Source organism: Macrosteles quadrilineatus, unplaced genomic scaffold (genome assembly GCF_028750875.1).
Source record: "Macrosteles quadrilineatus isolate MER2022 unplaced genomic scaffold, UCM_ALF_1.0 Scaffold_6__1_contigs__length_79288215, whole genome shotgun sequence".
Classification (NCBI taxonomy): Eukaryota; Metazoa; Arthropoda; class Insecta; order Hemiptera; family Cicadellidae; genus Macrosteles; species Macrosteles quadrilineatus.
The window spans coordinates 33,537,125-33,681,303 of NW_026542599.1; the positions used below are offsets into that span (position 1 = coordinate 33,537,125).

Sequence of the window (144,179 nt, forward strand, 5' to 3'; positions counted from 1 at the left end):
TGCACTAAACATACAACAAAAGTGTAAAAGTATGAAAGATAGCATGTAAACTTATCTTTCAAACAAAAAAAAGTTCATTCCGATCCGATACATGGTATGTAAAATATAGTTATTTTTAATATAGCCCTTTCCGCCATTTTGATGACGTCATAACCGGAAACTGCAGTGGGTGCAGAAGTGACACCCGAGTTGAAAACACTTATTTAGACACATACATCAAGATTGAATGGTAAAACTGTCTATATAAGACCTGTGCACTGCCCTAGATGCCGGACTAATAGGCGTTTTTGCGCCAAAATAGGTGTTTTTATGAGATTTATCTAGTTTCCTGACGTAATATTTTGATTAAAACATATCGAATTTGGTATTTTTGTAAAGCTTTTTAAATGTTCTACAACTTTTTCCATTAGTGATTTTTGATATACTGCATCAATAAAACGTTACAAACAAAAATAACACAAAAATATTAAAAAAATACAGGTTTTTGCAAAATTACGAAAAATTTACTAAATATACAACAAATGTGTAAATGTAAAACAGACAGCATTTAAACTTATCTTTCAAATAAAAAAAGTTCATTCCGATCCGACAAATAGTTTGCGAAATATACGCTTTTTAAAAATCCATGGCCGCCATTTTGATTACGTCATAGCCGGAAAACGTGGGGGGTAGTAGGTAAACACCCAGGTTTTTTAAACTCCCTAGACATCAAACTAAAACGTTATGCAAGAATATTGAGTATACGCAAGTTTGCACACTAAAGTATAGCTAGCTGCTGGACTATACGTAAACCCAAATATTCGTGTTTTATTCAACCTGAAAGATTTTAAATTAAGTTAAGTTTCTGGTCCTTAGATTGTTGCTCTGTATATTCCAGGCTGAGATACGTTAACCAAGGCCAACGTGATTATATATCACTCTTATGTGACGATTTATTTAAAACTATTTAGTCTTAAAGGATAACGCATGTACATAGCCTATTAAATGACATTACTCTCGACTCGAATGTTAAGCATGTGTTTAGTCTATTCTAGGGGAGCTGAGTTTGTAAGGTAGAAAGATTCAATTAGCTCTTTCCCCAGAGCTTCAGAGTCAGTGTTCAAACCACGTTCCAACTACAGACTCTAGCTGCCCAATCTCGCTGTGCTAATTTATATCTCTTCTGCAAGACTCTACTATGTTATTAGTGTTTTAGATTAAGTATTATCATAGATAAAACATACTCCCTTGGTAGATTTCTTGTCCTTATGGATCGGCTGAAGCCAATTTTATTGTCAGTTTCGTCCGGTGCACTGTAGATGTCGCGTTTTGTTTACAATTTGTTTATATTATTTTAGGGTTAGTTTCTCATTATTTGTGTCTCACTGTTTGGTTATATAGCTAGTGGAGGAGTTATTGCTTACGATTAGATAGTTTTATTTGGTTAAACGAGGTTTTAAATTATTACTAAAATAACAAGAAACAAATTGTAAACAAAACACGACATACAGTAGATAGAAATCCGGACAGAACTAACAATAAAATTGGCTTCAGCTGTTCCATAAGGTTGGGAAATCTTCTAAGGGACTTATGTTTTATCTATGGTATTTATCTATGGACTATGTTTTATCTATGGTATTATCATAGATAAAACATACTCCCTTGGTAGATTTCTTGTCCTTATGGATCGGCTGAAGCCAATTTTATTGTCAGTTTCGTCCGGTGCACTGTAGATGTCGCGTTTTGTTTACAATTTGTTTATATTATTTTAGGGTTAGTTTCTCATTATTTGTGTCTCACTGTTTGGTTATATAGCTAGTGGAGGAGTTATTGCTTACGATTAGATAGTTTTATTTGGTTAAACGAGGTTTTAAATTATTACTAAAATAACAAGAAACAAATTGTAAACAAAACACGACATACAGTAGATAGAAATCCGGACAGAACTAACAATAAAATTGGCTTCAGCTGTTCCATAAGGTTGGGAAATCTTCTAAGGGACTTATGTTTTATCTATGGTATTTATCTATGGACTATGTTTTATCTATGGTATTATCATAGATAAAACATACTCCCTTGGTAGATTTCTCGTCCTTATGGATCAGCTGAAGACAATTTTATTGTTAGTTCCGTCCGGTGTACTGTAGGGGCCATGTTTTGTTTACAATTTGTTTCTTATTATTGGAGTAATTTAAACCTCATCTAGCCCAATAATACGATCTAATCATAACATTAACTAGTCCACTAGTCATATAACCAAACATTAAAGAACAAATCTTGAATTAAACTCTAGAATAATAGAAACTAAATTCCGTCTACACTAGTGATCAGTGTCGCCAACATGAACTAGATACATAAAACAAGGTTAAAAATTTACAATGGAGAAGTCTCCTCGTGTTGGTTTCGACAGAACCGGCATCAATGGCATTTACAATTATACGTACCCAATGATTTTATATTTTCATCGTCTGAAAATATCACACTAACATATAAAGTATATTAGAGATAGCTCTTCATCTCTTAAAGCTGAACATAAGGGTTAATTTCTCATTACAAACTTAATAAGTCCAGGGGTAAAGAGCGTTTTGTAAGTTTGTAAGGTTATAGAACAGTTCAAACCGTAGGTTAATGTTGACATAGGAAACTCATACTCTCTTATTTAGATTTATTAGGTAGAATACACGTTTTTTTATATCAAATATATGGAAAGTCCAATTTGGTGTCAACTATTTATTTCTTGTAATGTCAATAACTTTTAAACTATCTTAACTAAATAATATGATCCATTTATTAATCGTTGTTCCTATGATGTTATAAAAGCTGTTGAATAAAACGATAAAACTCAGACTTAAACATTCGATTGATAGTGAAAACAGCTTTGCTCATCATTGCGCCAATACCTAACCAGAAACGAAACAATCGTCATAACTGATCAATGGTCGAAAAACGGGCATTTACACCTCACACGGCCTAAACAAATATTAAGTTACATAGTTAGATTGACGAGTTACGAACAATTAAGTATTTTTCCCTTTTAGTATTTCTAAAACCTTTTTGCCAACGTACTTAATAAAAAGTAAGTAAACAAAACTGTGTCCACACCTTTCTTACATGAAATATCACGTTTAGCATACAAAGCTTTGGTGCGTGCCTTTCTCTAGTTCAACATGTCATAAAATCTTAGAGCTTGCATCATTTCAACCTTCCTCCTCTTAGAGCAAAACATAGAACTGTTGATATATGAGGTAAATAAGCGTATTGTAGTATTCCATTTAAAGAAATTTCATCTGTCTGAAGGAAAAAACACCCTTATAGATTTTACATTTTAAGTTTAAATTTCTTGAACTACATGTTTTTAAACGAAAAAATACACTTTGTGGTATATGAATGTAGGATAAATGTAGATGGGGAGGGTTATCTGAATCGTAGTTAATAAAATCGTAATTTTCTTCTAGGATCATTTATTGAACAGCTGTAAAGTCAGGTTCGGACGATAAAAAATACTTACCTCTCTCAGCAAACCATAAACTATCTGAATCTCTGGTAACTACTGAATTCAGCAAATAGAGAATACCACCGCGAACAAGTAATACTATCCTACACAACAATGACTTGCATACACAGATGGGAATTGTTTTGCGCCTTCAAAAGCTGGAATCGCTTATAACACAGTGATGCACAGCGGGTAGCCAGTGTATAGTTTCAGGCGCTACGTAATTCCCGCGCATCGCCTCGGTCGCTTCCTTCGTCTTCATTATCCCTGTTTATCATGGTATCCTGTGATGGGGCGGCCGTCACGTGAAAACCACACGCGACGCACGCTTCTTTGCCGCTCACGCTATTATCCTCACAAACATTTCGGATAAATCTACCTGAGGCGCAATGTTGTGATACTAAAGGGGCTGAATTGACTTACGGGTACCTTTGTAAATCTTAGGTAAATCGTAAATGAAAAATGTATATGTGGTTGGTGATTGAATTTTTTTCAGTTCTCAGTTAGTGCGTAGCTAAATACATACAGGCCTACGCAATAGGTTGCAAATAGTAATATAAAGTCTTTTGGTTTTTAGTGAAAATTTAATGCGGAAGTTTTGGTTAATTACGGTATTGTACTGTATACATATGAACATTGAAATTCATTCAAATATAACGATAAAGTCACTACTGACTAACTGGATTTTTACCCAAGTGCAATTAAATGTCCTAGACTCAACCACTACACAAACAAAACTTAATAAAATCGAAATAATCTTTGGTTCATTATTCCACTGGATGTAATAAGGCTAGGGAGAGTTTACTGGCAGACTATTGGTATTCTCGACCAGGGATACATTAAAGAATCACCCGACAGTGTGATGCATCTGAAAGTAAAGCTTTCTTCAATTCGCTGGTACGGGATAAGTGAAGCCAGGAGTTACATTTTTTTAATTATATTTTGCAGTCACATAATTTACCGCAATAAACGAAAGAAATAACTTTTTTTCAGCGCCGTTGGCATTATTTTTAAGAAAACTATTTAAACCTAAATTCTCTACTCCAGTGCTGTTTGAACCATTCGCTCAATCACGAGTGACTTCTAAGTGTCAATTCAATTCCACCAGAATAAAACCAGAGATCACTATTTAAAAGTTGCATTGTTTTTTTGTTTGGTAGCACAAAGAACTAATAACATTTATTATATGAACTAGCTGGCCCGACAGACGTCGTCCTGTCCTAATGTGGCTTTATGTCAAAAGCTCGTTCATTTTCAAGATGAGCTCGTTCGCATGACTCAATCACGTCCTAGTTGAAGTTCGTTCGCTACGCTCACTCACCTTTAGGTTGGAGCTCGTTAGCTGCGCTCACTTGCCTACAGCTTAGCTCGTTCACTACGCTAACTCGTCTCCAGGTTGAAGTTCGTTCGCTACGCTCACTCACCTTTTGGTTGCAAATTAGCGGTTGTCATAAATAAAAAAAATAATAGTGCTGCACCCTGTTGGTAGACATATTAACTTTTTTAATACTATTGAACATCACAGAATCAAATTGATTAGTTGAACCAGCTGTTAAGATTCTTTAATTACACTTAAATATGAGAACTCATAAGGTTAACATGGGAAACTCGAGAGCCACTGGGGCGGAGCCCTTTTGACTGATCTGCACCAAACTTCACGCAAACCATCCTTGAATAATGCTTAATAATGCCTGAAAGTTTCATTACAATCTATCGAGCGGTTTCGGAGTCCATAAAGGACAAACAAACAAACAAACAAACAAACAAACATACATACATACATACAAACAAACATACATTGGATTATATATATATAGATAAGAAAGTCTAGAGGATTTATTAAATTGAGGTTACGTTTTTTAATTGTACTGTATGCTTTTAAGTCGTATCTCTCCCGCTTTATGAAAGTACATTAATTACAATACTACTTAAGAAAATCGTTAAATTAAACAAATGTTATTACAGTATCCATAAGAATCTGGAGTATCTTCATTATGTATTGCAAATGTGTATGGTCTACTTTATCAAGAATATTTCAAATATCAAAGTAACAAAGTCTAAGGAACGTCTCACGGCTGCAAGTCGGCTGAAGGCAATGAATCAATACTGACCGGACAATCTTATCCTGTCTGACCCTGGTTTTGCTTTTCACCCTTTTCAAACTTTATCGTCCTTCTCTTTTTACATCACCGTTCTTTATTTATCAAACATATCTCTCTATCCTGTGCATTTATAAGTCACCGAGTATCATTTAATGCACAAACATTTCTTGCCATAAAATAATATCACATTGCAGGTAATATGATACATCTTTGAGTGAATTGAATATGGGTTGGTGAAAGAGGTTTTAGTTTATTGAAATGGCAATAATAAAGAATTACTGGGGCCCACTTCAAATTTATCAGAAAGCTACTCACTTTTCAGTATCGAATAGGTGACCACTGGATAGCACCTATAGCACTCAGATACCCGTACACAAAGGTATCCAAATTTCAATAGTCCAGATGGGGTGTAAATTAACTAGCTGTTACCCACGGGCTTCATCCGTTTAACTTCATGCGTGTGAATAAAACTATTGATTTGTTAAGCTAAACTGAAATAAACAAAACAGAATACAGTGATAAAAACAAATAATCACACCTGATTTTAATAAGGTACGGTAATAAATTGAAAGAATAACATACAAATAAGTACAGCTGAGGTATTTTTAACATTAGGTATGTGGAAAGTTCCATTTAGAAAGGAATTACGACCTTAAAGGGTATTTTATGAAATAATAGTTTTGCGCAAGGTTTCTCGTCATGGTTTATGGAGGTGTGACTTAAAAGTTCATGGGTACTTTAGGAATTATATATGGATTAAAATTAGTGGAACTACAACTTTGATATCAGTGAATATCATCAAATATTTTGAATTTTGACTCTTATATCATTTAATTTACTGAGACTCCAATGTTTCATTAGTTTAAACTATTTTTAGGTTTGCGATGGCCTCTAATACAATACCGCTGTGAGGTGTTTGGCAACGTCGCACCCGCATGACATGGTACAGGAATATCAAACCTGTAAAAATAAACAGTGCCGTCCATTATAAATTAGTGCAATTCAGTGAGCCGGGTCTGCGACGTTGCCACATCTCACCTTGTATTAGACTATGATTTTACTCATTGAAATCTATTATTGCGATCGCACGATTAATCTGTCAAAACGTCAGACGTTGTGACGTAATTCTCGTCAGACGTAACAACAATGGCGGCTGGTCACGTGACGAGGCTACAGATAAGACGGAGGATCAGCAGAGTAGAGAGAGATAGAGTGATAGAGCTGCAGGCCTTTGACAAAAATGTACTTCCTAATGCGTTTTCACCCTCTTGCCCTGGCGTGAATAACAAACCATTTCCTATAAGTTCGTTTTTTTGTCTTGTCTAAAATTTGCCAATAGACTATTCTCAAACTGGTAATTTCGTAATCTAAAAATCTACTACAGTTCTAAGGAGACTAATACATTTCTTCTACTGATGGATGTAACCCAAAACGTTGCCTAGGTCGTATTGTGCGAGAATCGATCCTCTGTGAAACCTGTGAATTGACAAAGAGAATTAAAGAGAAGATGGGTGGGTATTACTGTCGGGTTCTGTTCTTACAACTAGTTTAAGCTGTACATCATCACTCGGTAAATAACTACGCACACTGTTTAACACGACAGCAAGAAATTAATTAAATCAACAATTTTGTTATTTTTTGCCTCTGTATATTATTGATTATTTCATGTCTTTTAAAACCTATTGTAAAAATAGTCAAAATACATAACAACAAATCATACATACATAGGAACATAATTTATTCATGGTACAAATTTTGTCAATTCATTCATAATATTAACTGGTACATTTTAAAGCTGATGATGGATGATATTGGGTTAGCTTATCATAACAATATAGATAGATGCTGGTTTATATTGACTCTGGTTTTATCTCTTGCAGCAGTTTTTTGTTGGAGGGTCTCAAAAAGTCATTGTGTGGTCCAAGCTGACCCATACTGTACACCTGTAAAATCTACTTTTAAATCGTAATTGGAAAATGTATAGCGATTTCCTCGGACGCAGTTGAGGTTTAGTGACAGTAATTTTTTTTACTGTAGTTGAAGATTTTACAGATTTTATATACGTGTTTAATAACAAATTTCTACCTATATAGTTGGTTGAGTTAGAATGTCATTTAGTATAAATAATTATTTAACTTCACACTTTAAAAACGAATTAAAAATTCATACAATCTTTCCCACATATGTTTATTTGACAGTGTACAGCGAAAGTTAAATGGTATGCGGTGCGAAGCCCCTTCAATATTCTACTGCAATATGAGCACAGCGTTCACTTTGCCTACTTGTGACTGTAGGCGCTACCAGTATTCTTGTTTCGTAGGAAATTCGTACACACTGTTAAACATTGTTTTGTAAAATCGATCGCTCTACACGTCCCTGACAATAAGATGTCTTCGTCAAATCTGACATAATTTACCTCATTATTTATTTGTTATTATATTGGCTGTACAGTATTGAAAAATTAAAATAAGGTAGGCTGTTTTGGAATTTATATTTATTTTATATATATATATAATATAATATATATATATATTATTATATATTATAAATTTATTATTATTATTATATATTATTAGGAATTTATATAAAAATTCGACATACGATTTGAAACTAGTACCATAAAGTACGTAGATTTTTTAGTATTCATTGTACGGATTAAAAAATGTGTTTGATATTATTGTTTGAAGGCCACGAGTACATTTAAGTCGAGATAAAACATATAACAATTATATTCAATGTAATATAACAGTTATTGTTTGAGCTTTGGTCAGTTATCGCATATATCACCAAGTTAGGTTGTGAAGAAAACTGTTTCCGTAGCAATCACTATTCATTGTGATGATAAAAAACAACAAATACTACTCCATTTATGTTAGGTTGAAGTCTTTAACCCCCTTTGTATGTAGATTTTTATTAATTCAATTTAAAATTCGAGACTATTAAATTTTACATTTTAAAAACGTAAAACATCATTCTTAATACATAATGGTACAACACAAAATACATTCTGCGCTACAAAAAAAAAAAAAAAAAAAAAATGCGGTTCCAAAAATATCAATTCATACAAATGTTCACATTCACACAACATCCAGTCGCGTCAAATATAACTCTGTTATTCAGTGAGCTATTGTCGATTTGACACCACATCGGGGCTACATTATGAGGCAGGCCCGTAGTGTTACCATGTAGCTATGTTGTAGCCACGGCAACGGCACGCCGCTCCACAGAGAACTGACGCTGAATACGTAAATCTGACAAACCGACAATCGATATCCTACTGTCACTTCCGGTAGTTACCTTTCCGATCCGACTATTTCCTGTGTCGGATGCTACATTTGTCGGGGATAAAGACATAAATGGGCCAAAGCGTTATTAATTGGAATTTTCAACTTATGGTCTTTAGTTTCATAACTACTCATAGTCATGAGTATCCTGTAAAAAGTTGAAGTGAAACACTTTTTCATATATACAAATTACACATTATATATGCTATGATTGTTTGTTATCTAATTTAGTTAAAAAGAGAAAGATTTGTTCGTTAAGAACAGAAAACAATTTTAATGGTTCGAACATCAAATAATCAGCTATTTACCAATTAAATTGTTAATGAGTGGTGATAATTAGTGTTTGGTACATTGAGTTGTTGCTTCACTGTCAGTGGCAATGAGAGGTTATAAACGAAATCATAACCTCTCTTAGAAGCAATGAGTAGTGATTGTTAGTAATAAAAAAACTGTTAGGCATTCGCCAAGACTAATACCTTCAATTTCTTCTCGTGTCGTTAACACTATCTTTACGTGATCGTAGCGTAAACTACTATAACTCTCTATCCCCTTGTTTTTGTTCAACTTTTCCATTTCATGATAAGGCTGCAATATACTAATCCGTTATAGGTCCTAAGTTGAATAAAGTTGCATCATTTTAGTAACGGTCTGTAGCACCGTATTAATGGCAAAAATTACCATACTTCTGTCTTAGAGTAACAAGTTCAAATCCCTCTGAACAGCGATGGCAACGTTTAATGTGGTAATTCAGTAACCTGACGAGTAAAAAGCCACCGTAAGCTTAGGGACCCTTAATTATAGTGTTTTTATATTAAATTTTTACGCTTTGAAAGTGCTTAAAGGTCAGGACAATTGCCTTTATTTCGTCTCTAACCTCCCTTTGTGAAAATTCGCAAGTTTATTTTGATTGTAAGACCAGATTGAAAACCTATTATTTTTTGCAAATTTCTAAAAAAAATCAAAGGACTGAAATCAATATTCGTAGCTAAAAATATGACACGCATAAAGCAAAACGCATGTGCATGACTATCACGCACGTCGTAGCAAAGCGCGTTAAAATACTTTTCATGATGTTACAAACACACAATATTTTACGTTTAATCGGAAATCAAGCAGTGTAAACCTTGAACCGTGTGAGCGATCATCGCTATTGTCACATTCGGAGTCTGTTAGAATCGATTGGGGGGGGGGGGGTTAGGGGGGTTTGGAACCCTTTATAAAGCCACTAACCCCGACCTCTTATCGGTTAACGCGTCGCTGATCACTGCAACGTATTTTTACTTTTCGGATCCACAAAAATTCTCTTATCTCGTTCTTTTATTTATTGCGAAAAGTTAAATAAAGCCCAAGAGATTAGGTGAAACATAGGTAAAAAAGCTGTTAGAGTATTTGTTTCATAGTCCATTTAACTGCACGGATTGTAACATATGATAATAACGTATGTGAATTTTTGCCCCCTGATTTGTGTGTTTACCTAGGTTTCAAAAACTGTAAAATATAGTATATACCTTTATGCCTCATTATTATCTACCTTTTTATCTTGTGGTTCATTTCTAGTACTTAACATATGTGTTTCTGTTTCAGGTAGGCCTACAGTTATTTTAATCGTACTCGAGCATAACTAGGTAAAACAACTATTATTACTTATATTTTTATACTGTACATTCAATTGTGTATTGATCAATTGATCATTGTCGATCCATTTTGCCCGTCAAACCAATATTCTTTCATTAATGACATGGAAGTTTATTGTTCTTGACTATTAAGCAAAGTCTAAATTGACTTAAAAGACTTATAACAAAGCAATGACCAAATTATAGGAAGGTTCTGTGATCTAATAAGTTCGTACAAAACTTTGTTAATAAGAGCTCAAAATACGTGTATATAATTACCAAAGTCTCCAGTGCTACATGAAACTAGGGTATGCATGCCAAAGAGAGCCAACACTCCTGGGACTATTAAACATGTTTAACGAAGAATTATTATTTAGGTAGGCCTACTAAATGTTAGTAATGTATTTATGTTTAAAAACAATTCCCTATCCCCCCAATGTTGAGGCTAAGTATTTACAAGTAATATAACTAACTAGTGCACTTGTTGCTCGAATTCAAGCAATTGCAAATTATTACAGGCGTTATTTCAAAACTAATAACAGTCACAATTTCCGATTAGGTACTTAAAAGAGTCAACTCACAAAGATAATGTAATCAATCACTCCACTCCAGTTATCGAAACTGGAAACGAACTCACTCGAAAACGAACGCTCTTGTGTGTATCAATGGTTTACTGTGAACAGCTGTAATTGATAAAAATTATTCGTCTGTTTAAGTAAACAAAATCTTTTCTTCATAAGAAATACATTGGGATTTTGATGGCCAGTGGGGCAAAGCCCAATGACTTTTATTACAGGAATTGGTGAAAGTGGGCGTATACACAAAAAATACTGAATTTTGACACATCGTTTGTAAAAATCCGTCCATTATTAACGGAGGAGTAGTGTTTCATAGAAATCGCCTTCACGTATTATATATAAGGATCGGTTATAAACATTAAATTGTATATAATATATGTATATTTTCAACAAAAAATCATGATTCACTACTTGTCTGAAGAAAAAAATAGGTGGTAAAACAGTGAAATGTTACTGAAACTGTTCAAAAGATTACTCCTTAGAAAACGAATACTGAAAGATAAAATTAGTCAAATCCCTAGAGACCCAAGTCAAGCAAGACTTGGCTGTCTCGGCACGTGCAGCCTGCGTGGCAGATTGGGCTGATTGTGTAAACAGAATACATCTCGACCTGGACAAAGTGTAAAATTAGAAACTCTTAAAACTCATCTTAAAGTTTCTAACGTTACAAATTCCTATGGTGACGATAAGACTTTTTTATGTTTGCTAGTTTAAATATACCTTACCCTTTTCCAAGTTATTCTTACTTTTTTACAGTAAAAAATTCAGCCTTCAACTGTCTATTCTAAAAATAATATACTCCCTTTTTTATCCAGACGAGGTGATTGCAAAGTTACCTACCTTTGTAAAAGATAACACCATACAACTCATCCAAACCATTTACTGTTCGACTACGATTTTAGAAAATCTAACATTTCTGTAACCTTGGTTATGTTTGGTTTTATGTTGCCCTATCGATTATTTTCCACTAAAGATGAACAAATAGGTGAAACAATTGATATGAAAAGATTCAAAATGTTTCAAGTAAGAATGAAACTCTTTAGGCCCTCCTGAAGACGGGGTAAACTTTAAGATCCTGAAACGTCACATTATTTTGTGTAACTAATCAATTATAAAAAATATCTACAATAATCTTTTAAAAACTCAAATTGAACTCTCACAGTATTGAAATCGGTCCTCATGTAGTTTACTTAGCTTCTGTGTCAACATATGTGAAAGTTCACAAGCAGTAAATGTCTTTAGAAGGTTTGTCAAAAGATTGACAAGTTCGTCGCAGACATGACACGCCACGTGTTTCTACCTTGCTCTTTACTCCCCCCCCTCTACCCCTCTACCCCCCCACTCTACCACTCATTGCATGTCTCATTGTGGATTTGCGTGATTAGCAAAGTGGCAATAATTGCACACCTTATAATGCATGAGTGCTGTCTTGTATTATTAAAGGGTACGTTTGTTTCAATTTATCTGTGGAACAGCTCGACGATTCATCCATCCATGGGTAGTCGTGTACTAAAAAGATTATTGTTGCTACATGTATTTATTTTATATTTATATCTTCTTAGGAGATGCAAGACTAGCTTGGCCATTCTGCTTTGGATACACGAGTTCAAATCATGTCAATCACTAATTAATGTCTCCCTAAAACAAATATTTTATGGCACATAAATGGACCTAATAGCACCCATGTCGACCTATGTGTTGGTCCGATGGTTCGAAACCCATATTATACCCATACTATGGTGAGTCGGTGGCTCAGTTGGTAGCGTCACAGACTTCGGGCCCGTGGCAGCAGTGTCGTGGGTTCGGATCCTGGTCACTGCCACGAACTTTTATCAGTACAGTTCACCTTTGTACTGTACCGGCTCAACCCTTGCTTTGCTGGATACGTCCCACGCACAGATCTGTAGTCTATGTGGACGGGAAAATGCAAGGTTAAAAGAGGCCGCCAACCTCTATAAAAGAAAAAAAATATTAAGTTGTAGAGCTTATCCTTAAAGATAAAACACAGGTTTTTTTTGGCAAGAAGAGATTTATATTTATTGGAAATTTTTCAACCCTAAAAGTTTTACTAAGGTTTAAGGATTTGTGTAAAGCCTAGGTTTACAAACTGTATATATTGTCCGTCCTTTAGCACAAATCGCCAACCAATAAAAATGGAAAAAATAAATGATAATTTTTATTTTTACATAATATTCACTTAGAAACAAATTTGTTCTTCCCTATAATTTAGAGTTCTCAAAATATCTGGAACTATTGTTTTGCTTGTATAAAGGTAGTGAGAAATGAACAGCAATTTAGAATCTGTGACATTTCTTTATGTTATTTTGTGTTCAATACATATCAGGATAAAAGTAGGACGTACAAACTTTAATGTACATACTTTTTTGTGGTCAAAATCTATCAATTTCAAACTTGAAAACAACAAGGTGTTTTCAATTAATTTATTTTCCATTAATTCACTAACATTACTTTTTTATTGCAATTCCGTTTCTTCACTAGCAGAATGTTTTCATAATCAGCAATTTTGGTTGGTCAGGTTAGCTCAGAATAGTTTATTTTGACGTAATTGAGGCTAACTGTAAAAATATCGGTTATAGGTAATTTTTAAACTCAAATGTTAGCAGACATATGCGTTTAAATTACATTAAATAACATTTAAATTATTCTTACTATTTATCCTTTCAATTGCATTACTCTAGGATTTTTCAAAAGGTTTTTCAGAGTTTTAAGAGTCGCTGGCTATAAAATAGTACAATATTCAACGCTAACGCGTTACAACCAGGTGAGCTACAGACATGAACATGAGCACTGGATTGGACTGTGTTTGCGTTTCGTTTATTCCATTCTCTGCTGCAATTGAAATGTAGATAACTGTGAGCTTTATTGTTTGAAACATTGTCCGAACCGTGGAAATTGCTTCAGTGAACAATACCCAGTTAGCATGCCAATGTCTGTGTTTTCTCATTTTGTAACTTAAAATGCAAAACAACAAATTGGCTTTGGTAGTTGCGAAATAGATGGCATTCAGTTTTTAAAATATCTGCTGTTGACGTATTCACCACCTTACTAATATTTTACATGCGTACTTCCAGGACGTGGACGAAAGTACACTCCACAGATTTACTAAAAGAAATAATGCAATGCATGCAACTATTTATTGTGATAAATAATAAAAGTCCAGTGCGTTGATAAATCTATAATCATTTGCAAACCCTGGTCACATTTAATGGTCATCTGTAGTTACTGTACATGATTTTTCTGTGAATGGGAATCTAAAAGAACAGCCACCTAAACCCCCTGATATACTCAAACCCAAAACATACATAACAAATAAATATACTTTACAATTAAAAGTTTTTCAAAATCACTGCCAAATGAATAATGAGTGTACATAAAAGAATTTTAGTAATCTTTTAAGAATCCCTATCGCCCTCTTTCAAAAGTTCCAAACACTCTTTAGGTATCGATTCTGTGCTAACAGCTATTTGTTCTGAAATACCCCCCAGAGATTAATGGGATATATCAATTGACTTTGTTTAATTAAAAAAATTATTGGTTTCATATCACAAAATAAACATAAAACAAAACAATTGTCCTACTAATTTCACATCTGTATTTGAGATTTGAAATATCATAGAGCTAATACCAAACAAGTCCATCGGTGAGTGAGCTGGTCTGGTGGTAGAGCACGGAACTTCAATCCCTGATATCCCGGGTTCAAATCCCACCAAATAAACAATGGATTTTATCTGTGATAATGCCGCAAACCCTAGGTCTAGTATGAAGTAATTTGAAAACTAATCCTGGGCTCGTAGCGTCATAGAACAAAAAAACCACGCCAGTTCATACAACGCAAGTGTTGGCTTTTGTGTATCAGTTGTAATATACAACCCCTATCCTGTGTTTAGCATACAAAGCTGTGGTGCGTGTCCTGCGGAGGTTTGACTGGTTGACAACACGATAACTTGGTCTTGCTTGACATGTCAAACAGTCAAAACTTTCGTCCTTTCTATTCCTTGTAAATAGCGTCACATCCGTACACATACTATATTTTAGGAGTGAATTCAAAAACTGACTAAGAGTTGTTTCAATTATTTATCTGCAGATCAAACTACGCTTGCCCAAAGAGTTGAGCTTTTAGAAACATAATACCAAAAGTATTTTTAAAGTTTAGCAGGGGAACGGTCCAAACACTCGTCTTAACAATAACTAACGTCAACCATTTTAATGTATAATATCATTAATTAAAGGTCTAATCACTAATGGGGTATAAATTGGTCCCGCTCAGGATCGAACCAGAAAACTTCAGGTTTGAAGGCTAGCCTAACTACTCAGCCAAATAGATATAAGGACTCTTCACTTCTAATAACCGCTTCTTCAAAAGGGATTTCTTTATAATCGCATTTCATCTCATATTATATAGACTATTTTTAGATTGAAAAAGTCCAGTAAAAAGATACAGCTTCATATGAAAACTTGGCACTGTTACTCACATTTTGATCCTAGCCAGCGACCTAGAAACCCAAGTTTGGCAATCAATACAGCTAGCCTGGACAATCGTTCTTCCTTATTCCTTTGTGTCTTCTCATCGTCTTTTAATTCACAATTTAAAGAAGGAATGCAGTTTTTTAAGCACTATAATACTTTTACACGAATAATGAAATTTCTGGAGCTATCTTTGTAAGCAAAAGATATTTTCGACGTAACTATGCAGTATAAATTTTCATATCAACAAGCGAAATAATTTTTTTATATATTTATATAACACACACAATATGATTGAGAGAGTGGTGAATTTCCCTCCAAATTGCACTCTCCCGCCATTTATACCGCGTGTTCATGACACTTATGACTTTATTGTCCACTCTTTGTTGTGCTGATGTTAAAGCACAGCTGTCGGTCAACTTGACAGATTCAACAAGAACATTTTATCGTCAAAAAATTTACAATAAACTAAAAAAAAAAACAGTACTTTCACCACATTGTTGGAGAAAGTAAATAGGTTCACGAAAATGTTAATGGTCTATATTAAATCTTGGAAAAGTAAAATGTTATAAAAACTTCCTGACATGACTCAAAATGTCATAACTATTTCCGTGATTTTCAAAGTTTTCATTCTTACTTTGAAATTGGATAGAATATTTGGAATCATCTGACAACCGGATTAACTATACGTGCTGATCTACCTGTTTTGGTCTAAACTTTGGTGTACATTACACCCCATGGCACAACTAGTGGTAGGTAATAGGGCGGTTATACAGGCACCCTTAGGGTGCAATACCCTTCCATAATAGCCCCTTAGGGACTAGTTACAGGTACGTATTAATTGTCCTGCCCTTTAGGATTTCATGGTAAACCACACTCACTGAATTGTGCGTTAGATTGAACTAAACTGACAATTTAACCAATTATATTGTCTGATAGAATCTTGGAAAAATACCAACGATTGTTAGATAAAAAATACAGTATTCGTAATCAATTTTTTTATGCTTCGTGGATTAGTTAAGGATAGTTTGACGTATTTTCTATCCGATATGTGTAGAGTTGCTTTTGATGTTAAGTGTTTATTTATCTTTATCACACTAACTTGTTAAATACTTGATCCAAAATTAAGCGGTGCATTTATTATAGATACATGTTTTGTTCTCAGATGTAGCAAAACCAAATAAGTGCAAAAAGTACACAAAATGTTTTCATTGTAGATATTATTACATTTAAACAGTTTATTTTTTGTGAACTTTTGGAAACAATATGATTTGGACAGATCCTTTTTGAAAATTATCATCCATGAAACATTTAGAGGTTCATTGACTATAATGATAAATCATCTATATGGCAAACATCAAAATTAATCAGTCTTAAAGCTGTTATAATTCTTCAATATTTTAAGTGTTTTTTTTTTTGTGTCATTGGCAACCTTATTTTTTAAGGCAGACGTGTTTATTTTTATGAATAAATTTATTTCTCTATTCAGATTTTACACAATAAATTTTATTTGTAAGGGATGATAATTTATCAAAACACACACAACGGAACATTCAAATTGCTGTAATTGCAAATACAAGTTGAAAACACGTCTTAATAAGAAGTTTTAATAACAAACATCCGAAGTTTCCTACTTGGCTATCTCTGTCTTAAAAGTGGGAACTTCTTTGTGTATTGTGTTGCGTCGTTGTGAATTACAATTGTATGAGACAATCATTAAAATTGAAACGACCCTTTTGGAGAAGATTTTTTAATTGGACCACATTTTAGCGAATTTCCCTATAGGGAAGTAGCTATTACCGTAGGTCTCATGGTAAGACCTAAGCCCGGGACCGATTTACTTTTTTCATTTTGATGTCCCCAGAGGCCAAAAACACCATTCGTTCAAATTTTTATATATCTATATATATATATATATATATATATATTTATATATATATATATGTGTGTGTGTGTGTGTCCATCCGCACGATAACTTGAGTAATTTTTGTCCGATTTTGATGAAATTTGGTTTGAAGGTGTAAGGCGGGATAAACTTGAATGAGTTCGCGAACCAGCATGATCGGACTATGGGAACGGGGGTTTATGGGGGGTTTTATGGGGTAAAAATAGGTTTTTCCCTTTTTTGACCCTAAAAACACAAAATTTCACAATTTCTTTTTAAACCATTTTGTAGAGCTTAAAAAAACAAATAATTTAGTATATTGAAGCGTTATTATGCGCCAAATTGTTACGGAGAAAATTCAAAAAAATTGTAATTTTAAAATTCTCATGTTATTCTTATGGAGAATAAGTCAACTGTTGTAGTTTGCTTGTTTATGAACATATTTTGATCAAATTTGAAAAATACATTAATTTCTTTCTAAACCACAGTACCTTTTAACATTTTACATAAAAAAATCATTTTACCCTCCCTGTTGCAGCAAACCTAAGTACTCATTAAACTACAGTAATTCTGTTTAAACAGGGAATAGGCTAAATGTGATATTTTTAAGGAGACATTTTAGTTTAAATCCAATCAGGCAAATGGAAATTCGCTAAGTCTGCAGGTTTGCTGCGGCGGGGGTATTCTATTTATAATTTGATAAGTTATAAATCAATTTAGGAAACATTTGTCTACATTCCACTTTTAAAACTTGTTAGGATAATCCATATTCTTATAACTATATCAATAAAAAAAATTAAATGAAATATTTCAATATACTATACCGTTGTACTGAATTTAGACATTCAATTAAAACACCTATCATATCAAAAAATATCTCATTGATTGTGTTGCTATCCTAGAAGTCTGCGTCTTAGACTTTATTACAAGAGTGACGGGTTCGAGTCCGGTTGTCTCCTAAAACATTTGATAAGCTTAGACCACTTTCTACCACGGATATTTTTATTTTATCCCTTTAAAAATCAGCTTAGACTAAAAAGTTATAGCATCGCATTTGCAATTGTATGGACTCGTCTTAGTTTCACTGTTTGGAGCCTTTTAATTATTAAAAGCTTCTCATTTAGCTGACACTTTCAAAGCAATTAAGGAAATTAACTTTCTTGAAACTGTTTATTCATGAAGTTTTTATAAAGTTCGGTGATTTCACAGCACATTATTCATTCATCTGAAATGTAGTGAAAGTAAATTTTTCGTTACTATTATCACTGTAGAACTAATGAAACTAATGTTTAAATGAGTTTATGTTACTTCCATAATAGTAAAAATATTGGACTAGTGTATTACGGTTTAACACAAAATGTTAATCTGAGTATTCTTTCATTCAAGGTAACACAATGTCATCAGACTTTAACCCCAAAAGGTTCACACTCAATCTTAAAATCATCCAGTAAGTTTTTTGTTACCAAGCATTGATGTGTTGTTTTGATATCTGTATTTTATTTTTGAGCCTTTTATTATTCTTTACGTAAATGAGCATTGCTTTACATGTAAGTGTATATCGTAGGCAGTTGTCTATAATTCTTTGACATTTAAGAATAACAACATGTTTCAGTATTTCACTTGATATGGCAGACACAGCCCTTCACTCTTGTTTCAGTGCGTGAGAGACTCGTGTAACTTGCCGCCAAAACCCACTCGTGTTCCCGCCACATTTACTGCTCTTTCGCGTCGTCTGCTAGAGTGTTCTCTCAGTGCTTCTTGTTGAAATCCATTCAAAGCGTCCACCATTTTGTATCACGGCTTTCTCCTTAAACGTTTCGTCTTACATAAGTCAAATTGTTTTTTAACAAAGAAATTAAGTTTTAAAGTAATACTATAGCTGGTTAGTTAAATATGATTTAAGGACAATTTAATAAATCGAAATCACAACCATGGAAAATGCCAAATAAACCATTCAAAGTGACAACTATTTTGCAATTTATTTTTAAAGATGTCAATCCGAGATGAGAATCATAAGTCATGTGGAATAAGAATATTTAACTAAGCATAAGTAATTAATTTTACCGCAAAATGACATGACAGATTCTTGGCATACCTCGGTTTGTAGTAAACATATAGAAAGCTTTGAGATGTTTTATAAATAACGGTAAACTGGTTTAACAAGCAAGTGACTTGAATTCAAATTGTAGCCACCTAGGTATTATATATGGTTCAGGTATTAAAAGCTACATTTCTTAGTGTAAATTTGGCTATTTTTTCTTAAAATATATTTTGATTATTTAATCAATTCGGGTTATTCAATTCCCAACACAGGATCATTCATCTGATGACTTATTATCGATGTAGATTGCATATAAATGAAATAGCATGTATTAACTATTACCTTATGGTATTGTCTCTAGTTAAATCTAATTTGCTAATTCTTTAATATAGTATTGATAATAAATAGAAGTACTTCTCGTAGTGTAAAATTAAACAGACTCAGCATCACAGAATGGTTGTAAATGACTGTAGCAGAACAATAGATCTTCACTTGGTGTAAAGACATTTCATCTATATGCAAATCAAGTCATGAGATCTGTATAAGGCCACTCGGAGCTCGAGATTCCACAGGCCTCATCACAATATATTGTCTTGTTTAATTTAACTTTCTAATGAAAATACAGGTTGGTGTGCATTAATTTTGTTTTAATATTATTTGGATCTTAATAAAAACTGGTAAAATCTTAAAACAATTGTAATAAATTGAAATTATCGGGAAAAAGGAAGCTTTTCAACTTAAAAAGAAATTTTTCGAGTAAAAAATTGATCACCTCCTAGTGAGGGGAGTGTTTTAAACAAGGAAAAATCCAATTGGATTCACTATTCTATTTTTCTCAGTATGGAAAACTAAAATAAATAATGTGAACTTCAATAGTAGCTTACTCTTCTAAAGCCTCATAAAACAATGTTCTGTTTGAGTTTAAAATACTGGAAATAGTTTACAATACCTGCATATAGTAATACTTGGTTGTGGAAGTGGCAACTAGTTTCGGGTTTTAATAGAACCTTGTATCAGGCCTACAAGGTATGTCATCACTTCATCACTTCATCACTTCATCACTCATCACTTCAATCACTTCATTTGGTCGTCAAAGGAAATTAATAAATAAAACACACTCGAGACACAGAAACATAATACGTACATACTTTTACAAAAAACACAATACAAACGAAAGGGCTTTATTGAACTCTGTATTGAACCTGGCAACTTGTAGGCCTGAAGAAGAAAAATAGTTGCCACTACAGCACCTAAGAATATATGCAGGTATTGTAAACCATTTCACATATAATACAGAAATCAGGAGGCTAAACAACTCTTTTAAAATACTGGCTTTAAGATGAATCATCATCACTGTTGTTACATAGAGGGAGTTTACTTCAGCATCTAAAGTCAATGGCACCAAAAACCAACGTTCACTGTTCGGTGATTGATATTTGCGCACTGGCTGAAGAGGACTAAGTCCTAAAACAGCATCAGTCCAGTGGGGTTTCAGATCACTGGACTGGAACATCATGACGAACGAATGAACGATGTGCGTATAAAGGAATGGACTATTGCATAAACTCCAATTTATGTGGCGACAACATAAAATGTATAACTACGTAAGTTCCAGTAATAACAACAAACCTAGGTAGGCCTACTCGTTAAACCTGATGTCATATAAATAGTTTTAAGTGAAAATCAAATCAGGCAAATGGAAATTCGCTTAGTCTTCAGGTTTAATGTGGCAGGAGTATTATTTGTAAATAACACTGTGTAAGCTACATACTGTGTAACTCTTTATTTACACAATACAAATTGTAAGTCACCCCGATTGTTGCAAGGGACTTTGTCGGGTTTCCCTTGTCCTTCAGCCTTCATTTCCGCCATTAAACCTGAGTCGAATCTGCTTAGTTTTATTGCCTCTTCCCTAGCTTGTATTTGTAGGTATTAACTGATCCGTGGGTTGTTGCTTGGTTGATTAAGAGGGAGAACTAAGACGAGGCAGTTATCTGCAGGCCCATATTTGATGAAGGTGATTCACGTTAAGTATGGCGTTATCTCGTTAAAGTGTTTCTCTTGATTAGATGTTAATGTAAAGGATATATCTTATTCCAGGGTGGCCAATTGAATATAATTATGGTGTGAATTTAGATCCACTTCCTTTAGCTTGTGGATCAGCCAAGAGGGTCGCCAAGTTGACCAGTGAACGAGGGGAGTCAATTAATAATGACTCAGCAAATTATAGATCAGCAATTTATTACTTTTTAAAAATCAAATAAACCTTTGCACATATACTAGAAATACCCATTATTAGTAGTACCCAATAATATATAGACTGGTACATTACTCTATACAGCAGGGGTTGGCTGGGCCATGTTTAGCTTAGATTTAGCTAGGTACAATTCGACTCCCGTCTGCAAAACCATTCACAAGCTTAAATTAAAATAAATTAATATTACAATACTCCTGTGGGAAGAATTATGAAAGAGATAAAACATTGATTTGGATTTCTTATGAAGTGTTCAATACAAAAATCAATCATTGAGTTCAGTTACTATAAATTGAAATTAAAAAAAGTATTTGTCCAGAACCTAATATTAAAATTATATAATTCTCATCTTTAAAATTACAGAGCTTTCAAATCACTTCTGAAGTTTTACTATTTAAGTTACAAGAAATTGCAAATTCCAACAGGCTAACTGACCACACGTGGCGAACGAAATTTTACAGTAAATAAAGACTTGTACACATTGGTTAATTATGTTTTTCAACTAAATTGTAGCACCTGAAAAGCATTTTAAACATGAATATAAAAATCCTTAAACTAAATAAATGTAACACTTACATTATCACAGGAGCCATCCAAACTTGTCGCCAGCACCCCCACTAGTACAATGATATGATTTTAAAACCCAACGGACAGATAAGCACTGCCGACCTCGGCCACCGCAGGTGGCGCTAAGGGCGGGAAATTCAAATTTAAATAAAATAGGCTTTAAAATTTCACAACACACTATGTACTGGCATAAAATTTTCCCCTGCTTTTTAAAATTTTACAAGCCTATAAAAAAATTAACTCACTTAGCTCTTCTAAACATTACAAATTTTCATCTAATAAAACCAAACATAATTTATACATTTTCTCATTCAAAGAAATCAAATTTTTCCGACGCAGGAGCGTCCGTTTGAATTACAACTACTTGGCGGGCAACAATCGCAATGGTTCTAGATTTCTTCGTTGCCATCCGCCAGGGTACAGAGCGCTGCAATCGCTCGGTCTAACATATGACAGGTTACAACAATAATCAAGATAAGACAACTTAACTTTCACTCTGAAAAATACGGCAAACTGATCGTAAAATAAAGTCAGACATTTTCATTTAGAACCTCTCAGAGCAAAGTATTACATTCCTTAACCTAAATACATGCTGTTAGTACCCAAAACTTACTTTAAACTAACTTTATATGACCTAGTAATCCTGAACCACGAAATTGTATAAAAACCTACGTCAAACAAAACTTAACATTAAACTCTCATTTTCCTGTATATTCCCAAAAGTGCGCTTAAGGCGAAACCAAAATGGAGCATAATAATAATGTTTGTGTACATAAAGTGGCAAAAATAACAAGTGTCTAAGTTCAATGTGAAGTACCCTGTGTGTCCCGGGCCACGTAAGTACCAAGTGTGATGTGTGAAACCAAAATAAAAACAGATAATGAGTGTGAACATTCGTACCACAGACGCGCTAACCTTTTGCTAATCCCATACATTCAAACTTTCATCCCTAGCATTCACTGATTCATCCATCCTCGATCATTAACGAGAGTTTAATTTATTCGATTTATCATAAAATAAGTCAACTTGACTCTAAAACCTTTCTTTACCTATTTATTTATTTTAGGTCATATTCAGTTGTGTCTGCCGTATTAAAAAATCCTTAACTGAAACATGATTTGTCCCTAATTCTTATTCTGGACAGTAAAAATAAATAAACTCACAAAATATAGAATTGCAATTCATTAGACAGGTTTATGATTCCAAACAAACAAGATACGGACAGTAGTATGAATCCTTTCTCGTTATCAGTGCCCTAATCATCCTACCAAACAATCACGGTCAACTAGTTATCAGCTGTTTCGTTTATCCTCAAACGAACCTTATGTAAAACCTTATGCACAAATTCAAAATTGTAAATGAAATGTTCAGTCTGATTTAAAACTATTTACTAACATTACAGATCTTTACCCTAAAATGCGTTAAATAAAAACATTTTATTTTTGAGAGGAATAAGGAATAGGTAACGGAAAAGAAGGAATCGTATTCTTCAATCTATTCTTCATTCCGTCTTCGTTTATCTTCATTTCCAGTCTTCATTGTAGTTCATCAACAATATAGGTACTTTTATGTTATAATCCATGTAATAACGAAATATTTCGTAACTGCCTTAGATCTTGCTATTTAATAAATGTCACCTTTGCTAATCATTCTCAATAATTGAATAACCTACTTGCCTTCTCAGCATTAAAATAAATGTGTACTCCTTTGTTTACTATTTACACGCTCAGCCGTGCAATGTATCCAGTCCCATTTGTGATCTAACGACTGTTATACTAATTGCAGTTTATACTGAAATAACTTTAGTTTGCGGTGCCCTTTTTTATAAATATTCATATAAATAGGCGTTGCTATTATCACCAATTCTTGTTATCTACTTTATCACCTTATCTTTGTTCACCAACGTAAATAAACATTCTGAACCTTATTTTAGCACATAATTTTATGCTCATTAATCCTTCTGCTCCTCCGAACTGCTTATCTTCATATAATCTCCTTCATTATTCCTTAATTACACATTTATATGCGAATTGGTTATTCACTTCAATGTATCCATAGTGGTTATATTTTGCTAATACAAATAATATGTACACTGTTCTTCATGATCTCAGTTTCTTAGCCTAAACATTTCCTAATCTACTATTTACAATTTATAAATGTTTATTTACAATAGGTTTCGACTAAACTTCGTGTCCGACAGTATTTGGAGGCACATACTTTGTACCTTATCACACATACAGTTTGAGTTCAGATATGTGAACTTTCCTCACGTCTAGGACGTTATCGCATCGTTGAATTATGGTTGTATTGGGGCTTACAAACCAGACAATGCGCCAGGGACCATCATATCTTGGGGCTAGTTTCTTACTGAATTTGTTTATCTTTTTACTTAAGTAGTGCGTTTTCCAAAATACTATAGAATTCACTTTGAATAGATGTCGGATGCGTTTCTCCGAATATTTCTCACGTTTGTTGCTACGTGCGATGCTAGACTTAACATTTCGTAAGGCCTGAGTTAAATTTTTGACTTTATCATTACGACTTAAGCTCTCACTCAATAGATCATCCAGGTTCCATATGTTTGAGAGGGCGTTACGGGGCTCGTGGAAAAACATGAGCGAAAATGGACTGAAACCAGTGGACGAATTTTTCGCTGTATTTAAAGTCATCTGTATGAACTGCAATTCAGCGTCCCAGTTAGATTGCTCATTGGCATAATAACACTTAAGCAATGTGCCTAGATCTCTTAACTGTCGTTCCACACGATTAGCTGAGGGTCTGTACAGGGCAATCAGGTGATGTGTTACATAATTTTTGAACAGGTAGGCTTTAAACTGTTGCGAAGTGAAGTAAGTGGCATTATCAGATACTAAAGTGCGTGGTACTGAAAATAATCCAAAAATTTGATCCAACTTAGCTATTATAGCTTTGCTATTCACTTCCTTCAAAGCGAATGTCCAGGAGAATCGAGTGAATGCATCTAACACAACAAATATATATTTATTTCCTCGAGTCGTGCGTGGAAGTGGGCCTAAAATGTCACAAAATAATGTTTCAAAAGCAGATGTGACTGGTCTCGATACTAACTTTCCTTCATATTTTCTTTGGGCAGGTTTAGACATCATACATATGCGACATTCTTTAATTTTACCCCTAATAATACGCTCCATGTCTGGCCGATAAAAATACTGTTCGATTTTTGCCACCGTCCGTGCGATTCCAAGGTGTCCTCCATTTAATCCATCATGAAAGAATGTATATGCAACGTTTATTAACCTCTCGGGTAAATAAATCTTGTTTCCTCCCTTAGATCCTTTATACATCAATAGTTCGTTCTTCATAACGTAGTTTAATTGATTGGTACCGTCGTTTATACTCTTCATGATCCTCTTGCATTCCTTATCTTGACGTTGATGGTATTTCAGGTCCTTCATAGCCATAGGTATCTCGCTGATAAAGTTCACTCCTCCATGGTGTTGTACAGGGTGTTCTCTGAGCTCGTTAATTAACATATTCAGCTGTTCTACCGGGTTAGGCGCGCTTTCACTGCCATAAGTAACTGTGTTATTTCCAGATACGTTGATTGTGTTACTCTCCGAAGTTTCCTCTGGTAGCTCGTAGAGTCTTGATAGGGCGTCCGCTATAACATTCTCTGTCCCAGGTTTATGAACTACGTTGAATGGAAGTGCTAGTAGTCGTTCTACCCATCTGGAAAGGCGTCCTAATTTGTTCTTAGTGTTTAACACGTAACTTAACGCCTGGTTGTCCGTCACTAAGGTGAAGGGTTGAGGTGATAAGTAGGCGTTCCATTTCTCCATAGCCAATACCGCTGTATACGCTTCCTTCTCGTAGATGGAATAACGCAGTTCGTTCTCGGTGAACGATTTACTATAAAAAGCAATCGGCATCAGATCACCAGACTCATTATACTGTAGGAGAGCCGCTCCGGCACCTGTGGCGCTCGCGTCCGTATGTACTACGAACGGTTTGTTAAAGTCAGCCATAGTTAATATTGGGGGATTTGCTATTTTCTCTTTAAGAGTCTCATAGGCACCTTGACATTCTGCTGTCCATAAGAATTTTGTATTCTTTCGTTTGAGCGCATGGAGAGGTCGACTAATATCGGCATAATTCTCAATATATTTCCGCCAATAACCACACATGCCCGTGAATTGTCTCACTTGCTTTACTGTGCGAGGGACCGGGAAATTCTTGATTGCCACAGTGCGCTCTGGATCTATAGTTATAGAATTATGGCTAATTAAATGGCCCAAAAAACTGATCTCAGTGCAAAAGAATCTGGCTTTGTCCGGGTTAACTGTCAACTTGTTCGCCGCTAAAATACTAGCGACTTCGTGTAGATGTCTTAGATGCTCTTCTTTAGTTTTACTAAAAATTAGAAGGTCGTCACAATATATCAATAGGTGCTTATATTTCAGGTGATAAAATATCTTATCCATGTAGTTACTCAATATGGAACTTCCGACCTTTAGACCAAAACATACTCTGCGAAAACGGAACTTTCCCACCGCACATACAAATGAGGTTAAATCCCTACTCTCCTCATTTAATGGGCACTGCAAAAAAGCCTTATTAAGGTCGAATATGGAAAAATAATTCGCCCCTTGCAGATGCTGATACATGTTTTCAATATCACCCAGTGGATAAGAAATATTCTTTATACGCTGGTTAACTTGAGCGTAATTTACAACGAGACGGTCACGCTTGGTTAAAAATGCAGGACTTTGATAAGGAGACGTGCTATGTTCAATAATTCCTTGTTTTAACCATTCATCAATGATTACCTTCATTTTAGCTATGGCCGGAGGACTTAAGTTATAGGGCCGTATAGAAACTGGAGTGGGGTCAGTGACCTCTAGCTTTATCTCAAGGTCGAGCGCTTCGCCGATTTGATCTGTGAATACCGATGGATATTCGGCAATAAACTTTTCGGTTTCGTCTTGCATTTCTATGCATCCTATTCTTATCGCATTTAATCCTAGATCGATCTGGTCGTCCACATTTAATTCAATTAAATATCCTGGTTCAAATTTGAAATGACAGGTGTTACTCTGGAAATCAATACAAAGCCCCTTGTGCTGTAGGAAAGGCATTCCTAAAATTATTTTGTATCGATTTGACTCAATGACTAAAAATTTCTCCCACCATGTAAATTTTCCAATTTTAATCCTTAAGTTGCATGCATTTATTACATTTATAGGAGTTTCATTTGCCGCCATTAAATGACTAGGTATGCTTTGTTTACATTTAATTGCATGTTTACTCTTCAATAATTGCTCGAATAATTCTAAACTTAAAATGTTGTAGGAAGCACCACTATCAATTAATGCTGGAATAGTTATATTCTCATTGATAATCACATTTAAGCACGGCAAATTTGATACCGTTCGGCCCTTTGTCGGCATACAATTCTTCCTATTTAAACTATTCCATTGTTTTGTTATTTTCCGGAACTCCTTCTTAAAACCCTTACTATGTGTAGTAAACTCATTATTGCGATTAACTGGGCAATAAGTTTGTTGGTTGTTTGTATTGGCGGGAACATTTACCTTAAAGTGGTGCTGTGACTTAATGGCAAATTTTCCCGCGTCTACTAGTTTTTTGAACCACGATAGCAATGCCGGGCTAAATGGCCTGGTCTGTTACAAATAAAACATCTCTTTACATCGCTTGGTTGGCGACTGTGGAAGTTTGAGTGATGGTACACATTTTGCTCATTTACGTGATTTGCAGGCAATCCAACAGGCTGCGAAACAGGCATGGCCGCGGTTAATACCGGTCTCATAGGGACTACGTTGGCGCACGCTTTGTTTCTCAAATAATCATTATAGACCAAATTGTTCATTTGCACCACAATAAGTTTCAATTCATTCATTGTTTCGGGGAATTTATATACAGCTATCTTGTTGCGGGTGTCCGGGTTCAATCCATTTCTAATAGAGTCAAGCAATTGTTTCTCCGTTAGGTTGGCCATGAATACTTGGTTATTTAATTTAATTTCCTCACAGTACAGTGATAAACTCTCATCGTAGCGTTGGGGACGATGAATGTACTCGTATTTAAGTTGCTCTCCCAAAGCTGCTGGAATAAATGAATTTAATATTTCTCTGCGTGTTTGTATGATACTTTTCCCGCCGTTTTGGCATTCTATTATTGTTCCAATGAGCGGAGAAATAGCGTACCTGCTAATTATTCTAAATATCTGATCTTCGGGTAGGCGCGATTCCTGTTGTAAAATTACTGTCTGTCTCAGAAAGTTTAGTAACGGGGTTATCTCCATACCAGTACAATTCTCTGGAAATTTTGACAAAATTTTTTCCAATGGGTTTGCTAGTTTCTGGAACAAGTCGACCGGTGGCAGCGGTGCAGGAGCGGGACGAACAGGGTCCGCGGGGTGCGGGGGCGTACAGTGACCTTGAGGTGGGACGTGTGCCGTGTCGTGGTTCCCTAATCTCAGCTGATTACTAGGTGAAGAGGTGATAAGCTGCCCGGTTGATACGCCGTTTATTTCCTCATCGGCTGACTCACTCTCGATTAACGATTTATTTAATTCTTCTTGAAAACGTTGGTATTCGTCCGGAGCGATTTTATTCTCGATTTCTGACAGTTTATTACTAAGACTAACCATGGTTTTGTCTAACTCTTCAACGGTTTTGCGGTCGGTTTCTAACAGTATACTTCGTTTTAGCATGTTTGCTCTTAGCTCTAAATGCGCTAGCTTTGCATTTATCTTAGCTAAATTCAGCGCCGTAGGCTCTTCAGACTGTCGATCGATTAGCACTTGCAATACGCTTGACGCAATTTGGCAATATTTAATCTCCGCCAAAACAGTCAATTTATTTTCAATGTTTGAAAAATTAGGTGCCTGCCCAATGATTTTACGCAAGGATTTTCTGAGTTCATCTACACTTAATTTATTTAAAACCTCATGTTGACAGTCTAGCTCTCTGCACATTATTTCATAAATCAACTCGCCCTTTTGAAGATAATTGACATTGTAGTTCGCCATCTTGATAATAGGATAAGTGCTGATAAAGGTGAGGAAAGGAAGGATTTAGTGAACCCTACCTATTAGTTTCAAAATTCGGATCAACACATTAGAATTCTTTAAGCTAATTTAAACCTTTTTGTTTAGCACCTAGCTGTTCGATTTCACCGTTGTTTACTTGAACTATTTAAATTCAGCCTATTTAATAAACCGGTTTAAGATCGTAATGATAAAATACCCTCAAAATCTTATTACAATATACTTATACCAACATGTCCTTTATCATCCCTTTATGAGTATTGTAATTACAGTTCTTAACTTAATAATCACACAACACCACGCTGGATTTTCATAGTTCATAAAAGTTCAAATGAAATTCTCGGAGTAGCCTAAGTGACCTCGTTCAATGTCTTGGTTATCTTAAAGCTCAGGAAGTGTAGCAGAGTGGCGCAAATTAATTATATTCCAGGGTGGCCAATTGAATATAATTATGGTGTGAATTTAGATCCACTTCCTTTAGCTTGTGGATCAGCCAAGAGGGTCGCCAAGTTGACCAGTGAACGAGGGGAGTCAATTAATAATGACTCAGCAAATTATAGATCAGCAATTTATTACTTTTTAAAAATCAAATAAACCTTTGCACATATACTAGAAATACCCATTATTAGTAGTACCCAATAATATATAGACTGGTACATTACTCTATACAGCAGGGGTTGGCTGGGCCATGTTTAGCTTAGATTTAGCTAGGTACAATTCGACTCCCGTCTGCAAAACCATTCACAAGCTTAAATTAAAATAAATTAATATTACAATACTCCTGTGGGAAGAATTATGAAAGAGATAAAACATTGATTTGGATTTCTTATGAAGTGTTCAATACAAAAATCAATCATTGAGTTCAGTTACTATAAATTGAAATTAAAAAAAGTATTTGTCCAGAACCTAATATTAAAATTATATAATTCTCATCTTTAAAATTACAGAGCTTTCAAATCACTTCTGAAGTTTTACTATTTAAGTTACAAGAAATTGCAAATTCCAACAGGCTAACTGACCACACGTGGCGAACGAAATTTTACAGTAAATAAAGACTTGTACACATTGGTTAATTATGTTTTTCAACTAAATTGTAGCACCTGAAAAGCATTTTAAACATGAATATAAAAATCCTTAAACTAAATAAATGTAACACTTACATTATCACAGGAGCCATCCAAACTTGTCGCCAGCACCCCCACTAGTACAATGATATGATTTTAAAACCCAACGGACAGATAAGCACTGCCGACCTCGGCCACCGCAGGTGGCGCTAAGGGCGGGAAATTCAAATTTAAATAAAATAGGCTTTAAAATTTCACAACACACTATGTACTGGCATAATCTATACTAAGTTTTGACATGTAAAATTTGAAAAAGGCTCTGAACTTATTTTGTTAGGAATTGCTAGCTTCTTTAAAATGGCGTTATTTTCCTTAGATATAATATATGAAACTGTGCAAGATAATATAAAATGTTATGGATGAAAATTAAAATTCATCCATACAATATTTTATCTAGTAGTTTAGTAGTTGATACTCGAATATCTGTGCCCTGTTTGTGGATTCCCCCCTGTTTATGATTCAGATGATATTTTTGGTAAACCCAACGTTAAAATGCAATACCATTAACTATTGGTTGGTCAAAGGTAATAGTTAGGAACCCGAAATAATACGCATCGTGTATTGAGAAATAATAAGTATACGTATATCGTACTAAAATAGCTAACTTTACATAGCTTTCCGAATAACAAGGAATTCAAAATATTCCAAACATCCAGTTGAAAGAAAATGGGGATTTTTAATTACCATGAAATTAATGATACAAGCAACAAAGTTAATCGTCATAAATGTCCCGACGTCAAAACTGCTGAGAATATAAAATAATTCTGTGACGATTATCGTTATTAATTAGGCTCTCCTTTTGTTAGGTCAATTTTAGTTTAGGTATAAAACGTGATCGACTTATTAGGTACATGCTATATTTTAGTACTCGAATGTCTTATGAGGTTCCGGATGTTAATTTTATTTACGAATTTCCAATCATTGTTACAATAATATAATTGGCAATTAATTTGAATTGATCTTCCGAAAACCCATTCACCCTAGGTCCACTAAAATATTTCCACCATAAATTAGCTACAAACAGATAGCTACAAACAGCCCCGGTAATCTCCTATAACATTCTAGCAATATAATATAAAATGGCGACCAAACGAAGATAGGTATTTTAAACCAAGTATGAATGGAAATGAGTGTAGGATGAGTGATGCGCTCTTGTAGTCTTGTTAGTGACTAAGGCCGACAAGTCCCTTAGACAGGACGGATAATTAATACCATTGACTATTAATAGTGAAAGTCAGCCACTACAGCCGATGGAAACTAAGGGACCTACAGTTCATAGTGAAATCTGAACCACAAATTGTCTTGTAATTTATACTAATTTGTCTAATTTTTCAGGACAGTACTGCAAATAGTCGTAGTAAATACTAGTGCGGACGTTAATCCACAACAGGGAGTATCGCATCCAGAGCGCATGCCTATAAATATCCACAACTTGTGACCTCCAATCAGGTGGATTACAGGACGATGGCACTGTCCCAGTCGTAAAAAGTTTCCCATTTTCATCTACAACCCTAGACAAAAGACAACGTTGATCTACAGTCTAAAGTCTACAATCTACGAGTCAATATGTTTCATGTCTATAGTGATTGGTTCGGTTCGCAGTCATTAACACTAACTACCATCATTTGTTCCCTGGTCATTATAGGTACTCGGTAGTTCTAAACAGTCATTTATCTTGCATTGAGTCCACGATGCGTCGGTAGATCGGTGTATCGGCGTTCGAGTTGAAATACACTCTTAATTGTTATGTGGTTGAAGAACAATTTTCGCTTCGGGTTGGTCATAGATTCGTTTATTAAGGAACGATTTACGGGTTGAACATCGTTAACTATTTGAACCTAACCTAACATTTAAAGTTTCAATGACATTTATGTTGCAAAAACAAAGTTGTTGTTTTTTTATTAGTGGTAACATATTTAAATCAACTGTTATTACGTACATTTGTATCTAATTCAAATAGTATTTTTCACTATAAAACCATTACCGTGATGTAGACATTTATTTTTCACATACAGTACATATTATGATCTATTTTACTTTGTTGCTTTGGGTAAAAGAATGAAGATTTGTATGTTGATGTAATTAAATTAACACATTTCTAAATAAGTAGTACACGATGAGTGGTGAATTGTTTCAAATCCAAAACTTATTCATCGCACATTTCACTTGTATATAATCACTAGCTGGCCCGACAGACGTCGTCCTGTCCTAATGTAGTTTTATGTCAAATGCTCGATCATTTTCAAGATGAGCTCGTTCGTATGGCTCAATCACATCCTGGTTGAAGTTCGTTCACTACGCTCACTCACCTTTAGGTTGGAGCTCGTTCGCTGCGCTCACTTGCCTTCAGGTTAGCTCGTTCGTTACGCTAACTCACCTCCAGGTTAAAGTTCGTTCGCTACGCTCACTCCCCTTTTGGTTGCAAATTAGCTGTTGTCATAAATGTAAAAGAAAAAATAGTGCTGCACCCTGTTGGTAAAGCTATTAACTTTTTAATGCTATTGAACATCACAGAATCAAATTGTTTAGTTGAACCAGCTGTTAAGATTCTTTAATTTCATTTAAATATGAGTACTCATAAGGTTAACATGGGAAACTCCAGAGCCACTGGGGCGGAGCCCTTTTGACGGATCTGCACCAAACTTCACACAAACCACTCTTGAATAATGCTTAATAATACCTGAAAGTTTCATTACAATATGTCGAGCGGTTTCGGAGTCCATAAAGGACAAACAAACAAACAAACAAACAAACAAACATACAAACAAACATACATTGGATTATATATATATATATATAGATAGACAAAAAGAATTTACCATGGTTACCATAGGTTTTGGCGCACCCGCTGGGAGCGCCATGTACTTACGGCTACGGTCTATATTTAATTCATTTTGTCTAAGATATAATATACGAATACAGCTGAGAGTAAAGCCTAGCGGCTTGGTTAGCAAAACCAAATTGTGACACTTTAATCATAGCCCAAGAGAAAGAATTCCTCAACATTCAGCAGAGGAACGCTTCCACGCTCCCACATGTGTCAGATGTGTTCAAGATACGATTGTGAAGCACAAAGATACTTTCCACCGACTATCTTGACTCAAGTCAGTGAGTGTGAAGTATTAAGTGTATAACACGCAGAAGTAGCGACATGCCAGAATAGTACTTTATAACTTTTGTACAGTGGTTATAGCACGAAAGTGTCGAGGAGGGCGGAGTTCAATCGTACCAATCGTCGATGGATTTTAGCTATGTTATATTGCTATATCTCGGGGTTTTGGACGCGGGTGCTAGGTCCACAAAAAACAAAGATTGGTGGACCTTAAGGGATTATCACTATCAGATGAGGAATACATAGTGAATTTAACCTAAATACGAATTGAATTTGAGTGGGTGTTGAGTCAGATGCCTTAGGTAGCTTACTAGGCGTATTAGTCAGTGACGTTTCAGCAGTATGTTTTTATTCAAGACTAGCTGTACCCGCGGGCTTTGCCCCGTTTAACTTCATATGTGAGCTCGTTCGCATGGCTCAATCACGTTTTGGTTGAAGTTCGTTCGCTACGCTCACTCACCTTTACGGTTGGAGCTCGTTCGCTGCGCTCACTTGCCTTCAGGTTAGCTCGTTCGCTACGCTAACTCGCCTCCGGGTTGAAGTTCGTTCGCTGCGCTCACTCACCTTTTGGTTGCAAATTAGCTGTTGTCATAAATTTAAAAAAATAATAGTGCTGCACTCTGTTGGTAATCCTAGTAACTTTAATGCTATTGAACATCACAGAACAGAACCAACTTGTTTAATTGAAACAGCTGTTATGATACATTAATTCCATTTAAATATGTGTACTCATTAGGTTAACATGGGAAACTCCAGAGCCACTGGGGCGGAACCCGAGAGTCCGATCAGAATAAAAACCACTCAGTTTTCCTATTTAATGCCTAACGAATCAGTGTACCAAATTTCAGCCTCCTAGGTAAGTGGGAAGTGGGAGAATTAGTGATGAGTGAGTCAGTCAGTCAGTGAGGGCTTTGCCTTTTATATATATAGATTATTTATTTTAATTTTGGTCTTAAGTACAGAAAAATAGCGTTTCAAAAACTAAACCAATTTCAGTTGGTGATTCACTAAAATGTTAAACACCAACTCACAAATCAGTAATTGACATTATTTGCGAGGTATGCTAAATTAATTTGGTTAGCTGGGATTGTGAAGGTGACAAAACTATCATTACAATACACACGTAAATACGAAGTGCATCTTCACAGCAAGGGTGATACAAAGATATTGTGGACTGTAGGCTACACACTGTACAGTTCCACCCAACTTTATCACTCTTCTCCACTCCGAAATCATTCCCGTGATTAAACCCAAGGATGTATCACCTTTTACGACCGTGGTTTTATTGTCTTCTCAGACCCTTTATTTGAGCAGTATTAACAGTTAAGTCCGAATTTAACGACATTTAGCCCGGTTACATTGAAGGGACGGTTTAGAGTAATTTTCTACAAGCTACATGTTCCTTGATCTTGATCTTAACTGACAACGGTTGATTTTATACGTCTTACAAGCCGCTTTTACGTCGTAAACGGACAAAATGGGTGATTTTATGCATCCAACACCGTTGTCTACAGTACAGTGGTTCCTTAGTCCCAAACTAACAGTCGAACTACTTTGAACAAATTAAAACCTATTTCTTTCTTTTCTTGGTTTGGAAACTGGTAACTTCAAAAGATAACATTTTTTTGTATAATCATACTTTCCAAGACAATATAATAATCGATTGTTTCAAACGCTAAAATTAAACTGTCATAACCTAACCTAACCAACCAAACTTGCTGATGATATAAAAATATATTAGATAAAGATCGAATGAATGTTAACTAATAATAAAAAAATAGTTCCGTTCTTACAATAAAATTATAAATGCCTCAAATTCTAATTACTAAAGATGCACAGAGAAGAAGTAATCACATTCTAAGCAAAATCTTTGACAAAAAGTTGTGGGCTTTATGGACATCAGTGAAGTACTCTATCCACTAGTGTACGCCACGAACACAGATGGCTGCAGTAAGAGAAGAGAGTGACGTCACGCCCCCCACTTCCTTCGCCAAAAGGGGTTCTAATCGGTTTTTGACCAGGACCCCGAAACGCTAGTGTATTTACATTGAATAAATGCAGCTAACAACACATGTTGATTTGAAATCCACTGCTGGTCCATTAGGCTTTACCTACGTAAGTGTATACCATGGGCTAATTGCGTGTAAAGGTATCAAGGCTACTTCAAATACTCCAATGAAGTTAGCAAACACTTATTGCCACGCTATACTTCGCGTAATGTAGCTCATTGAAGGTTTGCTACTAGGATGTTGCTTGAAGGGGTTGTTTACGTTCAATGAGCTAGCGTGTACGACGCGAAGTACAGTATGCCAGTTAATTTACCAGGGATTGTAGAAGCATCGTACAGAATCGCCATATAGCAACAGTTGTACGAGTCTGCGGAAACTACAAGATCCCAGACTATAACTTTACGATCTTCTCCAACATATAAACCCAATCAAAGCAGTTGTAAACAGCAAGCCATAAACCGAGACTGGCAGCTCAGGTAAATCACGGCTTGCTATAGGTTGACTGGTTGGAGTTGTTGCTACCAATTCAGACTACATCTACTAAACTTCCCAATGCTATAAGCTTAGCTGAGTCTAGTAGTGCTCGTCTAGTAATCAAAATGTTGCCGGTTTGATCATAAAAAAATCATTAGCTTTTTGATTATTCGAAACTAGACCCAGCTGTCCTTGATCATTGGGTTTTAAAAATGGAAAAAGAGGACTGATCTTGTTCAACAAAAAGGTTACTAAAAGAATATCACTTTATTCTATTCTCATCCTTCTCTTTTCCTGTCAAAATGTGCATTGTTGAGGTCTTGTTGTAGTTTATTGCCAATGACAGTTATAATCATAACATATTCGAGTTTTAGGACCTTTTCCGTTGATTCACTACCACTAGTTTTTAGAGCAGTAGATTATTAGCAATATAAGTGGTAGATGAGTGGTGAATGAAACTTTAGTTGGGTTAAGTTATGTTAGGTTAGGTTCAGTAGTATAGAGTTTGAAGAACATAATCTAACCACATTCCACTAGTGGTAGTGAATTTACGAAAAAGGTCCGAGTTTTCAAATATTTGCGTGGGACATAAGTTTTTTTTTACGTAGGAGGGATATTCAACACTAATACAATTCTTTCAGCTTCAGTTTGATACAGTTTAAATTAAGAAAACATTTTACTACTGACACAAATAATATCGTTCCCCATTGTTGGTACTTACTTAACCTGGTTGGTACTTACTCGTATTATACCGACCACACCTAAATTGGCCAAATAAAACCTTTAGGTTAGGTTAGGTCACGATGGGTTGGGTTAGGTTAGGTTAGGTTAAGAAGATTTTGTTATTTAATATAATTAAAATCGTATTTGGAAGTCGATTTATCGGTGTAGTCGGTATAAAGTACGTAAGTATCCCATTTGTATACGATTAACCGTCCACCTACACTATTTAATGTCTCTTTCTAGTCCTTTGCCTACAAACGATTGTTTCTTTATGTACACAGACTAGAGTATTTGCACGTCCCCCATCCATCGTCAGGAGCCAAACCGGATTCAGCAGTAAACTTTACGAAGCTGTTAATTTGGAGAATCCTCTTCTTTATCGCACTCGACCACCTGGCGCGGCGTGTTCGGCGTTCGATACGAATAATAAAAACAATAATCGTAAACGCGTCGTTCCGAGCGACGTCTCAAATAAAACTCCTCCATAAAATGTAGCAGGCGCGAACGTACACTGTACAGGTCTTGAAACTTGTAAACTGGGTTGACATGAGGGATGAGGTTTATGATGTAAGAAATTTGTGTTATTTAAACACAACGGTGTAAATTATGTAGGTTAAACCAGATATAGTTTCCGCTAAAGATCAACCACGAATCTATGCTCTTACCTCTGGGTGTTGTGATTGGTTAGAGTTTCTGATTTTTATGCTGAGTGACAAGTTCAGGTGTCTGGGACGTCCACAAGCATGCGTGGTCTGGACTGGAGTGGTAAAGTAATTAAATATCTTTGGTGATGAATGTCCAAAAAACAATCCTAAATAGGGAACATTGTACATTCATAAACATAAAGTTGCAAGGGATTGTGGGATAAAATAACTGTTTCGTCAACACTTACTCATACTCTATTCAATTTAATGTTTATATCATAGCTATACCTGGGTTAGACCATCTACATAAATATTATTTAAGTATTTATTCCAAATATTGTTTGGCAATCCTATTTTATCAATTGCATGATTGTTCTACGTAATATCACTGCACCCCGGTGGTTCCGAATCTACGTCGTAGCCATCACTATTCCATGTAAGCTTTTACTAAAAAATGAACCGGCAATGAAATATTTAAACCATTAAAGCTATGACCGGCTTCAATGTAAATGACTTAGTCAAATTCAAATTCTGAGCTCAGTCTTATGAACAAGGTTCCCGTAATTTCAAATTGAATTAATTAATGTTTGTTTGCGAACCCGACTATTATTGTACAATAAATAAATAATACAATGTCAATAATAGTATGCTACGCGCTGAGATTTGCTCATTCAATTACAGTAAATTACCTTTCAACAGAAAATTGTTTACATTCATTGATTTTGGATATTTAAAGTGGATTCTCATACTATGGTAATCAGCATCCAAATTCAACTGTGCAACCATCCAAAAGTTGGTCCATCTTTCAGCAGGCAATCGTCTCCGACGTGTGACTACCGCTATCGAGCGATAAACATCCGAATTTATCGATCGTGATCGTCACATTCCTCTAGAAGACACGGGCATCGTGACGTCACGCCGGGCTACTTTGGCGTCGATAATGTGTCAGATTTATGTACCTGATGGACCAACTGGGAAGTCGATACTGGACTATCAAAGAGGGGTCAAAGAGGTGTCGGTATGTGGACACATTGTGCTCAGTTATGTACCAAATGAATGGTACGCGCTTGGTGTCGCAGTTTGAGTGTAGAGGGATTGAAATTGCTTACTCCAATAACAATTTGCAAGTGAAAACTTTGTGATTTTACTGTTAGATGTTGTACTTCTTCAACTGTAGATCCACCATTAAGGTCCACCATGGATATAGGAACTTTATTCGAGGACTTTGTTACTTTATCATTACGAATTCAGATGGGGAGCAATAGGGCTTATTTGAATATGTTTAAAAAGGATTATTATTAATAACATTGACAATAGACAGAATAGACTTCCCATGTATTGTAAAGATTTGAAGCCAAGAAACGTGGTGAAATCTGTTGAGATGGTCACCAACTAATGACAATATTCTGTGTCAAGTGATAAATAAATCAGCTGTTTGCTATGATACTGCGTTGATTTGAATTATATTCAACCTAATACAATAGTTCTATAGATTAAGAATGTTTAATCTATGCTAGTTTAATGGTGAAATGGTGCTGAACATCATCTATTTACTTGGCTTCAAATTTGTACATTACATGGGAAGTCTATTCTGTAAAGTCAAATACTTTGTGTAGCTTTTTCACTGACTAAGGCCAACCGTTTCTTTAGCTAAGACAATTTATTACGTATTTAAACCATCAAAAGCTACAACTTACTACTCCAGGATTACTTGTATCAGGATTGAACTAACGATGCGTTGTGTATATCATTGGATTGAACTGGCGACCTTTTTTTGATACCTTTTACCTTCGAGGCGAGCACTATAACATAGACCTTTCTCCACTTATAGTCAGACTATAAAAGCTTAGTGCTTTAACATTATTGTAACAAGTACGCATACATTAGGGATAACCGTCAATCAGAAAGTGAAATATATTTCAACCACTCTATAATTAAACATCAACTCCAGACCTTGACGACTGTTGATTATAATTACTGTTATCAAGACTTTCACTTTGTTGCGTAACTATAAAAATGGTTATTAAAATGTCGTGTTGTGATTTATAAGAATAATCTCATTTACTCGGTCATTTTGAGCAACGTTTTTTCCCTTTTATAGATTTTTAGGTAGCTTTTAGACGCAGTAGAGTAGTTATTTTAAGCGTTGTACTCAAGTTATATGAAATATGTTTGATTATTGTGATAATTGTACTGCAACTAATCAGTCTTACAGCACCAACGTTCTATTTACTGTCCCATCAAAGCCCGTACGGCCCATCCCCGCCAGATATATGGCCAGTTAAGGGTGTATACAGTTTCAATCAGAATTATGGACCCTATAACGTGTTAATGTCCTCCGCCATCCGTAGTCCAGTTTCTTCTTAAGTGTCGCATATTGTATACTTGCTTACGCTTAGTTTGTGAAAGAGGTTCTTTTTAATTGGCAAAAACATACAATAAACTTATTGAATATTTGATTGAGAACATGAACTAGAGCAAAGTCTAAGTGTTAAAAAGCTTACTGTAGCATCATATTTGTAGATTTAGGTTTAGCCTGCGGAATGGTTGATGTTGTAAAGCAAACTTAATATGTTTAGCTAAAACTTAATTTTAAAATATAAGAATCGCAATTCTATCGATAAACTGCTGATGTTTGAAGTTAAAAAGTAAATCATTTTTAAGAATTAAATTAATACGAGTTTTATGTATGAGTTTCTTAAACCTTTTACTCATTTAGTTACTACGACACCGAAATAATAATTAATGTTTATTGTGTTATCAACATAATCCTTGGACTGGCAATTAATTAGTGATGATACCGAAAATAGACGTTAAAATTACATTGTAGCAAAACCGGGTTGGACTGTCCCCTTACAAAATATTGAAAATACCAATGGTGGCAAAACTTAACAAATATAAAATACTATCAGAGTTCCCGTCCTTTGTACAGGGTTGGCATACACTAAAAAATTCTTATTGCAGTTATGGGAGAGGACACGGTTTAAGAAAATTTGGTTCTTTTAATTTATACGGTATGCTATAGCATAGCACATCTACCATAGCCATAATGTTCTACCGATGCACCTAAACTATCGAAAAAAGTAAAGTTCGTGTACCTCAGCCTTTTGTTGCTAGTTGGTTCAAATTAGCTGTTGTCATAAATGCGAAAAAATAATAGTGCTGCACCTGTTGGTAAGTCTCATAACTTTTAATGCTATTTAATATCATTGAACCAACTTGTGCAGTGAAACAGCTGACAAACTTCTTTAATTCCTTTTAAATATGAATACTCATAAGGTTAACATGGGTAACTCCAGAGCCATTGGGGCGGAGCCCGAAAGGATTTTTGAGATAATAATACGTCTATATGTTAATCGGGAATGTGAGGTATCATCATACCGAATTTCAACCCTTTCGGTTTAGTATTTTTCGCGTTTACTTGTCATAAACATCCATCCATCCAAACTCTCTCATAATATTAGTAGGATAACATGGTCTTTGCTGATTATAAATACTTTACATATTTTGCCTAAACGAATCATTCCTATTTCATTAAATAATTTTGACTGTGCTTGTGAAGTGAGTAAACACAAAACAACTGGCTGCGCAGTTAGACAAAATTACTACAAACTTCACTAATTACAGCACTCGTGAGAAGCATTCTATGACAACACAATGATCACTCACCAACACTTACTTGCATTATTTACATAAACATTCTTCATATGTACAGACAACACCAAAGCTTTGTCAAAAGCTTGATCGTAACTTATATGTAGTAATAAATTCACATATACTTCAATTTCTCCCTTCTACATTTTTTATTGGGACATTATTGTTACACTAACATTGTAAAAGAGAGAGTTCGTAAATTGTATTCATAAACAATAAAAAACTAGGGTTTTAAAGAGAAAAATCACGCTACATATAGGGGTGTAATTTGAAGTGGTGTCTGTCAAAATGTCACTTTTTCAAAGCACTGTTTTGATAATTGGTTTACAGATTGCAAAGTGACAGCTTCCTTTATTTGTTAATTGAATCTCGCAGTGTTACTTTAAGGACCTCTTTTTATTTTGGCCATCATTTAAAATCGTGATATCAAGAAATAATATGCCTATGACATTTGTTCAACATTACAATTAAAATTATAATCTAAATTATTAATTGTCCTTCAGAAAATTTACCTATGTAAAAAAGAAAAACTACGCGATTGTACAGTTAATAAAAACCCAAATACTATAACCAACACAAATATTATACTGATTGCAAGTATCAGAAACCAATAACACTATCTTTATGGATGGTTTTTAGACTGTAACCAATGTTTTCTCAATTCCAAATCTTAATTGAATGAAATAGTAATTATTTGAACTTAAGCATCCTTTGAATGATAACCAAAAATGTTCAGTGTAAACTTGATCCTAAAATAATAGAAAACACTCAACCAACATTAGCGTGCACAAAATAAACTGGACATGAAACCCACATTAAATCGATCTGTACAAAAGGATGAGAATTGTACTTGCAGTATCCAAATTCAACAATCGACGTTGATTTCCAAAAGAGTGAGGCCGGGGAAAAAGAGGAAGCCAGTCTGTAGCTTCGTTTATTATATTTGCAAGGCAAATATTTTAATTTTGGGTCACAATATTTATTTAGATAAACAAACTCGGCAACAATTATGAGTAAAAGCTGCCCTTTATGTTGTAGCTGATACAACCAACGCAGGTAGGACATCCTACCTGGTAAGATACCAGTATGGCTAATGTATGAAATTGTACTAATCTTTTTGGACAACATCAAACATACATCTAACATATATTGGATGCATAGTCAAATCACTCTCCTTCTACAGACTGGGACGGGTGGCGTCCTCCTGTAATCCAGCTACTAGGAGGTCACGAATTGTGGATATGTATAGGCATCCACTGTGGATGCGATACTCCCTGGTGTGGAATAACGTCCGCACGGGTGAGTACTACGACTATCCGCAGTACTATCCTGATAATTAGACCAATTCGTATATACCAAAGGGAAAAATGTGGTTCGGATTCACTATAAACTGTAGGTCCCTTAGTTGCCATTAGCCGTATGGGCTATTAATTAACAGCTGTGTATAAGGAATATGTCGGGCTTAGTCACTAACAAGACTACAAGATGGCGCCACTCATCCTACACTCATCTCCATTCATACTTGGCTTTAAATACCTACTTTGTATGGTTGCCATTTCATTGAAAAGTATTAAAGTAAAGACTACACAAGCACGGTAATCTAATAACCTAGTAAGCCTACACAGTGACGTCACCTTGTCTATTTATAACCTCGTGAAGGTCTACCATTGCATACTAAATGCACCGTATATCACAGCTGTAAGCTGCATAATGAGCTATTCCTTGGGATTCGTCACACTCTCAGGGCTGGCAAATTGACTTCAATTAAGGCGCGTTCACACATGGCGACTTTACTCGCTGCGACTAGAGTAGCGGCTACTAATCGCTATGTGTGAACAGTAAGTAGCGGCGACTAGCACTCGCCGGCGAGTAAAAAATCACTCGCTAGGAAAGTTGGACATGTTTAACTTTTGGGGCGAGTAGTCGCCAGTAGCTGACCTTGAAGTGTCACGTGGTACACTCGCCGCGAGTGGTAGCAACCCTGTCGCCCTGTGTGAATAGTGTTATCGCCGACTAGAAGCCGGTAGCTTGCGATCTGACGACTCGTGGTTGTGTTTTGCTCCTTTTAATAACGTTCTGTCAGTTTATACGGATTCTATACTAAAGATGGCCGATAGTGTGAAGTGGAGTAGTGACCAAATTGTTACTTTCCTGGAAATTTACAGAAAGCATGAGTGTTTGTGGGACATTAGGTCACCTGAATATCTAAAACGCGACTCGAAGCAACAGGCGTTTGCCAAATTGCTTGATGAACTCAGACTTAATGGAATAATAGTGACTGAAGATGTGCTGAAGAAAAAAATTAAGAACTTACGTGATGCATATCGTAATGAACTGAACAAAGTAAAGAAGTCGAAGAAGAGTGGTGCCGGGGCAAGTGAGGTGTATAAACCTAAGTCTCTCGCCTTCCTACAGACATTTTCCACAGCAAACCCTACTCACAACGAATCATCGAACTGTACTAACTACTACAAATCGCGATGTGTGAACAGAGATCGAAAATTTGCCGGCGAGTAAATAGCGGCGACTAAAGTAGCGGCGACTAAGTAGCGGCTAGTTAGTCGCCATGTGTGAACGCGCTTTTAGACGCGTAGAAAGTGACGTCCGTAACTCAACCGGAGGATAACTCATATCATATGTGATTTATTTACTAACGTAACTTGTACAGTGGTTTGTGGGACTTTAATGTAAGTTCCAGTTAAATTAACGTCTAATATTTCTTGCTATAACTTTTTGAAAATTCGTCGTATTAAAGTCGGATTTGTAACATTAATTTTCTTTTTTAAGGCTCTTTAAAATGATGTGCTACTTGATAGGTGTTGCCATTTAAAGACTTTAAGTTACCCCCTGCAACCCCTGTTTGGTGGTGGGGGTGAATTTCAAAATACTACCAACAAGTACTTCACATTACCCCAGTAAACTGTATCGAAGCTCGTTTGAATATATGCGGTTCAAAAATTAACGATGGGGGAGTATTATGGGACACCCCGTATTGTTACTGCAGTGAACCTCGATGATAAGACCCTCAATAACAAGTCACCCTTGATAACAAGTGTCATTTTCAAATACATTATTTACCCTTTTTCACATGCTATAGCAAACCTCAATAAGAAGTCAACCTTGATAAGAAAGTCTTCTTTAATCTCCATAAGAGTATTTTTATCGAGTATTTTTATTTTTACATATGTATTTATCAATCGGTGTATATGAAATCCTTATTCATTTAATATTTATCGTTTAATTACTTCTTAATGAACATTTAACGTACTGACACTCAAAAAAATAATATTAAATATGCCATCAATAATTTTTCTATATTTATATTTATCCTGTGAGCATTACAATTAAAACCCTTAATTATGCTATAAAGGTGATTAATTTGACTTATCATGCCGATAATTATCAGGTCCAACCGTAAACCAAGATACTGTAAAACAAAATGGCGTTCTTGCTTCAATACTATTTCTCGCCAAATAGTCGTACGTGGAAACTAATACTCGTATACTCCAGATGATTTTGTTTAACTCAGTATCCTTGCTCTTTTTTAAGGCCGATGTGACTGCTTAAATTGATCACTGTTGTAAATACTGTATAGTCTTTAATGTTTACGGTGTGAGCGTGTATATACATAAAAAAGTTTTTCACCACACTATGGTGTTTTTGGCTGTATTACATACGTTAATTGGTGGCTGAAAGTTACGTTTTGCTGGTCATGCCAGCTGTCATCGTAATTTGGGGACCGAGCAGGTTTTTACAGCCCGGGGCCGCAAAATCAGCTGTCCGCTTACTTACTTAAAACATGAATGCATTTTAAATACACAATCAAAATCCATACCATTGCAATAGAATTGTGTTATTGTCACCGTTGCCTAGCAACTATTTATTTTTATTTTTGCTGAATCCTCAAATTATTTCTTCACATAACCCTAAAGTTGTAGTTGTGTTGACTATCAGTGTGCATTATTATAGTGGTGATAGGGTATAGTGTGGTGAAAAATAGCGTTCGTACCACAGACCGAAATGGTTTTGCAGCTCTCGATCGATTTAAGTTCTCGACTTCGTCTCGAACTTAAAAACTATCTCGAGCCGGCAAAACCTCATTTTCGGCCCTAGGTACGAAATATACTATTACAGTAAACTAACTATCTTACAATTGCATATTCCTTACCTGGTTTTGTGGTACAGACAAGTTTATGTATTTATGTGATGTTGTATATAATAACAATCTTGAAATTAAGAACCTAAGTGCAATTTAATATTATTTTTTTAACTGCACTTCCCAATAAATCTTATCCTAACTGGCTAAATCATGATATTTCTTATTTGTTTCCTTATCAGGTAAAATATTTTATTTATTTACACCTTCTATTATAACCTTAACCCACATACTCATAACGTCCAGTAAAACTGACCAAATATTTCATAAAAAGATCAGGAGCCTCCCTCACCAAATTGATATCACGCCCTACACCCTGCAAATCAAATATAGAAGCGACGACGTCTTATAAGCCTCTGGGGGGAAGAGCCGGACTCTATAAGGCTGATTGAACAATATATACTCTTAACTGACCGTAAATCAAAGGCTTTGTAATAAAGGTTGCTCTATTTGCTATCATTGTGGCAATAAATACACTGTAGTACCACATTTTCGGTTTAATTTTGTTTTTAGAGCTGTTCTGTCTTAAAAATTTCATACTTAATTCGATTCCCAGGAAGGGCCGATCGATAATTGAATTAATAGGTAGAGAGGTAATTAAATACTTGGTCTACTGTAATTTTTCAGGTTTAGCCAAAGAGATATTTTAGGTTTCAAATTTGTTTGTGTGTACATTGGATTTAATGAATTAAGTTTGTCTTGAAAACCTTTGTTTTTTATATTTTCAGAGGCAGTATAATATACAGTATATCCACACAATACAGTTTATATATTCATATTACTATATGTATGACATAAAAACCACGTGGCTTCCATTAGGAACCCCCAGGTTAACTACGCTTGTGTACTAACATCACATGTACCCGCATGCAAAAGAATTAAATCTATTTAGACTTTTTACCAAACAACGTACTTGAAAGCCGTTTCCAAAGAATGGTCTAGTCCTAGTCAATCGAACTATCATACCTTCCACACCAATTTACCATAGTTTATTTAATGTTATAAAGTACTTTCGAATAAGAGGCAACGTAATAGATTATTGTCATATGTTTCCCATCTGATTTACTCCTTTGACACCTAGCATTTAGCTAGGAAACGGTCCGAACCCTGTGCACGTAGACGGACAGGTTCCTAGAGGCATCCAGTCTCCAATCACGGGGTCTGTAGGTCGATAATAGGCACTTCCCGGGAGCGCGGGTAAATTGCTGCTTATTACCGCCAAACAGGACAGCCTGGGGGGAAAACGCACCAAGAACATCCCTGGAGGACGCACAACCACCACGCAGGCTGTGGGGAACAAAACTAAAAGATTTATTATATATAATCTATATTCTAGCCAATTATGAGTTGTTTAGATTACATGTGTTCAACCCCTACCAAAGAGTAATAATTTTTTAGGTGAACATGAAGGATGAATGTTGAGTGGATGAGATGACGGCTTAGTTGCTAACTAAGATCAGCTAGTTTCTTTCCCAAGACCATTTATTAATTAAAGCCCTGATGATTAAGGATATCTGAGTCTGGTTTTAATCGATCATAGGACTGTTTAGAGTTAAACTAGCAATTTTTTCTTTGAAGCTAGCACTATAACTCTCTTAGCTACCCAGTTTTTCTACACACACACTTCGTGGGGTGTTGATCTGTGTCTAGATACTTTAAACAATAAGCTACCACAAAGTAGATTGGTACATTGACATTGGGTGGTAGTAACCAAATACTTTTACTTCTTTTTACTGAGCTAAGTATGCTGAAAACATCCTAATTAAATACTTCCCTGACATGCCGTCTTGATTGCTCGTTCTGCTATAATTATATAATTGGCGGCCACAGACAGGAAACATTGAAGAGGAGGAACCAGAAACACTGATTGGTCTACTTCTTGGTTGATCGACCTGGATAGCGGAAAGTAACAAAAGTTTTAAAATATGTTTCAGATACATACATTAATTCAGGTTTATACTTGTATATCTTAGAGTAAACCACTCAAATCCAAATTAAGTAAATGCAATTTTAAACTGTCATTAATATGTCCCTGATATCATAGAGTAAATAGTAGACAGTGTGGACTTGTCCACTCTTTAAACCAGGTAATATATATTACGGCGGTGCGGCTGGTCTATTGGATAGGGATTAGCACTTAGTACTAAAGGTCTGAGTTCCAATCCGAATAATCACCAATACACTTTAACTCTGTGGAAGCCGTTATCCGATGTAAAATAAAAAGGACGAGTCTCATTAAGAAGAACTTTCTATCCATCTGAGAATATAATCAATAGTATAATAATATTTCAGTTACATCAATAAGGTTAGCGTTGTCAAGTAGTATTCCATTGCAGTTCAAACATGTATGTGTTACGAAGGCAGGCAAGTGAACCGTTCTATGTAGCCTTCACACGAGCGATCCTTCATGAAGCGTGTCTTTAATTGCTCAGCAAATGAGTGAGTGGGAAAGTAAATGCAATTACACAAGTGAGTGAGAGAGAAAGCGACACTCGGTTCATTAAAGAAACACCCTCACATGTGAAATAGACTGAAAACTTTGTTTAAAGTTCGACAATCGAGTGGTCGACCGAACAAAAAATGCGAAACTTAATTTATATTTTTTATTGGACAGAGAAAATTTACAATTAAATTAGTCTGGATTTCACTTGTCTGTTCATTATGTTGCAGAGTCGGGGTTAAATTTATCACGAACAGATGTACGGAAATACTTTGAAACTAATTACATCATGTGCCAAACATGAGAAATAGAGCTGAAAGCCTTATAAATGAAAACAGATAGAATCAAGAGTCGAATGTTCATGGGTACTGTAAATATATATTTCAGCAAAGCTTCTAATTTATGTCAATTCCAAAAATGAGCTTCATTTTACAATTGTTCTTCTTAAACACATACTAACCGCTCTAAGATATTTTAATATCTATATTTAATCAAAACAGCAGGACAATTTAGTATATTTTGATCAGTTCCGAGACAATAATAGTACAGGTAGAATGGGATGAAATTGAAATCTTCTAAATGTTTGAAAACATGTGAATAAATTCAATCAGGCACATATGACGAGAAGATTTCAAGTTCCAATACGTCCCTGAGGTCCCGGGTTCGATCCCCGCCAAGTCACCAATGGATTTTATCCAAGTGATAATGCCGCAACCCCTAGGTCTAGCCTGAAGTAATGTGAAAAACAATCCCAGGTTCGTGCCTAGCGTCTTAGGACAAAAAAAACAAAAAAAAAAACAAGTCTTTAATTTACTTTGTTTACTACTTGGTATTTATTCTTATTCTCAAGTAAAGTAGTATAAATAAACCCAATAACTATAAACGGGCTGTTGTAGCAGACGTTCGGAATTAAACCCGTCATAAAACGACCCGAGGACTGCCTAATGGTCGACATCTTTCAAGTTCAACGGAGAAGACCGCCATAAAACTTGTCAAGAATGCCTAAAGCTGGGTTTGGATTTTATTGGGGCAAAAACTTACCTTCGTATATTGGTCTAAAGTCTAAATACACCATTACCGTGTTCCAAATGAAAGTAGGAGTGCACATTTGAGTCTTGGTGTGGTGGTGTGGGTAAGTTTTGGTTAAGTTTGCCTCAAGGTAGATTTATTTTTGGTATGTTTTGGGTTTCAATCTTACGAAGAAATAATTAAGAAAGCCTGTTACCTGACAATACACCTGAGGGAAAGAAGGTAGGGGTTTTAGATATTATAGATAACTATTATAGTCAATGCTATTGGGGAAATGAATAGAAAATCTCTCTTTACACCATATAATCATTATAAAGCAATTCAATTAAGGAAATGCTTCAGAATAACGTTAAAGACGATAAAATTTATTTACAGGGTCAATTTTAAATGGGGGAGAAATTGCTCTACCTTTTTTATTCCATAACATGCATCTCGTTGACTTTTTCTATAGCATTAACAAGTTATTTTATTGTGCAGTAAAAAAAATTGTGAATAAAATCTGTTTACGCCACACTACACTATTTTGACGAACCTCCCATGCAAGGATTTAGTCCAGAAAACAGCTGTTTTCCGACAGCTTATTCAAATGGGGTTTCATTGCGTAATACTGTTCTGCAATGAGTTTTGCCGTACACCAATCAGCTGATTATACTGTATTTGCGTGGCAATGATTGGTTATAAACAAAAACATAACCTCTCTTGGAGGTTATGACTAGTGATTTTTAGTCCTTTAGTTGGTGGAAATATATAAGGATCTGTACGGATTAAGTAGTATGGCGTAAACTATCGTACGTAACTCGTCCAAAATGTGTTTACCGGACTCGTATGGTAATCCCGTACTCGACTTCGTCTCGCACGGGAACGACCTCACTCGTCCGGTAAACACTTATTTTCAGGACTAGTAACGTAATATACTATTACGCCACAATACACTATTTTGACGAACCCCCCACGCAAGGATTTAGTCCAGAAAACAGCTGTTTGCCGCCAGCTTATTCAAATGCGGTTTCATTACGTACTACGGTACTGTAATGAGTTTTACCGGACACCAATCAGCTGATTATACTGTATTTTGGTGGCAATGAGTGGTTATAAACAAAAACATAACCTCTCTTACGACTAGTGATTTTTAGTCCTTTAGTTGGTGGTTGTATATAAGGATTTGTACAGATTTAGTAGTATGGTGTAAACTATCGTACCCAGCTCGTCCAAAATGTGTTTACCGGACTCGTATGGTAATCCACTCATAAACACTTACTTTCAGGACTAGTAACGTAATATACTATTGTATCTGCAGCATTAAATAATAGAATTATTTAATTTTAAGACCACTACTGACTACTCTGTTGTAAATTCTGGACTCAAACCGTGTTCTTTTTCCATTGTAAATTTCTCAACAAGAGAGTAATGATACATTACTCACCCCGACACAAACACAACAGTTGCTAATGCTGTGGTCTTTGTAGCTGCTAATTTACCTACTCACAGTCGTATAACTTATCTCTATTAGCATGATACATGGATAGGCTAGGTACAGGTAAAGGTGGTCTTGTTATTTGTAGCCTTCTCGTGTTGCAGTAATAGAGAGTTAAGTGAAGCCAGAGGTGGATTTTACTCTGTGGTTTAGTCTTGCATTCCGAGAAAAACCACAAACAAAAATAGCAAGTTTGAAATGAGTGCGGTTTACTTAAAAAAAAGCGCGAAACTTGAAACCTTAACAATATTTGTATGTAGGCCCTACTAAAATAAAAATAGTTTAATTTTCTTAGTCGGTAACAAAGTTGTACTGTACAATCATACTTATTGTTAACGCATACTTATAGTCGTGTTTTGGTTACAATACCCAGCATTGACTCCATGTTTCAATCTAATAATTAATTGATTATATAATCATAAAAGAATTATAATTAAAATGATTTTTGTCTTGTTTCAGGTAAAAAACAAAATTTTCTGCATTTGCCGATACCGTGAGTATGAAGAGTAGATATTTTATTTATTCTCAAGTAATCAATGTTAGCTAGACCAAGTGTTAAATCACAAGTAAACGTTTATTTCAAGCCATGGTGGTATCATAACTATTTTGTTTTTACATAAATTTATCTTTATTCTTCCTTGCTCGTCAAAAATGTAATCCAAAAGTACTTACTGGACGTATTAGAGTATTAGTAGTGTATTCGAATAATCTATTTACAATACAATTGAAAATTTAATCTTAAAACTCATTTTGAAAATTCGCGCCCTTAAATAAAAACTTTCATAGAACTTCCCTTTAAATGGTTTCAGGTATTCAACTCAAAGGTTAATATTATGGCAGTAAAATTTCAGTAGATATTTCTATATATAACGTTGGTTTAAGATAGCTGTAGTCGATAAATAGTAATTTCAATCCGCTACACATATTTGTAGTATCTCAGCATCTTATCAGATCTGGCCAATAGAATGTGTACATTTCGCATTCTTGAACCGGAAGAGTTACCACGCAGTTAGCGGGGAATCTTAACTGTAAACAGTTTAATTTTATTTGCGTTTGGCTCAGATGTCACTTTTAATAGTCAGGGATCGTGTGTCAAATAGACTAGTGATTTCTGCTTCTATAAATTGGAATGTATAGAATTTATGTGCAGTCACATTCTACACGCTCTTGGATTGATTTTATTACTGTTTAGGGTATATAAAACAAAAGTGTAAGACTCATCTAACTCAGACAATTGATTAACATTATAATGTAAATTTTATTTTGAAATACTACTAATGGTTGAAATTAACGATATCTCCAAGATTTTGACAAATTGGCACATCATAACTTTTCAGGAGGTCATCTATACTTTGTACTTTTCATTGAATTATATTACAAATTAAGGTTACCTTAAATCACGTTGATTTCACTACTTAAAATTTGGTCAATTTGTATTTTTATGAAATTTTTATTTACGTCATGCTCCAACCGTTGTATAATCTAGTACAATTACTAAGGACACTGCAGTAAACATGCACTAGCATGAGCACTATGCTGTAACCTCCACGGCAAGATCTCAAGGTCAACAGAGGTTATCTATCACAGGTTTATGACACATGTACGAGTAGGCGGAGAAAGTGGCGGGAAGAAGAGGGAAACACCCGCCAGTTTATGACACGGTTCGACAACACAATAAAGTTGAACAAAGCCTGTGATAAACTGCGTCAACGCTCGCACGGCACGACTGCGCAGTGACAACGCATGCGTACAACATTATTGTCTGCGTACAACATTTGTCTGCGTACAACATTTTGTCTGCGTACAACATTATTGTCTGCGTACAACATTTGTCTGCGTACAACACTATTGTCTGCGTACAACCCTTGTCTATGCAACCACGTTGCTGGTCTAATAGATAAGTTTGAGGCTTTGGTCTTCGAGGTGTCGGGTTCAAATCCCGCCAATCACCAATTGATTTTATACGTGTGATAACGTCGCAAACTTTAGGCCCAGCCCGAAGATATTGGTAAAACAGGTCCGAAATAGAACCTTACGTCCTAGGATGGTGAAGGTGGGACATAAAAAAGTACATTTCTCCCTAAAGTATTTGTGTTGGAATATCTCATATTTAGCTCAAACTGATGTTTCATTCTTCGTGTAAAACTTGTTTTAAATACAACCACGTAAAACATGACAAGAACCACGTAGAATCTGGTCCAACCACATCTGCGTCTGTCAAGTTGATAAACTAATTCCCCACCATCGCGACAACCTTGTCCCACCTACTGGACAGGTTGTTTCACATCAAAGCGTTTGTTTTCTTCTCTAGTGTTCTACATATCTTTGTGTTGCCTTTTCTCAAACATAATTGATTTATAACCAGGAAAATCCGTTATTTGCACCTCATTTATAGGTTAATACACTTTTCTTTAAAAATCAAACTATTAGCTTTACTTTAATTATTGAAATAGTAATCAAATTTTACCCGAGTCGATTATTTAATAATGAAAACTGTTTTAACAATGCTAATGGCTGAATGGCATTGTGATTACAATACAGGACTACAAAAAAGGACTAATGATTTTAATTTTGTCACAAAACTAATGGTATAAGTAAATTTCGAATTCATTACTATATTTTAACATAGATGAAGTATTTTAACTTGATTTAGACTATACTAATACAAATAACATCACTCGCAAACACATTATGAAAACTAATACGCACTTTGTGTGCGTAACATTAATTTAACCTGAGCCTGAATACTAACGCTGTGTAAGTCCTATACTGACTGAATACTAACGCTGGGTAAGTCCTATACTGACTGAATACTAACGCTGGGTAAGTCCTATACTGACTGAATACTAACGCTGTGTAAGTCCTATACTGACTGAATACTAACGCTGGGTAAGTCCTATACTGACTGAATACTAACGCTGTGTAAGTCCTATACTGACTGAATACTAACGCTGGGTAAGTCCTATACTGACTGAATACTAACGCTGGGTAAGTCCTATACTGACTGAATACTAACGCTGGGTAAGTCCTATACTGACTGAATACTAACGCTGGGTAAGTCCTATACTGACTGAATACTAACGCTGTGTAAGTCCTATACTGACTGAATACTAACGCTGTGTAAGTCCTATACTGACTGAATACTAACGCTGGGTAAGTCCTATACTGACTGAATACTAACGCTGTGTAAGTCCTATACTGCCTGAATACTAACGCTGGGTAAGTCCTATACTGACTGAATACTAACGCTGTGTAAGTCCTATACTGACTGAATACTAACGCTGGGTAAGTCCTATACTGACTGAATACTAACGCTGGGTAAGTCCTATACTGACTGAATACTAACGCTGGGTAAGTCCTATACTGACTGAATACTAACGCTGGGTAAGTCCTATACTGACTGAATACTAACGCTGTGTAAGTCCTATACTGACTGAATACTAACGCTGGGTAAGTCCTATACTGACTGAATACTAACGCTGGGTAAGTCCTATACTGACTGAATACTAACGCTGGGTAAGTCCTATACTGACTGAATACTAACGCTGGGTAAGTCCTATACTGACTGAATACTAACGCTGGGTAAGTCCTATACTGACTGAATACTAACGCTGGGTAAGTCCTATACTGACTGACTTGAGTGAGATAATCTGAAGCTTTGTTACTGAAGTTAGAATGTTTCTCAGTCCATCCCAGCTGATGTAAGTTTTGAACACCTAAAACTATTGACTTTTCTCAGGTTTGAGGTGGCCATCTGATCTCTAGGCTCCCTTGCCATCTTAAAGTCCTATCAAATTCTGCGTTGATGATGTAATAATAAAAATCCCTTCTGTTACGAAATTGGAGTCGTCTCATAACTGGCGATAATAATCCACATCTACAAACCCGAGCACATACGACCTCCCCAGGCTACAAACTAAAGCCCCGAATTTCCAATCGTTAACAAACCACAACGCCCAGCTGTCAGTCAGTTATTGCATTATCAGTCACCCTTCTCCGTGGGAGAACCGAGGTAACCATTGGGAGAACCGAGGTAACCATTGGGAGAACCGAGTTAACCATTATGTTTGTATCACCTTATAAACGCAGTATTGCACAAACACCTGTTACTACAGCGGCGTTGTACGTTTCCTATGTTTAACCAACATTCAACAATACATTTACTCTGTCAACGACACCGCAGTTTGTGGTTATGCTCGACATTAAAAGTCTGGGAACCGTGGCGCGATGATGGTCTTTAATATTTTTATGTGGTGTTTGAAACGCTTGTGGACCTTGTTTGGAAGATTGGGGTTTGATCTTACAACGTGTAAGAAGGATAATCTCTTGTTGATGTCAATAACCTTAGTACTGTAAATATTAGGAAGGTTTACTACAGTTGCATTTTTTATTATTAGCTTTACCTTAGCTTATCATTTCGGTTCGATATTCAACACAACCAACAGACGCGTAGAAGGAGAAAAAACTTTTAATGAATTAAGAAGTGAAACGTAAAACTTTTGAAAAGATGTAAACGTTTTTCAGACACAAGTAACAATGTTTTTTCTATCTCAATGCTACTCCGAAACAGCTCTTACTTTGTTCTAAAAGCCATATTTTCAATATGTTCTGTTGTATTGGGGTTAAATGTGAGAGCGAGACCTATAAGTAAAAATATACAACTATATGGATACAGTGAGAGGTTTTCATTAGATCGCATTTTTTTACACAAAGCAATTCAAATTGATAAATTTGTGTTTGGACATTCAATCCTAGTTTCTATATTATCCACCCATTATATATATGAAGAAAATCAGTTCAACGACAAAACCAAGTAAACACATATTTCGCTCTGTTAAATACCAACTGCTTGTAGTTACACAAAAGAAGGAAGTCGTAATTCGGTCCATTGACAGTAGGTTTGTGCTGTAGGCAGCAACACTGGGCTTCGGTGTGATATGTCTTCTCCGACTGATGCCAAGCTGTAATTTACCTAGCTGTCAGACGCTTCACATCACTCGCTGTAAATTCTGCAGTGTATATATTCCTCAGAGTCCTATTTAGGCAGTTGTAAAGTATTTTAGATGCTCTAATTTAGAGAAATCACTTCGTCTCTACGAAAGATCGGATGCTCATAACTAGAATCCTATTGTTAAAGTGATATATATAGACTCCTTACTCTCAAGGCTTTTAGTTGTCGCTGGGATTAAGCTTACTAACATTAATTATTTATCTCATTTTACCTCTTCAAGTGAATCGTTCACTTGGTTATGTAACCAGAGATTGATTATACTCCCATGGTGTTTATTTTTACTTAACGTTTCGTAATTAGTAGTTACCGTACTATCCATGTTTCTCTTAAGTCACTAGTTGAATTCACCCTTTAGCTATACTATAGCCGTTCTATTTCGATTTTAAGCTCTACATCCTATTAAGTATTCTGTCCACTCCTATAAAGTATACAAAAGCAATTCACAAATTTAAATTAAAATCAATCAACATCGAATATGTTACAAGCTCAAAACTGAACCATATAACCTTGCGGCGACAGTCGCCAAAACTCACAACAGCTCAATAAAAATCCGTATTTACTATACCGTCCGCGCCTGATTTACAAGGGGCAGACAAAAGGTTTTTGCACCGCTCCTCACGCGGCCGCGGGGAAAGCGGTTGTTTTTGTGAGAAATTCCACCGGGCCGGGGGCGGAGCCCTGGTAGCCTTCCGTCGGCGTCAGAGGTAGTGGAAGGTGGAAGTCAGAGCTCAGTAGTTTCCGTGCGGTCCGCATGTGCACTCGAAGGCGCGACAACTTCAGCGTCGAACTCGCGAGAGTGTGAGTGTTTCAAAATATGATTTGGACTTACCAAATATAATCTTATACCAAGTGAAGTTCAATTCAGTGCAACATGAAGGAGAAAAGTGAAGCTAATAGTGCGAATGTGCTGATGTGCCGTCAGTGGTGGAGGGTGTGCTGGATATATGGTGATCAGGAGAAGTTCTACAGACAACTGTATGGAAGGAGACCCCCGCCTAAGGCGACGGTGGTGTCCCTTGAAAGAGAGGTGGTCTCTGTGGTGGCGGAGTGAGTTGCAAAAATATATTTATACAATATAAGTTAAAGTATACCAACTGGTAAGAAGATTATAGACCGCTATACATTTTGATGATAAAAGATCGAGATATATATTGTGAAATGTAATTAGAGCTTTTTGATGTATTGTTGTACATACATGCCTGTACTCCATCACAGCTCTTATTCTTTCTTGTGAATTATTTGGGTTTCGTCTTAGTCCAATCGAGACTTAATCGTATCCTCAATTAGTACCAGTAATATATCTTGCGTGTTGACAATAAACAAATAGGCCTAACACGGACGAAAACACGGTAGGCTACACAACATTGTAATACTAGGCCTAGGTTTACTAATAATTCATATATGTCAAAAGGAAATGTTCCGCGACTGTAAACATTAATACACATTTTAACATTTAACTTTTGTACCATCGAACTTTATCCACACGGGTTTTTTCTGAGGTGGCCTCAAAATCTCAAAGGTAAACAAATGTCACATTGATTAACAAATGTCTCTTAGGTCTAAGAAAAAAGGATTAGTCTACAACGAAATATAATGGTTTCAGTCATGATATAAAAAGGAATAACATCCATTACACATTTTAATAAAATTATACAAACATATTTTTTTCAGTAAATATTAAAAAAAATTCAAGTTATGATATTGAACTTTTACTGTATTTTTAGTACTTTGTACATGCCCAAAATGGAGTGGCTTAGGATACATCACAAACATTTCGAACGTATACAATTTACTTAGAGTGGCATTACATTTTGTAGGTCTGTTTAGTCATGGGTAGCAACGAAAACGAAACGTTTCTGAATCAGTCCAGTATATATTTACAGAAAATCTCTATCTGGATCATGATGATGTAGTGTTGAATTACATTAACGTTTAGTAAACTTTGACTTTGACAGAAAAAATCTAAAATTAAAATAAATAGTTTTAGACCACAGTAGTTTGAGATGGAACCATAAACTGCCTGGAATCACAATCCAAAACCAATCAGATTAAAAGTTACCTAATTTATTGTTTCCAACAAAAAGCTATAAATAAACGTACAATAAGTATAATAACTACTGACGATAAACAAAACATAGAAACGTTTCCAAAAATGGGAATACTTCAGTTTCACGCACCGTTAAAGTCTCCATTAGGTCAGCTCCTACTGTAGTTCGTAAAGAAATTGCAACCTGCAGGACAATTCTTTAAATTAAAAGAATTCTAAAATATATCTATGTCTTGTTATATATTTTTAGTTCATTCTGAAATCTTTGTATTCTGTACTCAGGAAATTGGTAATTTGCATACTCTTGAATAATGATTTATAGAAATATTTTATAGAAATGATTGCCGTGCATTAAGTGAGTCAATAATTAAGCCCATTCTTACCACTATGTCTCTATTACAATTTGTAACCATACAGCTTTTCTATTGAGAATTTAATGAAATTTTATGTTCTCGGCCTATCTACCTAATTTCAATAAATTAGAATTTTTCAGTGGTTTGCAAGTAGTTTTATATTATTCTGATTTATGTTTGCAGTTACGTCAACTGTCCTACGTGATAGGTCCCGTACTAATTTAGAATACATGAACATGATTTAGGTAAAGTCAATTTGCGGTATGATAAAATTACAACAACCAAAAATGTATTGACATGTTAAAGATTAAGCAAAGACATTATGAAATCAGCTGAATAAGTCTATTGTACAATACCTTTGACTTTATTGAAATAGATTTAGATTTAGACTATTATACTGATGAACTACCACAGTTGTACTAGTTGTATACAGTATGTGTGCACGTGACTAATGCACCGACAAAAAAATTGCCCATAACCAATCTAGACCATTGGACTTCGGTGCGGGAGGAACGGGTTCGAATCCCGGCACATCCACGACATTATTGAATATATAGCACTATATATTCAATATAGTGTTATATATTCAATGACAACACAATGGGCTTGGACCGCTTCCCATAAAACGTTATGTGAATACACTGTGCATTGCCTCTCCTGCAAAAATGCTTCTGGCATCGATTTCAAGGGGAAAATATAGTTTACAAACGTTGGAATCATCTATATTCAAAATGTTAAGTTAAGTTTCTTTCACAAAAAGGTCCAGAGCGTCATTATATACAGTAAAAGTCCTAAAACTGGCGTAATTCGAACAACAGGCACACAATCTTACTTACCGTCCATTTCACATAACTCGTAGAAGCAGAATACTCTATTGACTCGAAGGTGTTTTAACGGCTGTAGTGCCACGGCTACTCGGCTACCAGCCGCTGCTAACCGCTAGTTGCTGATATAGCCGCTCTGCGGTGTAATTATGATAGACCGTTCCATAGTGACTGGCTACACCACCTATGAGGCGACTCATGCTGACGTACAACGGTATACGGAACAGAGAAATTAATGATTATAGAAAAAAACCGCCGTTTAAATAGCTGTTCCGTACATCCAGGGCTCAGTCTGTCTTATTTTAGCCTTGGACCATTGTTAGTAGTGTTAAATTCACTTATTAAAGTTGTAGCTAGTGTTAGATATAAGTAAACGTGGTTGAGTCAGCATCAGAGTGCGTTGATTTTGAATTGCAGATTCTTGTCAAATTTGTCATTTTTTTAGAAAGCCAAACTGAAAGACACACTTGTATTACATCAGTATCTCAGTACCTAACAAAAACTAGCAGAAATAATGTAATTGTGACAAGAGCACACTAAGTGAGTAGCCCCATTCAACTGTGTTCTATTAATTTTTTTATTGCTACAGCTGGTTCTTGTAGATAACAGTCTACTTTAAGTTTAACTCAAAGATACTGATTTATTGTATCATAAATAATTGGTTCTATAGTCTGTGATCATACTCACTTATAGATTACTGCCTCTTATTGGATCAAATTATCACAAAGTATCTGTTCGTCCACTGTGTGCGGATTTTGTTCAACTATTTATTTCTTGTTATATCATTAACTTTAAAATTCTTTTCCAAACCCAACTTATTATCAAACCATTGCTTGCCCCCCTTTAATTAATTGACAAACATAACCATGCATAGAGTAAACATGAACTCATCATCCTTTTAAGTACGTTCAGTCACAGCTATTTTTGATGTACATTTACATGTCCCTGCTTTAGCGTCTATGAGACAATTGTCATACCAGTTTTTGAATTACAATTCAAAAGCTCAAAACGGAACCAATAACTTTTAAGGAGTTGCGTTAATATTTCGAATTCCTAAAACTAAAAGTACTATCATGTAACATGTTTCACTCCTTTGAATAATAATCTACGAATCAAATTACCGGTTACTTAAAAAATAATTAAATCTACGAAAAATGACACTGACGTAATAGTCCATCAATATAATGGTCTAGCTTCTTATGTAGACGGTGTGTTCGTAATTACAAATTATAATAAGTGTTCCATTATAAACTGACAGGGACAGGTAGAAGGTAGACAGCGTCATCAGATATGAGGGTCTTCATTTACATACAGCTGGCCACCACATTACTAGACACTAGGAGATACAGAGGTGACATTATGTGGTGTCCAAAGACAAAAATGTAAATTCAAGAAAAAAATACATCTATAAACAAAATTTTCCATGCCTACAATGTTCGTTACTTTTTAATCCTTACAAGCTAAATGAAAATAATTAATAATTATAAGTACACCAACCCTTTCGAGTAAATAAACGTAAGATAAGTTAAAATTGCGATAAATAACGACGTGTCATTAACATTCACAACCGGAGACATTGTTTAGGAATATGTTTTTTCCATATGTTGTAAATCAAATGTAAAGAATTAATTAAATACATACAACCATTATTGTGAGGTTTGTACTTTCAACGAATTTCTCTGTAGGGATACATTTTATTAGTGTGCTTACTGGTTCAAACATAGCACGTTACCAGTATTTATATTGAGGTAATACAATTATCTATGCATACATTGTCAGTCATTGCAATTCTTAAAAGTTATATTTTCCAAGATAAATTAATTTACACCTACCTAATTCGATACAAACGGTTATATGATCAATGCTTCATCCAAAATATGAAGGTGGGACTAGCGAAAATGGGGTCTGTTTCAACAAAAAGGTACACTAGCAGGTAAACGCTTTCATTAAATGTATTTTTAGGCAATGATACTTACAGATACTAAGACGCATAATAAACAATCACATAATTTTTCTCTGTTAAGTTGTTGTAAAACAGGAAACGAATTGATAAATTCCTTCAACACTTTTAACACATTCGGCCATCTCCAATTCCCACACCTTTGGTTCAACTTCAACACTGTTAATTAGCGACATAAACCAAACCTTTTCACACTCTTCAGTCACAAACATTTACAGCGTAGTCACGACCTGCCAATGAGAGGGAGAGAGAGGGGAGATGGTCATCACATTCTTCCTCTCTGTCTCTTTGATGCAGTTGCAATTAAAGTGCATAGCCGCCGGGTGTGGCAATCTCCCATCGAACTGTTTAAGTTAACTGTTAACATATCTGATGTGGCATCCAAGTAGCGGTAATAACTGAAAATTGAATTTAATGTTGTAGCGGATCGGTTGTTGACTTAATTCTAGAACACGTGCTAAATCATCCAATCTGTAACGGTTTGAGTAAGTTAATGAGGTAGAAGAAATCTTATTTATTTACATAACATATATACAAATGTTTACAATTGAAAACTCTTACCACCTATACAGCTGTTAAGTTAAATATGAATTAAACTATTATATGTAACTAATCAATAAATTCAAACCTGTAATCTTTCCACCCGTGGCACCATTCTTTGTAACGTCACAACAAGAAACAGTAATAGTCTATAAGGTATTTTTTCATTACGAACATCACATACTTGGTCTGAGATATTTGAATTTTCACGAGACTGTATGTTCTGGGTATATGTTCTGGGTGAATGTTCTGGGTGTATGTTCTGGGTGTATGTTCTGGGTGTATGTTCTGAGCTCACCACTACATTTGGGAACAAATTATAACATTATAATACTCATATACAACGACTTAAAAAAAAAGAACTATAACATCTTAATTGTTTATAAACAGATTTTAACAGTCTAATGTTAGATTAGTCATAAAATTTTCAAAAAAATAATAATAATTTGTTTGTGGAATCACTCGGTTTTAAGGTATTTAAGATTGAAAATTGTAAATGGACGCCATTATTAATTGAAACAAATTAGAAATCTGATACTTGGTGTGTAGTTGGTCCATAATAGGTTTGAAGTCAATAACCTAAGGGGTTCAAAAGTTATGGACACATTTTGATTAATCACATACAGACAGAATGACATAAATCCAGGCATTGTATACCTATGTGCAAGTGATTTGTTTATTGTTTTGACCTAAGGTACAACTAAGCCCTACACGAAATCTTCCAGGGAGTTTGTTTTCGTCCTTGAATACTTTATTAAAAGACCTTAGGTATACCTTTCATCTCATTGTAAAATGTATGCCTGTTTTATGGGGGATTTACTCAAAAGAAAAGTTTCGAGTTTTTGTTTTTTCTTTTTACTTTTCCTCTATCGCACTATGTATTTATTATTAAAATACATTTGGCCGGGAATCCGGACTGTAGATTCGTAGATGACTGCCTGGACCTTGCACTATAAAATCCAAAACTCTAATTTGCATAAAACCTAGATAATCTGCTAATTTACAACCTGTTCTAGAGGTTGCTAGAACGTCCAAATCCAAGTCCAATTTATCAGGCTCAGAATGTTAAACAACCCGTGTGATCTAGAATACAAACCGGGAATCAGATTAGCTGTTAACTGTAACCGCTAGGCCTACCCAAAAGTAAATGTAAACGTTTTTTTTGAAAATATGTTTCTTATGTGATTCCTCAGTAAATAATAAGTTTAATTCGATGGACGCAAACTAAACGACGTTAAGTACACGGAAATTGTTTTTCTAAACGTACATTTTTCATCGTAAATTTCATTTAATTAACGCAAACTAAATGGTAACACAACTATCAACATGTATAGACGTCCCCCAATCAATTTAATATCGATAAATAATTAAATGAGAAGACAGATATTGATTCGTAGAATTTAATGATATACAACAATTCTTAAAAATAACTACTTTGATGGTTGGTGTCTATGTATCAGTGCGTCAGTGGAAATTTGTAAAGAATCACAAAGTCACCAAATCCTTTAAGGAAAAGCTGTTCAAATCCCTAAAATTGTGGATTTTAGGGGATCAAACCCGAATCTCTCATACTGAAGGTACCGACGGTAACAACTTGACAATTACTCCTTCCAAATTTAAACAAGTACTTTTCAACAAAATAAAACGAAAACATTTACCGATTAAGATTTTCTGTGCCATTACACGAACACATTACCGATTATTGTTTGTAAATTTGAGCGAATAACTTCATCTCTGAGTTTCGACGATGCCGTGTTCTAGGAAGCCTCGTATAATCACCACATTATACGTGCCCGGGGACGTCCAGTAATCTAGCTCAGTTTGGCGCCCCAGCCCGGCCAGCCCCGGGCGTAAGTTTCTCCGCAATCCATGTAATTGTCCCTCAGCCGGAATGCTAATCCATTCCCTCCATTTCCACTCATTTTAATGTGTGGACGTGGAATTGAAATCTCAGACCACTTTCGAGGCGAGAGCCGTGCGTGAATATTAAAAATCCAGTCGCTGATTCTACTGTAGATGAAATAAACTAATAATTTACATGGTTATAAAGAATATAGCTATTGTTTTAGTCACGTCATTCTTGATTGCAATGGATCTTTAATTAATCTATTATAATCTAACAATTATAAGCAAATTATATAACTGGCTCGAATCATATGTTTCTCCGTATTTGTTCAGTGTTCTAGAGTCCTCCTATTCTGGATGACACCACATTGCAGACAGGGTCTACGGCCAACGTAGACAGGAATGTACAGTAGTTGTCAAATGTTCTTGTTTTCTCCTACCCCGGATGACTTCACGCCGCAGTGTCTACGGCCAACGTAGCCAGAAAAGTACAGTATTTGTCCAGTGTTCTTGCTTCCTCATATCCTGGATGACACCACATAGAAGTCAGTGTCTACGGCCACCGTAGCCAGGAACGTACAGTAGTTGTCCAGTGTTCTTGTTTTCTCCTATCCCTGATAACAACTCGTTGCAGTCAGTGTCTAACGTAGCCAGGAACGTACAGTAGTTGTCCAGTGTCCTTGTTTTCTCCTATCCCTGATAACACCTCGTTGCAGTCAGTGTCTACGGCCAACGTAGCCAGGAACGTACAGTAGTTGTCCAGTGTTCTTGTTTTCTCCTATCCCGGATGACACCACGTTGCAGTCAGTGTCTACGGCCAACGTAGCCAGGAACGTACAGTAGTTGTCCAGTGTTCTTGTTTTCTCCTATCCCGGATGACACCACGTTGCAATCAGTGTCTACGGCCAACGTAGCCAGGAACGTACAGTAGTTGTCCAGTGTTCTTGTTTTCTCCTATCCCGGATGACACCACGTTGCAATCAGTGTCTACGGCCAACGTAGCCAGGAACGTACAGTAGTTGTCCAGTGTTCTTGTTTTCTCCTATCCCGGATGACACCACGTTGCACACCACGTTGCAGACAGGGGCTATGACCACTGTAGACAGGAACGTACAGTAGTTGTCCAGTGTTCTTGTTTTCTCCTATTCTGGATGACACCACGTTGCAGACAGGGTCTATGGCCAACGTAGTCAGGAACGTACAGTAGTTGTCCAGTGTTCTTGTTTTCTCCTATCCCGGATGACACCACGTTGCAGACAGGGTCTATGGCCACTGTAGTCAGGAACGTACAGTAGTTGTCCAGTGTTCTTGTTTTCTCCTATCCCGGATGACACCACGTTGCAGACAGGGTAGAGGCCAACATAGACAGGAACGTGCAGTAGTTGTCCAGTGTTCTTGTTTTCTCCTATCGCTGATGACACCACGTTGCAGACAGGGTCTATGGCCACCGCAGCCAGGAACGTACAGTAGTTGTCCAGTGTTCTTGTTTTCTCCTATCCCGGATGACACCACGTTGCAGACAGGTTTCTTGTAATTACCTTGAACGCTAATTGTTACCGAGCCTTCATGCTCTTCCATTAGCATTCTTGCCCCCACACCCCCCTCCATTATCGCTACCTGTATTATCTTTATTATCGGCTTCCTTCTAGGCTTCCACCTGCTTAATTGCCAAAATGTTTTTCTGGCTATTTTGTCATGAGGGTAATCAGCGGACACGACTTTCCATGTATGTAGAAAGTGTCATAAATTATACTAAATGCTCTTGAGTTACTTATAACGTGTAAATATGTATTGGTTACACGCCCGATACATTGTTGGAGTATGTAGACTAACTTAATAATGCCCGTCGTAAAAAAAACAAAAAAAAAACTATCGTAATATTAAGAATGTAACTACGAATTTTATCATGGGATTTTTAGGCAGATTCAACATTGAATATACAAATACTACTGGCTAATTGATTTTTTTAGTGTTTTCTTCAGTATGTATTTTTCCAAGTCTTGCGATTTATATTTCTTAGGTGAATCTGGTTTGAAACTATGAAATATTGAAAGAGTATATTTAACTTTACTCTAAATAAAATGAGTCATTCAAAATTATTGAATTAAATTGCTTGAGATAATATTATGTAAAATATAGCAATATACAACAAAATTGGTAATACTATCATTTTAATAGTGTATCCCTTATGTTTCTGCACCTCAATGACCACGGTTTAAAAATTAAAGTTATTGATACCACTATTCACTTTATAAAATCATTCATATATGTACATGTCCTACTTTGTAAACAACAAACCTTGCCTTTGAGTAGGGTAAAGTCACGCTTAATCGGTTTGGAATAGAACAAAAGTCAACCTGTATAATGGAACAACCGCACGACAGAGTGGTAGCGGCACATCAAAGGTAAACGAAACCTTTTAGATGATTACGGGGAAATAACAGAGCTGGCCAACCATTGCTTTGTGGTCCAAGTGTGCTGCAGTAGCTCATTATATAAATGTACAGAATAGCCAAGGCAACCGGTCGGTAAAAACTCTAAACATAGGCAGTAAGTATGAGAAAGTTACCATAAAAGTGGTTTTAGTTGTCGGTGAATTGTTTGTAGTTTTTAAACATTTCTTATGAGATTTCGACCAAAGATTCATAAACTTGAACATACTGACCTGACTATCTTCAATATGTGCTAATAGCTAGAAGATACGTGAAACGACAATATTAACCTTTTCAATTACTCACTAAAATCACCTGTTTATTTAGCCAAGACCATTTATCATAAGTCAAATGGTCAAGGGCAGCTGGGTCCAATTTCGAACAGTCAAGAAGCTACTGACATTTCTCAAAATTGAACCGGCGACCTTTTGATTACCAGGTGAAACTATGACCGCTCGACTACTGACTGGCTGGGTAGCTGAGTGTTCACATGCTCACAATCAAAAGCTGGTTTGATCCTGAGAAAAGTCAGTAGCTTTTTGATGGATCGAAACCGAACACAGCTGTTTCTGATCATTAGGCTTATATAAATGATCCTGACTGATGAACCAGGTTATCTTAGTCAGTATAGTCCAGGAGCTGAGGGGGGTTGAGCATGCATGAAAGTAGTACGCAATGTTATTGCTGATTATTGTAATATGGACTGTGGTGATCAAAATTACGTATGTCGCCTATTTCAAAAGTGGTCGATAAGGTGGGGGGGAGGGGGCAAACATGGCGGTTTGCGCTATGCGTTAAAACGCTGATATTTGGAAAACGGTAAAAGATAGAACATCGGTTAAAACGTCATTGTAATTCTAAAAATGTGGACTACAATAATGGTTATTGAGTCCGAGGTCGTATCTCTATAAATAAACAAGTTATTGTATAAAATATGTAAAAATGGACTTTTCGTGTAGTTTTTTTTACCGAAAGTAGAATTAATTTGTGAGTGTCGCAAAGAAGCAATATCAAATATCTTTGCTGATAGTTGTAATATGGACTGAGGTGATAAAAAATACGCATGTCGAATACTTTTCAGATGATCGAGAACTTGTGAGGAGGGGGGCAAAGATGGCGGAACGCTCTATGCATTGAAACGACCGTAGCCCGATAACGGTACGAGATAGGACATCGGTTAAAACGTAGTTTTAATCCAAAAAATATGGCCAATAGAAAAGGTTATTGGGTAAAAAGTTGTATCTTAACTAATAAAAAAGTTATAACAATAATAAGTTTAACAAAATCTACATTATACAGCTATTTTCTTCAAAAATCATATGAATTGTTGATAAAAAATCGTGTAATTACTCGGCTAAATATTAACTAGAGACATTTTCTTATAAGAAAAAAGTATATTATTACGAATATTACATATGGTTTAAAATGTAAAACACGGCCTCCAAACTACGTATAATACTTGGGGTTTCGCCGCAATCAAATGCATAATACAGATTACCACTACAAATCCAATTTTTATTATAATGTTATAGGTTATTACAATATGATTATGTAACAGATTCTTATTAAATACAGTTATATGAAATAAAAAACATAACTACAAAAGTAAATACCTTATAATAAAAATACGGTAAATCTCTTCATTCTGTCCATAACAATTGCACTGGTTGTTCATATTATTTGTTGAATTGAAATAGGTACCTAACTTTTGTAAGTTGGTGAAATATTACTTTAAAATTGCCTAATCCACTAAGTCACTAAGAACAAACGTACATAAAAACCTGCCACACACAATTTAAAAAAAAACTTAAGCAACTTAAAATAAAATGCATTGAAATTTAAAATATATAAATAACTATTAAAAGTTATAAAATAATGTTATTTGTATAAATAAAACACAATAAATGTCAGTAGTCTTAACTGTACAAATACTTTCACAACCCCGATATCACTGAGTTAAAAGGCAATGAACTTTTGGGGGATTAAAAGTTGTGCCGATGTCAGCAGTACTGCGCAGCAATTATGACGCAACCTTTCGGACGAACCCCAAGGCGTTTTTACATTTTAAACCATATGTATTCGTAAAAATATATTTTTTTCTTATAAGAAAATGCATCTAGTTAATATTTAGTCGAGTAATTAAGTAATTACACTATTTTTTATCAACAATTCATATGATTTTTGAAGAAAATGGCTGTATAATGTAGATTTGGTTAAACTTATTATTGTAATAACTTTTTTTTATTAGTTAAGATACGACCTCGGACTCAATAACCATTATTGTAGTCCACATTTTTAGAATTACAATGACGTTTTAACCGATGTTCTATCTTTTACCGTTTTCCAAATATCAGCGTTTTAACGCATAGCGCAAACCGCCATGTTTGCCCCCTCCCCCCACCTTATCGACCACTTTTGAAATAGGCGACATACGTAATTTTGATCACCACAGTCCATATTACAATAATCAGCAATAACATTGCGTACTACTTTCATGCATGCTCAACCCCCCTCAGCTCCTGGACTAGTAAAGCTACATAGATCATCTCACAACATCCTACACGCATCCTTCACTCATATTGGGGTTAAAATACGTACCTAGATGGCGTCCCTATCTCAAATCCTATACTCTTGTATGAGCAATGTTTGCTTGTATGCTTGTACAAATATTTCGAAAACGGCTTCGACGATTTCCTATAAATGTTGTAAATAGGAAACAATCTGACCTAAAAACGTGTTAGGATCTTATATCTGACCTAAAAACGTGTTTACTGCAGTTAAAACTACCAACAAAAATCTAATTACTATATGTATAAAAATGAAATTGAAAGTCACATTTTTTATTAGTGGTCTTATGGGTTGCCAAGTATGCTTGACCATGTTGGGAAAATAACAAAATAACAAGGAAAAAGTAAACAAAAGACTTGTAAAATGTGTTTATAACAAGCCATCCACAGTTGTACTAGTAAATTAAAAAATACAGTACAAAGGGAGAGACATCAGTTGTAACAATTGAGCAAAGATTACTCTGAAGATTGTACTCAATATACAATGGAAATAAACTATACTGAGCCATCCCCAGGTACTAATTGATTAATTCATTAATAATTGATTGATGATCTATGATCTTTTTTGCATCAGGATATACATCAATAATAAAAATCAGTCATAAGTTAAATTGGTTTAAGTTACATTTTAAAGCATGGAACGCATGCTCGGTGTACCAAGGCATACATTGCTGAGTGACGTGTTCCCAATAGGCCTTGGAATGCGGTTTGTGGTAAAGTAAACCGCACTGGACAAATGTTTACTTTACCATCTGGCTGTTAACTCTGGACTGTCGGAACAGCTGATTCATTGGTCAATAACAACAATGACTTGTGCTTCGTCACTTGAAACTCGTACCAACATTGCCGACTATCAAATTCAAAAATGTTTGTCCCGTTTGAGTGGAGAATATAACTGTTTACTTTTTTTCTTTCATCTGTTGGAAACCCCTTTGGTTGTTTTTATCCCTAAGTTTGAGTTTGAGTTTTTTAAAGTTACACAACTAAAATAAATCAAAAGTCACGACAGGAATTTTATTACTATTCTACCGTAGTTCTCCATTTTCCTCTTACTAGTGCTAGGCAAACTTCAATACAGAGGTGGCTCCAGGGGGAGGGCAGGGCCTTCAAACCTCTCGTCCCCCAATTTATTTCTTGATCTTTATCAGCCCTACGCAAAAATATATTCCTGGAGCCACCCCTTCCCTAGAAAAATTACATTTTAATTTAGGCCTAGTTGCATTTTTGAATTGGATGCATACATAGTGGGTAGAACATACCGACTTCACGGATGCTGTGTGGATATTCTTGTTTACAATTCATTATTACTTTTTCCTTACAAAAGAACACTAATAGAACATTCGTAAAATATAAGACTTATAACACTTTTTTATATTTATTTATATTACTTTTAATATATTTGTACTCAAACTATTAACAAACTAGCTTTTATACTCAGGCTCATGCTCAATTTCACCGCAAACATACTAAATTGTTGACGTCCCCTTAGATTTACTACTAAACGAAGTCTGCAAGGAGTTTGGAATATCCCCTGAACTCGTATTTTTTCTGGAACATTTTGATACCGGTAATCATACATTATTCCGTCAAAAGAAATAAAATATGTCATAGTTACTGTATCCGACGTATCCAATAACAACTGTTCTCAATATTTTATAATTAAACAACTTAAGTCAAACAAGGACGTTGGTAACGTAATGTAAATGATACTTTGGCTTGAAGAGGAAGAGGTTAGGGTGGCTCGGATTACCAGATAATTATCATCCCTCCCTCTCAACCATAAACAACTTACCTTAGTGGCCTCGTCCTGCCGGGGATGTTCTGGTAGCACTTTTAAACTTAATCAATAGGACATTCCTCTGAAATCATTGAGTTATCTTTGTATCCTACGGTTAACATTTCATTAACTCAACTCATCTGTTAATGAAAACTGGATTAACCTCTGTTTCAATACTTATACTCATAAATATATATATATAATCAATGAAATACACTTTAACGAAGTTTTGTCTACGGCTAATAACACATTGTGTATTTTGTATACATTTAATAGAAGCTTACGCAACGATCACATAAAGGCTAATTACGTGAGTTGCGCACTCTCCTTTACCCACAACCGTTTTTTAATTACAGTACAAGTGAGGTTATATTTTCGTTTATAACCTCTCATTGCCACTGATTTTGATGCGACGAAACATTGTCCCAACCACTCACTCATTGCATAATCAATTAAATTGGGCTTAGGTGATAAGTTGACGTTCAAATCATTACAATTATTGTACTTATTTTCTCTCAATCCTTGAACCCCAACTTGTACTGTAAAGTAACAAAACAATGTTGTTATGTAAATAAACAAGTTAATAATCTATTAAGTTAAGTGAATATTTTCAGATCTAAGAACTGAATTGAAAAGGCATGTTTAAAGCGGTCGTAGGTAAAGTATATAATATGACTAGGATGTTAAAGATTATCACAATTTGGTTGCTTCGTGATACATCGTGAAATTGTGTTTAAGATTGGGAACTATAAGGGCTGTAAACATAAAAACCAGGTCACAAATTCGAGAAATATAGCTCCAACGTACAAACGTAGGAAGGAAGTCATTATCGTAAACTATGAGCAAAACTTCGCCGGACTTTTTCTTAGTCTAAATGCAAATGCAAATCTAAAAATCCATTACGCCAGTCATTAGGCATTTTATTACCCTAAACAAAAACTGAACCATCTTGAATCCTTCATTTTCATTCCTCAACGTTGGCAATAATAATAAAAATGTCATAAACAATAAGTAGAACGAGGACTCCCCTTGATTAGTGGGCTAATGGCCCTTTCTGGGCTTTAATTATTGCCTTCGCGCCCAAAGCACTGAGATGCGCGATTTTTGGCCTCGTTATTGTAACGGAGTGGACGAGTCATTCCAGACTAATGAGACTCTGAAGCAGATAAAATATGAGAACGTCGTGTCGTAAATATCTGACTTTTAAAACTGTAAAACCTGCGTAAAGTGTGAGTTGTAAAATGGGATGCGGCTAATGAAAATTACTCGAATTCGCATCTTTATTATCAATAATAGATATAAGTTAATTCCGTAGACAGGATTAGAATTACGTATACTCTAACTAAAGTTTACGTTAGCGTTGTAAATATGGGAGAGCGAGTTGGTCTAATTTATAGAGCACGGGACTTAGATACCTGTATAAACTTGTATAACACACCTCTATAACCTGTAAAAACAGGTTAATGTGTGAGTGACTTTTTTTTGTAATAGTACCTGGGAGGATCATACTCAAACGTTGCCCATTTCACTGTCTTCCCCGGACTCCGCCCCTCTGGTTGACAAGGTTCAGTACCTGAGTTGTAATCACTGTTGTTGTGTCTACAGGAAGGTGTGCCGCAACTGTTAGAGTCCCAGGGAGGACCACAGCCAGCCGTTGTCCATGTCGCTGCCTCCCCCGGACTCCGCCCCACTGGCTGGCAAGGTTCTATACTTCAGTTGTAATCACTGTTGTTGTGTCTACAGGAAGGTGTGCCGCAACTGTAAGAGTCCCAGGGAGGACCACAGCCAGACGTTGTCCATGTCGCTGCCTCCCCCGGACTCCGCCCCACTGGCAGGCAAGGTTCTCGACCCTCAGCGACATTCACACTCTGACGATGACTCTGGCTGCGCCCTCGAGGAGTACACATGGGTCCCTCCTGGTCTTCGACCTGATCAGGTAAGACATGTTGTATTAATAGAAAGCTTAGTAATAATTAATTGCAAAATAATAATCTAAAATCAAACTTAATGCTGTCTACAAATCAACTACGATAGAAACATGATTTAGGGACCACCAGTTATTAAGATAACTTATTTATCATTTCTAATATTCCTTTGAACTATATAGAAACATTTTAGGCTCTAGGCTTAGTCTTATTGAAGGATCCAATCAAAAACACTGATAATTTTGAGGGCGAAAAAGCATATAGATATAAATATTTAATGACCAATATGTCAATTATCTACCTTGTTCTACCTAGTCTTCGTCTACTAAGTTCTTAATTTTACTTAATTTTACTCTTTCGATTTATCGCGAAACCTCGACAGTTCACTGTTTTCTCTGTGGTCCCTCGCAGTTCTCTCTGAAGCATGTCGTGATTATTGATAGAGCAATCTGTTATCAACCCCTGACCGTGAGCGTGCAACCCCCCTCCCCCGGGCCACGAGGACTCCTGGGGCGCCTGTCCTGTGATAATAACGCTATAAATTCCGAGGCCACGAAAATAGCAGAAAATCGGGTTTGAAAACCACGTTGACTGTACAAATTAAATTACTCCATTATATGAATAACACCTTTCTAAACTAAGGCTAGGTTAACCTGTTTTCAATCTGACGTCAAGATCTTCCGGTTAAGCTAAGGTTTTGAGTTTATGAAGTCACGGCCAGCCATCCCAAGTCCTGAATAGAAAGGGGATAGGAACCTTTTGACGACAGAACATCTTGACAACGGTTCATCTTAACAACAGAACATCTTGACAACGGAGCATCTTGACAACGGAACATCTTGACTTCAGAACACCTTGCCGCCTTATCATTTCAGTCATTGGTTACTTGCCCAAGTAAATAACATTTCCAATTTAAGGTTCAATTTACTTTTTATCACGTAAGCAAGATACACGTCAAGCTGAAGTGGAAAGGATATTGAGCTCGGTTCTTATTAATTAAGCTATTAGACAACTAATCTCCTGCGGTAGTTTCTAATACCTTCCTTCTCGAGAGTTGATCTAAATAGCATTAGTGCACCGGTAATGCATGTAGTTAATTAATATCGGATACTATTCGTTACACAGCAGCTTTATAAAATATATAGCTTTTAAATATATAATCACATAGTTTGTAAGCAGGGTGATTGTATTTTATATGCCAGAAGATTTTGAATTGAAACTTAGAGTAAATCTCACTTTCCTTTGCATTTATTAATGACAGTTGAGTCCTAGTGGGGATTGGGAAGCAAAGCAAGACGACTCACAGAAAATAAATTGTACATGGATTTACATTTAAACATGTAGTTGAAATCTTCATCGATTCTATTACTTGGAGGAATCCATACATTTGACAAATTCAGATACAAATTTAGGAAATTACTACCTATTAACTTTATTCCAAACTATACCAATCATTACATCATCCTTACAAACATCACATGAGATTGTCCAAGTCTCGTTTTACATATCTCCATCGCTCAGGTTCAGAGTCAAATCCGGTGCATTATCATAATATCTACATAACGCATCGTGGATGTACGGAGCAAAAACAGTTAATCCGGCCATCGACGTTTCCTTGATTACGAACAGGTTTATTATAAATCTGACACTAGAATATGCCGCAGGAATGTTCTTAATTACGCAGAACTGTACGGGGAGTGTCTAGATGAATTATGACTCAATTTGGCCGACGTCCTCTCAACTTGCTAACCACTACAGCGACAGATGTGCAAATAACTCAGCACAGTTTGACTGAGGCTGCGAGTGTCGGGAACAGATTTGACGAGTTTTTGTGCAAGTTCCATATCTTCTGGAAGGGAACGGTAGCTTGGTTGTGTTTTGTTGATTCTGCGATCACTTAATCATTGTAAACAAAAGCAGACTTTGTGGACGTAGTTTGAGATGTATATGAATGCTAATGTGTCAAATCGTTGACTATGGATAGGACCAGACTTTTCTTATTTTGTAGTATCTGATTGTGTGTGCTGTTGTCAATCATTAATTTCTTGAAAACAATAAGTACGTCTAATAACACTTGTAATAATATATTTACACTTAGACTGTTGACTCACAAGATGGTAAAAGCATATAAAAGATGGTAAGTGGTGATCGATTTGATTGGACACTCCAATCATCATCAGACCCAATAGCGTATTCATTCTCCTATTGGGTCTGATGATCATATGGTCCAATCGAAATCGATCTTCACTCTCCATCCTTTACATGTAATTACCTTTTTGTTAGTCAACAGTACGATTGTAAACATATTATATAGTTTATTTAATCATTATTTTTCTGCTGTAAAAATAGCGAATGATAATTCTTTTGGACGAAATAGCCCAAAATTTCCTTAAAACTCTTTAAACTTCCAAACTTTACAGTGTTTGATTTCAACATATCAAGTTGTTCATGCCTTTGCAAACAAAAAATGTGAAACCCGATTCGAAGCGCAAACAAGAAGACTTTTGAAACGTGATAGAGAGGAGTGAAGGCCATTCAATATTCTGACCACAAATGATCCTTGCGATACCAAGGTGTGTGACCAGTGACCAAGCGACTTGAGAAAGGTCTGGGACTGTGTGTGTGTGTGCGTGTGTGTGAGTGTGTGTGTGTGTGTGTGTGTGTGTGTGTGTGTGTGTGTGTGTACAATCTCCAGGTGTGAGAGTATCATAGCTACATTACCTCGCTCGCCACACAGTTCGAATTACAGCTTTCACAATCCTACAACTATCAGTCACTTTCCTTTTGTCGTGTAATGGAGCCGCCTCCCCCCTCTCCATCAGTACGGTGGTCATTAAAAGGTAATGAGAAAATCACGACTTCTTGATTTGAACGCCACTCTGGTCGGTTACGTATATACGTTTAATGTTTTAGGTCAAAAGTTTTGTTTGGATATAATTTGTCGTAGAAGGATTGGTATGGAATCAGAAGATTGTACTGTACCAAAGAGGGACACAGTAACTCGCTGGTAGCTGGACTAGTTAGTATGGGTTTGCTCGTTTGAGGTGTATGTTATCGCTGCTTTCACCACTACTTTTATAGTGAGTTAAAGCGTAACTGTTCCTAACTGTAATAATATTACCACACATGCCTGTATGTTTTTGGCTGAAGAGGACAAAGTCCTATAACAGCATCAGTAGTGCATCCAGTAGGGTTTCAGCTCACTGGACTGGAATATCACGACGAACGAATGTAGGTTTAAAACATGCTTTGACTTATTCAAGGTAGGATAAAAAAGACTGACATCATATAAATGTGTAAACAAATACAATTTTTAGTAGAAGTAGAAGTCACCTTTACCTCATCGGCTAAGTTAATAGACGTACTATACAGCTTCAAATTATTAAATTAGATTAAATTCGAAGACCAAACCCTTCATAGGATAGCCGAGAGGTTAGTGTTCGCATTTAAACCTGAAGATCGCTGGTTCGATTCCAAGTGGTTGTTATTGGGCTCAGATGCATAGTGTCATTGGGTCAACATTAATGATGCATATAATCTAAAGGTCGATGTTAGATGGTGACAAGACCAGGGTTTGGGTCGTTCCCTTTGAAAACGTTAAAGATTGCTAACTATGCAGATAGACTAGAAACTTATAATATTGTAGTAAATAAAACAGTTATTTCGTTTGAATTTTGGTTTTTATTTTTAAAGAACCGAAGGAGAAATTGTCAATCTTTTCTTAGCTTAAAAGGACAGAGGCAGATAGGCCACCTTGATAGCCAGTCTAGAATTTACCTTCACTTCGGTCACGTTCGCTTTTCTCAATATCCTTTGGTTTTTCAAGTATGTCCATGTTATGTTTTTGTGTCTCGATTGTGTTTCGTTTATTGAACTCTGTTGACGATCAGGTAAGTAAAATAAGTACCTGAAACCTTGAAACTAGTTGCTCTTACAGCAACCAAGTATTAAAAAATGCAGGAATTTTAAACAATTTAAAGTACAATCTGGAGACTAAACAACCATTTGAAAATACACATTTAGTTTCAACAATGGGAGCAAACTGTCTGTTTGAAGTCAAACATCTCTAATAATATTTGAAAATCCAAATTTGCGTGACGTCCATAATAATCCTATTAAACTTCTAAACCCAATTCGAGCAGTGTATCTCCAGTAAGCTTCTTCTCAGAGAGGTGGTTAATATTAAACCTGTGTTGACCCTTGTGCCTGAAGTCAGCTACTTTAATTAAGCTTATTAACACAAGCGAGGGGCGCTAGAATAACGTCTTCCTTCATTTATAAATCTTAGCGAGATGATGTTCTTAATTTTGTTGGACAAAGTTAAAGTGGGTTGTACAACGTAGAAATTAATTGTAAAATTTCTTAATTTTGAAATTTGTTTTTGATTGATTAGACATTTAAGAGAAATGACATTTGAATGTAGTTCACTGTACTAATATATATGTATCAAATATGCTAAAGACAAACATATAACTATTTATAATCACCGGAGAGTATACCTACACCGATATAAACAACGGATAGCAATGTAAATATATCTATAAACAAATACATTGTTTAAATAGTTTTTAATTTCCTTCACAGCTTAATACAATAGTTATTAATTAGTATTAATTGTTGCACGCGGTTTATTTAATGTACTACTACTGCACCCATACTGCAAAAACATTATACTAGTTTACAAACTTACAGAAAATACAGTTTTGTTACGTCATGATGTAACTTTATCATCTAAAATTTATATAAATAAGCACTGGCTGCTGTTCTTTTCAATTATATTCAGAGTAGGGAATAGGCATAGTAACGAGCTGTATTTTTTTTATTAGCTCATTGTATACATTTTATGAAAATGTCACATTAAGAAATTCAAGGAGTTCAAATATGGATGCTATACATATTTCCCTCTAAAGCCAGTGCAATAATAAGACCTGCAGTGAAAAACGTGCAGTGAGTACTTTAAAATGTAATGTAGTGTATGTGAGAAAGATATTATACAATATAGTCCCCATAGCTATAATAATCTCCCCTCTAATCTTAATCACATAATTCAAATCCCACAAATCTGCTAGGAATGTTTAAACTCGTTCGTTCACGCGTGATCAATAAATAAATAACCCCATATAACGGTGTTCACATGACCCAACATTCGTCTTTTGGCGGGAGTCCCGGACTTTGGCGCGAGAATACAAGATGTACGACTACCACAGCAAAGGTCACCGAGACAGGTACAGGTTCTATCCTTCATCTGATCCTGCGATGTCTTCATCGTGCGCGATCTTCGCTCTGCGATCTCCCGCGATATCGAAGATTTACCGTGCGGTTAGCGGGGAATTTAGCGGCAAAATTATTGAGTCATTATTGGAATCCGAACCATTGTTCGACTTTTGTTTCTCGTTTTGTGGAGGTACTGTTAATCTTTCTGGCGATCGTTTGCGTTGGTCACTGTTGCATTTCTCTAATGCATCTACATTATCCTAGCTCAATATGGGGTTTTCCTCCTTTAAAATCATACAAATTTCATTATTTTTTTAACATTTGTTTTGTTACCACTCCTTTTGCCACTCAATACATCAGGTTACCCGTGTGCAGCCTTTTACCAGGCTACGTGATAAAACTTCATTTTATTAATAATGTCTACATTTATTTAAGCAGTCCAGTTAGGTGTGGACTTTGTTTAATTCAGTTCTAACCGATGTAGAAAATTGAACTTGGAATTCGAGTGACGACAGGCTCAGTAGTGTGACTATAGGGCTACAACTGAGGGAAGACTCCTGTGTCTGTGACTCTCAAGTTTTCATGTACCTCACTTGACAGTATATTATATCACGTTATGTACGTCTTCACATATTCCACAAGACGAGGTGTTGTATCCGGCGATACGTATTGTAGCTAGCCTCTAGACAGGGCCGTTCAGCCATTACCTCATTATGCGCGCCCCGAGGCTGCCATTACTCGAGCCTCGCTGTAAAGACGTGCGTTAAGTGTAGCAACCGGCGAGAAATGTGCTGAGACGTATCATTGTCGAGGGTTACCACCAGAATGGCTTCAAATACAGCTTTGCATGGTGAAGAACAAGATTTTATTACGTCATTTCTGCCTAGAGCTAAGAGTAATATGTGTGGTGTCCTCACCAGTTCACGACATTATTACAGAGAAAGGTTTTTAAGGTTGAAGAATTTTAGCCCAAGCATTCTAATTTCTAAACTAGTAGCGTCTAGTAAATGCAGTGAAATAATAATGAATCTGGAATGTAATATCCATCGACAGATTCAAGACGTTTTTGTGTGGTCGTTGCCACGTGGTGACTTTTACAATACAGTTTTGAATAAGTTACGAATCCCACATATATTAACAGCTGTTATCCAAACTAACAAAAGTTAAAACTTAAAAGTATCCTGCGAATATATTTTTTGCCTTAGTTGTTTACCTGGGATAATTTATGAGATATCAAAGATGCTGTAGTAAAAAAATTTCCTTCCATATTGGCCAAGTTAAATAGTTAAAGGATTCATTATAAACCATACTTTTACTTTGGTGCACTCTTTGGCTCTTTTCAACTAAGCAATTGTCTGCATTTTTCACATGTGAATGGAATGTCCAGCTATACCTACAGTAGCTTCTACTTTTTCAGGATAGTGACTGGTGATAGCATTGATATCTCCAGACAACTGAACATAGATTCCAAACTATTTACTACCGACACAGTTAGAGTTACTGTAGAATGCAGCTCGCCACAGTTCAAGAGCACTACAGTCACGACTGTAGGTGTCATGCCCATATACAGGGTGTGTAGCAATGTGATACTGCCATCATACACTCGTACACGGTGAAAGGTACCTCCGACCTTAGATATGACTCACGTACTATCTATCTGAAATGTGATAATAGTTCAGGCTGAAGTGAGTGGTCTTGGGTTAGAGTTGTAGAAAGGTACCTCCGACCTTAGATCTGACTCACGTATTATCTATCTGAACAGTGATGATAGTTCAGGCTGAAGTTAGTGGTCTTGGGTTAGAAGTGTAGAAGAAAGGTACATCCGACCTTAGATCTGACTTACGTATTATCTATCTGAACAGTGATAATAGTTCAGGCTGAAGTGAGTGGTCTTGGGTTAGAAGTGTAGAAGAAGGCACCTCCGACCTTAGATCTGACTCACGTATTATCTATCTGAACATTGATAATAGTTCAGGCTGAAGTGAGTGGTCTTGGGTTAGAGTTGTAGAAAGGTACCTCCGACCTTAGATCTGACTCACGTAATATCTATCTGAACATTGATAATAGTTCAGGCTGAAGTGAGTGGTCTTGGGTTAGAAGTGTAGAAGAAGGCACCTCCGACCTTAGATATGACTCACGTATTATCTATCTGAACATTGATAATAGTTCAGGCTGAAGTGAGTGGTCTTGGGTTAGAGTTGTAGAAAGGTACCTCCGACCTTAGATCTGACTCACGTAATATCTATCTGAACATTGATAATAGTTCAGGCTGAAGTGAGTGGTCTTGGGTTAGTAGTGTAGAAGAAAGGTACATCCAACCTTAGATCTGACTCACGTATTATCTATCTGAACATTGATAATAGTTCAGGCTGAAGTGAGTGGTCTTGGGTTAGAGTTGTAGAAAGGTACCTCCGACCTTAGATCTGACTCACGTATTATCTATCTGAACATTGATAATAGTTCAGGCTGAAGTGAGTGGTCTTGGGTTAGAGTTGTAGAATGGTACCTTCGACCTTAGATCTGACTCACGTATTATCTATCTGAACCGTGATAATAGTTCAGGCTGAAGTGAGTGGTCTTGTGTTAGTAGTGTAGAAGAAAGGTACATCCAACCTTAGATCTGACTCACGTATTATCTATCTGAACAGTGATAATAGTTCAGGCTGAAGTGAGTGGTCTTGGGTTAGAAGTGTAGAAGAAGGCACCTCCGACCTTAGATCCAACTCACGTATTATCTATCTGAACAGTGATAATAGTTCAGGCTGAAGTGAGTGGTCTTGGGTTAGTAGTGTAGAAGAAAGGTACATCCAACCTTAGATCTGACTCACGTATTATCTATCTGAACATTGATAATAGTTCAGGCTGAAGTGAGTGGTCTTGGGTTAGAAGTGTACAAGAAGGCACCTCCGACCTTAGATCCAACTCACGTATTATCTATCTGAACAGTGATAATAGTTCAGGCTGAAGTGAGTGGTCTTGGGTTAGTAGTGTAGAAGAAAGGTACATCCAACCTTAGATCTGACTCACGTATTATCTATCTGAACAGTGATAATAGTTCAGGCCGAAGTGAGTGGTCTTGGGTTAGAAGTGTAGAAGAAGGCACCTCCGACCTTAGATCCAACTCACGTATTATCTATCTGAACAGTGATAATAGTTCAGGCTGAAGTGAGTGGTCTTGGGTTAGAAGTGTAGAAGAAGGCACCTCCGACTCACGTTAGATCCAACTCACGTATTATCTATCTGAACAGTGAGAATAGTTCAGGAACTCACGTATTATCTGAAGAGAAAGAATGGTTCGGTCTGAAGTGAGTGGTTAGGGTTAGAAGAGCAGATACAGGAATAGTGTGACTTAGATTGCTAGCATTTGTGAATACTATTACAGCAAGTACCAACATATTACAGTATTACATTGGTGCAAGTCATATTTTTCCATTTTTGTTTTAAATACTTAAGGAATTGGGAACTGTAGCATTTAATTGTGATGCGATGTGGAGGCTATGCCACTTGTGAATTGTTTTAGTTTCTTTCGAACTGTTTGTTTAAAATATATCATATAAAGGATATAATCCCACTCTTATACATCATCGAGTATGGCTAGTATAAAATTGTCACATTGGTATCGGCAAACTGACACATACATTCTCTCATAAGCACAACAATTAAAATCGGTAAGCGGTGGGAGTAAATGAGTTTGTATGAGGAAAACTACCAAAATTACAATATATTTTTCATTGTTACTTGTTACAACATTTGGGAATGTCCCAAAGGATCATAAAATGCGAAATTTTAGTCAAAATCGTTTGAACCATTTTTGTAAGAATCAAATTATTCTGTTTTTAAGGTTTTTATTGGTACATCGATATTATACATCAAAGTTCAAAAAAATTAAAATATCAAAAGTAATAAGATGACAAATTGTTGTATCATAAGTATTCAACTGACACTTTTTGCATTAAATTTGAAAACAAATCTTGTAAACAGCCAGTATTTCTGACCACCACTACCATATTTTTTACAAATCAAACTATGTGTTGGTAGTGAACATTTTCTAACACTTATCGTTCATTATCATCTACTAACTCCTCGAACGGCAATAATTCAACCAACCGTCCATGTAACTTGTAATTATTCAGCTGAAGCGCAATGAGAGATTAATAGAGCAATAACTCCTGTAGTATCTACCAGCCACATTCCTCTGCAGGCGGTAGACGGTCATTGGTTGTGTAATCTCCCATTATCACTGGCCTATGTTAATGACGAGGAGGTGTTATCTAGTACTGTGTAGGCGGGGGCGGCCTGTACGTCAGCTTGTCTCAGCAATTATACTATCTCCCCAAGTCTTATCACGACGAATGTGCTAAGATTTCTACGTAAGTGGAGTTTGTTCACCTTCATTGACCGTTTTTTTACAAAGTCCCCCTACTACAAGCCGGCGTCGGTGTGGCAACGTCGCACCGACGGCCTATGGTCATGGTAATAACAGTAATACTAATAACCATTGCGCAGACGCTCCGTTATGAGTTCAACAGCTGTTGCAGTAGGACGGGTCTGTGGCGTCGGTGTGGCAACGTCGCACCGGCGGCCTATTGTCATGGTAACAGTAATAACCATTGCGCAGACGCTCCGTTATGAGTTCAACAGCTGTTACAGTAGGCCGGGACTGCGGGGTTGCCGATTTTGTCTCGCCGTGGCCTTGTAGAGGAAGCTACGCAAGAATACGTGACATTAGTGTAGTATTCTTTCTATATAGGAATTTCAAACTATAGCTCAGCTATCATCTATAGAAAAAGTAAGATAAGAAAACACTGGCTACAGTTAGTCCAGGTAGATGAGTTTTTGTCCTCAGTATCTAAGGTGAATGGTACTGAAACAAATTAATACAAATTTGAATATAATTTGCAACTATAATAATGTAACAATAACTTATATAGTTATAAAACCAAGCCATCTTAAATTTTCTTTTTTCTTTAGACGATTATCATAAACTGTTAGTTTTTACGACAATATATCATTTCGTTTAATTTCATTTCATACATAATAATACTTTTTAGAACACCATGCAGCACACCTTTACTACAACTCATTATAAAGGTTGAAACGAAAACGTCAAACACAGATATATTGGTGTTGAAAAACTGATTTATTGCTACGTTTAACCCTGGATACGGTGGCGATTCATCTTGAGTCAAATTAATTCTTGCCTTGTAACCCGCGGGCAGTGAGGCAAGCTGCTTTCACCAAACGTGGACTTTCGCTCAAACTCATGAAAATTTATTATCTATTCAAAGAAAGCAGTAGCCGCACGTGTGTAAAGGGGTGTGTTAAAATACCGTTCTATAATTATTCAAGCTCATTTAAAGCCGTCCTTAAATGTATTTGAAGTTAGGAGTTTTGGGAATACAATACATTTGATTTGTGTCGTATACTCAATGTCGGACCCGAAAGAAGTAATTAATACTGTACCACAGCGTGGATTACTTCAGAATGTTGTATCTTTCTTTATTTATGATAATACAAAACTACAAAACCTTATTTCCAAGCAATGATTTTAATAGGGTGTTCATAGACCTGAAGTTGAACGCAGTAAAATTGAAACTGAAACTTAGGATTCTCCATAAAAAAAAAAAAACTACTTACCGTTTATCCAATATTCAATAAATAGGCTAGCAAATCGTGCTACCTTAATTTATTCAGCTAACTATCGAAACAATTTATTTATATTTTATATTTTATTATTATAAAAAATCATACCTTGAAAAAAATATATGTAGGCAATTAACCTCAACCTGAAACGGGTTTGAGCAAATTTTAAATACTCAGTAAACAAATTAATCCCTCCAGTTTTCGGTAACAGCTGACATCTCATTATAAGTCAGCTAACCGATGGTCGATTGCTGATTTGCTAGGTATCGATGAAATATAAACTGTATATCGATAATTAACACGTTTCCATACGTACTAATACTATAAGAGCGAGCCAATACAAGACATTACATCGATGACGTAAGATAAGTAGACATAACGTTTCAAAAATACCTTGTGGTTTTTAGATTCCACAAACAATATCACAAAAGGCTTCTAGACGGATCTTTAGTATAGATAGTATTCCTCGCCTTGAAGACCTACAACACACAGCTAAAGGTTCATTCATTGGTAATTGACTGGACTTGAACTGGGATTTACATGACCAGAGTGTCCCAATCTACTTGGCCAATCTTGTCCGCTATTGGATATTGGTGTTGGATGGTAAAATCAAAACGTTATTGGATTGGATAGTGAAAGTGCCTCATGAAATTGTACATAGTAATTGAAGAGTGTGGGTGGTCTATGACTTAGTGTTGGTACGCTCCGCACGTAGGCCCGAAACATGATGTAGGGCTGAGCTTAGTAACTAGCTATTGAATAACCGGGAAATATGCCACTTTCAGGACAATTGTGTGGAAACTGCTTGTATGTAATTAAAAAAATTACAAGATCGATGCGTAATGAAGTGACCACCCACTTCTTATAAAACAGAAGTATATTTTAAAACTTTGAGTTAGTATTTTAGGCGGTGCTATTAGGACTATACGAATACTGTATGAAAAAATACGAATTCCAGCACTGTTCGAAAGGTCTACACTTGTACTATTTTTTACAAGGCCAGTTGTGATTTTTAGAATATGAAAATTAAATAAACGATTTCACATTACATAAGTGCTTTGGTTTTAAGCTCATTTTTGTTACAGCTATAACTATAGTTTTGTACTAATATACTGTTCTCTATGAGCGGTTTCTTTTGTGATTTTCCATCTAAGGTTGAGTTTATGTAATAATCTTGAAATGCTTTAAATATTGCATTAGAAACTACTAAACCTCAGGACGGTATTAGAATCTGGTAAAGTACCCCTTTTTATGATACCGAAACGGCATGAACATTTGCCAAGAGGCTTCCACCAATCGTGATGGAAGAAATCCTTAAATAACCTTGAGTAGTATGATTTCACTCCTGTTCGACTGTACTGTATGAGATTGTGTGAAATGGAATGTAATCAAATAGAACGAGAACATAAAACAAAATTAAGATAATCATTCTCTTATTTACACATACAGAATAGAAACATTCACTTAATTAACATTTTAAAAATTTATAAACTGTCCTTTATAACATTTTCTCGCTAAATCCTCCTGACGATTGACGTAGAAATTATTTAAGATTCATACCTAATTCACTCGCAAGTACACCAGTTCACCGCTACCAGTAGAGACGGATCTGATCTCTAGCTACAACTCACGTCATTCCTAGACATAACAATAGCTGTTTCGCCCACTTCATTGATCCGCTCGCTACCCTACGATCATCCTTCAGACGTTATCAGAGATCTTCCAACATTTGATCTGCTGTAATCCCTTCTGGGTTTGACAGTGAAGCCCGTCCAAATGTTAACCGCTTTAGATATTCGGACTGATACAAGTAAGATTGATCGATGTTAAAGTGTGCTTTGAGAAAATTACCTATATATAGTACATAAAAAATGTTTTCTTGATGTACTTACATTTTGCAGCTGAACGTTATAAACGTCATTATACATTCGTACCTGCGTTTTTCTTAATTAAATCTATAGAGCCATGATGTAACTTACACAACTTTTTGTTAAGTGTTAAATAGTATATTATTTTCAGAGAGAAATATCCTAATGGTATTTAAAATTATTTATCAGGTAATTTTTACGAAACTGTAAGGTACAACATATAACATATAACACAACAACATAACATAACATATAATACAACAAATAAATATGTTTACAACCTTATATGGCTAATGTGTCTTTCTCTACAAACTATGAAACATATTGATCTGTAATAAGATAGTTTGCACAACGAGTAACTATCTTTATTGAAAATGACAGTAAGCAAAATCAATTAGCTAACACATAGTAGACCATAGTAGACCCGTTAAACAAGGATGTAGAGCTATTACATTTTTCCATATATTGAATATCGTTTGGGATGCAATAGCTTTTTTCTATGTCGGAAATTCGTTGAAACAAAAATAAACATCAAAACGTATTCAACATTGTAACACATTATACTGAAACATACTATAAATTGTCTCCTGCTCATCCATAAGCATGATAAACCGTAAGTTCAATCCACAACTAGTCACCTGAAGCCATTATATCTCCTCAAGATTCTCGTATTAGCTGAGGTAAATCAATGGCGTAGAATTACACGAGCGGCTGGTCGTTAGAACTGGTTTACAGACACGTCACTAGCCATTATCAGCGACACTGAGATGTTATCAGTCCTCCTACGCCGCCGCCGCAGCTACTGGACAACTGGACAAAAACTGGCCTCCGTCCAGACAAGTTAGAGTCGGGATGTTGGACTGGAAACAATAGTTTTCTGCTTAGAAGGTGCGGACTCTAAAATCTTAGGTACAGCTACTGTATCTGGTTTATGTATGTTTAAGGTTTATCAAATTTGCTATACAGTTACCTGACAAAGACTCCACTGCTTATTGCGTGCAAAGTAGCTGATTGCTGCGTTTACTTACTTTTCCGCACTTATTTTACAATGCTCATTTTACTTTGCCGCACTCCAGTATTCCAACACAAAACCGTGTGTTTTATAAGGCACGTAATACGCTTACGCTTGAAAATACGTTGGCAATACTTCAATATTACTACGGCTACCGTAAGCTGGTGCAGCGTTTCACAGCCTTTGAGTATTGATACTACGACCTGTCGTTTCGCGTTAACATTATATTTTCGTTCTTGGATTTAACCTATAGGAATAATGCGAGCGCAAATAAGTGCCTTTGCTGCACTCAAGAGAGATGATTACGCACGAGTCGCACTAGTTGGGCCTACACAAATAACTATTGCATGAATTTCTTTTCAGATATTCGAATTTGGAGTATGTTTGTTAATCCATACTTGGGAGATAAACTAGTTTTAAATTTGAGCTGTGATTTTTTTGATTCGATAACATTTTTACGTCACCGACACAAAAGTTAGGGTATTTTCTGACGGAGATGAGTGGAGGATGAGGATAGGTGTTAAGTGGATGAGTTTGTACCTTTGTTACTGACTATATATGAAAGATTTTTTGGCCAGGGTCACTTATCTGATAGTAATGCTAAGGACTGCTTTGTCCAGATGCGAAACTATACAGCAATTCAGAATTTTCTCATTATGAACGAATTATGCATCGTTTTACTGTATATTCAAATGATGACATACTTGATTGGAGTGAAAGTCTTAATAATGTAAACAATTATCCGTCATTGAACTTGTATGATGTGAAAAAATCGCGGTGAAATGTAAGCCTATCTATTTGGCAATGTATGAATTGCATTTTGCCGATTCAAGTTTAAATCATAAATTTGGCAAACCGTACTCTTGATCGTGGGTCTAAATTGTATTTAAACATTTTTAAAGTTTTAGTTTACGTTTTTACTACTGAAATTGACTATATATTGTATTTTCATACCGTCAATAATACTGCCTAAAAACCCCACTCCAATGATCCTACCAATAATTTCCCAGCATAGAGAATGGCCACAATTTGTTTTCAATACAGAAGTTGGCTGTTCTTTTACTGTAAAATCGAAATCTGTTTTGATGTGTTTCGCGTCCCGTGACCTCGAGAATGCCTTGATGTAAATTTATAACACATATCTGATCAAAATAACAGAAGTACAGGCAATAGTATACAAAATGTATAATTTTACCTGGTCGAAATAATTTGAAAGATACGCATAGGATACAGACGCAAAAACAAGAAGTGTATTTTAGACATCAACGAACACTCTAGCATTCAAATCGTATTTAGCTGATCCATTAGAATGAGGAGTGAACAAGATAGTATGTTTAATCCCCGGTACAACCTTTGACTAGTATTATGAGTATTCAGTACATTTCATAACACAGCTGTATGTCAAGATCAATGTCACAAACCTCCCAGACATTGTTTACATCAGTATGTATGGCATTTCCGTGCCCAGACCCGTTAAACAAGAATGGATAGTGCTATTACATTTTTCCATATATTGAATATCGTTTTCCCTGATATATTCCAAGTCTCGTATCATTCCTTAGTCCTGCACACGTGACTAGAAGACTAAGTCGACCTTCAGAACCCTCAATATGTAAATACGTGGGTGCATTTGTTGCGAAATCGATCACGAGATTCAGGAATTCGAATTAGAATGATAATTAGACCAATTCGTAAATTACAAGGAAAAATGTGGTTCGGATTCCACTATAAACTGTAGGTCCCTTAGTTGCCATTAGCTGTATGGGCTATTAATTAACAGCTGTGTCTAAAGAACATGTCGGCCTTAGTCACTAACAAGACTACAAGATCGCGCCACTCATCCTACACTCATCCTTCACTCATATTTGGGTTAAAATACGCACATAGTGGCGTCCCCATCTTAACTAATTGATAATTGATAATTGAATGAGAAAGAAGTTCTTGAAATGAGTTGGAGAAGAGATTCTTTTCATTTAAGTAACCTTTTGGCGTTGACTTTAAACAGTACAAGTAGTCTTCTCGTCCTATTTTAAAATTATGTTGCCTATTTTTATGTATAGTTTATGTTGGTTACGTTTGAGCATTAGGTGGAATAAACATTATTCATCATATTTCAAGGTAGGTTTTATGATTTTCATTACATCACTAAAGTTTACACTGCATAATTATATATCACATGCTACATGTATCAACGGTAGAAATGCTAAGCGAGACATCGGCGCTTTTTTACTCTATGTCAACACATACCAATGACATGTAATTTAAAATATTTATGGTGATTTTGCCGGTATCAAGTTCATTAAAACAATGCAATAGAATTTGCAAAAACATGACAGGTCCTGACTAGCCTTATGCAAGTTAATGCAAATGCAGCTTCATCCGTCTATAGTTTGTGATATTGATCTATTCCATCAGGTTTGCTCAAGGACATTCGTTTACTTATGAGTCACAATCTGAGTTTCGGCCACACAGTCTCTGGATGGACCTTTGCCCTATTGCATTTCTCAGCATCGCACCTACACATATCGGTTTGGCCAATAAAGCATAATACTTACTGGGAAGATACAAGCTACCTGTAGTGCTACCTGGTCTAGCAGTAGAGTGTGGGGCTTCGGAGCCCGAGGCACCGGGTTCAAATCTGGCCAACCGCCAATAGATTTTATCCGTGCGATAATTCCACGACCATCATGCCTAGCCTGAATTAATGTGTAAAAATGTTCCGGGATAGAACCTAGCGTCCTACGATGATAAGGTGGTACATAAAACAAACTGTGATGCTACCTAAATTCTGTGATCTGTTTACGATAAAAACCAAGACCAGCGTCGACCAGAAGCTTTCCAGAAACTCCTAAATTTGCATAATGATAATCACCGGATGTCAAGTAATTGACGCAAAACCTGACTTGCATTACACCTCCTCTCACAGAAACTAGTTTGTGATAAATCTATGTAGGCCCAAGGAGTGTTAGTGTCCAGCTTATAAGTCATACCTGGGTAAAGGGGTCAAGAAAGAAATCATACGTTGTACTTGAGATCATATTCGTTAAAGGGTCAATTATTCTATAGTTGAATACTGATAGAAATGGAGAAATTATTCCAACAGTACTGAACATTCTACTTCAAATACTAAAGTAGATTTGTGTAGTATTCCCAGTTTCTGTAAACTTAGGAAGTACTGTACCTGTACACATCCAATTCATCAGGTCCAACTGTAGGTAATTTTCCATGCACATAGTGCATACCTTGTTGATAGCTGCTTACAGAGTGTGCTAACTGTAAAATTATCCTTAGCTTTTGAAAAATAACGTAAAAATAGTATGACGTAAAAAGATCTATAGTTCAGTGTCTGTTTGTCTCTATTTTTTTTTAAGACACAAGAAGAATCAGTGATAAGAGCAAACACTAATGAAGAAAATCTAGTTTTATTCATTGTCAAAGTTGTTAAACTTTCCCCTTTTTGCAGTCACGATCTTAAAATACATACCCAAAGACCATCATATCTTTGTGTCTTCTAAATTTAAAAGTCATATTATATAGGTACGGTGGAAAGTAAGATTTTTCAATTGACAGTGAACGCTTATAATTCAACAATAATATAATTAATTTAATTTTAAAACTGGAGACAAACTTAACATGAGAATGGTTTGCATATAGTTTTATCCATAGTTAAAGATAGCACTTTGAGGAAAAATAACTCTCATCCATCTTCTAACGGCCTGAACACTTACTTTATACATTTGACCAAGTAGGTGTAAGGCAGGTAGCTGCGCAGTAACTAGTGTAGAGTGTAACTAGGCACTGTAGGCGGAAACCATCAGGTAGGTTGTTAATTCTACGCTAGAGGTCTTTAATTTTAAACTTTCAACGTTATACGTTTCAAGACTTAAAATGAAACCTATTAAAACACGGTTAACTGAGTCAGTCAGTAATATCTTGTAACATTCGAGAGTGGGAGTTAATGTGAAAAAAACACGACGTTTCAGTTAGACATAAACGATTAGACATCATAATTGAACTTACTACAAGGTTTTTAAGAAACAATACAATTTTTTCCAACCGAGTTGTGAAAATTGCATCGTTTTACATTTGGGAATGGTTTTTATAAGAGAGAATATCATCACGTCTTTCTTAGGCAACCTCAAAATGCGCTCATAGGTGATCTACACAGACCCAGACCTAGACATTTTTCTTTGTTCGGATTAAAAGAAACAACTTCTTGTTTTCAGGTATCTTAATACAAAACTTGTTTACTGAATTGAAAAAATGAAACTGAAGTAGTTTATGTCCCGAAAAAGGTTCCTTATGTCTTTGCAGCACACTGATTACCGAACGCTCAGTGGCTGCATCATGCGAAATAATACAAATCTTTACTTTCTTTATATCTAGATATCCACACTTCCAGTAATCACACTTGCAGAAGTATATTCTTCAATGACTGGCAGATTAAATTAAAAATACAGATAGTGTGACGTAGTCAAGTGTTAAAAATTTTACATCCTTCAATGGAGTGGCTATAGTCAGTCATAACCAATATTTGATTACATTTAAAGTTTACCATTATACCCCAAGTTATTTAGCAGGTACGGCTAGTCTGTAGCTGAGGTCCTTACTCTGTCTTCATTGGCTATCCAGCCACTCACAATTACAATGCTATTTTAGACTCCTCAGGCAATCCATTCGCTTGGCTTGAAGGTTGATGAGGAAGGAGAAAGAAATGGTTCGTCCGTCGTGACGGTATAATAATAGCTGACGATTGCCTCGTGTGCGTGTGTATGTGTGTGTGATGTTGCTATTGTGTATTTGGTGTGGAGGGGGGTTGGCATGTCCTTTGATGCCTGAGTAAAGTTTACGTTTAATTTAAATACTAGTGTACCTGTTGCTCGAATTCGAGCAATTGTGAAGCATTACAAGCGTTATTTGAAAACGAATAACAGTAATAATTTCCGATGACTTTCTAAGAGTCGACTCAAAGATTGTGGAAATACTCAAGATGTACACAGCAGTTAGATATAATCAAAATTTTTTGTAAATATCTTATCTTTTTCCAAAAGCTGACCTTGTTTTTTAGTGTTTTCTACAAATTTTCCCCACTCATAGCCGCATTAGGTTGTCTATAATAACGATTATAATTGAAAAAAAAACAAACATTATTTCTATTTCTTCTACTGTACTTGGTTGTGTTCTATGACTTTCCTGTTTCCATTGTTTGCAAATCGGCTCTTTCAATTATTGCTCAAGAAATGTAGCACAGTGTTAATTCAGTTTTATTTTTAGTATATCAAATTGTCCAGTATTTCTAACTTTTTTCCATTGTAATTTAAAAAATTACACCAACCAAGTATCGGCTACGTGTAATCTCTAAGAAGTGGTAAAAAATCAGAAACCAATCCATACAATAGATATAAGTTAACTCCATAAGAAATAATTTTAAGAGTTACTGTGATATTAGGATTTTCCACTGATTTGGTAATAGAACATTATATTGCAAAACATGACACGATGCAGAAGAAAATCGATTTTAAAATCAGAAAAAAACCATTGCAAATACTTAATTTTGACAAATTTAGTAAATCACAATCTTAATATTAACAGCTGTTTCATTCAAAAGTAGTGTAAATGTATGCATATGGTCGTAATGTAAACACGTCTGAAGAGGGAACTTTAAAGGCCTCTGGGGCAGAGCCCCAAGGGAATTTACCTTGTTTCTCTTTTGATGGCTCATCTTCAGACTAAGACCTCTCTTCAGAGAATAGAGACCCCTACCAAGGTTCTACACCCAGCCTTTCTCTGTAATTAGCTGTGACAAAACCCCGTTTTTCCTCCATAAGAATAACATGGGATGGGAATTTAAAGACCACTGGGGCAGAGCCTACCGAGTTTCTACACCCAGCCGTTCTCTCAAATTAGCTGTCACAAAGAAAAACAGTTTCAAATTAATATATAGATGCTGTAAAGGGGTTAGTGTGTACAAAGACTGAGATTGTTAAATCGTCTACGTTGTACACACCGTAAGTATCAATACTTTACTTATTTATTGCAAAAATATTTTACTATCATGTTAGTATTTTTGTGAAATAAACAGAACGATAAAAATTATCCATTTTATTCACGTGATGTACTTATATAAAACAATTATTGGAGCAGGCACTTTATTTATTACGTTTTGCTGTTCCTTTAGTGAGCACAGATCGTTAAACCTAATTATCACATTTTAAAACTATCGCTTATCAAAACTGTATTTAGCTGCACATTCTAACAACAGCTTGATTTAGCTACATTTTTATTCTAAAACTAACTACGAATTCATCAAAGAAATTGAACGTCTACTAAATTACAATATTTCTCATAGCAAAGCTAGTCCACAAGGTGCATAGATGTACATTTCTATGTGATTATAATTCAATTTCTTCTAAATGTCAATTCATCATTGTAGTTGATGTTTTCTTTGTGTTTCCAACTCGACGCTACATGTTTAACTATCTTGGGAATGGGAAACTGTTTATGGTCCATCATAAACAAAAAGCACCATAACCATCAACGTAACTGTACGTGAAAAACTATTCCACAACCACACACAGCGCTGCGTACGGCGGTTGGCGGAACCACGTCGATAAATCATCTGGTTTATTACACTTTTCATAATTAATACGAGCTCATACAATTCCTGACGTGTTTTATTGCAAACTGCATGTTTAGTTGAAGATAGCTTCGCTCGTAACACGAGATAAATACTTTTGACAACTTCTTTACATGTGAATTTATATAAAACCAGTTTGTAATCAGAGATACGTCGCCAGCACCGAGGATTATATACTTGCAGAGGTTTACGGCGAGTTTATACAATCGTCAAAGATATGTTTTTTTGATGAGACATAGTAAGGGGTAAGCTTGTTGAAGGATGTTTTTTTACCTTGTTTTACCACTGTAAAATTTACTTTTGGTTGAAAATTTTATTTACCTAAGACCGTTTTTTAAAGTAGTCGTTTCAGTCCATCTCTTAGAATTGAACGTTTCACATATCAGCATTGTTTACTTTCATATCAACTCATAACAACACAGGTAACGGACCAATGAGGTTTAAGGATTGAGAGAGAAGAAGTAAAATACTTATGATTCTAACTTCAACCAATCAGCTGTTCACGCAAATTTAATTGTCGAGTGGTGCAATTAGTGTTTGGCACAATGTTTCGTTGTATCACTGTGAGTGGCAATGAGAGGTTATAAACAAAAACATAACCTTCATTAGATGTTACAAATAGTGGTTTTTAGTAATTAAAACACTGTCGTATCTAAAGTAGTGTACGCAACTCTTGTAAATAGTGTTAACGACAATCATAGAAGTTTTTAAGACACTTTTAAATTGTAATTTTTAGCAACGTCACATAAGTGCGTATTTTCTACTGAATATGAATGCAGGACGAGTGTATAATGAAGGCATTGGAGTGATAAAATCCATGAAGCTTTGTTACTGATTAAGATTAGTTTCTTTGAAGCCAAGATAATTTATTATTAGCCCATTCGTCAATTTCAGAATTTTCCTATGATCGAACCCGTGACGATTTGGTTGTCAGACGAGGATTATAACCACTCGTTATATAAATTCTAAACAATAATTCTACTGTTCAGTGTTTTTGGGGCATTGTAACAAAACAGGTTGATCAAAAACTGGTTTACAAGGTTAGTCTGTCGCCGATGGGCAAGACCACGTGATGGTCGATTTGTCTTCAGCTGCCCACCTTCACGTTTGCTTTTCAATGAGGTTAGGTCCGAGTGTGGGGTTTAAAGGGTTCTTGTGGTGGTAGCGTATACAGACGCCAACAAAACATGTCTTTTGTAAACAGCTGATTATTCTGCATTGTTATCATTTATGTTTTCGTAACCTTATGGGATTTTGTAGTAAGATTATTTAAAAGTAAAAGTGAATAGGCTGGATTAGCAATATATGCGTCAGACTCTATTATAAAAATTGTTTCCACTGTTTTCGCAGTTTAAGCTTGGAATTAGAAGTAGGCCTATTGATGAATTTATATGTATGATATATCATTGCATGTTTGGCACTATCCTAAATGAGGATATTAGGTTCAATAGTACTTCTTTAAAACATCATTCAAATCTCATGTAAAGTTGAACTTCATGGATTACTTCACCAACCTTTTGTAAAAGAAAAAGCTATAAACAATAACTACTTTACTGTATCTTTAATCTGTAAAGGGTAGCTAAGGAAATTAAATTACATTTAAGTTTTGTTTTGCCGAAATACTGGTTGAGTGAATTTAAAATTAAAATACAAATCAAATGTAAGTTACAGATTTGTGTACTATAATAAGCCTAATGATAAAATTGATGAAAGAAGCACGTTCAATTAATGTAAACCTGATCAATGCAAGATGGCAGTTAAACATGCCTCTACGGTACAAGCTCTCAACACTCTAAAACCAATTGGTTTCCAATGATTGTGTGCTTTTTGTGCTCTTAACATATCAGAGCTTGCAATGGATGAGGATAAATTAATGTTTACTATTAACTATTATTTAGAAGCTAAAATAACATTTGAAAAGACTAATTTACGGATTTTCGAAATAATTTTGTAAATACTTAAAAAAACAATTACGAAGTTTCAGTTCGTCCAGTGAATCGCTTGGATCTTTGTGAATAGTTTACAGTTTATTTCAACTCGATAAACACTTTAATAATACCACGGGTTTTTTTTTTGTAGGACCATCTTTACGTGGTAACCAGCCGGCGGGTGGAACCCTCTTAATACAGAGTACTAATATTGATAAATTTATCAATGATAAAGTTGTTAAAAAAACGACCTCTACAAGTTAAATTGTCTTTTATATTTTATTGTAAATAACCCAAGTTGTGTGTTTTAAATTGAAAATATAATTAGTTCGGTATAAAATAAATCCACTCAAAGATTACGACACGTTTTCCATTCCCTCAAAACCCTGCATCATGACACTCATAGCCTGCAGTTCCCATAACATATTTCACTGTTATTAGTGAAAGTTAATCTAAGTATGGATTGCAAAACTAAACAGAATTTATTGGAAGCTGCAAACTGTGTCACTATATATAAGCAAATGAGGCTACTAAAGATGGGCCATAAAAGTCAACGTAAGTTGATAGCATGTCCTCGTTCTGTAATTTAAAACTGAATATTGTAAAGCAGTGCGTAAATTAAACCTCTCACTTATATTACTAAAGGGGAAATATGGGGGAAATGGATTTCAACGTATCATTCAAACAAAGCGCTCAGAAATGGGGAGTTTAAAATCAAATTCTTAAAAATCGTGGTACATTTTAGTAGTATGCTTCATTAATAGGACTTAAAGTAAATATTCAATTGAGTAACGGTTGAAAAGGTACTGTGATTATCTTTATTTTTCGTCCTATTGCTAAGTATTTAATAGAAAGTTGTGTGTAATTTTTTGTATAAAGTAAATTGCAATACAACATAATCATAACCCGAACCAACACATGTGCAAATCAATCTGAATCAATGAATTCAATAAGATTTCAAGGGGAAACGGAGTGAGTGCCGTTGTATTCTTTGCCATGGGGGTTATAAACTGTCTTAACCGTCAGGTAGGCCTGAGTGCCATTTGACTTTCCAAAGCAAGGGTGATTCAGGGGAGGGTATTAGTGGAAGGGGGTGTAGTGAACAGGATGTCATGGAGACCGGTTACAATTTCTTAACTGGGCTAACCTTATATCGATTGAAAATATCGATTCAATTAGTAAACCTTCATTCAATTTGATCATAATCAGCAAGTTTGGTTAGGTTAGGTTATGTTATATTAGTTTCATTTCATCCCTCAAACAATGTTTGCTCAAACTGCCCCCCCTTAGTAAATCTTTCCACCACCATACCCGTCGCACTGTGGAACCGGTCATTGATACAAATTGACCCTAGTCAAAGATTTAGGCAATTGGCACTCGGTTTTGCACCCGATTTCAAGCATTGATCAAAAATCGTCGGGACCGATTATCTATGGTCCGTTCTATATCATCGACGAAATCTAGTTCATAATCAAAATCATTCGCTTTAACTTTTTACTATCTTTTTAATGTTTTGTATTTTTTATTCTCCTCTTTCTTTCCCATTCCTTTTGTTCTTGTCCCATCCCCCACAGTTTCCGATGCCCTTTTCTAGATTCATTCATACTCTTTAGTTAAAGTTCTCGTTGGTTAATAAACTGATATTTTTCGTTGTAGGTACACTTGTACTTCTCATCTCTACTAGAGGACAAGATACCGTATGTCAACTCAGCAGGAGAGAGACACAGAGTCCGACAGTTGCTGCATCAGTTGCCTCCTCATGACTGTCTCATTCTCTGACATGATACTTGATGTTATAGGTACACTTGTACTTCTCATCTCTACCTGAGGACAAGATACCGTATGTCAACTCAGCAGGAGAGAGACACAGAGTTCGACAGTTGCTGCATCAGTTGCCTCCTCATGACTGTCTCATTCTCTGACATGATACTTGATGTTATAGGTACACTTGTACTTCTCATCTCTACCCGAGGACAAGATACCGTATGTCAACTCAGCAGGAGAGAGACACAGAGTTCGACAGTTGCTGCATCAGTTGCCTCCTCATGACTGTCTCATTCTCTGACATGATACTTGATGTTATAGGTACACTTGTACTTCTCATCTCTACCCGAGGACAAGATACCGTATGTCAACTCAGCAGGAGAGAGACACAGAGTCCGGCAGTTGCTGCATCAGTTGCCTCCTCATGACTGTCTCATTCTCTGACATGATATTTGATGTTGCAGGTACACTTGTACGTCTCATCTCTACCAGAGGACAAGATACCGTATGTCAACTCAGCAGGAGAGAGACACAGAGTCCGACAGTTGCTGCATCAGTTGCCTCCTCATGACTGTCACATTCTCTGACATGATATTTGATGTTGCAGGTACACTTGTACTTCTCATCTCTACCTGAGGACAAGATACCGTATGTCAACTCAGCAGGAGAGAGACACAGAGTCCGACAGTTGCTGCATCAGTTGCCTCCTCATAACTGTCACATTCTCTGACATGATATTTGATGTTGCAGGTACACTTGTACTTCTCATCTCTACCTGAGGACAAGATACCGTACGTCAACTCAGCAGGAGAAAGACACAGAGTCCGACAGTTGCTGCATCAGTTGCCTCCTCATGACTGTCTCATTCTCTGACATGATATTTGATGTTGCAGGTACACTTGTACTTCTCATCTCTACCTGAGGACAAGATACCGTACGTCAACTCAGCAGGAGAGAGAAACAGAGTTCGACAGTTGCTGCATCAGTTGCCTCCTCATAACTGTCACATTCTCTGACATGATATTTGATGTTGCAGGTACACTTGTACTTCTCATCTCTACCTGAGGACAAGATACCGTACGTCAACTCAGCAGGAGAAAGACACAGAGTCCGACAGTTGCTGCATCAGTTGCCTCCTCATGACTGTCTCATTCTCTGACATGATATTTGATGTTGCAGGTACACTTGTACTTCTCATCTCTACCTGAGGACAAGATACCGTATGTCAACTCAGCAGGAGAGAGACACAGAGTCCGACAGTTGCTGCATCAGTTGCCTCCTCATGACTGTCTCATTCTCTGACATGATATTTGATGTTGCAGGTACACTTGTACTTCTCATCTCTACCTGAGGACAAGATACCGTATGTCAACTCAGCAGGAGAGAGACACAGAGTCCGACAGTTGCTGCATCAGTTGCCTCCTCATGACTGTCTCATTCTCTGACATGATATTTGATGTTGCAGGTACACTTGTACTTCTCATCTCTACCTGAGGACAAGATACCGTACGTCAACTCAGCAGGAGAGAGACACAGAGTCCGACAGTTGCTGCATCAGTTGCCTCCTCATGACTGTCTCATTCTCTGACATGATATTTGATGTTGCAGGTACACTTGTACTTCTCATCTCTACCAGAGGACAAGATACCGTATGTCAACTCAGCAGGAGAGAGACACAGAGTCCGACAGTTGCTGCATCAGTTGCCTCCCCATGACTGTCACATTCTCTGACATGATACTTTATGTTGTAGGTACACTTGTACTTCTCATCTCTACCAGAGGACAAGATACCGTACGTCAACTCAGCAGGAGAGAGACACAGAGTCCGACAGTTGCTGCATCAGTTGCCTCCGCATGACTATCACATTCTCTGACATGATACTTGATGTTGCAGGTACACTTGTACTTCTCATCTCTACCAGAGGACAAGATACCGTACGTCAACTCAGCAGGAGAGAGACACAGAGTCCGACAGTTGCTGCATCAGTTGCCTCCTCATGACTGTCTCATTCTCTGACATGATACTTTATGTTGTAGGTACACTTGTACTTCTCATCTCTACCAGAGGACAAGATACCGTATGTCAACTCAGCAGGAGAGAGACACAGAGTCCGACAGTTGCTGCATCAGTTGCCTCCCCATGACTGTCACATTCTCTGACATGATACTTTATGTTGTAGGTACACTTGTACTTCTCATCTCTACCAGAGGACAAGATACCGTACGTCAACTCAGCAGGAGAGAGACACAGAGTCCGACAGTTGCTGCATCAGTTGCCTCCTCATGACTGTCTCATTCTCTGACATGATACTTTATGTTGTAGGTACACTTGTACTTCTCATCTCTACCAGAGGACAAGATACCGTATGTCAACTCAGCAGGAGAGAGACACAGAGTCCGACAGTTGCTGCATCAGTTGCCTCCTCATGACTGTCACATTCTCTGACATGATACTTTATGTTGTAGGTACACTTGTACTTCTCATCTCTACCAGAGGACAAGATACCGTATGTCAACTCAGCAGGAGAGAGACACAGAGTCCGACAGTTGCTGCATCAGTTGCCTCCCCATGACTGTCTCATTCTCTGACATGATACTTGATGTTATAGGTACACTTGTACTTCTCATCTCTACCCGAGGACAAGATACCGTATGTCAACTCAGCAGGAGAGAGACACAGAGTCCGACAGTTGCTGCATCAGTTGCCTCCTCATGACTGTCTCATTCTCTGACATGATACTTGATGTTATAGGTACACTTGTACTTCTCATCTCTACCAGAGGACAAGATACCGTATGTCAACTCAGCAGGAGAGAGACACAGAGTCCGACAGTTGCTGCATCAGTTGCCTCCCCATGACTGTCACATTCTCTGACATGATACTTGATGTTGTAGGTACACTTGTACTTCTCATCTCTACCAGAGGACAAGATACCGTATGTCAACTCAGCAGGAGAGAGACACAGAGTCCGACAGTTGCTGCATCAGTTGCCTCCGCATGACAACGAGGTGCGATACTGTCACAGTCTGTCTGATGAAGAACGGAAGGAGTTGAGGCTCTTCTCTGCACAGAGGAAGAGAGAAGCGCTTGGAAGAGGAGCTGTCAGACAACTCGTCGCTCCAATGCCTTGTGAAGGGGTAAGTCATCAACTATACTTTAAAACTCTTTACGAACTTTGAAGTAAGTCATCTGCACCATGTTCTTATAACAGTTATTTTTAAGTTTTATTTGCAGAGTAAACATTTTCCTCACGCCTGAAATCAATAAACCAACCCTCCTTTCCTCGCGTAACAAACGGATTAAATGATATATCAAAGAAAGCAATATTAGTTGAGTGAAGAAGTTGTGAGGCCATGTGTGAACTCCCCTCGCCGCTGAGAGATGGCGTCGTTAATATCTTCGGCAACAAATCCTCCGAGAAAGTTTATCAGCTCTACATTTATTAAAGGATCACGAGTTCAAGTCGCGACTGTTGGGGCGTGCAACAGCTTATTTCTACACTTGTGTTATGTGTTATGTGTCACATTAGTTGTTGGTTCCATTTTGTTACATTATGATATTTACATAGGTTACAAGTTACAAATCAAGTTATGCTTGTGTATCTGGTTACGTGTAATAATGTAAGCTTTTAAAAACGTAAATACTGTAATTACTAAAACAAATTTTCGATGAGATATTTTCAGTACACAACTATCTCGTCAAACTAATAATATAATTGACTAAATATTACACATTCTTTCTTCATTGAATGCACGACATCGCATACATACCATAACCGGTACTGACAAACTGTTTTAGACTTTATTACAGTAAATAATAGTTTTGAAAAGTCTTAATGTAAAATGGTCTTAGGAAATCGCTGTGGTGCGTTTTAATATTCTTTTTTAACTTAATTGCTCACGGCTTGTTCTATGACACATTACATTAACACTTTTATAAATTTATTTCCAAATATACCGCAAATAAGATATTTTACATTGTACTTAATAATAGTTAACAAAAACACATACACCCCAAGATAATTTACGTCAATGTTGTTGTGTGATGAAAAGCTATTACCACATTGCTTGGATATACAATTTAACCATCGATTCAATAAGTCGACGAAAATTATAATACAAGTTTAACGAAGTCTTTGCTCTATTCACCTAATATATTCGCAACTGTCTGAATTCCATTTCTAACTTAAGTTTAACAGACTAATCCGAGTCTGCTACTAGGTTTCAATCCACTCTTACACAACGAAGGCCACATTACGGCGTCCCCGACTTAACCTGTTTATATTCAAAGGCTCGGCGCGCCTCCATATATCAGTTTTACGACAATTGCGACACTCGGCGCGCGGCGCATATGGTTGTAATGGAGAATGGAGGTGAGATTCTGATTTAACGCTGCTCCATATAAACGCTTTGAAGTAGATCACTCTAATATCACTCTCTTTAATACACTCTCGAGGGTGTGGCGTTTTTGGCGGTTATAAAGAAGAGAAAGTATAAAATGTGGGAGTGTTTATGGTTGAACCGAATTTTAGGATTGTTGAGTTGTGGAGTTGACTTTTCCATTATATTTGATTTTATAAATGAGTAACTATTAATAATGGACAAGTAACTATAGTATCGCATTAAGAAGTTGATTAGCCGTGGCATCCAGCCTTGGCAAACCTGCAGACCAACCGAAAATTGATTTGCCTCATTTAATTTTCACTAAACTATTTCCTCAAACATGTAAGATATTTTATTCACAGCTTAATAGCTTGTCTTCATAGCTTCGTAACAATCATTGGATTTATAGAACTTATGTTTGCTAATACAAGGAATGTCATAAAGTGTGTTTTTAGCTCGTCTTCTCCAAATTTGGCCAAAATTCATACATTCATAAACATATTCATACATACATACCCAACTGTTGCTGGCACCCTGGCTGCTTTGTCTGTAGTGTCTGCAAGGAGTTGCTGGTAGATCTCATCACTATGTACTGCTTGTGTTACAGTGTGATGAGAGGCTATCTACAGGAGACATGTCAGTGTTTGCCTCTCGTGCTGGACCCAACTGTTGCTGGCACCCTGGCTGCTTTGTCTGTAGTGTCTGCAAGGAGTTGCTGGTAGATCTCATCACTATGTTCTGCTTGTGTTACAGTGTGATGAGAGACTATCTACAGGAGACATGTCAGTGTTTGCCTCTCGTGCTGGGCCCAACTGTTGCTGGCATCCTGGCTGCTTTGTCTGTAGTGTCTGCAAGGAGTTGCTGGTAGATCTAATCACTATGTTCTGCTTGTGTTACAGTGTGATGAAAGACTATCTACAGGAGACATGTCAGTGTTTGCCTCTCGTGCTGGACCCAACTGTTGCTGGCACCCTGGCTGCTTTGTCTGTAGTGTCTGCAAGGAGTTGCTGGTAGATCTCATCCCTATGTTCTGCTTGTGTTACAGTGTGATGAGAGACTATCTACAGGAGACATGTCAGTGTTTGCCTCTCGTGCTGGGTCCAACTGTTGCTGGCACCCTGGCTGCTTTGTCTGTAGTGTCTGCAAGGAGTTGCTGGTAGATCTCATCCCTATGTTCTGCTTGTGTTACAGTGTGATGAGAGACTATCTACAGGAGACATGTCAGTGTTTGCCTCTCGTGCTGGACCCAACTGTTGCTGGCACCCTGGCTGCTTTGTCTGTAGTGTCTGCAAGGAGTTGTTGGTAGATCTCATCACTATGTACTGCTTGTGTTACAGTGTGATGAGAGACTATCTGCAGGAGAAATGTCAGTGTTTGCCTCTCGTGCTGGGCCCAACTGTTGCTGGCACCCTGTCTGCTTTATCTGTAGTGTCTGCAAGGAGTTGCTGGTAGATCTCATCACTATGTACTGCTTGTGTTACAGTGTGATGAGAGACTATCTACAGGAGACATGTCAGTGTTTGCCTCTCGTGCTGGGCTCAACTGTTGCTGGCACCCTGGCTGCTTTGTCTGTAGTGTCTGCAAGGAGTTGCTGGTAGATCTCATCACTATGTACTGCTTGTGTTACAGTGTGATGAGAGACTATCTACAGGAGACATGTCAGTGTTTGCCTCTCGTGCTGGGCCCAACTGTTGCTGGCACCCTGGCTGCTTTGTCTGTAGTGTCTGCAAGGAGTTGCTGGTAGATCTCATCACTATGTTCTGCTTGTGTTACAGTGTGATGAGAGACTATCTACAGGAGACATGTCAGTGTTTGCCTCTCGTGCTGGGCCCAACTGTTGCTGGCATCCTGGCTGCTTTGTCTGTAGTGTCTGCAAGGAGTTGCTGGTAGATCTAATCACTATGTTCTGCTTGTGTTACAGTGTGATGAAAGACTATCTACAGGAGACATGTCAGTGTTTGCCTCTCGTGCTGGGCCCAACTGTTGCTGGCACCCTGGCTACTTTGTCTGTAGTGTCTGCAAGGAGTTGCTGGTAGATCTCATCACTATGTACTGCTTGTGTTACAGTGTGATGAGAGACTATCTACAGGAGACATGTCAGTGTTTGCCTCTCGTGCTGGGCCCAACTGTTGCTGGCACCCTGGCTGCTTTGTCTGTAGTGTCTGCAAGGAGTTGCTGGTAGATCTCATCACTATGTTCTGCTTGTGTTACAGTGTGATGAGAGACTATCTACAGGAGACATGTCAGTGTTTGCCTCTTGTGCTGGACCCAACTGTTGCTGGCATCCTGGCTGCTTTGTCTGTAGTGTCTGCAAGGAGTTGCTGGTAGATCTCATCACTATGTACTGCTTGTGTTACAGTGTGATGAGAGACTATCTACAGGAGACATGTCAGTGTTTGCCTCTCGTGCTGGGCCCAACTGTTGCTGGCACCCTGGCTGCTTTGTCTGTAGTGTCTGCAAGGGGTTGCTGGTAGATCTCATCACTATGTACTGCCTTGTGTTACAGTGTGATGAGAGACTATCTACAGGAGACATGTCAGTGTTTGCCTCTCGTGCTGGCACCCTGGCTGCTTTGTCTGTAGTGTTTGCAAGGAGATGCTGGTAGATCTCATCACTATGTACTGCTTGTGTTACAGTGTGATGAGAGACTATCTACAGGAGACATGTCAGTGTTTGCCTCTCGTGCTGGGCCCAACTGTTGCTGGCACCCTGGCTGCTTTGTCTGTAGTGTCTGTAAGGAGTTGCTTGTAGATATCATCACTATGTACTGCTTGTGTTACAGTGTGATGAGAGACTATCTACAGGAGACATGTCAGTGTTTGCCTCTCGTGATTGGTCCAACTGTTGCTGGCACCCTGACTGCTTTGTCTGTAGTGTCTGCAAGGAGATGCTGGTAGATCTCATCACTATGTACTGCTTGTGTTACAGTGTGATGAGAGACTATCTACAGGAGACATGTCAGTGTTTGCCTCTCGTGCTGGGCCCAACTGTTGCTGGCACCCTGGCTGCTTTGTCTGTAGTGTCTGCAAGGAGTTGCTGGTAGATCTCATCACTATGTACTGCTTGTGTTACAGTGTGATGAGAGACTATCTACAGGAGACATGTCAGTGTTTGCCTCTCGTGCTGGGTCCAACTGTTGCTGGCACCCTGGCTGCTTTGTCTGTAGTGTCTGCAAGGAGATGCTGGTAGATCTCATCACTATGTACTGCCTTGTGTTACAGTGTGATGAGAGACTATCTACAGGAGACATGTCAGTGTTTGCCTCTCGTGCTGGCACCCTGGCTGCTTTGTCTGTAGTGTTTGCAAGGAGATGCTGGTAGATCTCATCACTATGTACTGCTTGTGTTACAGTGTGATGAGAGACTATCTACAGGAGACATGTCAGTGTTTGCCTCTCATGCTGGGTCCAACTGTTGCTGGCACCCTGACTGCTTTGTCTGTAGGGTCTGCAAGGAGTTGCTGGTAGATCTCATCACTATGCACTGCTTGTGTTACAGTGTGATGAGAGACTATCTACAGGAGACATGTCAGTGTTTGCCTCTCATGCTGGGTCCAACTGTTGCTGGCACCCTGGCTGCTTTGTTTGTAGTGTCTGCAAGGAGATGCTGGTAGATCTCATCACTATGTACTGCTTGTGTTACAGTGTGATGAGAGACTATCTACAGGAGACATGTCAGTGTTTGCCTCTCGTGCTGGGTCCAACTGTTGCTGGCACCCTGGCTGCTTTGTCTGTAGTGTCTGCAAGGAGTTGCTGGTAGATCTCATCACTATGCACTGCTTGTGTTACAGTGTGATGAGAGACTGTCTACAGGAGACATGTCAGTGTTTGCCTCTCGTGCTGGACCCAACTGTTGCTGGCATCCTGGCTGCTTTGTCTGTAGTGTCTGCAAGGAGTTGCTGGTAGATCTCATCACTATGTACTGCTTGTGTTACAGTGTGATGAGAGACTATCTACAGGAGACATGTCAGTGTTTGCCTCTCGTGCTGGACCCAACTGTTGCTGGCACCCTGGCTGCTTTGTCTGTAGTGTCTGCAAGGAGTTGCTGGTAGATCTCATCTACTTCTACAAAGAAGGCAAGCTGTACTGTGGTCGCCATCATGCTGAAACGCTTAAACCTCGTTGTTCTGCCTGTGATGAGGTAATTTAGATGTTGTTAGTTTAGTGGGTAAACAAATATCAAGGAACGATAAAAAAAGTCAAGTCAGTTGAGTTGAAAAAATGACTTTGGCTGAGCAGTTATATTCATACTTAATCACTACTCTAAACTCAAGAATAATATAGTATTTTATAAATTACAATATATTTCTTGTATAAAGCATATTTTTCTTCAATTTTTTCTTTTTCTTGTTTATCCTCTGTTATCATCTCACAGTGCCCGCTCCCACCCCCTCACCCAACCTTTTTTGTAAGTACTCACTCGTTTTCTTAAGCCTTTTCCTAACCTCTCAATCTGAAGTTTTACCTAAGGGTGAATTAGAGTTTTACCTAGGGTATTTAAATCCATATACTAAAAGTATGCAGTTTCACTCATACCAAATATTTAATGTGATAGGTTAATTCTTTCCCAACGGAAGTGTTGCCCACTTTTGTTCTAGATTTAGATGTTCTGATTTAGGCTACTAAATTTTAGGCTAGAAAATTACCTGAATTAATGAAAGTTAACACATTCACTGAAAAAGGTTGACATTGGCAAGTGTTAAACTGACTGAGAGGACAAACATGAAAATTACTTTTTAAGACCATGGAGCCGTAAAGCTTACAATTTCCTTTTAGTATGTACAGTTTCAGATGCCTTAAGTGCTTGCAAGAATTTTAATACCGAATTTATAATAATGTATCTCTAAAATGTTTAGGTATGATTAAGAATTTTTGGAAACATTGAAGGAAATTTTTCAAATCATTCTCACAGTTTACATTTTTCTAGATAATCCTGGCAGATGAGTGTACGGAAGCGGAGGGCCGAGCTTGGCACATGAAGCACTTTGCCTGTCTGGAGTGTGACTTACAGCTGGGAGGTCAGAGGTACATCATGAGGGACGGCAGACCTTACTGTCTTGCCTGCTTTGACGCCATGTTTGCTGAGTATTGCGACTCTTGTGGAGAACCAATTGGTGTTGACCACGGTAAGATCATAGTATCTTAATGTTTGGAGGGGTTGGATTAGAGGGATGTTTGTTTATGGAAAGTTGACACAATTGATAGTAACCAAACCCATCTTAGAAGAATGTAAATAAAATGGATTGATTTTATGAAGCTTGCCAAACCATACAATACTATTTTGTCAGGATTTTCTTTAGAAAGGCCCTGTTGATACTGGGCAATAACTTAAATTTCCAAAATGTGTTTAACTATTCATTTCTTTGGAAAATACATGTTGTTATCTGTCCATAGCCTTAGCTATACTTACCAAAAGGTTTATTGCTATGTATCATAAATTTTTCGATGGAATTGGCTTCAATTCATATAGGGGGAAAATTGTCTAATAGAAATCAACTAGACAAAAGAAGTGTTACGTTTGCCTGACTGCTTAGTGTTGTTTAAACGTCTCTTCTCTGATTTTGCTCTTTCTGATGACCCATTTCCTACCTCTTTCTGCACTGCACATATTTCATTTGTACTATTACATTTGATAGACTATTAAACTACCATCATAATTATGCAGTTAAAAACATTATGTACAATCTTTCATATTTGTCTCCAGGTCAAATGTCACATGACGGCCAGCACTGGCACGCCACGGAGAAGTGTTTCTGTTGTCACACCTGCAGATCCTCTCTGCTGGGGCGACCTTTCCTGCCTAGGAGAGGAGCGATCTACTGCAGCATAGCCTGTAGCAAGGGAGAACCACCAACACCCTCGGACAGCTCTGGTCCAGCCACTCGTCTAGGGAGGCAGCGACCCAGGCCGGCGTCTGAGGCGTCAAGTACACCACCAGCGTCCCCTAGTCACCACAGACGTGCCTTGCCACCACCACAGGACAATGCCAACAGTCCCGGGGCAATGTGAGTTGAATATTAGAGATTGTTTTAAGGATTTTTGCAAGGATATTAGGTTACCTGAATGGGAAAGAGTCCATAGGCACAAGAAACAAACTTAAAATAATACACAAAAGTTTTATTTCCTTCCTTTGTTCAAACTGCTGTCAGTGATAGCGAAATATTATAATATTTTTGTGTAAAAAAGGGTTGTGTTGATTTTTCCTGACTGGACTTGTTTTTATTCAGACTAGAACTGATTTCCTCCTTACCTATAAAATATTTTAATTTTAAGCGCTTGAGGTCTAAGTTAATCTTTAATCTCAAATTATAGAGACAATATTTTTTTAGATTGTGGAGGAAAGATCACTTGGCTTAGGAATGCACGGTTGAAGAAAGAATGGATTTAATTAAGAAAAGACTTCCACGCGGTTGAAAGCACACTAAAACGTTCCCAACTCAATTAATTTGATATTCTGTAAATTTTTTATTGTAAACCAGTTTAAAGAAAACGAATAATTATTTTAACATTAATATAAAATCAATTTTTACTATTTTGAGGGGTGTTCTTCTATAATCTGTCTTGGGTATGTTAGATTTTACTGTACCTAATATTAAAGAGGGAACCAAACATACCAAATAGAAGGGTGAGAGAAGGATTGTATCCTGTAAAGTAATAATATCTGAAGTTGTTGGTTGCTTAAGGAGTATGTTACAAGTGTGTTATCGACTATGACCTGTAATGTTTGGTAACCTATGAGTATAAAACCCTAAAAAATAGTATTTAAGAAAATGATTGAATTTAATCATTTGCTATAAATTGGTTGAAAGTTACACGCTGTTATAATAGACACAATCAATTCCTGTAGTTTAGCTTTGCTTTTTATGGATATTTGACTAACTATTAGAACTTTTGATATAGCCTACTAAATTAAACTATTAATAATTTCAACAAGTGCTCTACAATGAAGACTCGTAGTTGTGTAACTAGTTGTGACTAGTTGTGTAAGACTAGAAATGTGTGGAAAATTTGGTTTTTTTAATAAAATTTACTTTTTGCAGAGATACATGTTCACCGGGAAGCAGTCAAGTTGTGAGGAGTCCTCCGGGCAGATCTCCCAAGATGGGCCGCAGAGCGTTACAGAGGTCTCCCAACAAGAGTATCAACACGACACCTCCGGAGTACAACTCGGTGAGAGGACCTCCTCCACTGCCCCCTCCCCCTGGTAGTCCTCCCACCCCTGGAGGGAAAGGGCTGGACAGGGTCCTTCTGGAGAGAAACCTGGAGAAACTCCTATCTGAGAGAGGCTCCAATCATTCGTCCAGCTCTGAACACCTTCCTGCTGAAGGAGACTTGAGCAGAATCCTCGGCCTGTCCGACCGATCGAGTAGATTCTTCCTCGAGTCTCACTTAGAAAAACTCTCAATCAAAGACGAACTCGGAAGCCCAACAGATTTCAATCTCACCAAGCTAGTTCTGAGTGGAAACGACGATTTAAAGCCTGAAGTGAAAAAACTATTTTTAGACATCGAAAGTCACGATGTAGAACCTAGAAGGTTGAAACCAATTTTAACTGACTCCTTGGAAAAAGACAACAAAATATTAAATTTAGATGAAAAAGATTTGTTAGATGGGAATCTTTCGGATCCGTTAAGGAACGAGCCTAGTACCAGCACGGATAGGAGGTTTAGGGTGAACGATTCTCCTCATGATAGCGGACATGCGTCTTCTATGCCTGAACTTGCGGTTCATCCAACGACACCAACGTCGCCGCAGAGGAAGGTTCGGTTTGAAGGAGCTCCTCCTGAACTTGACAAGAGGATGGTGAGGAGTCGTAGTTACTCGGAGAGACATGATCACGACGACACTGAGAGTTACTGTTCGACGTGTTCCTCCAGTTCTAGCAGCGACGATCTCTCAGCCTACCAGTTGCCGCCCCGCAGAGCCTACGGGGGCGTCAGGATATCCTATGTGCCAAACGACGCCTTTGCCATTGCTCGTCAGCGGCAACAGCACATCAAGTCTCCCGTGAAGAAACCTGTCGACGACAAAAACTGTGTGATATCCTGATTGATATTAGTTCTAGTGAAACCTCGCATTTCGACCAATCCTCTGTGGTTGTTGACAGATGGTTTTGTAAGTTCCTGATTGTTAAATTTGAAGAGGTTTTACTTTGATACTGTTAAGTTGTTGTCTGTGTTTCAATTTGTTCAGTTTGTATTTTGAAATAATAAGAAATGAGTAAGATATCATAAAACTTATGGATAGGGAAGTAAAGAAAACCAAACAGCGACACTCCCGCAATGCCAGTAACAGTAAACGCACTAAATTTGAAGATTTGATTACATTTAAGAAGTAAACTCCTAATTATATAAAAATAAGTTTTAAAAAATCTACTCAACATCTTCAAACATCTGTAAGTTGTATTAACATTTCTGAGCCATCAGCTACGGGATTTTGCTTTAAATGTTCTTTGACGGAAGGATTTTCTTATGTATTTTAGAAAAAGGAGAGGGCATATTACATTAACCTCTTCATCTTACAAAACAAATCTCCATTTCAATTAAATACTTTAAACATAATATCCAAAAATTAATAGGGAAACTCATATTTACATTAAACTTAAAAGCCTTTATGTTACAGAAATTTAAAAGATTTGTAAGATGATTTGTTTCCAGTTCAAATGAAAAAGTATATGATTATGTAATAAAGGTAATATTGATGATTTGTACTGTTGGGTATGAGTTAAAATAGTGTTACAAGCTAAAAAGTCTGACTTTGAGAGACTGTAAACTAAGAAAAATGCTTATGCAACTAAATCAGGGTATTTTAATACATGTAGAATCAAATTTTTTTTCAATTGTATTTAATGTTTTTTCAACCATTGCCTTTGGGAACTGAAGTAAACATTTCATTTATGGGATGCTACCGGTAGAAATTGTATTCTTCAAGGAGAATTTAGTTGAATGGCACAAATAGAGTATACCACTATTGAAATTAGTTATTTTTTGTTATTAAAAAGTTGCAATATCAATATTGGATGTCTATTTAAATATAGTGTGCCTATAGTCAAGGGTCAAAAAATTACCTATTCCCATCAATAAAATATTATTTTCTAAAAACTTTCTTGTGACAGAGAGTAAAGATTGTAACTTCATGGAAAAAGTGTTTTTTTTTATTCTGTCTTTTTTTATACACTCCAGATAAATAACCTTACTATTTTCTTGTAAGAATAGTACAACAGATCAACTTCATTGAAATGAATATTTTATTTAAGAATTTGATAATTACTAAGTTGTACTGAGTTACCTAAGACATTTTAAATTTGGTGTAACAAAGTTCTATATAGTAGTTAATGTATATTTTTAATAATCTTGTAAAATAGCTTTTTTAGTGTTAAAATTTGTAAAAATAAACTCATTATTTATTGCTAGTGTTCCCCTTTCTTTAGTCACCTTCTATGTTTGTATGTACAAAAACAATATTAAATTTTATTGTTTGTACCAGAAACAATTAAAAAGAAAGAACATTTTTTAGTGGATTAAGAGATAAATAAATAAGTAATCTTAAACAAATAGCATCTTCTAATAGTTGTAAAACATGCAGCATAATTTTGAGTGAGGGATGAGAACGTATAATAAAGAAGAATGTTTTATTTTGACTAGCAGACTATTTGGTTTTATAATGCATTTATTATAACTTAGTATTAATTGGCCTACATAAGAGAGAAACGTTTCAGTGTCTTACTTTATACTGTCTTTATGTGGGGCAGTAGTAGCTGTAGTAGTTTTGGGCCCATAAAATACTATGTTCCCATCGTAAGTTAGGCCACATGTGCCATTAGAATTTCTAAGTATGTTTTTTCTATTTAAAAATAGTACATAAAAATTTGACAGCAACTAGATTTTCAAAGCAAAAAATTAATAGAATAGTGAGTCGGTGGCTCAGTTGGTAGCGTCGCGGACTTCGGGCCCAAGGCAGCGATGTCGTGGGTTCGGATCCTGGTCACTGCCGATAACATTTTATCAGTACAGTTCACCTTTGTACTGTACCGGCTCACTCCTTGCTTTGCTGTAAACGATCCACGCACGGGCGCTTAGTCTATGTGGACGGGCAAATGCAAGGTTAAAGCTGGGTTTTCCTAGCAGCGGAATTGGCCAGCGGAGAGAGGAACGCGGAGAGCGGACTCAGCTGGTCTTAGGCAATTTAATGTTACTGTTTTCCTAGCAGCGGAGCGGAATGCCATGTTAATTTCAATTCCGCTCTCCGTTGTCCGCTCTCCGCTGGCCGACTCCGCGTCTAGGAAAACCCAGCTTAAAAGAGGCCGCCAACCTCTTTAAAAAAAAAATAAATAAAATAAAAACCATCAACAAGTATACAGCTGATGAATCAGATTAGTTAAAAACAAATGAAAAAATATGAGAGCCTTATGCGCGGCCACAAGTGACCTTAATAAGGCTCTAAGATGCATAATATTAACTAAAAGTTTAAATTTTTTAATCTTTCTTTAATAATGTTATTTTAAAAGGAAGCAACAAAATTAAATTCTTAATGAAATTAAATCTTAAAATTAAATATTTTAAATTCCATTTGTCCGTTGTCAAGTAAAAAAAAACACAAAGAGAAAAAAACACAACTGTTAAATTTTCTGGAAGCACTGGAACTACGAATGTAACACCATCGATTTCATAGTCCACCTATCCTCACTAAGCCACAGTTATCAAATTAAAGTATTGACTTAAAGTATCAGAAAAGTTAAGGAATGAGGAATCAAAATTTTTTTATTAGTATAGTGGTGGATTAGTATAGTATTATTTGGTACCAGAATATTACTTTGATAACGGTAAAAAATATGTACAGTATAAACCAAAAAGATTTTTTTTATTTTTTTAAAGGATTCTTTATACAAAAAAGAATGACTTAGCTAATTCTATGCTATGTTTTTCAAATGCTAATTTGAAAAATTAGCATTTTCTATGCTAATTTAGCTAGAAATATTCACCGGTTTCAGGTAACAGAGCAATAATAAATAAAAAAAATTCGTGATAGGTTTTATATAAATGTAATTCATATGATTAAAATATTCTACTACAAGATATGGGTAAGAGTAAAATCTTTGACAAGACATTTCCATTATACTTAAGGGCAATCAGGTCAAATGGAGGGTCTAATAAAAAGGTCGAGGGGTGATTTAATGGGCCATTTTATTCCTACTATATCGCTTTCCTCCTCCCATAGAGGCAAGACCCTCTTAAACTCTTGTCATGCTAAGTAACTAGCTCAATATTTCGTGGCAACGTTTCCAAAAAGATACAAAACACTACTTCTCAAGCTTTTACACCATTTTATATTGACTCACCGACTCACCACGTCTTAAATGACAAAAAAACAAAATTTTTACATGAAGCCCCCCAACTCAAATCAACCCAACTTAAAAAACCTTGTTTTTAGATTAGACGTTTAAACATTCTGACATGTGCGTTATATAATTTTGATTGTTCATATTTACCAGCTTGTATACTACTGAACAATGAAGGTTAATCATAAACCATTAAGTATACATAGTGAAACCCTGGGTTCAGGCAAGAGTTCACCTGGGAAATAAAGACATATGGCAGGCAGTTTAGTACAGTCAAGAGAAAATTAGGTCAATACCATTACATTGTTGAATTGGATTCTGGACAACGACACATAAATCAATTAATTTCGACTCTTGTATCCAAGAAGAAAGTTACATTTACAACACACAACGAACAAGATAGTTCTGTTGTTCCAAGACGGATACCTATTAGAGACTGTCAAGCACCACCACAAGAGATCCACCCAGAGTCTGAATCAAGTTCAAACAATCCAACAGAACTAGACGGTACTCTAAGGAAGAAAATCTAGACAGACCTCAAGCCACAGAACAAAAAGAAAATAAATTAACTCGTCCTTCCAGACAACGCAAGGTTCCGTCCTATCTTAAGGACTTTGCTCTCCAGTGATTAAGTGGGGGAGAATGTTATGAACATATGAATCAGTTGTTACCATAGCAACCAAAATGTTAATCATCAAATGCTGTTTACTTTTCTATTCTGATCTTTAATATAACACAGTTACTTCTATTTCAACACTCTGTCTTTTTTATATTATAATACTAGCTGTACCCGCGGGCTTTGCCCCGTTTAACTTCATAAGTATTCACATGGCTCAATCACGGACCTTTTAGGTTGGAGCTCGTTCGCTGCGCTCACTTGCCTTCAGGTTAGCTCGTTCACTACGCTAACTCGCCTCCAGGTTGAAGTTCGTTCGCTACGCTCACTGACCTTTTGGTTGCAAATTAGCTGTTGTCATCAATTAAAATACCGGTAATAGTGCTGCACCCTGTTGGTAATCCTTGTAACTTTAATGCTATTGAACATCATAGAACAGAACCAACTTGTTTAATTGAAACAGCTGTTAAGATTCATTAATTCCTTTTAAATATGAAAAATCATAATTTTAACATGGGAAACTCCAGAGCCACTGGGATGGAGCCCGAAAGCCCGATCAGAATAAAAACTACTTAGTTGTCCTATTTAATGCCCAAAGAATCGGTGTACCGAATTTCAGCCTCCTAGGTAAATGGGAAGTGGGAGAATTAGTGATGAGTGAGTGAGTGAGTCAGTCAGTGAGTCAGTGAGGGCTTTGCCTTTTATATATATAGATTCCACTCAAGTCATCTCAACTATATTAAGGTCCCTTCTTGAAAGTATTATAAAACACTAGGAATCATACATACAGAATTACACGAGTGAAATTAAGTAATACAAATAGTTAGAGGAGATTTCAAATGCCAACCTAACGATAATTAATGGACAAGCAGCACTTAAACTCCCTAAATTTTAACGACTAAGGGAACTTTAGACACAACTGTCATATACTTAACATCCGTCGTCCCTTAGTCCCAGACCCCATGAATTTAAAGTGAGCTAATTCGGTCAGAATGTTTAGGGGTGGGTCTCCAGGGAGGCATATGACGGGTCTCTAAAACACTGAATGATATGACCATACATGTAAAATACAAAAGAGAAAGATTCTGAAGTATCACAAAGTAAAATATGCACCCTTTATGGGTCTCATGAAAAATGGTTTCAAATTCATTTAAATAAGGCACGTATTTGTTAGAAACTTTTAGCATTGCATGTTAAAACTTTAATAAATCCTATAACGAATGAAACTATGGACGAATACATTGAGATAACACTTAAGTAGATGAAATAAAGCCATCTTACCTAATGGAAATGGTAAACCTTTTTACGTTTAGTCCTCTTACTAGAACCGTTGAAATTCCTTTATTAAGGGAATCACTTATTAACTTGAAAAACAAAGTGAAGTGATTCTCCTTTTTAAAATCTATCTAATGTATGTTTTTATCTTACCTTTTCGATTAAATTGATCTTTTTCCTCTTTCCAAAAGAACGTAATGTTTTTACAAAGTAGTTTAGTTTATGACAAGACAGATTACAGTAGTCCTGTTATATAGTTTCAACAATATAAAGTTACTTTGTATGCAACTGACAATGTTCTTTTCTCTCACTATAAATAAAACAAATCTAAGTTCTCTAATTGTTTAAATGATTTTTGGAAAACGTTCCAGTATTTCCCCTCTATTATTTCAGGGGGGAAATAAGTAACTTTTTAATACAAAGTAAATCTGCCTTCTCATATTATGATAGTATGCCTAAATATTGAAGTTTTGTTCATTACTTAATACAGTGCATCACACTTTTGTACTATTATTTCGCTCTTTTATATTTTTTGTTTTGTGGTATGTATTTGTCCAAATAGATTAAAGTTCCTTAAATTTTAAAACAAAACCTATTAACTTTGACTATTCACATTCTTAATGAAATAGTTAAATTTGAGTCTGGAGTGAATACAATTAACTTTGTATACTGAAGTGACAGTGTAATGTTCTATCAATGGACAAAGGATTGATTAATCTCAAGATTAAATTTAGTAAAAACAATAAAAAAGTTACTATGTATACAACGCGAAGACCAAAAGGTAATTTCTATGACTTATTCAATTACGGTAATAGAATAAAAAATTGCAATATACATCAAATTATGTATAAAATACATAAAATCATATAATAAATCGTGTAAACTCAATCTAGTATAGAAAATTATATATTTAAATAGAATCACAATTATTAAACTACCAGAAGGGTAGTGTTTTGGTTCAAAAAAACGACGAAGTTCGTATATCATAATTGTTTACAAATAATTAGCCCATTGACCGAATCGAGTTCACTTCTCCTATTTAAACTCACAATGTTATATATCCAATTTATATCAATGTTTTTACATTAAAATAACTTTTTGGGTTTAGATATCGTATCTATTTACTATATATCACAATGCTGCCGAACATATCAGCCTATTTAAATGCATTGAGTAGTCCTACAACCTGTCTCCCGTCCTACGTGGAAGAGACTGTTCTTTACAATCATTTATTAACCCTCTTTTAAAGGATTTTTATCAATTCTAGTTTAAAGGTATATTCTTCCCTTTATGTAGAAATTCCATAAATATGCCAGTTTAGCCCTAAATACCTCATCTTAGTAAAATTATTCATTCTTTAAAATTGATTATTTCTTCATTTAAAAAATATAGTGAAACGTTACCTGGTTTTGGTTTTCTAAAAATTAAATAAAGGAAAAAATTTTCCCTAAAAATTTGGGCTATACTTAATATACTTTAATACCTTTTTTGTAATGGTGACCATACGAAGGTAGGGTTTTTAAGCTAAGTATAAATAGGGATTAGTGTAGGATGAGTGGCGCAATCTTGCAGTCTTGTTAGTGACTAAAGGTGCATTGTCCCTGTAGCGACTCTTGCGATAGTAGCTGAGCACTGGTTAGCGTTGTTTCAAATGGGACCATTGTCCTAGACGCGACTGCGACTGGAGCGGCTAGCGGCTGAACACAGCAACTGTAGCGGGTCTGCTCTGAGGGGAGTCAGAGTCGCAGTCGCTGAGCGATTTGTGGTGTGTGTAGACTTCTTTTGGTCGTAATGTCTTCAAAGGATATAAAACTGCTTTTTACCCCTGAAGAAGATGAAAAGCTGTTAGGAGCAATAGCACGTCATTCTGCCATTTACGACTTGAAGAACAGTCTGTAGATCAGAATGCTAAAGATAATATATGAGTCGTGATAGCATCTGACGTGGGAAGATCATATATGTACATAATATTAAATCACTACTATTATAAATTATAAATAAAAATTCTTTTAAAAAATGCAACGTTTTTAAACACACTATTATAAATGTTCAGAATAAGTATTGAATAAATACTTGAAGATAAAGAAAAAACGTGTGGTATATGCTAATTTACAATTATCTTCACCTATTGAACAATTATTATCTATTGCATGCGTCCCACGTTTTTCGTTTTAAGTCTTACAAGTATTTATTCTCTCCACATATTTATAAACTATTTTTGCTTTTTAGTGCGTTTAAAAACGTGGTATTTTTTAAATTATTTTTATATAAAAAATTTGGAAGCCCGTGGGGCTTAGCCCAAGGGAAATATGAAAATTAAATTATATAATATTGCATTTTCATCCATTTGTGAGCTATGTCTCAAGTTTCAATTCTCTAGCTAATCGGGAAGTTAATTATTTATTGCAAAGTTTGTACCGGACAAGAAAGTGAGCTAATAAAAACGTTTTAAAATTAGCTGGTGTCATGGCACTCATGGCAATTCACTTGAAAAGTTAGCAAAATGAACAAAATCGCTCTAGAACAATCGCTTCAGAGACAATGACATGGTTAGCTACTATAGCTGAGCTACTATCGCTGAGCTACTGTCGCAAGGGTCGCTTCAGGGACAATGGGCCTTAAGGCCGGCATATTCCTTTACAGGGCTGTTAATTAACAGCCCATACAGCCAATGGGAACTAGGGACCGACATTTTATATTGGAATCCGAACCACATTTTTACCTTGTAATTAACGAAATGGTCTAATTATCAGGATAGTACAATGATAGCACTGCGGGTAGTCGTAGTCACTAGTGCGGGTATCTTTTATTTATTTATCTTTTAGTTATTTAATTATCTATTTCATCTTTTAATTACGTAGATTAATGCAATATTAACTATTCCCGAGTGCCAAACTGTTTTCATTTTCTATCAGAATGTTTAGATGTATGTATATTATAATTATCTTTTAACTATTTTGTACTTAGGCTTGTCCCTAATATAATTAAAGCTGCACACTTTCAGTACTATGTGCTTATAACAAGAAATCAATCAATTTATAATACAATCAAAAAAGCTCACTCTTATCGTAGTTGTTCCACTCAAATTGAATAATTTTATAATATGTAGGCTACTATTCATCGCTGTTCCTAACAGGATATTATTACAAACACTATCGTAAATTTACGTTATTCTGTCTACAATTACAGGACCTAATTTGTGAAAATAAGTCTTCCGCCCCAATAAACACTGTACAAGGCCCTTACTACTTCTAATTTGGTAATTTATGCATTTTTGGCTCTTTTCTTATAAATTCACAAAGTAATTTACAAAATAGTAAAACATTTCATTGTTTAACACAAAGTTTTTTTGTAAAATACTTACGACTGCAATGTTTTTATGTCGACTATTCCATCTAAGTACTTTATAGTACTTTTGCCACATTTTGGTGATCCAAATGCCTTGTAACGCAAGCAGTTTATATCCGTTAAGCCTGACTCTTGCCCCCCCCCCCCTGGTAATGCCCTTGCCCCGACCCGTGTACCAATTTATCCCTTGTACAGAACCGTGTATCGTGGGCTCATGGTACTTTACATCGCTCCACAGACAGCCCTTTCAAACTGTGATAAATTACACTTCATACTTGTTTTTTCTGGTATGTTTTTGGTTTAGAATTAATAAATGGGGTACTTTTTCGTGTGTGAACATGCTAACAAACAACAACCACATGCTAACAATGATTATAGGTATATTTTATAAGCATGCTGGAGCACCTTAAATTTTTTTTTTGGCACTTTTGACAACTTTTTAATTATTATAGATTTAATGTACAATCAGCACTTATTTTACTCTTGTGAATTAATGCTATTGTACGGATTTATAGAACAAACAGAAAGGCATTAAAATAAAATACAGGCATAATATAAGACATAAAAATAAGGTAGAGGGTGGCCAAATTATTAGACTAGACGTATGTATACTGTATTTTAATGCATTTTTTTTGTTAGAAAACATGTATAAACTAAAATAAAACTGCCTAATTTGGTATGAACTACAGTATAAAATCAATTTATATTATGCTTGAATGTTTTTGTATTGATTCTGATGGTATTGGCAGCATTGAATCAGCTGTTGTTTCTTTTACAGTAAAAGAAACAACAGCTGATTCAATGCTGCCAATGACATCAGAATCAATAGAAAAAAATTCAAGCATAATATAAATTGATTTCATACTGTAGTCCATACCAAATTAGGCAGTTTTATTTTAGTTTATACATGTTTTCTAACCAAATTCAAAGTTAAGTCAAAAATGCATTAAACTACAGTACATACGTCTAGTCTAATAATTTGGCCACCCTCTGTAAGTATAATGCCATAGCAAGTACGGTAAGTATGGTAAGTATAAGTAGTTGGAAATACTATGAAGAGGAACAAAGAACATTGCTTTACCACTAGGATTGGAGTTCCCCCTCACGTTATAATGATATACTATTGCCGTTTATTAAAACCTTGAAACATTTTTGGTTATCATTTAAATTTAATTTTAACACACAAACTACCAATATACCAAGACTTCAAATACTAAGGCACACAAAGGAATGTGACGGCTGATAGAGGATGTGTCAAGTTGTATCTACAATAAGTGAAACCCTTAACAATTATTCATACATTTATTCACAAATCACTTATTGTTTGCTGTTTTAGTGCGTTCGTATGAACTAAATGTTTTTATCTTTTTGTGGATTTTAAATTTTACTCTTTGGTTTTGGGCAAAATATCTAATTTACTTATAATATGGTATTTAAGTGGGAGATATGAAAAGAAAGAAATAGTTTACAGTATCCCATGGTCTACATTCAACGGGCAAAATATTACTTTAAAGTGTTTTAGGTGATCCTTAGCTTACAACGAGACCTATAAGGGAGTTCTGTATGTTTAATATATGGTTTTACTCAAAATTCACCAGTTTCAAGGAATGTCTCACACCCTCCCTAGACTAAGATTTCACCCCGAATGTAAGATTACCCGATAAGTCGAACCAGGCGCTCAGCCAAAAGCTGTTAACGCCGATGCATTTACATTTAAACGGAATTTAAGAGGGGCGCTTTTGAGTCAAGTCGTTAGGAGGGATTTGAATACAAGCTAAATTACAGCACTCTTTTTTCAAAATAATTTACCATCCAAGACAAATATACTTGGTAATTATGGAAAATGATTAGTAATAGTGGTAAATAATTGGTAATTAATTATTAAAAATTGGACATCAAACTTATCGAAGCTTTTTGTTGCTCCAAATAAAACTAGTGTACCTGTTGTTCGAATTCGTATTACTGGTGTTATTTTAATACGAATAACAGTTATAATTTCCGATGTGTTTAAAAGAGTCGACTCAAAGAATATGGAAGTACTCAAGATGTACATAACAGTTCGATATAATCAATATTTCTTGTAAATACCATTTTTCAAATGTTGATCTTGTTTTTTAGTGTTAACTTAAAATGTTTCTCACTCTTGGCCACATTAGGTTGTCCATAAAACGATTATAAATTCTAAACAAAAACATTATTTCTATTTCTTCTACTTGGTGTTGTTCTATGAATTTCCTATGTTTCCATAGTTTGCAAATCAACTCTTTCTATGATTGCTCAAAAAATGCAGCACAGTGTTCAGTTTTCTTTTTAGTATAGCAAATTGTCCAGGCTTTCTCGCTTTTTTCCATTGTAATATTTACGCCATCACAAATTCAAACGATTACAATGGCAAACAATGAACTTTTCTACGTATTTGAAGGTGAATTGTGTACATATGATTTAGTTTTGAACAACCAAAAGCTAATTACTTTTTTCAAAATTGAACTTGAAGTTCCATTTATTTATAGCAATACGTTTATCAAATAGTCCTGTTAATTTTAATGACGATAAATACTGTTGAATCATTGGACCTAAATCAGTTTGGTGTTTATGTTATTAGTATATCAATTTTTAACAAATGTTTTTAGGTAAATCAGTATTAAAGAATTATTTTAATAAAGTAATTCCTTTGTTTAAAACGGTATTTCTCCAACAATGTTGGAATTTCTTCACCAAGTCTCGGATTCCAGAGAGGAAATTGAGTCGTGAGTTACAATAGTTACATTTCAGGAGCTCACTTTGCCTTACCTGTTATTACCGAAATAACTTCTCGCCACGGAGTCGGGTGTTGAAATATCACCTGTCTGTCTGTTGTGCGGTTTGCAATGTTTAAAAATAGAAACCGGCTGTTTGATTAAGAAGCAGGCTTAGTGGTATCCTTGACTTTGGATATCAACTACTCTTCCTTTTTTTAAATTGGAAGCAGTTTTAATGTGAATTTCATGTTTGGTTGCGCTTTTGTTGACTAGATCTCTTATTTCGATGTAAATGTTATATTGTGCGCTACACGTCACCAATACTGTACAGTACATGATCCATTTTTATTTAGTTTAAAATAGTTTTTACTTTTTCCAAAAATAGTATAAGTTTAATAACAGTAAATATTAACAAGCTCTGTTGTGCTTGAAGGGTATATACATTTAAAGAAGACAAATCTTTAAGGGACGGTGTTGTATCTTTGTTTTTTAACAACTGTTACATTTATCTGTACATTAAAATATTCAATTCATAGCTGTTTGATTTTTTTTTATTAGGACTATCTTTGTCTTGTGATGATTTAGTGTGTTAATAACTCATTATTAGCTATTTTACCACTCTAAATCATCAAATAAATTGAGAAATATATTTTAAAACTACTACCCTTATTTGGTGCTTTTACCAGAGCATCAATAATACACCTCGACCTAAAAAAAACTAAGAGCCTAAAGTTTTTTCTTACTCAAGATAGGAAAATTAGTTGGCATAAACTTATTCAAACATTATCAGTCGTGGTACTGCAAAACCAGCTCCATATTTTACAGGACATGAGAAGTCTTCTAGCAGTATACGAACTCAATTCTACAGTATCAAAACTGTAGTTAACGCAACGATTGCGTAAAGATAGTGTCGTTATAGTATATTACGTTACTAGTCCTGAAAGTAAGTGTTTGCCGGACGAGTGTGGTCGTTCCCGTGCGAGACGAAGTCGAGTACGGGATTACCATTCGAGTCCGGTAAACACATTTTGGACGAGTCACGTACGATAGTTTACGCCATAGTACTAAATCTGTACAGATCCTTATATATTACCACCAACTAAAGGACAAAAAATCGCTAGTCATTAGAGGTTATGTTTTTGTTATAACCACTCATTGTCACCCAAATACAGTAGGCTATAATCAGCTGATTGGTGTCCGGTAAAACTCATTACAGTACAGTAGTACGCAATGAAACCCCATTTGATGGTTGCTGGCGGCAAACAGCTGTTTTCTGGACTAAATACTTGCGTGGGAAGTTCGTCAAAATAGTGTAGTGTGGCGAAATAGTATATTTCGTACCTAGGGCCAAAAATGAGGTTTTGCCGGCTCGAGATAGTTTTTTAGTTCGAGACGAAGTCGAGAACTTAAATCGATCGAGAGCGGCAAAACCATTTCGGTCCGTGGTACGAACGCTATTTTTCACCACACTATACCCTATTATCACTATTCACCATTATAATAATGCACACTGATAGTCAACACAACTACAACGGTTATGTGAAGAAATAATTTGAGGAATCACCAAAAATAAAAATAAATAGTTGCTAGGCGACGGTGACAATAAAACAATTCTATTGCAATGCTATGGATTTTGATTGTGTATTTAATAAGCACGAGAGCACGCCCCGTGGTCGAAAAATCGACCAAAAGTATGTATTGTACAAACTTCTCTATTTTCATCTCACACTGTAAATAAAACATGTGATTGGAATGTCTTCCATTTGTTTTGATTTTCTGTTTATATTGTGTTGTTATTTTGTCATCACCATAGCAACCCATAAGACCCATGTTAATTTTTTAAAATTTCAAATTCATTTTTTGTGCTTATTTTTGAGCCTATTTTAATTTATAAAGGGATTCTGCACACCTACAGGAAAATAGCTTTCTAACGGTATGCGTAGATTTTCCCTACGATACACACGAGCTGAGAAAAAAGGTTTTAAAGAAACATGCTTGCCTATTAATATATAGATAGATTCATGCTTTAAGTAAGTAAGCGGGCAGCTGATTTTGCGGCCCTAGGGATGTAAAAACCTGCTCGGTCCCCAAATAACGATGACATCTGGCATTGCCATCAAAACGTCACTTTCAGCCACCAATTAACGTATGTAAAACCGCTAAAACATCATAGTATGGTGAAAACACTACGCGAGTTGCGTACACTACTTCACCGACGACAGTGTTTTAATTACTAAAAATCACTACTCATAACAAGAGAGGTTATGTTTTCGTTTATAACCTCTCATTGCCACTGACAGCAATGCAACGAAAACACTACTCATTAACAATTAAATTGGTATAACAGCTGATAAGTTGAAGTTCGAAGCATTAAAATTTTACTTCTTTTCTCTCAATCCTTGAACCTCATTGGTCCGTTACTAGTGTTGTAATAAAACATTGCTATTAAGTAAGTAAGCGATACTGTAAAGTGAATCTTTTCAATTCTAAGAACTGAACAGAAACGGCTAGTTGGTTAACATTAGTTGGTAAATAAAAAATAAACATAAAGAAGACTGCAATGAACGCCGTAGTTTTAAAAGGTTTTACGAGACACAATTGCTAGTTTCAATCCCTTTTGTTCCCGTAGTTGAGTGTTATTATCCGGTGGCACTTCCGAGGAATTATTCCACAATCAAGACTCTTCCTTCACCTCACGTTATGACCCTAGGGTCGTCACGACAGCCAGTCTAACCACTAATATCAACATCAGTTGACACGGTGCAATCTTTGTTGAATTTGCATACCTCTGAAAAACGGCACATCAACTTAGGGTTTTACTGGGTAGTTGATGTGTTTAAAATTTATATCATATTTTTTATGGGATTGACATAGTGCACGCCTTGTTATCAAGATGATGCCGGTTCGATACAGAGTCATCGGCTTTTTAATGGATTGTCACTAGACTCAGCTGTTCCTGATCATTGGGCTTTAAATAAATGGTCCTGGCAAATGGAACAGCTGATCTTAGTCTGTAACAAAGCTATCTATAATATTAAAACGAAACAGTGTTTTTTTATTTCACGATTCTGAATCAACCACTCGACGGATTTTCACGATTTTTGTGTTGAAAGAAAGATAATTTTGAGAACTAGGGAATGTCGAAGCCATAATTTTAGTTTAGGGTCCCAGTTTTTTAGAAATTAAGTTTTAATTTTTGAAAAGTCTAGCAGCCGACGCTAAGATTCTGAACTAGCTTTTGGCATAAGATAATTTGCTTAACATAACAGCTGTAAACATTCAGCTTTTGTGTCACAAATTCAGCATTTGGATAAAAACGTAGAGCCATACTTAGGGTTGATTTATTTATACTATGTGTAATGCTAATCATTCAATTCTTCTGTAAGAGGATGACAGATTAATTGAATATACATAGTAAAATACTAGGATGTTCAAATTATTTTTTTGGAGCAATCTTTGTAATCTTCGATTTGTTTTAGAGAAACATAATTTGTTTTAACTAACAGCTGGTTAGTTATAAAAATACCCTATAGAACTATGAGGTTATTTACTCTGATTTTGTCATTGATTATAGGAAATAAGTAATATTAGTAGACCACCGAGATAAGTAACACCATCGATGTGTACAAGTCAAGGCTCTGTTCACGAGTTAAATAAAAAATATATGCAACTTAACTTATTTTACTGCTCAACTTTTTTGGAAAGGGTAGGAAAATCACAATTTTTACATGTTTTAATTCATCTTGGCAGCTTTTTGTTTACAATCAATGTTTTTGAATGCTTGAACTTTGTTTGGATTAGGCCCGGAAATATTGATATCATAAAGAAGGAGATCAAGAATCCTCAGGAATATAATTTTAAATTACCACCACAACCTCAGACGGGTTTTATCCAAAGATATACAGATGAATGACATAGATTTAACGCAATGTCATCATTGACCTAAGATACTGCAATTAGACTAACTATCTTTTTATGAAATCTAAAAAGTTGTTTGGCGTGTGTTTAGTTGTGGTTACGTTTGGCGGCGCTGAATATTTTATAGTTTAAATAAATGAATATGGGGAATTACGATGTACATTGATTCAATGAGGGTGGTTTAATTATCAAGGATATTATAACTGATAATGGAATGGATAATAAACATAGACAATTAATTACGTCACTAGCTTTACTAACGTTTTTACATTTTAAATTCCTTCAACATGTGACCAGTTCTTTTGTTCAAATGAATATTATTTTATTTTTGACTCAGCTGATTACAAAACAAACTAATATGTTTTCGTGTTTACTTTTCTTTGTTTACACTTATTTATTTAGCAATTGATGCAGTGAAATTGACATGAAGAATGTGCGTGGACGATTCGTTTAATGATGTCAGGACACCAACGTTATAATTATGTGTATTGTGAATTTGATTGGATGTTTTCGTTTTATTTTAGGGAGTTTCAATTCAGACCTACTGGAAATTGTGTATAGTATGAGTAATTGTATTGTGGTGATATTGATTATGGAAGATGCGATGGAAGGTGATATCATTGACTAGGCCATACACTTCTCAATTGATAATTACTCTTACTACTGTAGGCTGCAATAAAATTTTTCTTTATAAGTGTAAAATAGCTGTTCTGAATTATAGGCCTACACAGTTTTAACTGACTACTCCCGTACGTAGGACGGGATAACACCTCGTCACACTTAATTCTACACTCATCCTTCACTCTTGGGTTTAAATACGCACCTAGGTGGCGTCCCCATCTTAATTGATATAGTAATAATTATGTACAATACATTTTTCTGGTGACCATCTGATTATAAGTATATTAGGTAACTAGTCCAGAAAATTATGGTTTACCAACCTAATAATAACAAAAATCTCTTAAGACCGTAATTTGCTCCTTTTAACCACCACTCATTGCTTCGATGAAAGGTTATATTATATTTTCGTTTATAATTACTTAGTTTCAAACCTTTTTGTTGTTTCATCCTTAGAATGAAGTTGTGTAATTTTATAAATTCATAATAAATTATGTTTACGAAATATATGAGGTTTTAAACAACTAAAAATAGTTATAACCAGCTAGTGTCCGAAAAAAATTCATCAGGAATTATCCATGCGTTGGTCCATTAAAACCAAAGTAGGGTTGCAAAAAGTGTTTTCAGTTATGAAAAACCTCGTATATTTCGTAAACATAACAACTATTAACGTAAAACAATTTACACAACACTTAATTGCGAAGATTAAATCGCAAAAAGTTTGATACTATGTACTCGACTGCGTCTCGCGCGGGAACTACTCGTCCGTTAAAGACCTATTTTCCAGACTAGTGACGTAGTCCACCACAATTTAGAAGCTGGTGAGATGACGTTTGTACACTGTTATAACATCAGCTGGTTCTTGATTACTAGTCCATTGATCCAGAACAACTGGGACCAGTTTCAAACCGTCCAAAAGCTAATATTCTTGAGGATCGAACCGGCATTCTTTGTATTCTGAGGCAATCATATTGAAAGCTAGCATTTTTTAAAGGAAATATGACATATTATATTTTAAAAGGATGTGGAAATAAACCATTTTTAAGGATATTTTATGAGTTTAATTCTTAGCTAACTTATCTATTTGGTTTTTTGTCAGGTACTAGTATTGAAGGCGTTCCCACTGCACTCGATGTGAACAGAAGGTACTTTTGCTGGAGCAGCAATAATATTCTGAAATCAAAAAAACATGACAATTTGACAAACACTGTATGTACAAAAAATAACTTAATATATAAGGTGTTTTTGTGCACAATTGCAATCGTTTTTTTTTTTATCAATTATTAGTTATCAAATTTAATTGATATGGGGATGCCACCTGAGTGGGTATTTAAATTTTTATTTCATCTAAAACAACGATGTACCATGTACTGTTCTAACCTTCTTAAAAATGGTTTAGGAATCTGTTTATGTGACTGTAAAGATTCTATAGTAAATATGGTAAACGGTTAATCATTGTATGTTTGTATTCTGTGTGATATTTATTTCACCTTAAACATAAATATGTGTTATCAAATCAAACGTTTTATTTTGCAAGAAAAACTAATAGATACGAGTATTTAAGTATTTTTACGATAAAAGAGTTTCACCGAAAATCCAGTAAAGTTTTTTAATTTTACTTCAAAAAGTTCTGCAAATTCAAGAATTTAGGAGAGATTTTTGACATATTTCTCTTTTTGGAGTATTGTAAAGTTTATGTTATATCGATACTAGCCCTGATGGGATAAAACAGTGAGCTAAAAATATAAAATTTCGTTTAAATGTCCGATGAATAAATCGAGGGAAGGATAAATGATTCATTAGCAAAACTTATAAAGTTAAACATTATTTTAGGATGCTATTTACAACATACCTCTTCACCATGAGGAAAGGGTCTCCCCTTCCTCTGCATCCAGAGCATTGCCACATAACATCATGATATCGTGCAGTTTTTGTCCAGAGTATTCTTCTCCGTGGACTGAGGGTTCATCGCTTGCCTTCTCTTTGCCACGGCCACCGCGTCGTTGGGGACGTAAGATATCCTCACTCCTCCATATGCTCTTCGTGGTGGCAACTGATACGCCGACTGATCATCACTGCTTGAACTGGAAGAACACGTGGAGCAAGTGCTGCTTGAATCGTCAAAGTCTTTGTAAATGTCAAACTTGTTCTTGTATTTCCTCCTGTTCTTTTTTCTTCTTCGGTCATCACAATGCTTCTTCTCCCGAGGAGTCGCTGGAGAAGAACCTCCTTGAAATCTAACACTTCTGTTCTTCCTAGGAGAAACCTCTTTTTCTGAACTTGTACTTTTTCTATGAAAGTTTGCGTCTTCACTAGAATCACTTAGATAATTGTTATCATTCACAATTACATTAGTCTCTATTTCTTTATCTTCGGCCTTTGTCAGTATAGGTTCTTCATGACTGTCTACATTAGTAACTACAGTTGTCGGAGCTGACTTTTTAATTTCTTTGAAAACTTCAGAGTCTACAGTAGTTGGTGGATTTCCTAAAATTAGGCTTTTGAATTCTGGTTTGAGATTTAAAAAATCATTTCCTTCAATTACTATCCTGTCGATGTTCAAGTGGGAAGATTCAACTACCTGATCCTTAATTACTAAATGTTCTACTTGAGATTCTATAGTTACTTGTGAAGGCATGTTTTCAAGATATTTATTGACTGGTTGACAAAGGGTGTTCATTAAAGCTGAATAGTGGTTCGATATTTCTTTTGATGTTGTAATACTTTCAAGCCTATTCACTCTTGATTCCTTTAAAACCCTAGAATGCACGTCATCATGTAATCTAGTGAGCCCTTCAGTTATTTGAGGTAGACATGAAGGCATTGGACTTGAAGGCGGTAGAGGTGGAAGCCTTCTTGTGTTAGGGTTGTGTGATATCCTTTCAGAGACTACAGGCGACTTCACTATTGAAATCTCCTTCATGGAGGTAATTGAAGATGAACTCAGAAAGTGGTATTGGCTCTCAGGAGGCAGTTGATCCAATTCCCTAAAGAAAGATAAATGCTTGTAATTCAATTAAGTAAGTAGGAGTTTGATTCATCTATAAATGTAAACCAAAGAAAAAACACTTAGCATTCGAATCCTAATATCAACCTTTTACAGAAATCAACATGTTTAGTTAACTAATTTAATGAGGGTTATTTCATTAGAGTAATATTATTCCCCAATCCTCATTTATAACATTTATAATTCACAGCAAAAGATTTTCACCTGAATCAATATTGAAGGTAACACCAATTACAATTTAACATTGGGATTTTAAATGAAGTCATATTTGTTATCCTACCACTACAACTTACTTAGTTAAATGAATCTTCACGAAATATTACCAAAGTATAAAATTGTATACACTATTCATCCTGGAAAGGACAAGGAATACTCAGTAGACATAAAGAACCTCCAAACTATTTACATGATATTAAAATCTGCTAAGGTTTCTCCTCCTGACTCTGAGACAATATTTTTTTATCAAAAACATCTTACTTTTCTCTCCACGAGATATCTGCCTCATATCCCAAATTTGTTTGTGCGTAATTCGTGGACTCCTGACTTGGAATAGGTGGAAGAGCCCGATGCCTCTGACTTTTCTCAGGGAATCTTCGAATGATCTTCTTGTAAGGCCTGACTCCTCTGCTGGGAGTCACGGCTGTAATACAAGACTTGAGGGGAGTGTTTTCACTGGCCAAGCTGGTGGTGAGTTTAGTAGACACTAGAGAAGGAGTGAAACCAATAACATCTCCAGGTAAGGGGAGTTCTCTGAGACGGTCCGAGAGTGTGGGTGGCTCTCCCTTACTACAGGCTATGCTGCAGTAGATCGCTCCTCTCCTAGGCAGGAACGGTCTCCCCAGCAGAGATGATCTGCAGGTGTGACAACAGAAACACTTCTCTGTGGCATGCCAGTGCTGGCCGTCATGCGACATTTGACCTGGGGACAAAAGCAAATATCATAGGTATGCAGGGAATATTTTTGTGACGTTTCGCATTACTTTGATAGTAGTTTAATCGCAGACAATGTCGATCATAGTGTTACAACTGACCTTAGAAGGAAATTCTACGTATTTTGTTCCAAACATTGAAGAAGGAAAGCTGAATTTGGCATTGAATAGTTCTGTCATTATTAATATTTGAAGTCATAGATTTGAACCCAGTGCTACATCAACTATAATATACAGTGAGGTAGAAAAGTCCCGGTACAGTTTATTTTTAATTTTTAACCAATATAGATAAAGTAATAATACTTGGTATATCAATAATAGCCATTAACAAAATCAAATTTAAGATCAATAGAACAACTGAGTAAAAAATGGTAGCCGCTCCAAGATGCAAAATGCCAGATTCACGATATTTTAAAGGCTGCCATTTTTGACTCAACTGACCGTTTGAGTTCGGGTTTTCAGCAATGTGTTCTGCCAAATATTCTTATCATGAGGCAAGATTGTCATCATGCATTTGTTACTCTTAATAATTTAAGCCAAAATGGTTTCACTTGACAATTTTTACCATGATCAACTCTGATAGGTTCCCCGCAAGAGTCGCAATACTCAGCAAACATGGCGTCAAAGCAGGCAAGACAGTAAGGTCTGCCATCCCTCATGATGTACCTCTGACCTCCCAGCTGTAAGTCACACTCCAGACAGGCAAAGTGCTTCATGTGCCAAGCTCGGCCCTCTGCCTCCGTACACTCGTCTGCTAGGATTATCTGAAAATTTTGTATACTGTGAGTTTCCTATCGTACTTATCTAATCTGAACTCCTCCAAAGTCGTGGAAACACGTATGTAATTGGTTTTTTATTTTCATCAAAGGCTGGAGAACTCAAGGAAACCAGTGCAGAAGGCATGCAATAGAGGGATTGCCTATAGACACATTAAAGAGGAGTGAATGGGAAAATAGAAGGAAAAATCCATGCAGGTAATTCAGTATTCCTATCTTAACTAGTTTGCGAACATAGTTTGAAATTTCTGTTCAAATAATTTTGGTATTAGAGCACCCAAATTGCACGACATATTTTCAACAGCTACACCAGTAACGTTCAGCCTAGAACTGTCATTGAAATACAAAAATGTATTCCGCTTCTTGGGAGCTAGTAAAATAAATACTTTTTACGTCATATAATCTCAGTAGTTATTAGCAACGTCTTTATTACCTCATCACAGGCAGAACAACGAGGCTTGAGTGTTTCAGCATGATGCCGCCCGCAGTACAACTTGTTGTCTTTGTAGAAGTAGATGAGATCTACCAGCAACTCCTTGCAGACACTACAGACAAAGCAGCCAGGGTGCCAGCAACAGTTGGGTCCAGCACGAGAGGCAAACACTGACATGTCTCCTGTAGATAGTCTCTCATCACACTGTAACACAAGCAGTACATAGTGATGATATCTACCAGCAACTCCTTGAAACACTACAGACAAAGCAGCCAGGGTGCCAGCAACAGTTGGGTCCAGCACGAGAGGCAAACACTGACATGTCTCCTGTAGATAGTCTCTCATCACACTGTAACACAAGCAGTACATAGTGATGAGATCTACCAGCAACTCCTTGCAGACACTACAGACAAAGCAGCCAGGGTGCCAGCAACAGTTGGGCCCAGCACGAGAGGCAAACACTGACATGTCTCCTGTAGATAGTCTCTCATCACACTGTAACACAAGCAGTACATAGTGATGAGATCTACCAGCAACCCCTTTCAGACACTACAGACAAAGCAGCCAGGGTGCCAGCAACAGTTGGGTCCAGCACGAGAGGCAAACACTGACATGTCTCCTGTAGATAGTCTCTCATCACACTGTAACACAAGCAGTACATAGTGATGAGATCTACCAGCAACCCCTTGCAGACACTACAGACAAAGCAGCCAGGGTGCCAGCAACAGTTGGGTCCAGCACGAGAGGCAAACACTGACATGTCTCCTGTAGATAGTCTCTCATCACACTGTAACACAAGCAGTACATTGTGATGACATCTACCAGAAACTCCTTGCAGACACTACAGACAAAGCAGCCAGGGAGCCAGGGTGCCAGCAACAGTTGGGTCCAGCACGAGAGGCAAACACTGACATGTCTCCTGTAGATAGCCTCTCATCACACTGTAACACAATCAGTACATAATGATGAGATATACCAGAAACCCCTTGCAGACACTACAGACAAAGCAGCCAGGGTGCCAGCAACAGTTGTCTCATCACACTGTAACACAAGAACAGCTGTATGATGAGATGTACTAGCAGTTAGGGTAATGGTCTGAGTATAAGGTTGCAGTTACTAAGTGGCTTTGTATTTTTTTACCACACTAAATATTACTGAGTAATCGTCAATGAATACAAAGCGATTGCCATAGAAGTTGATGACTTACCCCTTCACATGGCATGGGTGCGACGAGTTGTCTCACAGCTCCTCTCCCAAGCGCTTCCCTTTTCCTTTGAGCAGAGAAGAGTTTCAATTCCTTTCGTTCCTCTTCAGAAGGACTGTGACAGTAGCGAACCTCGTTGTCATGAGGAGGCAACTGATGCAGCAACTGTCGGACTCTGTGTCTCTCTCCTGCTGAGTTGACGTACGGTATCTTGTCCTCGGGTAGAGATGAGAAGTACAAGTGTACCTACAACATCAAGTATCATGTCAGAGAATGTGCCAGTCATGAGGAGGCAACTGATGCAGCAACTGTCGGACTCTGTGTCTCTCTCCTGCTGAGTTGACATACGGTATCTTGTCCTCTGGTAGAGATGAGAAGTACAAGTGTACCTACAACATCAAGTATCATGTCAGAGAATGTGCCAGTCATGAGGAGGCAACTGATGCAGCAACTGTCGGACTCTGTGTCTCTCTCCTGCTGAGTTGACGTACGGTATCTTGTCCTCTGGTAGAGATGAGAAGTACAAGTGTACCTACAACATCAAGTATCATGTCAGAGAATGTGACAGTCATGAGGAGGCAACTGATGCAGCAACTGTCGGACTCTGTGTCTCTCTCCTGCTGAGTTGACGTACGGTATCTTGTCCTCTGGTAGAGATGAGAAGTACAAGTGTACCTACAACATCAAGTATCATGTCAGAGAATGTGCCAGTCATGAGGAGGCAACTGATGCAGCAACTGTCGGACTCTGTGTCTCTCTCCTGCTGAGTTGACGTACGGTATCTTGTCCTCTGGTAGAGATGAGAAGTACAAGTGTACCTGCAACATCAAGTATCATGTCAGAGAATGAGACAGTCATGAGGAGGCAACTGATGCAGTGTGTCTCTTTCCTGCTGAGTTGACGTACGGTATCTTGTCCTCTGGTAGAGATGAGAAGTACAAGTGTACCTACAACATCAAGTATCATGTCAGAGAATGTGCCAGTCATGAGGAGGCAACTGATGCAGCAACTGTCGGACTCTGTGTCTCTCTCCTGCTGAGTTGACGTACGGTATCTTGTCCTCTGGTAGAGATGAGAAGTACAAGTGTACCTACAACATCAAGTATCATGTCAGAGAATGTGCCAGTCATGAGGAGGCAACTGATGCAGCAACTGTCGGACTCTGTGTCTCTCTCCTGCTGAGTTGACGTACGGTATCTTGTCCTCAGGTAGAGATGAGAAGTACAAGTGTACCTGCAACATCAAGTATCATGTCAGAGAATGAGACAGTCATGAGGAGGCAACTGATGCAGCAACTGCCGGACTCTGTGTCTCTCTCCTGCTGAGTTGACGTACGGTATCTTGTCCTCTGGTAGAGATGAGAAGTACAAGTGTACCTACAACATCAAGTATCATGTCAGAGAATGTGCCAGTCATGAGGAGGCAACTGATGCAGCAACTGTCGGACTCTGTGTCTCTCTCCTGCTGAGTTGACGTACGGTATCTTGTCCTCTGGTAGAGATGAGAAGTACAAGTGTACCTACAACATCAAGTATCATGTCAGAGAATGAGACAGTCATGAGGAGGCAACTGATGCAGCAACTGTCGAACTCTGTGTCTCTCTCCTGCTGAGTTGACGTACGGTATCTTGTCCTCGGGTAGAGATGAGAAGTACAAGTGTACCTACAACATCAAGTATCATGTCAGAGAATGTGCCAGTCATGAGGAGGCAACTGATGCAGCAACTGTCGGACTCTGTGTCTCTCTCCTGCTGAGTTGACGTACGGTATCTTGTCCTCTGGTAGAGATGAGAAGTACAAGTGTACCTACAACATCAAGTATCATGTCAGAGAATGTGACAGTCATGAGGAGGCAACTGATGCAGCAACTGTCGAACTCTGTGTCTCTCTCCTGCTGAGTTGACGTACGGTATCTTGTCCTCTGGTAGAGATGAGAAGTACAAGTGTACCTACAACATCAAGTATCATGTCAGAGAATGTGACAGTCATGAGGAGGCAACTGATGCAGCAACTGTCGAACTCTGTGTCTCTCTCCTGCTGAGTTGACATACGGTATCTTGTCCTCAGGTAGAGATGAGAAGTACAAGTGTACCTACAACATCAAGTATCATGTCAGAGAATGAGACAGTCATGAGGAGGCAACTGATGCAGCAACTGCCGGACTCTGTGTCTCTCTCCTGCTGAGTTGACGTACGGTATCTTGTCCTCTGGTAGAGATGAGAAGTACAAGTGTACCTACAACATCAAGTATCATGTCAGAGAATGAGACAGTCATGGGGAGGCAACTGATGCAGCAACTGTCGAACTCTGTGTCTCTCTCCTGCTGAGTTGACGTACGGTATCTTGTCCTCTGGTAGAGATGAGAAGTACAAGTGTACCTACAACATCAAGTATCATGTCAGAGAATGAGACAGTCATGAGGAGGCAACTGATGCAGCAACTGTCGAACTCTGTGTCTCTCTCCTGCTGAGTTGACATACGGTATCTTGTCCTCTGGTAGAGATGAGAAGTACAAGTGTACCTACAACATCAAGTATCATGTCAGAGAATGAGACAGTCATGAGGAGGCAACTGATGCAGTGTGTCTCTTTCCTGCTGAGTTGACATACGGTATCTTGTCCTCAGGTAGAGATGAGAAGTACAAGTGTACCTACAACATCAAGTATCATGTCAGAGAATGAGACAGTCATGAGGAGGCAACTGATGCAGCAACTGCCGGACTCTGTGTCTCTCTCCTGCTGAGTTGACGTACGGTATCTTGTCCTCTGGTAGAGATGAGAAGTACAAGTGTACCTACAACATCAAGTATCATGTCAGAGAATGAGACAGTCATGAGGAGGCAACTGATGCAGCAACTGCCGGACTCTGTGTCTCTCTCCTGCTGAGTTGACGTACGGTATCTTGTCCTCTGGTAGAGATGAGAAGTACAAGTGTACCTACAACATCAAGTATCATGTCAGAGAATGAGACAGTCATGAGGAGGCAACTGATGCAGCAACTGTCGAACTCTGTGTCTCTCTCCTGCTGAGTTGACGTACGGTATCTTGTCCTCTGGTAGAGATGAGAAGTACAAGTGTACCTACAACATCAAGTATCATGTCAGAGAATGAGACAGTCATGAGGAGGCAACTGATGCAGCAACTGTCGAACTCTGTGTCTCTCTCCTGCTGAGTTGACATACGGTATCTTGTCCTCAGGTAGAGATGAGAAGTACAAGTGTACCTACAACATCAAGTATCATGTCAGAGAATGAGACAGTCATGAGGAGGCAACTGATGCAGCAACTGTCGAACTCTGTGTCTCTCTCCTGCTGAGTTGACGTACGGTATCTTGTCCTCTGGTAGAGATGAGAAGTACAAGTGTACCTACAACATCAAGTATCATGTCAGAGAATGAGACAGTCATGAGGAGGCAACTGATGCAGCAACTGTCGAACTCTGTGTCTCTCTCCTGCTGAGTTGACATACGGTATCTTGTCCTCAGGTAGAGATGAGAAGTACAAGTGTACCTACAACATCAAGTATCATGTCAGAGAATGTGACAGTCATGAGGAGGCAACTGATGCAGCAACTGTCGAACTCTGTGTCTCTCTCCTGCTGAGTTGACGTACGGTATCTTGTCCTCTGGTAGAGATGAGAAGTACAAGTGTACCTACAACATCAAGTATCATGTCAGAGAATGAGACAGTCATGAGGAGGCAACTGATGCAGCAACTGCCGGACTCTGTGTCTCTCTCCTGCTGAGTTGACATACGGTATCTTGTCCTCAGGTAGAGATGAGAAGTACAAGTGTACCTACAACATCAAGTATCATGTCAGAGAATGTGACAGTCATGCGGAGGCAACTGATGCAGCAACTGTCGGACTCTGTGTCTCTCTCCTGCTGAGTTGACATACGGTACCTTGTCCTCTGGTAGAGATGAGAAGTACAAGTGTACCTACAACATCAAGTATCATGTCAGAGAATGAGACAGTCATGAGGAGGCAACTGATGCAGCAACTGTCGGACTCTGTGTCTCTCTCCTGCTGAGTTGACGTACGGTATCTTGTCCTCTGGTAGAGATGAGAAGTACAAGTGTACCTACAACATCAAGTATCATGTCAGAGAATGAGACAGTCATGAGGAGGCAACTGATGCAGCAACTGTCGAACTCTGTGTCTCTCTCCTGCTGAGTTGACGTACGGTATCTTGTCCTCTGGTAGAGATGAGAAGTACAAGTGTACCTACAACATCAAGTATCATGTCAGAGAATGAGACAGTCATGAGGAGGCAACTGATGCAGTGTGTCTCTTTCCTGCTGAGTTGACGTACGGTACCTTGTCCTCGATAATGTTGATATAATAAATTTGTAAAGAATGTGAACATCTGAAAAATATGGGTAAAATTTTAGGTTAAAAATTACACCCCCCCCCCTCCCTTACTGTCCCAAAATTACGGTGAAATTGATTAACTTGACTATTTTGATCAAATTTAAAACCATCTAACTCATAAAGATTAAAAAACAGAGCATTTAATTAGAGAATCTAATTCCGAGCCAATTTCTTTCAAATCCACAACGAAGAACTGTCTTCGTTCAACTGTATTTTATGGCAAATCTTATCGTTGGATCAGCTTAAGAGTACGCTAGAGGAAGGAGTTCTACATCGACTTTGTTCCGATTAGCGTTTATAATTAGTGAGACAAGGCTGAGAAACAGAGCTATCAGAAGGCAAATCTCCGACATGTGAATGTAATAAACAAGGATCGCAACAATTATGTCAGTAGCTACACGGAGGCCGACTTGTCATTAACTGATAGCCACTTTGGAACATACTTCCATTACGGGCTGTTATGGAGGTTTATGTCGTTCTAATTGACACAGCTGCTACTTTGACTCTTCGAACTTCCAATCAATACTATAGGTACTCTGCTTACTTGATTGTAGTTAGTTTAGAGTAGTTAAGGATCCGGATATGTATTAGTGAGAATTATTTGAGCATGGACAATAGGCATGAGGCATGAATGATGATGACCTCTTTGGAAATAACCTTAATTTGGGTAAAAAGTTGTAATGCAGAGGCCTGTTCCCTTATTTGCATAATGCTTTGCTCGTATTGTTGTCAACACTATATTAGTAACAATATCTCTTGACGTGTTGCCAAATTTAGCGGAGAGTTACGTAGAAAATACCCATTTCACTTTATTGTCAGTTACTATTCTCCAGAACATTCATCTGCCAGTTCTTTACTAAGCTCAGATGATTTGTTTTTGTTTGCGCAGGTGAAATGTTAACATCTTGACAGTAACTCAACCTTCCTATTAGACTTATTGTTCGGAAAATCGCCGGAAGTTTCACCGCAACAATGTGAGATCTCAGCTTATTATAATGTTCAACGTTACTAGTAGCTTCCGCTTGGCGCCTAACGAGAATCTGACGTTGAAATGTCATTAGTTGAGTCATCAGTTACATGACATCAGGTTTGTACGAGTCATACACACTAGCGAACCTGGTGTGATAAACTGTTCCCATTAGAACAACGGGACTGTCTGCAGATTACCGGCGATGTCGTGTCAGTAACTTGGAATGTGTGGTCTCCTCGAAGGAAAACATTTCAGTGAAGCTGTAATAAACAATGACGAAGTGTAAGCTTATAACTGATTAATGGCTTCTTGGTGCTACCAACAAATTGATTCTAAATAGAATCTGTCACTGCTTTGACAAGTTTTATATTAGTTTCTTAAACTGTGAGCCCAAACATTGATCAAACCAACATTCCAAAGTGGATAACAAGACTACTCCAGAAGTTAATCAACTACTCGTGTTGACAATCCCACAATCCCAGCTCCAATCAGACCACGCTTCAAGGTAGAAACAAACATTTCGATTCCCTAATTGAAAGTTCACCCCGGGCCGAACCTCCACGTACGCCGTCGGTGTTAGCATAATAAGATAGTCTATAATCACACGCTACGAACCGGGTCCTAATCTTATAATCGCCGAACTTTCTGATTACACAGGCCTGTAGTGTTTGGTATAAAATAAAAAGTCGGAATATAATGTGAAATTGATTGGACCCTAGGTGGGGCCGGATGAATTATAGCTTAATCCGGATAGACAAGATCGTACGTAATTGTACGCCATTTTGATATCCCGTTAATTTATCGCCTCTCATTATTCAAGCCGTCAGATTTGTTGCGTTTTTGTTTTCTTATCGCCGCCGGATTCCACAGTAAACACCATTGTGATCTTTAATGGTCGCATGTTAATGAGCCCGTACCCACCCCTGGCAGTCTGTTCTACGTAGGATTCAACTGTGGCGTGTAGAGTCCAGCGCCCAGCGGCTAGCGGCTAGCAGACGTGGATGCATTATTCATAATCACTTGTTTCTGAACCTCCGGAGAATGTAGCAAGTCCCCACGGAGATTATCTTAGACCTGGTTTGTATTTTGTAGTAGATGTCTAAGTGGCCATAAAACTATAGATATACCACGAACAAAACAACCTGCGCAGAAACGAAAAGATCACGTGGTTCGCGCAGGTAGGTGGGCCGTACCATTCAAACCTGCGCGGCTCGAAACGGCCGAGGGTTCTTTTGTTTCTGGTATTACTATAACTGAAAGATACCTCACGTACGTATGGCAGTTCCACTTACTACTTTCCGAAACTATTGGCACGGTTTTTACCGATTGCCAGACTTGATATCATGGAATTTGAAAGCAGTTATTTTTACGTAATTAATTGTGCACGGAGGTCTATTGCAGGAACTCATTTCCCTTTAAATCCCAGATCTTAAATGAACCCAGGAACCTTTACATTTTTATCTACAATTTATCCCAAGGGATCTTGGCAAGACAAGGCATTTCAAACCATACGAGGAATTTGGCATCCTCCTCTTCACAGTATTTTCTACTCAAGAAACACTTGACTGGAATTTCCTTCTTGTTATGTACCCAAGGAAGACCTAGTTTTCAATTGGTTTACTATTGAAATTTCTCAAACCTTCTAGAACCCCAACAATTAAAGAGCTAACAACAACTATCCTTAAAAACTACACTAGAAAATAACCTTTATGATTAAATATGATCCAGTCCACAGAAAATTTTATATTATCTTTGCATTTTTTACGTATTCTGCGAAACTTTCGCAACCCTAAAAGCCAGGTAACCTAACCTCCTCCGGAACCCGACTGGACAGACCGGCCACAAGATGGCCGCCTCTCGGTCTGTTATTATTATGATTATTGTGGCCCAGGGAGTGGAGAGCGGCCGCGGACGAGACAAATTACTGTAAAATCGTGTAATAAGTTAAAGACCGGCTGCAGTTGGACGACAGTGTGACAGGACGTGGACCATGGCTAGGTTTATGGGGCGGAACATTCCTGTGTCTGAAAAGACGCTGAGAATTGCAGTCAGCAGAAAAGTTATCCAATGCGATGTGACGGCTAGTACTACTTGTGTAAAAAATACAATCTATACTAGAAAGATGCCATGGTGGAATAACAGAAAAACTGTATTTTTAGGATAATCATTTTGCAGAGAAAGAGACGTTTTGTTGATGTCATGGAGCCTTTATTTTACTAAATATTATTACAATCTATGTTCTTTAGTCTTTCTGAGTCTGACACTATCTTTATATTAATAGGCAAGCATGTTTCTTTAAAACCCTTTTCTCGGCTCCTGTGCATCGCAGGAGAAATCTACGCATACTGTTAGAAAGAGATTTAGCAGTAGATGTGCGGAATCCCTTTATGAATTAAAATAGGCTCAAAAATAAGCACAACATATATTAATAGGCAAGCATGTTTCTTTAAACCCCTTTTCTCGGCTCCTGTGCATCGCAGGAGAAATCTACGCATACTGTTAGAAAGAGATTTAGCAGTAGATGTGCGGAATCCCTTTATAAATTAAAATAGGCTCAAAAATAAGCACAACAAATTAATTTTAAATAAAAAAATTACATTGGTCTTATGGGTTGCCATGCTGGTGACGAATTAACAACGAGATATAAACAGGATTAAAAACAAATTGAAGAAATTCCAATCACATGTTTTATTTACATCATAGGGTAAAGTAGAGAAGTTTGCACAATAAATAAATTTGTGGTCAAGTTTTCGACCACGAGAATGCCTATAGTTGAAATGAAACGTTACTCTCTTAGAATAAAACGTTTTTAATCTACGTGTTTCAGACTGGGATATGTGAGATAGTTAGAAGCAATATTTGTATGTAAAGTATCAGGTATCAGTGTGGATACGAGACAGAACAAACAATATAACAAATACTTGACCATTGTGTCTCACTTCAGGAAAATCAGCCAACTTGTATACCACAAATGAGATTTAAATGTTGTTTTCATTTTGAGAGGTTATCTTTACACAAAAATTAGTTTCGTTTTATATTTTAATTTGTTTAAACAATAGTGTGCGGTATGAAGAAAAATGAAGTTCACACGGGCGAAACGCTCATTTTCCAACCTCGGTTTCGCCTCGATTCGTAAAACTCGTAAACTTTTCGGGCCGAAAAGAGTTACTTTGCACCCTTTTGATGAAATATACTATTCTATTTCGCATTTTTCATTTATTATTTTTTGTCTTTATGTATTACAATAAACAATCAACTTAGATGTACTTTGAGGACGTTTTCCTAACATTTACCTCCCAGCTGTCTTTAACAAGTATAACTTTACGCTGTTGGATCAGGAAACGCTAATTTGAAATCCATCGAAATTTACGCAATTTACAAATTAGAAACGCTCGAAATTAGACACCTCGTCAGAACGGTGTTGCCGCTTTATAACAGTTTCCACTGAGTGTGGAACCAGTCTTACGACTCAAATTTGAATGATCACTGAGTTCTGAGAAGATTGTTTTTAATTATGCGCGAAATAAAGACCATCCTACTAATTGACAGGAGTTAGGTCCCGTTATGGAGCAAACCTCTGGAATTTAATAATTGAACCCCACAGAGGAGTTCGGGTGAAACCTTGTCTGATCGGATTAAGGTGATGAGCCTTCTGTGGTTTGTAGATAAAGGAATAATTGGAACACAGGTTTTGGAACTGGTAAGAAGCATTGACGGAAAATATAAAATGTTAGTTTTACCACAGACTTTTGATCTAAAAACTCAAAAGTCTGCTTGTGTGTATTTTAAGTCCAGTTACTTTAGAGTGCGATATTGATGTAATATTTCCCATCTATTTTAGTGTACTTTTGGTTTGCCCATTACACTTCGTTAATTATACTAAACTACGCTAGTCAATAAAGATATCCTACTACTCGCTCCTAATAATTAAAGTGGGATAAATGCCAAGAAAAAAATGGGGAACATGAAATCACCTTGGACATAAAATTACTTTACAGAAACAATCCTTAAGATCAGTCGATTAATCGGGAGGGCCATTTTTTAAGGAGTAATGTATTTTTAGTATAATAAAGTTTTCTTGAGTTTTGACAGAAAACTAATATTCGTCACTCGATGAGCTGATGTTAATGTAGTTTACGAGATATGAACTTTAAAATCATTAGCAATTACAAAAAATGTATTATGATGCTCAATTAAATACTTATGATGTTCATTATAACTGCTTCTCTATATCTGTACTTTGACTGTTTTACCAAGTTTTACATTCAAATTGACGTTTAATTATAACTATGTACCATTCTGTTTTCAGCCCATGACCACGGTAACCTAGTGACCAGGTAGAATCAGAGTTGACAGTCCGGTTACATCTTGTGGAAAGGTTAAACCCACTGGGACTAGGTCGCCGTTTCCTGGGGTATTCCCATCTGCTAAAATAATTTTGTTTTTTTACTGCAAAAGGAGTAATGACGATCTTCGTGTAAGTTCTTCTCTTGTCTTCAATAAAACCTCCTTCAGCAAGTTCAATGTTGGGATGTCTCAGGGGTGGGTACTTGTCCCATTTTTTTACTTAGTCACACCATTTATATTTCTCATACGCAGTGACAGATTATTATATTAACTGGCTGAGTAGTTGAGCTGTTATAGTGTTCGCCCAATGAAAAGATTGCGTGAGTTCGTAATCGGACCCAGTTGTATCTGATCATAAATGGTCCTGGCTTATAGCATACAGGTGGTCTTGGTAAAAAGGCATCTCACTCCATTCCAGTCTCATCCTCCATTTCTTTGGGTTAAAATGTGCACCTATTCCTTCGTCTCAATTAGTAATAACAATAACGTAGACTATATTGGTTTCACGATTTTGTATAAAGTATTGGCTTTCACTGAGGATACAATGACTCATGTTTTCGCTGCGTAAGGAATTAAGGCTTAACCCGATTAATTTAAGGCAAAGCTAGCCCGTTTTCATCTTAATAAAATATCTGATCACAAACTAAGATTATATTTCACATTTGTTAGACTAAATTGAAAATTTAAACTATTTAGGGCATAAGGGGTTTGCCTTAGTCTATTAACTTTTAAGAATCGTGTTTTTGAGGATGGAAAAGGTAATCCTGGGTGTTGCGAAACAAAAGATTGTTCTAATAAATTTTAACCCTGTATTTTCATTACTATTACAAATAATGAAAAATTCGCACAAGTTATTGTGTGATTCAAATTTATATTGATTTACCCATACGATAATCGTGTATACATTTACACAAAATACAAAGTGAAACATCTTATTGTGATTTATTTTAAAACATAACCTCTAATACTACTCCGTAATCTTTCAACACCAATCGATGTAATTATCTTGAATAAATGTCCATCTGTTAAGATATCCACGGAGCTAATCTCCTATCACGACTTGTATCCAGTTAAGCCGATAGGTCGTATTCGCCAGGTGACCACATTCCCAAGGCTTGCCACATAAATTACTATTTAATTACCCAGTTTTATTTAGTGGAAAGAGTTTATGTCAACCAGTTTTCAAATTACCCTCAAAGTTCGCCGCTACCTTTTCATACTGCACTCGACCGGTTTACTACACACTCCTACACTGGGAGCCTGGTTGTTGGTTGATGGTTGTTGGTTGTTGTTAGCTGGTTGTTGGTTGTTGGTTGTTGTTAGCTGGTTGTTGGTTGCTGGTTGCTGGTTGTTGGTTGCTGGTTGCTGGTTGCTGGTTGTTGTTAGCTGGTTGTTGGTTGTTGGTTGTTGTTAGCTGGTTGTTGGTTGTTGTTAGCTGGTTGTTGGTAATCGCAACTGGTTGTGGTTGAGACTGGTTACAACGAGGTAATTAGGTACCATCATGTCGTGGGAGCTTCAGACAGTAATTTGTTGTTAACGGGGCGCGTAATACATGATATATGGTCCATAGCTGGTGGATTTATGTAGAAATAGTAACTATTGTATATTGGGGACACGTCTTGGACGTCTTGGCTACATTTAACCGTCAGTCATCAATAGTTTTTTTGCACTTAAAGCCATAAAAACAAATTACCTTAATAACATTTTAACAATACCAAAGAAATTGTGCACTTTTTAGTTTATTGTTAGTACATAGATATTTCATTGCAATAATTCTTAGTCCAAGAGCCTCAAATTTTAATTCAAGATACTGTATGTATATATTCTTTTTTAATTCAATGTAAAACCCTTTTTCATGCACTAAAGTAAGCCCCATACTCCCTTGAGATATATATTATTATTAGTCAAAATACGGAAGTAAAGGTTAAAGAACCTCCAGTTATTATAAAGAGGAATAACTAGGTAAAACTAATTTACAGAAAATACAGAAAATAATTTTTGTACGATGGAAAGTATCTCGATAATTTGTAACATACGTAATTTTAAGTTAATTTACCTGGTTATACGGGCAATAAGCTCATTGATATTTATGTTCATGTGCTACTCTAACTGTGTAGGCTAATTTGAAACGTTTTCAACCCGTTTACAAAAATAGTTAATGTTTAAAATGGCTGACTTAGATTTTCGGCATTGATTACACTGTTAAGATTATTATCTTTGAAGACAAAATATTATTTCAGTGAATTGGGTATTAGAAAGAAACTAGCGATTAAAAGCGTTGAACAAGTCATTTATAATATGAAAACCGCTCACACAACACATGAACAGACATATTGAAGCAGAATTAGACTTAGAGATCTTCTTTGCAACACGTTCATACATTTATTTTTTAAATGTCCAAAAATCTGGCTAAACTACGAATATAACTTTATTTTTTTATTTTGTCCACCCATATTTGAAATAATACTTTCGAACTAGCTCTCCCATTCCCTACCTATCATGGTTATTACTTATACTACGTACAATATATTGTATTCTGGGGGAGCGAGCTGGCGCAGTGGTTAGAGCGCGAGACTTCAGTCCCTGAGGCCCGGGTTCGATCCCCGCCAAGTCACCAATGGATTTTATCTAAGTGATAATGCCGCAACCCCTAGGTCAAGCCTGAAGTAATGTGAAAAACAATTTCAGGCTCGTGCCTAGCGTCCTTAGGACAAAAATATATATAAATATATATTGTATAATGTATACAATATCTACACCACTAGTGTTGACTTATGTAAGGGTTGACGTAGATTTGTCATCCCTGTCGCTTCCCTTTGCTTAGATAGGACATCCCCCAAGAGACACCCGCCCCTCCTTATCCGAACACGGAGGCAGAATAACATTCTTGTTTTGTAATATTTACATTGTTGAATATGATGAGAAACAACATACATTAAATTTGTCGTTTTCAAAATGAAATTCTACCACGAAAGGTTAGAATGCGGAAGAACGCCATGAATTGCGGAAGATGATTTTATTTAGAGGGGTGGTGGAGTTCAACTACTGTGAGATATTATATTGAATGTATTTAATTAAGAGGTCGTGTTCTCTTCCGATGTTATTATAAATAAATTCCTAAAAAAATTCAGTTCAAGTTCAGCTTATCAATTGATAGTGCGTTAGCAAAACTACGTGGCTTATACTATTTTCACATTTGCTTTGAAACTTAAAAGTTTGCTTTAATTTAATTTAATTAGGCCTATTTGTCTTTGTGCAATACGAAAATGCCTCAAGTATTTCAATTTATTTATGAACAATTATTTAAGCTTATTACCTTAATATTCTTGTCCATAGAACAGTCACAATATAAATTCATCATATTTCTTGTTTAAAGTAAAAGCGAAACCGCAATTAGAATTTAGTACTAGAACTATAGATGAAATGTTTGTTTTTGTCTTTAGAGATAAACCATTGGCTTATATTATATACTATGTACTTGTATTATCTATTTGTATTTGTCGATTGGTATTAAAACTTTGTTCAATTAACTTTAATTAACTTGGACTAGTGAAATATTGTAAACACAACGTTTTACTGTGACTAATTAAAGGGACATTTTTGTTTACTCTAGCATCATTATGACCCAAGCAACTCGTATTAGACATCTGTATTTATATCTCCAGCGGTGTTATGAGTGGCTTATACAGCTAATTTCTCTTCAGATAAAATATTGGTTACAATCTGTAGCGATATTTTTCTTTTAAGAACCGTCAACCTCTAACTAAAAGTAATATTAACAAGTAAAGTATTGCTCAGTTACCACCTCCAAGTTACTAAGCCCTCTCCTACCTAAATCCCACAACCCCAAGATTGAACATAACACATGTTCAACATATCTTAATAGCTCTCGCACCATAACTCAGCTGTTCGCCAAAGGTGTGATTGAGAGATAACTTCCACCGCGGACCCCTCTAGGCTGTAACCCCTTCATTACCGGCTATCACCAAAATTGAAACCGAATGAACATTCCCCGTAAATTATTTGCCGGACAGGTGGCAGCGCTGATAAGTTCAGAGGCTACCGTTACAGGAACATTGATCCGGCCCGTAATACATCCGGAAACCACAAATGATCCGAGATTTCAACAGATGCTCGATAGTGCGAGGTGTATTTAAAGTATCAAAGTCCAGCTATAAGTGTGATAGGGTTACAGCTACCTCACACGTCGAAGTTATACGAATCTCTCCAGAGAAAAGTTTGTGAAATAATCTGCTGGGATAGATGATTACATTGGAAGTCATTCGTTGGTCGTTTACGGTTTTCACAGTATAGCTTTGTGAGAAGTTATACAATACGGGAAAAGTTCTGCTGAACAGAGTGACCTTTTTGGGTTCTTGCTAGAAGGGCCTTTAATT

The 144,179-nt window shown here is 36.5% G+C and overlaps 3 protein-coding genes across 3 annotated transcripts; 1 reads left to right on the forward strand and 2 right to left on the reverse strand.

Moving 5' to 3' along the window:
* Positions 1–11,566: 11,566 nt before the first annotated feature.
* On the reverse strand, positions 11,567–28,993 carry LOC128997448 (uncharacterized). Its single transcript, XM_054423086.1, has 4 exons — positions 28,585–28,993; positions 25,646–26,518; positions 24,708–25,165; positions 11,567–11,659 (listed from the first exon to the last, which is right to left on the reverse strand). The coding sequence occupies exons 1-4, from the start codon at positions 28,991–28,993 to the stop codon at positions 11,567–11,569; spliced, it is 1,833 nt and encodes a 610-aa protein (XP_054279061.1).
* Positions 28,994–55,931: 26,938 nt separating this feature from the next.
* Positions 55,932–107,982, forward strand: LOC128996432 (protein prickle-like). The gene is made up of 7 exons (XM_054421757.1): positions 55,932–56,226; positions 71,268–71,460; positions 98,411–98,653; positions 103,834–104,037; positions 104,824–105,022; positions 105,601–105,901; positions 106,937–107,982. Exons 1-7 carry the CDS (start codon positions 56,051–56,053, stop codon positions 107,943–107,945), a joined length of 2,325 nt encoding a protein of 774 aa, XP_054277732.1. The 5' UTR covers positions 55,932–56,050; the 3' UTR covers positions 107,946–107,982.
* A 16,829-nt stretch (positions 107,983–124,811) lies between these two features.
* Positions 124,812–129,360, reverse strand: LOC128997449 (protein prickle-like). The gene is made up of 5 exons (XM_054423087.1): positions 128,893–129,360; positions 128,249–128,447; positions 127,232–127,673; positions 125,600–126,734; positions 124,812–124,920 (listed from the first exon to the last, which is right to left on the reverse strand). The coding sequence occupies exons 1-4, from the start codon at positions 129,358–129,360 to the stop codon at positions 125,660–125,662; spliced, it is 2,184 nt and encodes a 727-aa protein (XP_054279062.1). The 3' UTR covers positions 124,812–124,920; positions 125,600–125,659.
* Between the last annotated feature and the right edge of the window lie 14,819 nt (positions 129,361–144,179).

Excerpts from the sequence above, each read along its gene's own strand:
- LOC128997448 (XM_054423086.1), bottom strand. The coding sequence starts at position 28,993 with ATGCTAAAACGAAGTATACTGTTAGAAACCGACCGCAAAACCGTTGAA. Across the intron at positions 25,166-25,645 it reads CATGAAGAGTATAAACGACG|TACCACGCACTTTAGTATCT; the intron begins GTACCAATCAAT and ends GATTATTTTCAG. Across the intron at positions 11,660-24,707 it reads GCATCCGACATCTATTCAAA|GTCGAGATGTATTCTGTTTA; the intron begins GTGAATTCTATA and ends CACTTTGTCCAG.
- LOC128996432 (XM_054421757.1), top strand. The coding sequence starts at position 56,051 with ATGAAGGAGAAAAGTGAAGCTAATAGTGCGAATGTGCTGATGTGCCGT. Across the intron at positions 71,461-98,410 it reads CTGGTCTTCGACCTGATCAG|GTACACTTGTACTTCTCATC; the intron begins GTAAGACATGTT and ends TTGATGTTGTAG. Across the intron at positions 98,654-103,833 it reads CTCCAATGCCTTGTGAAGGG|TGTGATGAGAGACTATCTAC; the intron begins GTAAGTCATCAA and ends CTTGTGTTACAG.
- LOC128997449 (XM_054423087.1), bottom strand. The coding sequence starts at position 129,360 with ATGTCAGTGTTTGCCTCTCGTGCTGGGCCCAACTGTTGCTGGCACCCT. Across the intron at positions 127,674-128,248 it reads ACCTATCAGAGTTGATCATG|GTCAAATGTCGCATGACGGC; the intron begins GTAAAAATTGTC and ends TTTTGTCCCCAG. Across the intron at positions 126,735-127,231 it reads GATATCTCGTGGAGAGAAAA|GGAATTGGATCAACTGCCTC; the intron begins GTAAGATGTTTT and ends ATCTTTCTTTAG.